The 144,179-nt window shown below is 38.4% G+C and overlaps 4 protein-coding genes and 3 non-coding genes across 12 annotated transcripts; 2 read left to right on the top strand and 5 right to left on the bottom strand.

Moving 5' to 3' along the window:
- Window positions 1-42,267: 42,267 nt before the first annotated feature.
- Window positions 42,268-99,639, top strand: eya4 (EYA transcriptional coactivator and phosphatase 4). 4 transcript variants are annotated; one of them, XM_046869546.1, is made up of 20 exons: window positions 42,268-42,762; window positions 51,910-51,983; window positions 68,240-68,286; window positions 71,361-71,479; window positions 77,849-77,917; window positions 78,213-78,290; window positions 79,627-79,693; window positions 79,892-80,034; window positions 83,028-83,174; window positions 83,420-83,499; window positions 84,728-84,905; window positions 85,231-85,367; window positions 85,489-85,572; window positions 90,122-90,211; window positions 90,798-90,856; window positions 91,124-91,284; window positions 92,302-92,416; window positions 93,156-93,277; window positions 94,596-94,696; window positions 98,937-99,639. In XM_046869546.1, exons 2-20 carry the CDS (start codon window positions 51,951-51,953, stop codon window positions 99,015-99,017), a joined length of 1,911 nt encoding a protein of 636 aa, XP_046725502.1. In that variant the 5' UTR covers window positions 42,268-42,762; window positions 51,910-51,950; the 3' UTR covers window positions 99,018-99,639. The 4 variants fall into 4 exon arrangements, with proteins under 4 accessions (XP_046725502.1, XP_046725503.1, XP_046725504.1 ...); XM_046869547.1 differs by lacking the exon at window positions 94,596-94,696 and adding an exon at window positions 94,434-94,534; XM_046869548.1 differs by lacking the exon at window positions 77,849-77,917.
- A 1,947-nt stretch (window positions 99,640-101,586) lies between these two features.
- On the bottom strand, window positions 101,587-105,148 carry rps12 (ribosomal protein S12). Its single transcript, XM_046869551.1, has 6 exons — window positions 105,047-105,148; window positions 104,875-104,921; window positions 103,539-103,655; window positions 103,246-103,348; window positions 102,064-102,165; window positions 101,587-101,677 (listed from the first exon to the last, which is right to left on the bottom strand). Exons 2-6 carry the CDS (start codon window positions 104,886-104,888, stop codon window positions 101,615-101,617), a joined length of 399 nt encoding a protein of 132 aa, XP_046725507.1. The 5' UTR covers window positions 104,889-104,921; window positions 105,047-105,148; the 3' UTR covers window positions 101,587-101,614.
- Window positions 103,122-103,203, bottom strand: LOC124399363. The gene has a single exon (XR_006928220.1). It is a non-coding gene; the product is annotated as a small nucleolar RNA SNORD100 (small nucleolar RNA).
- On the bottom strand, window positions 103,410-103,495 carry LOC124399364. Its single transcript, XR_006928221.1, has one exon. It is a non-coding gene; the product is annotated as a small nucleolar RNA SNORD100 (small nucleolar RNA).
- On the bottom strand, window positions 103,735-103,814 carry LOC124399368. The gene has a single exon (XR_006928224.1). It is a non-coding gene; the product is annotated as a small nucleolar RNA SNORD101 (small nucleolar RNA).
- An 11,014-nt stretch (window positions 105,149-116,162) lies between the features above and the next one.
- sh3bgrl2 (SH3 domain binding glutamate-rich protein like 2) lies at window positions 116,163-128,352 on the bottom strand. 3 transcript variants are annotated; one of them, XM_046869948.1, is made up of 5 exons: window positions 125,482-125,580; window positions 124,161-124,182; window positions 120,460-120,645; window positions 117,134-117,214; window positions 116,163-116,603 (listed from the first exon to the last, which is right to left on the bottom strand). In XM_046869948.1, exons 2-5 carry the CDS (start codon window positions 124,173-124,175, stop codon window positions 116,580-116,582), a joined length of 306 nt encoding a protein of 101 aa, XP_046725904.1. In that variant the 5' UTR covers window positions 124,176-124,182; window positions 125,482-125,580; the 3' UTR covers window positions 116,163-116,579. The 3 variants fall into 3 exon arrangements, with proteins under 3 accessions (XP_046725904.1, XP_046725902.1, XP_046725903.1); XM_046869946.1 differs by lacking the exons at window positions 124,161-124,182; window positions 125,482-125,580 and adding an exon at window positions 128,245-128,352; XM_046869947.1 differs by lacking the exon at window positions 124,161-124,182 and having other exon boundaries at window positions 125,482-125,629.
- On the top strand, window positions 127,710-143,957 carry lca5 (lebercilin LCA5). The gene is made up of 8 exons (XM_046869945.1): window positions 127,710-128,019; window positions 130,691-131,032; window positions 131,804-132,345; window positions 133,219-133,356; window positions 133,458-133,551; window positions 134,054-134,193; window positions 136,961-137,198; window positions 140,785-143,957. Exons 1-8 carry the CDS (start codon window positions 127,914-127,916, stop codon window positions 141,486-141,488), a joined length of 2,304 nt encoding a protein of 767 aa, XP_046725901.1. The 5' UTR covers window positions 127,710-127,913; the 3' UTR covers window positions 141,489-143,957.
- The last annotated feature ends 222 nt before the right edge of the window (window positions 143,958-144,179 follow it).

The raw sequence follows: 144,179 nt of genomic DNA, 5'->3' as shown, positions 1-144,179 counted from the left end.
TTTAAGAAACTTCTCTTCACAGAAAGGTTTATGTAGCGTTTATGTAGCCTTCTAAGTTCATCTTCCAATAGAAACAGTAATGTATTTATTTACATAAATAAATCAACAATCTCTGACCTACAAGACTCCAGATTTGAGTAGTGCTAAATGCTATTGTATAAGGCTCCGTAATGCGTGATTTTCCTTCTGAGATCTAGTGTTTTCTAAGCAACAACACTGTACTGAAGTCCACAAAAAGTCTTCATAAACAAACCAATAAAAGAAGATATGTATATCTTAAAACGTACATTCATTTCAAGCCAATTTTCAGCCCTATTCTGTAATAGCGAGTGCTTTATATTAATAATACGACTGCATACATTTCCCACAACACTGGGCTCTAAAAAAACATTTTCCAAGACGATCCCTGTTTAGCTCGCTATCTCTCTTTATCATTTTTTTCCCACCCTCCCTTTCATGCTTACACATACACACACTAACTGTTGCTTTAAGAGCGTCTCCCTGACTTCCTGGACGCAGCTCATCCTATACATCATAGCTGTGCTGAGACGCTCCATCACAGAGGGACCACCGTCTGAGAACACTGGGATTCGCCTGTAGAGCTAAAGGGAAAAAGGAGGGAGAAGAAGGAGGAGGAGGAGGAGGAGGTATTGCTCATTAGGAAAATGTAGGGGCCCAGGATTCCCATGCACTGAGGGAAGATGTCTTAATTGTTTTGCTGGACGGTTGCCCAAACATCTTGAGAAAGAACATTGCCATTTGCTGTAGCTGCAGACACACACACACACACACACACACACACACACACACACACACACACACACACACACACACACAGAGCACTGGAGAAGTGCGTATATGTGTGTGGGTTAAAGTTTATGATGGCCGCTTCGGGCTGGTATAAAACAGGACAGACATTAAATCCCTGCGTCTGGTCTCTGTTGGAGGTCTCAGTCTGCCACTGCTCGTCCTAACAGCCTTTGCTTTTGAAATGATTTCCAATGCTCTCTGTTATACATAAAAATGTCTTGGTGCCAACATCCAGTACTCACTAATACTATATGGAGTAAAGCTAGCATACAGATGACACACAGCAACTCGGCTGTATTTAACCACTAACGATTAAACCAAAGCAGACAAATATCAACATGATGGACTACATCACCTTTTTGTAATACAAGCAACCTGATAGAACGTTCTAAATTGTTTAAGTAGCAGTGGTGGACAGTAGCAAGGTAACTGGAGAGACTTTTACTTTAACTTCACTACATTTTGCCAATTTAGTAACTAGTCAGGCATAGTTTTAAACTTGTTTTGATTGCGTTACTTATGATAAGATTGGAGAAATATGATCATATAACCCCAATTTTATCATCCCTACACTGGCTACCGGTTACGTTTCGAATCGACTACAAACTACTGCTACTTACTTACAAAGCACTAAATGGTTTATCTCCATGTATCTCTCCAGTCTTCTAACACGCTACAATCCATCACGCTCCCTGAGATCTCAAAACTCCGCACTTCTAGTAGTTCCTAGAAAAGTAACATCCACTAAAGGCGGTAGAACATTCTCACATTTAGCTCCTAAACTCTGGAATAGTCTTCCTGACAGTGTTCGGGGCTCAGACACACTCTCCCAGTTTAAGTGTAGATTAAAAACATATCTTTTTAGCGAGTTCTACACATAACACACATCACATCATAACCTTGTGCTCCAGAACATCTGATCACATGCACATTATCAACTTGTGCTGTTAATATCATGAACAGCAGCTACGCTAATTCCTCTGCACTGCTTCTCTTTCTCTCCCCATCCTGAGGCTTCCTGAGGTTTCTCCAGCCCCAGTCACATCCCACCTCATGAAGATTATGGACTTTTTTTAAGCAGTAGATGTCGACCCGGCAAAAATCCCGAACCATCTAGAGACGTACCAGCGCCACTTTATGTTGAGTTCGGACACTGGACCTCTTTTAGTGTTTGAAGGCTCTGGCATGGAGAAGCTGGTGCTGGCTGGTGATCATCTATGATGATCGCAAATGTTGAGCTATTTTATGAGTTGCTCAGTAGCTCCTGGTTCCATAACCTCAACTGACTTTATAAGACTGTAGAAAGGACATCGCTCATAATCTCATATTAGTTTTCACTCTCCAGTGTTCTGTATTGTTTAAAGACTCCAATCACACTCTTGATGTCACCCAAATGAGGATGAGGTTCCCCTTTTGAGTCTGGTTCCTCTCAAGGTTTCTTCCTCATAACATCTAAGGGAGTTTTTCCTCGCCACAGTCACCATGGCTGCTCATCAGGGATAAATACACATCGTTCTCCTTAACTGTTATATACTGTAAAGCTGCTTTGAGAGATCTGTGATTCTCTTTGGAAACATTTATATATTTTTCTGGCATGGTTTGTGCTCTGAGATGGAAGTGAAATAAACTCAGAGAAAGATCTACCCACTGATCACCTTTATTTTATCAGATTCTCTCATTAAACATTTTTACCCCCAATATGGGTGGTCTCTTCCAGGATAACCCCGCCCCCTCTACAGGGCACAAGATAAACTGATAAGGAAAAAAGTGACCTTTAAATGTGTCCTTTACACGTATAGGAGATTTTGGAGTGACATGTTTGACAGCATTCTTCACCTCTATCATCAAAATACGAACCAAAAAGAACAGCTTATGGAAGAACATATAGTACTTTTTTGCTTGTATATGGTTCCAGAGCAACGATGAGTCTGAATAAACCTGAATAAAAGGTTTCCTTGATAGGGAAGCATTTTCATCTTTACAGGGACCCTTTTGTGAAAGCACTCAGCATCAAAGATCTCTACAAGGAGATTTCTGAAAGATGAATAGGAAAGCAAAAAAAGATGCAAAACCCTGTATGAAATCTGGATCATCGGAAAAAGAAAAACCTGTTTGTGGCTTTCTGAACAGAATAAAATACACCTTATGCACAAACATTTGTAAACACCTGGCCATAAGAAGTGCTTTTTAAATCTTGCATTTCCTTGCATTTAGTTCGAATTTGCTGTTAGAACAACCTCCGCTCTTCTGTGAGGTTCCACTAGATTTTGGAGTGTGTTTGTGGGGATTTGTGCTCATTCAGCCACAAGTGTTTTAGTAATGTCAGGTGCTGATGAAGGTGAGGTGAGGAGGACATTGTCATGTTGGAAAATTTCAAATCACAGCATCCAATGACATATACATTTGTGGTAACAGTTTGGAGAAGAAGCATGTATGGCTGGAAATTTCAGGTATCTCATTACTTTTGTCCATATACCATATGCACATATTACATTTACACTTTAAGCTAATATATCAGTTTTATTCTGAATGTGTTCATGTAGTAAGTCCCTAAAAAAGGCTGTAACAACATCGTGCCACTTTTGATTTCTCCAAATATCTCATCTGTCCTGACTGATACAGAGGGGGGCATCAGAGAATAGATGCACATCTCTCATCTTGACTATGACCAATACATTGATGGTTGTGCAATTCACACAGTAAGCACTAGGAGGCAGTGTGGTCCCAGTCATTACTCTTCTTTTCAACGCTGTATTCATTTTAACTTTAAACTTCAATTAAACTTCACTTTAAACTGTTATGAGTAAAAATGCAAAAAACAAAACAAAAACACATTGTTGAATACGTGTGATCTGCGATACTGCTATTTATTTGTATATAATTACAAATTATATAGAATTGTATTTATTATACACAATATTGTAAAATAAATTGCATTTATACTGTATAAAATATTGGTGAAAACCCAAGAATGAAAAATAATTACATGATGAAATACAAACTCCACAGGTTAATGCATGTATGTTGGCATGTTACAAAAATATAACAAATAGGAAATAAATAATAATAATAATAATAATAATAATAATAATACATTTAATTTATTTTATTTAAAGCAAATGATCCAGAAATTTTCTTTCCTATCAGAAATATTTTCTAATTTACTTATACTGTAATATGATTCTTTACTTAATTACAAAAAAGAATAATATTTATGATTTTTATTCAAATTGAATTATTGCAGTTTTAATGTAAAACAAAAGTATATATATATACAAATGTTGAAATGCTAAAAATATTATTCAATAATAGAATATTTTACACAATTGAAATAATTAATTAAATAACCGTTTTCAGCTGGTTACAGTAATAATGGCACCAAACACATTTTTTTAACATTATATAATAATCTCATGCTTTAATATAATAGGAGGCTAAAACGTTCAAAACTCAAATGCAGAACATTTTCATAAAGTATAGAGCAAAAAAAGAAAGTGTCTGTTCCATAACCATTAAATTAATTAGATACATGTTTAAAATGATAACCTTCATCTCAGGTTAGTTTGAAGATCATAACCTTCAAGAAGCCAAAATTAATAAAAAAAAATAAATAAATCACTTAAACACTTGAATCACCGTCCACAATACTCATCTCTAGAATATCAAATGAATAATCCGTCTTCATATTTTACACAGGATTTGCAATGTTTTTTCATGCATGCAGCTATATTTTGTCTTTCTGATGAAATTGAGAAATACAAGAACACACAGTATTTACATTCAAAGCTAAATTATCAGAAGAGAAATGTACTTTAAATGTGCATCGACATAGTGTAAGCTTTATTTCCTCTTTATACGGTTTTCTTAGTTCCAGTATTTGATTTCATTTCTTTCATTTCTCATTCATACCAAAATGGTAATAAATGCTGAACTGTGATTGGTCAGGCATCATCTTTTTTTATGCTGGATATTAAAATACGTGTGTAATAGCTGATACCAGCAGCATTTTTTTCTGTCTAGTCTCAGAGCTTTGCTTTGCAACATTCAGGAAAAATAACTTTTTTAATTGTTCACAATCTTTTTTTTTCTTGTATGCAGCCATCTATATTTTATTATATAATTTTGTGAATGTCCATATACATACATATATGATTGTATAAAATGCCTTAGGATGTGGTTGCATTACATTTTCCCTTCATTTCAGCTAGAAAACTCCAACCTGTTCCATCATGCCAATGCCCCTGTGCACAAAGCCGGCTCCATGAAGATATGCTTTAAATTGGTTAGAAGATCTGGAAGATCTTGAGTGGCCTGCTATAGAGCTCTGATCTCTACCTTATGGAACACCTGTGGGATGAATCGAAAACCCTGACTGCCCATCAGACCTTCTCCGGTCACCTGCACCAGTACCTGACTTCACTAACTTCACTCTTGTGACTGAAACTCACACAAATCTCCATAAACACACTCCAAAATCTAGTGGAACATCTTCCCAGAGGAATGGAGGTTTTTATAACAGCAAATAGGGACTAATGTGAAATGGTGTGTGTGTGTGTGTGTGTGTGTGTGTGTGTGTGTGTGTGTGTGTGTGTGTGTGTGTGTGTGTATCTGTAGGAGTGTGTGCAGTGCCATCTGAAGTGAGAGGGTAATTGCTTTTACAAGAGCAGCACCGCCGTCTCGCCTTCTTTCAGCCTGAACACACAGTTGTAAATTTCAAACAGGGGCCAGTAGGTCTTCTCTTTCTCTCTCACACACACACACACAGTCACTCAATGTCTCCATCACACACATATACTGATGGACACACACCATATCAGTGCCTGTCTAACACACACACACTCCCTAATTATATAAGTGTGCATGGCTGGATTACAGCTAATTCTTATAAACCTTGTCAGATGTGAAGGGCCTTGAGATGTTTTAGCAGATCACACAAGGCAAATATTAACTGCCTGTGTGTGTGTGTGTGTGTGTGTGTGTGTGTGTGTGTTTAAAAGCAAGAGTTTATGAGGTGTGAAATGTTTGCCCAGGTGGGGGTAATTATTGATTGCTGGGTGCGGTAGGAAAGGGGACCTCCCTCTAAAGTCTTTAAGAAGAAGTAGTGTTTTATATACAATTATACTCCCTCCTCGACGTCTCGCTCTTCCACTTTCTTTCTGTCATTCCCATTTCTTCTTCTCATTTACTCTTCTAGGGGAAAGAGGTGCTGTCTAAATATGGATTTAGGATACTTTCAGCATATAACCAGGTCTATGTAGAGCCCCAGTTTCCTTTACATGGATATTTGTCAAAAAATACAAATAAATTGGTTATCATTCTACAGTGTTGTTTTTTTATTATTTGGCTTTCTAATATTATACTGTACTTTGTTAAACCTTTAATGGAATTATGTATACAATAAAACACAGGGTGTGCTGTTATAGGAAATGAAAAGGCCAAGTGACGAGGGTGATTTTTTGCTATAATAGAACGTAATGGTGTTTTCTTTTTTTTTATCAGAATTTTTGGCTGAACAATAAAGAATAAAGAACAGTTAATTACATTAAAAATCTGCAATAAAACAGTCAAATATAGTGTTAATAAGAGTCTGATTTAATGCACTTCCTGTTCGGTTTGGATTCTGTTCGATCGAAGGGGAATTCATCTGCAGCTCTGACAGCACTTCCAGCTGCAGATGAATTCCCCTTCGATGAAAATGAACCAACAGCTTCTGACCAATTGAATTTATTGGCAGTATTTTTTTTAACCCAGAACTAATATATTAAATGTGATCTAAAAAAAAGGGCTTTCTTATCTATCTATCTATCTATCTATCTATCTATCTATCTATCTATCTATCTATCTATCTATCTATCTATCTATCTATCTATCTATCTAATCATTTATTGTTATTAATAATAATATGAATATTATTAGCAGTAGTAATAGTAATGACGATATTCAAAATATCCTATTCATGTAGCTATTGTGTAAATATTTAGAATAATATAATATATAATTACATGCCTGTTTAAATCGATAAAATGTCATTTGTATATCACTTTTAATCATCGGCATTACCGCGGAAAAAAAAAATCCGAATATTTATTGTAGAATTATACATTTATACTGTTTATGGTCATAATCTTAGATTGTGAGATGTTTATTTTATTGTAAGACTAAAGAAGAAAAGTTCAATTTGAATTTCCAAGCAATATCCTTGGTATATATGTTTTTTGATATTAAATATTCTAAACCACAATGGTTAATATGCTGAATATGACATATTTATGTGTATTGTAATTCTTATAGTGAGTGGTGCAAGATGTGGTTGGATATATAGTAAGAATTATAATGTTTTTGTAAGTGAAATATTTGTGTTGAATGAATGTGAGAGTTAATATTTAAATAAATATAGTGCTAATGGTAACCCTGACAGGCAGCAGTATCGCTATCAGTATTGAGATAATAGAAGAGAGAGAGAAAAAAAAAGGACTGTTGAGTACATTTGATCAGATTTGGGACACCTGTCACTTTGTGTCCTGCATCAGGCAACATTGGACAGTTTTTTCTCCCTAAAGATGCAAGACGTTTCTCTTGTTTCCAGTCTTCCCCATCCTGGTCCTCCACGAACGCAGTGGGAGTGTGTGTATGTGTGAGTATGTGTGTGGGCATACAGTGCATGTGCCTTAGCAATGTGTGTGTATGTGTATGAGGGGGATTTCAGCAGTAATTGAGAACAGCTGAGGCTTCCATCTTCGGTGTTCTGAGATTGGACTGTTTGGACTGAGCGAGCGAGAGAGAAATGTCTGATTTTTAGTTTTTTTTTTTTTTTTTGTAACCAAAAGTGAGCAGTGCTCTTATTTAAAACAGATGGTGAAGGTCAAACTAAGCAAACAAAGAGAGAGCGAGAGGAAAGACCGAGTGAGAAATGCTGGGAAAGAAGACAAAGAAGTGACATATTGCGCAAGAGATACAAATGAAAAGGGAAATCGAGTGACTCCTGAATGATGGGCAATCAGTATTTAAATAATGATAATAATAATATTGTATTTTTTTCTGCATTTCACTTAAATTGAAGAAAAGCTTGCTTTTTTCTCAACCTGCTAGTAGTAATTTTAGAGAAAGTAAAGCTGTTGCTTTAGTACCTGGATCAGCAGATCGAGGACTGTTTTCAAAACTTTTCCAAACCAAAACCAACTCTGGCTCATGGTTTTCAGTTTAATTTCCCCTTAAAGAGAAACTGGAAAAAAACATAGCGACGACAGTAAATGTCAGTATTGTTGAATAATATTCTGAGGTTCAAAAATACATTAAAAAAACTTTATATAATTTTCTTCTCTGATTGGTCATTTAGATGATGAATGACAGGATCTATAAATCCCATCGAAAAGTGATGAAAGAACTAAAAAGCCCATATGATCGAAAATAGGGGTGCTGTACAAACCGTGCTCGCACATTTCATCCAAGCTGTGACATCAAATTTCGTTTTTGACGGTACAGTAGTATCAAAACCATCTGTGTGACAAATTAAAGGAAAACCCACCACAAACCACGACCACTTTGAATCACATTGGCATCATTTTTAAAAGACTCTGGAAAGCAATGAACACATTCGTCTTTGTGATATTTCCTAGATTTTAATGGTGTAGGTCGAAAGCTCAGTCTAAAATGGCACCCCAAAACTTCCCATAGGGCTTCAGTTAGGGTGAGAAGATTGAATGTAAAAGTCATAGGATTTGACTTGATTCATTGCAACTTATCCAATAGCGAAATACACTTCCTATTTTGGGGGGCAAAAGGGTTTGTGTTGCTATGTTTTTCACCTTATTGACTTCCAACTCCTGATTCATGGTGGTTATTAAACAGGAAAGATGCTGAGTCTCTGCCACTAAAATGGTGGAATAAACTTTTCCTAGATGTCTGAAAAGCTCCCATCAATCTTCAAACGACGGGTGAAGACTTACCTTTTTTGGAAACACTTCAACTAGCACTTCTTTATCCTGCTTGTTTTATGTTTATGTTTTAAAAAAAACAAAGATATATTTCCTCCTATATTTCCTAAAAGCTTTAGGCCAATGGTATCATGTAGGCCATGTATACACTAATACGTTTTAATTTGATATTTTTGTCTGCGTTTTGGCCTCCCGTCCACACTGAGGCGATGTTTTTTGGAAGCTTTTCGAAAACTTTCTCCAAAGTGAAAACAGCCGTAGTGTCAACTGTTAAAATGGAGGCTTTTGAAAACATTGACACATTTCCAGGAATTTCCGAGGCATTTTAAAGAGGCGGGAAGTAAATAAAAGGCAGGCGGAAATAACGCGGGTTGAAGCGTCGTACGTTTTGCACATGCGCAGTACAGCTTTTGTGAAACGATTGAAAATCAAATTGTGGACGCGAAGCATTTTTAGACGTAAACTCCATAATCCAATTGATCTGGATTAGTGTAGACGTAGCCTAAGTCTGCAACACAATAAAGCAGTGTTGATTTATTACCTGATAGAAACTCAATGCACTTTGGTACATCACACTGGATAAGGTTGTCTGCTGAATGCCTTAAACGTGAAGCTTGGTGTGGCCAGGATTTGAACTCATAACCTCTTTCTGATGTCATACCTCAGCTTTACCCAGGATTATTCCTTTTCTAGTGTTCCTGCTCAGCACATTTTTATTCTTATCCCAATTACTCCTCTAATGGCTCATGCGTAAGGGTGAGAGTTTCCCAAAAAGAAACTCACCTCTTTAACACATGCTTACAATGTAATGTTTTGTTGGTGCTGGGGATTTTCACTATTCCTCTCAGGGGTTATAGGTTGCAATCCCCCTGTGCTGATGCCATAAGAGGAAATTGCATGTGCAGGAATTAAATTTTGGGGAGAGAAAAAAAACATTTCAACAATCCCACAGAAGAGACTTGGCTCAGCTCGTTAGCCACCTATGAGATGATGAGTACAATGGCATTGGCAGTGAAATTAGCATGAAAGTTTCTGTTTGAAACAGTTTCAAGTTCGCATCTGTTTTTGCAGAGTGTACAGGAAACGGAGGTGAAAGAGCTAAAAAAAAATGAAAGGACTGAAAGGACTAAAGTGCCGCTGCATCACCTTGTTCAGGGTCGAAATGGAGCAATAGTGAAGCAATAGCAAAAAGTTTATTGGACTTTTGGTGAAGACTCATTTCAGAATAAACCTTGAAACTCAAAAAAAGTTGTTCAAGATGGATTGTTCCTTGGAGGAATTAAACACTGACCAGATACAGGGATTTTTGAAAACATTGTGTACTTCAATAAGCTATACACAATGCAACGTCTCTATAGCCATGATATATTTTGTTCTATTTTGGACAGCCGAGCTCAATACCCCGCAGTAGTCTTTCAACAAGACCTCGAACCCATCTTCCAACTTTTCTTCTCCATTTGTCCATCTGTGAGGCCACGACGCCCTTCCGGGAGCGGTCAGGATCACTTTACACGCGACACCGGATCTAGAGTCTCCCTCCTGCAATGAATATTTAATCAGACCCCGCGCTCGCACTGGACAAATGATTTTTTATTTCTGACAGTCGGCTGAGAGCTCAAGTTACACGCGGCAGCAGCAGCAGCAGACGGCTGCCGTGGGCCGGGAACAGGGCGTCCTCCTCCTTCTACTCCTCCTTATTATTCTCCTCCTCAGATCCTCAACTCCCAGGTAACACACTGGATCTATACCTTGAGTTCCATCAACTGTCCGGCCCTATTCATGTCCTCAAGTCTCACTACAAAAAGACTCATAGTAAAGACTCATAGTTGCTCATAGTAACACAAAATAAAAACAGTGTATGTCCTTATTACAGCTTTGTAAAAAAGCTTCAAATGGACATTTTTATGTCTGGCATTTAGAGGACTTAAAGGACTCAGCAGTACAACTGGCTCACATATTTAATAAGAATAAGGAGAGATCGACTAGAGCTCTAGAGAGCCTCCAGTATTTATTCATAGATGGAAAATTCAGTAACTTGGCAGAATTTATTTTTAAATTCTAGATCATTCTAAATCTAATTAACTAAAAAGCTAAAAATGGAAACCAAAAAAAACATAGAGTTTCAGGCGTATTGGGGCCCAGACCCACATTAGGGCAGGTTTATTCTAACCCTTTATTTGGATGCCCAACTTTAGAGCAACAGTTTGTCATAGGGTGGTCATAACAACGAGCAGATTTGGAAGTCAGGTGTGAACATATTTCTAGTTACTTTTATTGCTTGTTGGCTAATCAGTATATAAATGCTGTCATGGTTTTACTACTGGTATTTAAGACATTGCTGGTCATTTAAGTGGATGAATGTGGAATGAAATGTACTTCTTGAGTTACATGAGATATATTTCAGATGATGCAAATGTAAAAGACTGACTATACTATACTATACTATACTATACTATACTATACTATACTATACTATACTATACTATACCACAGTAATGCAGGGTGCATAGTGCTGCTTTATTTTAATTACACTATTTTATTATCCTCTTGGTCAAACGGTCAAACATTTCTGTTTGACCATTTTTAATGAAAATATAAATAAATCAGTACAAAAGAGGCAAAATCAAAACCTTTAACGCTACGCACATTTATTCACGATGTCCTTTCTTTATTTAGATATAAGAATCAATTCCACCGAAAAATTATTTTTAGTCACTAAACATTTGTTATGCTGATGCGCCAAGTCTCAAATCGAGCACCAAAGGCCGCCATGATGCACACATCCAGCAATCAAAACCGTCCGTGTGGAAACATAACAAAAGTTCTATTTGGTGTCCTGATGATTTACGTAATTTAAAACACCATAATTAATTGAAAACATCTACAAGAATATTTTGTCTTCATGCTCATTGATGTTGAGTTTGGTTTCGCTCAAAATAAAGTATTAAACACTTGAAAAGTTTAAATTTAAGGTACATTTACAACAGATACAAATGTGCAATTAAGTAGTGATTAGACAGAAGATTATTATGATGTATATCAGAGCTGGGTGACTTTTGATTTGGCCCCCATGCTATATATGAGAAGAGTGGAAAAACCCCACTGATACAGATCTATGTTAGTAATTAAATATTTAATATAATATATTTTAGTTTTATTTTTAAACTGCAAAAGTAGACGGTTTTTGTATGAGGCAGATGCTAAGGAAAACCTTTTAATTTTGACATCAAGACTACAAGCCAGTCATATTTTTATAATTATGAGTGATTTCCATTTGAAAGGTTCTAAAGATGGTGACCTGGGTGTCTCAGTATCTCAGAAATAGTGTACAGAATATTGGTTGAAATTGTTCTAAATATTACAGTTCAAAACATAAAGTATATGTCAAGTGAATTCAGGGAAGAAAGATCTTTCTGAAATTCCACAACAGTCGCATGTCTTATGTGTGAATATCCGACAAAAACGTTTGAGGATAAAGTGTTAATAATGGCTACATAAAAATATATTTACTAGAGATGTCACAGTTCCAATACACAGGATCAGTACCAAAAAGTAAACTGGTCCTGTAACAAGAAGGAGAAGATTGAAATCTTCTAATCTGAAAAAAATGTTTACACAGAGAGTTCAAGAGAAGGACAGTTGATGTAAGGTTTTAATTTATTTGCTGTTGGCGGAGATATTTTAATAGTTTTGTTTGATCATGTTTCAACCCAGGCATAATCTTTACAGAGTCTGGTCTCTGGTCAATCAACATGCAACTCATGTACTAGTGGGGAAGAGGTAGCTCAGTGGTTAAGATGTTGCTGATTTGAAAGTAATGCATTCAAATCCCAGCACGATGAAGCTGCTACTGCTGGGCCCTTAAACAAGGCCCTTAACCCTCAACTGCTCTGCCAAAATGCCGCAAATGTAAATGCAAATGTAAACTGCTCAATTTTATAAATGAGATCATTTTAAGTTTCACTGAATAAGAGCAAAATACTGCAAAATCACCTAAAAATAAGTATTGAAATGTATGAAACAATATATTCAAATTGTATACAAATGTTATCTAATGTGTACAATTATTTAACGGCTTTAAAATTTGTCATGGCTACGAAGAAAGTTTGCTATTGCTAACGCTGGTGCTATTACTGTAAGTACATGCACAACGGTGAAAAGATGATGATCCAGCAATGAAGAACATAATGAACGGAAAAACTACAAAATCTATGAAGAAATTGAGCATTCTTCTTCTTCTTCTTCTTCTTCTTCTTCTTTTGGCTTCTCCCATTAGAGTTCACCACAGTGGGTCATCCGTCTTCATCCCCCCCTGTCCTCTACATCTGCCTCTTTCAACCCAACTACCTGCATGTCTTCCCTCACCACATCCATAAACCTCCTCCTTGGTTTTCCTCTCCTCCTCCTTCCTGGTGGCTCCATGCTCAGCATTCTCCTACTGATATACCCCATGTCCCTCCTCTGCACATGTCCAAACCATCTCACCTCCCTCACTTTGTCTCCAAAATGTCCCACATGTGCTGTCCCTCTAATAAACTCATTTCTAATCCTGTTCATCGTCGTCACTCCCAACCAAAATCTCAACATCTTCATCTCTGCTACCTCCAGCTCCACCTCCTGTCTTTTACTCAATGCCACTGTCTCTAAACCATACAACATCACAGGTCTCACCACAGTGATATAAAACTTTCCCTTTCACTCTTGCAGATACTCTTCTATCACAAATCACTCCTGCTATCACTCTTCTCCACCCACTCCACCCTGCCTGCACTCTTTTCTTTACTTCTCTAACACACTCTCCATTACTTGAGCATTAAAATGTATAAATTCAATATTTCAATATTTTTATTTGTCATAAACATTAGTTTTATACAAAATACAACTTGCACTGTAATGTAAAATGTATTAAAAATAGATTAAAAATGTTCAACTAGTGAACAAGTTATTGTGAAGGCCGACAGGAGACATATTGAAAAAATGTATAAGGGGAATGTAAATGGTGCAGTTGGAGCAGGAGGAAACAGGAAGCTGCAGAAGAGCAGGAAGTAACATAGAGACCATGTGATATGTTGCATATGCAGGATTTTCACATCCAACTATCACCATCAACCAGAAACTACTATACTTGAATCCAACATAACATTTTCCAGAACCCAGATGTCCTTGTGGATGTCCTCAGGTGTGTCGGACTCAGACCCTTCAAGCCCACAGGCATCCTATAGCTTGATTTAATCCCCTGCTTTACACTGCTTATCACTTAAACCCATAAAGTGGTATGCTGAGAGAAGGGGTGGAAACCGAGCCGATTTCATTAATTTGGGATTACGGAATGGTTTCGTTCTAATTTATATATCACTAAAACAGAATCACTTAAACAAACCACTCTCTTATTCAGCTCGACTTTACATTACACGAGAATCCAACCTTATTATGTTTCCAGTGTAGGAGTGGACTTACAGATGAGTTCTTAGATACGAAAAAACTTTTGAACATTCCATGACATTTCTTTACAATTCTGGATACCACAAAGCATGACAACTTTAATGCCTTCAAAAGTCTGATAGATTTATTATTGTAAGGTAAAACATTTTGTACTAAGGTACATATCTCTTTCTCAAGCATCTGAAGACCAGAAGCCATGAAATATATCAAAACAACTTGGAGACATAACTAAGAAACCAGGAACCAGGCAAGAATGAAAATTTGGACTAATGAAAGAACCAGGTAGCCTTTTCAAAATAGAAAAAATATTCTTGTATGTATTTTTATCATCTTTTTTCCAACACTGTTTAGCTCAGGCAGAAATACAAACTACAAAATACACATAAAATGTTGCCTTTTGGGTAGAGGCCTATTACAGAACCCTTCACTTTTAGAAACGTTTCAACTGTATTCATCCAGCAGTATGGTGCAGAGGCTCAGAAGGTAACATCGCCACTGCACAGTTCAAGTCTGCTATCCCTTGGATCATAGCTATAAGATTTTGTAACCCAATTCTAAAAACGTTGGGGCGCTGTGCAAAATGTAAAAAAAAAAAAAAAAGGAATGCAAATCTTATAAATCCACATTCTATTTACAATAAAACAAAGAAACATATTAAATGTTTAAACTGAGAACATATACCATTTTAAGGTAAAAAAAAATGGCATTTTGAATTTGATGACTGCAATACGTCTTAAAAAATTGCTTGGGACAGGGCCATGTGTAGCATCACGTCTTCTATTTGTATGTATCTGCGAACTAAGAAGTCCTGAATGATGTCCAAAATGTGTCTGATTCTAGCTGCTCAACAGTTCTAGGTGTTCTTTGTTGTATTTTTCGTTTTTATGATTCGCCAAATGTGTTCAAATGGTGAAAAGCTCTAGACTGCAGGCAGGCCACTTCAGCACCCAGACACTTTCACTATGAAGTCATGCTATTGTAATAGATGCAGCATGCATATTGTCTTGCTTGTATATGCAAGGCCTTCCCTGAAAAAGAAGTTTTCTGGATGGGAGCATTTGTTGCTCTAAAAGCTATATATATTCAGCATCCGTTCAGCATTGATGGGGTCTTTCCATATGTGCAAGTTGCCCATTCCACAGTCACCAATGCACTACCAAACCATCAGAGAATTTTTCAATTTAATTGTTTTGAACTGGGCGCTGATAACAAGGCAGATGGTGCCTCTCCTCTTTAGACTGGAGGATGTGGTGTCCATGGTTTTCAAAAAGAAATTAGAAATTAAATTCATCACAGAAAAGATTTCCACTTTGCATTAAAGCATAAAGCTCAACTTTCCATTACATGGTAATCTAACATTATGATGTTTTTAGTGTGGGAGTGGTCTAAATGATGAGTTAATAAATACAATAAAACTTGAAATTTTTTAATTAATTTGTATTTGTATAGAGCTTTTAACAATAGACATTGTCTCAAAGCAGCTTTACAGAGATAATTTCTATACGTTAGTGCTTCTCCCTGTTGGTCTAGTGGTTAGGATTCGGCGCTCTCACCGCCGTGGCCCAATAGTTGTCTGATGGTTGTCTGTTAACGCTGACTGGGTTCGATTCCCGGTCAGGGAACCGAACCCAGCCATTAGGGTTGCACAAGCCAGTGCACTCTAAGTGCCGGTCCCAAGCCCGAATAAATGGGGAGGGTTGCGTTAGGAAGGGTATCCAGCGTAAAACATGCGCCAAATCAAATATGTGGATCATGAATACAGATCCGCTGTGGCAACCCCTAATGGGAGAAGCTGAAAGAAAGTTTAGTGCTTCTAAGATTATCACTAATGAGTGAGCCAGTGGCAACAATGCCAAGAATAAATACTCCCTGAGATGGTATGAGGAAGAAACCTTGAGAGAAACCAGACTCATAAGGAAACCCTATGTAGCACCTAATGTCCAAAATCTTGTTCCATCTGATAGCTGCTTACAGTTTCTGAAATGTGCATTACTTTGTACCATTTAGCACACAATATAGAACTAACTAGTTGTTACACCCATCAGAACTAGAGTATGAAATTCTGCAACTGCAGAGCCCCTTGGCCCAAAACTGCATGGACCCCTCAAAATTGCTGGTTGGTGCTAGAGTGCTCACACTTCAAACTGCTTTATAGAAATGTGATTTTGGAAAAATAAAAATTGATGGAATGGATTCAAGATCTCTCTTTCTTCCAAATGGCACCAGAATATCAACACATCGGATCCGAATCTTAATCTCGTTACCCTGATTAACTGTGAGGTGATGTCATCCATACCGCAGGTTTTCCACCTTGGCAACTGGCCACAGGAGGCTAATAAGGTCATCACTCAGGCGGATCTCTGATTCCCGATCAATATGGGTTGGGAACGTTGCTTTATTATGGCCTCTCTCTCATGCCCTCAACATCGTATTGGATAGCTATATGACACTTAATACACATGTTTAAAGGGATTGATGGAGATATGATGAATAATCATTAAAAAAGAGCAGGTGTATGAAGATTTAATGAAGATAGTAGGAATTGGTTATTTATTTTCTTGCCATGAGGAAATGTATCTTATAGCTGTACATTTCTGTAGCATTAGTTCTATGGTCAGCATATTTACAAGAATTAGTAATACTCAATTATTATTATAATATTTTCTTATTGTTTTAACTCTCCATCAAAAAAACTCAAAATTTTAGACTATTAGATGATTTTAGTTTCTTGTCAATAATTCCAGCACTACTTGCTTTATATACTTTAGTAAGTCAATCTACTTAATACTGTTATTATGACACCACAGTTATAGAAACCATTACTATTATAGAGAATCACAGACAGGAATCTTATACAGTGAGAATGAAAGCCATCACTAAAGCAAGACACCAAATGAACACAAATGAACACATCTCTTCTCATTGTAGCCACAGCCGCATCTTCCACATACATCATCTCCAGCAGGAGCAGCATTATCAACCTCATAACATGACCCCTGGGTATTTTTTGTGCATATTTTCAGTGCATTTTCTTCTCCCTGTCAGTCATTGTGTAATGAAAAAACTGATAATAAATCCACATAAATATATTTAAGCTTGTGCAGTTTGCTACTAGTGCTGACTAGCGTGCTCTATAACCATCCAATCAAAGGACATGAAAGTGCTGACATGTTTAGATGCCTTCTAGGCTTTGGAGTAAGCAAGTCACAATCTGATTGGTTAAAGCAGCAGCTTTAAGCAACATGGACTTAAAGAAGTAGGACACCTGAAATCTGATTGGATAGAAACTCAAACAGAAACTTACCAGAGAGAAACATTATAAAATAATTTAATACATGGAAATAATTTAATACATATTAATGGACAAAAATATGTTAAGCTATAAGTTGATTCTGATAGACTTCTGACCCTAATGGCTTGCTACAGCTGTGGACCTGGAGCTACTAGGAGAAAGCTTTATACCTTTGCTGATTAGTAAAATGTACGCTTTACACAATAGCTGGCTTTCTGCACCAGTATTTATTTACCAGTAATGAATCAATATGCAGTTTCCAAAGCTTATTTTAAATATAATAATGTCACAAGTACAACTTAGAACACATGAAATATGCACAAAGAATGAAAAATTGCACTTTGTCCATTTACAGTGTTGCACATTGACAGATTTGGTGTGAACATACATTCATTCGGGTTGTTGAGTCTCTGCAATGGTTTGAGCTTGGGTAATTGTCTGTGTGGATTATTGCATGTTCCCTCAACCACCCATGGGTTCCTTCTCAACTCCTATAAACATGCTGATAGGTGGATTGGCTCCTCCCTGGGAGTGCATCAATTGCCCTACCCATGCAATGCTATAGACTGTTGTGTGATCTGGGGTGTATCATACCAAGAATTTCTTGGATTGAATCTGAATTGAATTGGAATATCTGAAGCTAGATTGTTTGAATTGGTCTTTTTTGCAAATGAAACTATTAAAAACACACACACATTCACAAGCACTTTGTTCGTGTTGGTCGAATTTTCTCATAACTTGAGGTTTGGGTCTCTTGAACTCATCCATGAAAACGTGTTCTTCTCATTCAGGAGCATTCCCGGAACTCTTGACTACCACTACATTTTGAGATTCTTCTGAAAGCATCCTTATCAAGAGCATCATGTTATCCAATCGAGTCCATCTCTTACAAATGTGTTGTTGAAAATCATATTCTCATGGTCTGCCGGTTTGTAGCCCAGGGCAATGGCACACCTCTGCCTGTCCTTATCCAAGCCTTCGTTTCACTCGTTCTTTCTCTCGTTCTTTCTTTCCTCTGCTATGGGGTGTGTGTGTCTTTCTTCTTGGGCTGGGCTGCGCTGAAAGGACTTCTTTAATCAGATCATTTACTGAGGGAAACTCGAGATGCACTGACTCCCACGTTCACCAGGTACACAGCGGGATTACGGGTATGAACCCCCTGGGGGTGTAGAGACACACACACACACACACACACACACACACACACGCATACATCCGTACCAATCTAAAACCACAATAAGGGGTTGGGAAGGAAATGAAAATGGAGATGAAAATAGATTCAGAAAGTGTTGATTGCAGGGACATAAAAAGGTTTTTTGTTTTGTGGTGTTGATTGTCACCTGTCACTATAAATCATCAGAGATCAAGGGTGGAAAAATGCGAAACAGTCGGAGAATCATCCAATACAATAAGAGACGGTGAAATAGCTGAATTGATTTTGTAAATGAAAATGTAAGATATAAATGTTTTTTTATTCATTTATTCTGTCTGTCTGTCTGTCTGTCTGTCTGTCTGTCTGTCTGTCTGTCTGTCTGTCTGTCAACAGGGTCCCAAACACTGCAGGACAGTATACTTAACATTATCTATCTATCTATCTATCTATCTATCTATCTATCTATCTATCTATCTATCTATCTATCTATCTATCTATCTATCTATCTATCTATCTATCAATCTATCTATCTATCCGTCTACCTGTCTGTCTGTCTGTCTGTCTGTCTGTCTGTCTGCTGTCTGTCTGTCTGTCTGTCTGTGTGGTATTTGACAGAGGCTGAACTGTCTGAGGTTAATTTCTGATTCTTGACGACAGCAGAAATATTGGATGTTGTGGATTTGCATTATACATAATTTTGACAGGGAATTTACAAGCTGAATTGATTTAAAGTTTTTTGTTTCAAGATGACAGCAATATTCGGGTCGAAGCTAAACGTTTAAAATAAAAATATTCCAAATAAATATAACACAAAATCCATGCAGTGTTTCTCAGGTTTATTCGTATTTATATTTTTATTCCAGATGTTTATCTATCAGTTAATACATACTATTGTTTTTATTGTAATATGCTTAATGATAATAGTAGGTTGTGGGTAGATATAAACATATTGTCCCAGACCCCAGTTCCAGGACCAGGTGTATAGAAATCTTTCAAAAAATATATAAATTATTATGCAGGAGGGAAAAGTAAATATTCTGACTTGACAGTTTTTCTCAGTTGCTTTGGAGTGTTTCTCAGATCAGAAGTGAAATTTTTAGAACCACTTGTTCATAGCAAAATCTTGTTGTTTTTGATCAAACTGCAAATACATTAAATATTGTGTACGTCTGCGGATTCCTACATTATCAGTTGTTTTTGTTCATGTTGATCAAAATATATTATACTGGTTTCACTTGAATAGTCCATTGGTCCAAAGCAGCTGAGAAGAACATCATACAACCTTATACAATAATAAAAAGTACACACCCTGCACCACATACAGTACATATTTAAATAATAGTGATAGGCGTGTATTATAACTATTCTTTTAAATATGTACTGTATGTGGTGCATCAGCATGTGAGAAAAAAACAAGCGTAACCATAAAAACAGATTCGTTTTCACGAACAGAGGAACAAACGTCACTTGGTCTCTTTTTAATGCCATCCTGTCTTACATACACCTGGTCTACCTGTCACAGTGTTTCTGCTTCGCAGCTGTTGAATCGGTCGAGGCCGAGACGTCTAGCATCACAGATGGAGCATTCTGTAAAAGAGTGTGTGAGAGAGTAAGTGAGAGAGACAGAGAGAAAGAAAGGAAGAGAGGGAGAGAGAGATCCAGAGAGAATATGAATGCTATGGACATGTAGGTGCGGTTAATGGAAGAGTACACCATCCCATTAAATATGACATCTGTGTGATACATCCATGTTCTTCTCAGATCTCTTCAAATCCTGCATTTTGGAATGATGCCAAATGTGACCTACTGTTCACTCTGTGTGTGTGTGTGTGTGTGTGTGTGTGTGTGTGTGTGTGTGTGTGTGTGTGTGTGTGTGTGTGTGTTTGCGTCCATTGGGAGGATCAGGAGGCGAGAGGGGATCGGTTTACCCCAAAAATGTGGCGGCCATACAAAAGCATCCCATCCGGCAGGACCTGTGAGACTGGAGGGAGGGAGGGGTTACCACCGCGATGGCAGAATCCAGGAAACTGGAGATGACATGAAAGGGCGCATTAACAGAGAGAGGCAGAGAGGGAGAGGGAGAAAAAGAGAGAGAGAATAGATTTGGGAAGTAAAGTAAGAGAGGAAAGGGGAAGAGAGTTTTTTCACTACCCTTTTTTTTACACAATGTAGCTTCATGATTAAATCAGTTTTAGTCATTCAGGTTTAGTAAACATATATGTGTGTGTGTGTGTGTGTGTGTGTGTGTGTGTGTGTGTGCCCAATTAAAGGTAATTAAGGGTAATGCGAGTCTGATGAATTCATACACCTCCGAACAAACGAGGGCATCGTGATTGTATTTTACTCTGATAGTGATTTTGAACAACTCTTTAATGTGACTCAGAAGAACGAGTCGTCTCAAAAAGTGATTCGTTCATTTTCTACTGGACGCACATCAGCAAAGCATCACAAAATCTAAACAGAATTGAGTAGTTTACCTCTGAACTCTTCTAGTCCGAGCCATTCGTTCTTTTATCACGTGACTCCAATAGAAGCTATTACAGAGGACACAGAATTGTCTCAAAAGTCCTCCGGTCTGAGTTGTTCTTGTCAGTTGACTCCCAATGAAGGTGATTACAGGATTAAATCAACGAAATGAACGAAATGACTCAAAAATAGATTCATTTTGATGAATGAAATTCAAAGAACCAAGCCACTAAAATAACCCGATTTTCCCTTTACTGATAGATAGATAGATAGATAGATGATAGATAGATAGATAGATAGATAGATAGATAGATAGATAGATAGATAGATAGATAGATAGATAGATAGATAGATAGATAGATAGATAGATAGATAGATAGATAGATTTTGGGGATGTTTTGGGGAAATGGCTGTAGTTTTCAAATGTTTATGTAGAAAATGTGAAAATTTTCTACATAAACAATCCACATAAAGTGGAGAAATATCTGCCGGCAACAAAATGAGAAATAAGAGAAAATGTGGAGGAAATACAGGGTTTGGGACGATGCACACAGCTCATATTGTAAAGACAATTTCAAAAGTATCGGGACACCAGACTTTTCCAGCCATATGTGCTTCTTCTCCAAATTTGGAGGCACAAAATTCCATAGGATGTCTTTAGATGTAGTAGCATGAAATTTTCTCTTCATCTCTTCATCACCTTCATCCAAACATGTTCCAGCAGTACAATTCCCCTGTGCAAAAAGTCAGCTCCATGAACATATTGTTTGTTTTCAATGGGTTGGAGTGAATCTTGATGGCCTGCTCTAGTGCTCAACCCCAACCCTAATGAACACCCTTGGGATCAATTGGAACGCTTCAAAATCTAGTGGAACATCTTCCCAGTAGACTGGAGGATATTATAACTGCACATGGAGACTGAATGTGGAGGGGATGTTCAAAAAACACGTGTCCACAAACTTGTGTCCATACAGTATTTACAACCACTTGGGTATGCCATGCCAAAAAGAAATATTATCATGCTTAGTACATTGTATCCACACTGTCTTACACAGATAGATGCATAATACATTTTACTAACACCAATAATTCCCCATTGCCAAACGTTCAACTGCTTGCAGGATGTGAATAATTACTGAGCAAATTAAACTTGCTTGAAAATATCCAGAGCCTCATGTGAAGAAAGTGAGTTGTTGGACACACAATTGGCAGACCAGGCAGACAGGGTTAGCGTTCACATTTTATTCAGTGTGTATCTATTATAGCGTTGATTTTTAATTCAGATGTATTATTATTATCTGATTTTTTACCCAATCTTCACCAAAGATCCTATTGAGCTTTACAGAGACAAAATAGGTTTTCATTTGTCCGTTGATTGAGCCACAAAATGTCGGATCCCATATTGGTTTTGGGATGTGAACAAGTGGAAAAAACTCTCCCTATGGAGAAAGATAAAAACACTGCATGGATTTTTTTAAATATTTATATGAAATATACTTATAAATGTATTCAATGTATTGTATATAACACATTTATATTAAACATATAGCTTTAATCATATTTCTGCTGTTGTCAAGAATCAGAAATTAACCTCAATCAGTTCAGCTTGTAAAGTCCCTCTGTCAAATACCACACAGACAGACAGACAGACAGACAGACAGATAGACAGACAGACAGACAGACAGACAGACAGACAGACAGACAGATAGACAGACAGACAGACAGACAGGCAGACAGACAGACAGACAGACAGACAGATAGATAGACAGATAGACAGACACACAGACAGACAGACAGACAGACAGACAGACAGATAGATAGATAGATAGATAGATAGATAGATAGATAGATAGATAGATAGATAGATAGATAGACAGACACAGACAGACAGACAGACAGACAGACAGACGATAGATAGATAGATAGATAGATAGATAGATAGATAGATAGATAGATAGATAGATAGATAGATAGATAGATAGATAGATAGATAAATGTTAGCATTTTATTTACACATATTTTACTATATTTCTTTTATATCAAATGCAAATTAAAATCAATAAATGTAACAATTTGCTATTTATCCCTTTTTTGGAGATTTTTGAAAGAATAGCTGAAGCTTTCAAATGTTAACATAGAAAATGTGAAAAAATTTTCTATAAATACTATACATTTTTTATAAATTCACCCACCCAGGTAAAATATGCACACTCGTAATACGTGCAAAACACCTTCCCAAGAACCCCCACCCTCCCATTGACTACTTATTGTGAAATATAGAGTTTCATTAGGATGAAGCCAGTGGTGATTGTGGCAGTGGAGGAACTGACTTGATGTACAACTACATGAAGCTCCTGATCAGCTCGCCCCAGGTGTGGGAAAGTCTTTATGCCCTCCCTTTGTGTGAGCAGAGAGTGGCAAATCTATGGCCAGAAATTTGAGCAGCAACAATTTAACAATTGCCTTGTTTCTCATAATGAGCTCAACAGGTATTATAGACAGGTTGTAATGCAATCTTAGGATTAGATGTAAATAATCTTGTTATATGTTGTTTGTTATATATTCCACCACCATGGTGTCCTGTATCAGTGCGGGGCTTTGGTTTCCTGATGTTTGCTCACAGTAAGTATACTGTCCTGCAGTGTTTGGGACCCTGTTGACAGACAGACAGACAGACAGACAGACAGACAGACAGACAGACAGACAGACAGACAGACAGACAGCAGACATATGATACATAGACAGCTTTATCAAAACAACACAATAAATGCATTAACATTTAGCTTTGGGATTTATCTTTCCTGATGGGTCAAGGTAATATTTCTTTTAAGGTACTGGTATAAGTAATAGATAGATAGATAGATAGATAGATAGATAGATAGATAGATAGATAGATAGATAGATAGATAGATAGATAGATAGATAGATGATAGATAGATAGATAGATAGATAGATAGATAGATAGATAGATAGATAGATAGATAGATAGATAGATAGATAGATAGATAGATAGATAGATAGATAGATAGATAGATAGATAGATAGATAGATAGATAGATAGATAGATAGATAGATAGATTTTTCAATCTGAATGATTTTTTAATGATTTTGAATTTGATGACTGCAACATGTCTCAAAAAAAATTGGGACAGGACCATACACAGTTTAACACTGTGCATTACCATGAGATTTGCAGTTGTTGAGGTTTTGGGAGAGGAATGTTGTCCCATATGTGTCTGATACAGGATTCTATCTGCTCAACAGTTCTGGGTGTCCTTTGTTGTATTTTTTATTTTATGGCGTGCCAAATGTTTTCAAATAATGAAAAGTCTAGACTGAGACTGCAGGCCAGTGCACTCCCATGCATCAGAGATTACGGCTTTTTGAAATGAGCACTGATAACAAGCCAGATGATCCCACTCCTCTTGATTCTAGAGGCTGTGGTGTCCATGGTTTCAAAAATTCATCTGACCACAGAATAGTTTTAAATGAGCTTTGGCACAGACAAGATGGTGGGTTTTTGGATCATGTTCAGGCAAACCTTCTTTTTTGCATGATAGAGATTTAACCAGCATTTGTGGATGATTTGTTTCTCCAACTGTTTAATATGAATAACAATTACTTTTTCCAGACTGCTGTTGCCCTGCCCCAACTTTTTTGAGACATGTTGCAGCCATCAAAATCAACATGACCTTATGTTTCTCTAAGTTTAAACATTTGATGTTTCCTTCGTTCTTTTTTTGATAAAATATTGTTTATAAAAGAAAGTATATAAGATTTGCAAATCATTGCATTTTGTTTTATTTTCATTTTACACAGTGGCCCAACTTTTTTGCAAGACAGACAGACAGACAGACAGATATAAACAGACAGACAGACAGACAGACAGACAGACAGACAGACAGACAGACGGACGGACGGACAGATAGATAGATAGATAGATAGATAGATAGATAGATAGATAGATAGATAGATAGATAGATAGATAGATAGAGAGAGAGAGTTCCTTTAAAGTTTTATTTATTATAAGTATAATTATTAAATATAATATTAAAAATTATATATTTAATATTACACATTATAACACATTAGTTGGTGCGGTTCAGCTGACTTTTTATAAAGCTCTAACTCTGAAATTCACACATACACACACACACACACACACACACACACACACACACACACACACACACACACACACACACACACACACACATCCACCCTGTAATGGCATTCTAAATATATGTCTGTGATGAAACATTCAACTGTCTCCGTCTGTCATTTAATACAATACAGCGCTCTCCGTCTCCTCGCCCTCTCTCTCTCTCTCTTTCTCTCTCTCTCTCTTACACGCACACACACACACACACACACACACACACACACACACACACACACACACACACACACACACACACACAAGAAACCTAAGCTCCTATTATCTAATGAAAAAAACAACAGCACCCCCATGTTAGCATTAGCCATGACCCTCTGAACCTCTAAGGATATGGATTGATCCCTGTCTGTTAGCTTCTACTCGCACACACATGACACAAACACCCACCGCACACACTCACATGGATATACACCCTTCGTTAAAGCAGTAAGGGTATTAGGTGAAATTCAAGACTGACCAACCGTATCCTCTTTGGGGTTAAGAAAGCCCACTCTCACCTTCATTAGCCCACTTGACCACTGGAGTGGCCCTTGAACTCAAAATTGTAGCCCCCCTCCCCCATGACCAGTTAACATCTCGCAACTATATGCCACGATCAACCAAAACTAATTTTTGTTTATTTTATTTGACACTGATTAGCTAATATACATAGAAAGACGCAGCCTTTCTATTAAACTCTCATCTCAAGGCTTCTTTAGTTTCATGATATAGAAGATCCGGTTTATTTAACACATCAAAATCAAGCCCCAAAGTGTTCCTGTCCTCTTCTTCTCTTCATAACTGCCTGATTCATCATAATGCCCTTCTTCTAGATGGAGTTCTCTTCAATTAAAGATACTTTGTGCAGCTGGGGATGGTACCACATCAACAGCCTAAAGATCCATGAAGTTACCGAGCAACTCAAACACTTTGAGAATGGATTTGGACTGTAATTATATCAACATTCTGCTGAAATGGCTCATGACTGCAGTTTGCATGAACAGTTTTGCATTTGAACGCCAATCACAGAACACCTCAACAATGATGGAACTGTAATGAATGGACATTGGGTGATGCGGATGAGGTTCTCGAGTTCCTCTCAAGGTTTCTTCCTCATACCATCTCAGGGATTTTTTCCTTGTCAAAGTCACCACTTGAACGCTCATTCGAGCCAAACTTACAATTAGAAGGAACCAATTATATGCACTAAACTTTACATTATTTTTGCAACCTAACAACTGCTTTATCTTTGTATAGCTGCTTTGAGACAATGTCCATTGTTAAAAGCGCTATAAAAATAACAATTAATTTAATTTCCTTCTGATTTTTTCCCATGTACTTTAAAGCACATTGAAAATTTTTTTCGCATATCCCAGCGATGGGAAGCTGGGGTCAGACACACACCCCTGGAGCACAGAGGGTTAAGGTCCTTGCTCAAGGGGTTCAAGAGTGGCAGCTTGGCAATACCAAGGCTTAAATCCCCAACCTTTCAATTAGTAACCCAAAGCCTTAACCACTGAGCTACCACCTCCTGCATAGAAGCCTTATGAATGTTTCTGGGGTATATCATGGGGTACGCATTGATGTCTGAAATCTCTCATTTATAAAATTACTAATTTCCCACAGCAAATATGGACTTTATCTCTAGTCTGAGTGAATCACTGATCTAATCAAATGCGATCATCCATGATGCTGCAACGATGCTGCCTCTAGAAGACGCTCTTATGCCGAATACACCGAAAAATTAAGTATTGATCTCGAGAAAACAAGAAAGGAAAAAATATTATAATGCATGGTCTCTTAGGACCTCCGTACATGACAGAGCGTTTCTGTATGACTTTATTTGAATGTAACCATTTATTTTCCCATCACTCAATCTTTTCATTTGATTTTTTTTTTTTTTATTCCACAATGTTTAAACTTCCACCATTGTTTACTGCACAGACATTTTTTTTTCTTTGCAGAGGTCTGATGTTTGAGAAACTCGCAGTCAGTGAACTGTGAGAGTTATTTATGTCTCCGTCCACCAGGGCGACACTACTGCTTTAGACTGTAATGAATAAAGAGCTCAGTAATGAGCATGCGGTGAAGCAAAGAAAACACAACTATAATTCGACTGGTTGTCCACACTTACAGTATTATGCTGTATTTCTATGAATGTATACAATTTAAAATCGAGCTTGAATGGAAAACCGAAAATTCGATGGTATGCCAAAAAAAACACCCTCCCATAACCAAGTCATCCGTTGAACAGAAGTGTGTATGAGTGTGTGTAAATGGTCTGCTGCTTATGAGGACACCCGCCTCCTGTTTAACTCAGCGTGTCAAATGTGGCGCCCAGTGACGGGAGTCGATTCAGTGGCACGTTTCTGCCCGAGTGTTTGGAGTGATACTCGAATGTTTGATTCTTCGAGTGATAAGTAATTAGAGCACGTCCCTCCCTCTAGAGCGCAGTCTGAATATACCAACGTGACTGTAAATCATGGGGTTGCACAAACGCACACACACACTCACACATTCAGGAAATGAGCCATGGCCTGTAGTTAGTATGGACATTGAACTTGAACACATAAACACCAGGGTTGGTTGGTGGACAGTGACTAGTTAAACAGTGAAATGATCCGAATGAATCACAGTTTAATTAAGATTATTGCTTCATGGGCGCCATCAAAGGCAGAAATAATTCATGAGGAGACAGGAACAATTCGGGGATATATTATAGGGTTGGTATTTTCACAATGTAAATAGAGTTGTTGAAGGAATGATTGGTTGAAAAAAAGAAGAAAAGAAATAGTCGAAAATGACACTACAGCTTCACTAGAAATGTCTGATAAATGTGCAGAATGTTCCATGTACTCAAACTAGTTGTTTTCCAGCTAGTAATCATGGCTTGGCTCAAACACATTTTTACCAATGTTATCATGTAGTATTGTCTTATATAATAACCAGGTTTCCCAGAAATATCAAAAATATAGGATAGAATATGGATTGGATTGTTTTTGCCCCATCCACATCCACTGCTCAATCTCACAGTGTACACCAACCTTTTCAGCAAAAGTGTACAGCACAGAAAGTGTGTAATTATACGTAACAGTAGTTGAATAGCACTACATTCCACAACAGCAGATATGTTTTTGGCATCAAAAACATCGCAATCAGATTTTTTTTTGGTCCAAGTGCCTTTTCCTTCTCGTCATATCGTGTCAAACTGTCTCTCTCCATATGACCCTCAACCGAGCGATTCATTTCACATACTTTCATATTTGAGGCCTCGTCGCCGTAGCCAGACATAAGTAATGAGCGTGCGTAAAATACGGTTTAGAGTAATTTGCTCTGGTCTGTTTTGTGTCACAGGCAGTGTTGGATGAGTGAGACAGGGAGGAATTGGGGCCCCTCAAACCCACATCATTAACACTGTAGATTTAACTCACCTAGAATCCGAACGAAAACATTCTGTGTAGATTCACAAGGGAAGTTTATAATTCAAGCTATAACCACTAATTAGGGAAATTATTAAGGCATGGTCAAGGAATTGTGTTTCGAAAAAAAAAAAAGCGAAGACCGAAGCGCTTTCCCTCTCGCTCTGTGCCGTTCTTGTTCTTTTTTTTTCGGTTAATGCGGCCCTGGTGTTTATTTCCCCTTGTGCGCTCATTACCAATAAAAACATAGCACACATTTTTACAGCGAAAGTTTGGACAGAGCCACTGATCAGCCCATGAGTGTGTGTGTATATGTGTGTGTGTGTGTGTGTGTATGTATGTGGGTGTGTAAGAGCTTCACAACTGTGCAGGAGATTTCCGTCATTGCCAGGCTCTGGAAGCCAAGGCCACAGTCGCTGAGTATTCTGGGATTCCTCAACATACTTTTGTTCCGGCGTCATTCAGCGTTTCGGGAGTGCGATGATTTGATTTCATTTATGGATAACAATAGCGTTTATTTACACAGGGATGCTGATTATTTGGTCGGCAATTCGCTTTATTGGCTGCATCGAAATTCTTGACAAAAGGGTCATCAGGCACTCGAACCAAAAATGTGACTTGATTTAGTGCCGTGGACTGAAAATAAACTGTGTTAAATAATAAATTATGTTAAAAGTTGAAAGTTGCCATGGTTCCTCTGATGTATGAGCTCATAATCTATCTATCTATCTATCTATCTATCTATCTATCTATCTATCTATCTATCTATCTATCTATCTATCTATCTATCTATCTATCTGTCTGTCTGTCTGTCTGTCTGTCTGTCTGTCTGTCTGTCTGTCTGTCTATCTATCTATCTATCTATCTATCTATCTATCATATTACAAAAGAAATAATTAAAAAACATGACTCTATAATCTCTATTACAATGGCAGTTGTTTTTTTTCAAAGTTCTACTTCCAGGAAACTTCTAGAACAATAAGAAGATATTCCAATTTGTATCAATCCAATAGAGTTCAACGCCTAATACAGACATTCAGTGACTATTCAGAGACATGAACCTGGTCCTTATTTCTCAAATGTTTTTCCAAATTCCATTTTCCCCTTTTTTTTCCCACTGTTTATATATGGGCCAAATCAAAGGTTACTACAGGTCATTATCTAGGCCACATGTCAGCAAAGGTCAAATAAACATTTGGTCCAGGTTGAGAAGTCAAATTTCACACTATAATCACTGACTCAACAAATTCTCCATTTTCGAGGTTCTAAGTTTTTCCAACAAATATATTGCAAATATATGAAGCAGCTCCCGATGTGATGCGATTCACCCCATTACGATGCAGTGCAAGGCGATACAATAAACTCACTGTTAGGATGCGGCACGATGCAATTTCTATTCGATTTGACGCATTTTATGCTATGCAATTTAATACGGTGCAGATAGTTCACTTTTATTTTCAGACAGACACCAATAGATGGATGGACGCTTTTTTGTTTTTCTTCTGACTTGAAACACATGGTCCTTTCACAAACAGGCTTTTGTAGTGCAAAAATTATTCAACAAAACCAGACATTCTTTTCCTGTTCTGTCTCCAGGAAGTTACAGCTCTACCTCTGCCATGTTAATCTGTATTCTATGTGATTGTCAGGACAGGCCTCGGCCTCTGTAGTGTTGTGATGCGGCGTATTCGGCGTATTCAGCAGCGGTGCTGAGAGAACGCGCTCGAAAAAACAAATAAAAAAAAGGTCGGCCACTTTCTAAATAATACAATTGTAAGAATTAGCATCTACTAATATGTAGCCCTGCCCATTATACTGCAAGTTTGGGTGCTGGATTAAAATTTTCAGGTGCTCAAAGTTTTGACAGACAAAAACGTTTACTCTTATATACTGTGTTACTTATACTCTTGTAGATGATGAGTATGGCAGGTGGACTTTCTTTCCCTCATTCATACACACACACACACTCACACACGACCCACTCTGCCTCAGTGGGATCAGGGCGTCTAAATGGATCTATCGCCTCCGTCTCTGTGGGACAGGAAGACACTGGAGCCAGACGAGTGAACTGAGGAAGCAATACCATTAGAGTTCCACCTGCTTATCTGCTGCTATAAGATATGTATCTTTCTCTTTCTTTCTAGTTCACACAGCCTATAGAAATACTATAAAGCATCCTAGATTGGAGAGCAGATGGTAGTCCAGTGCTGGAGGTCAAAATTTATGGACTCACAACTCTTAGAACATTCAATTTATATGCTTAATGAAAGATGAAAGGTGTGTGTGTGTGTGTGTGTGTGTGTGTGTGTGTGTGAGAGAGAGAGAGAGAGAGAGAGAGAGAGAGAGAGAGAGAGAGTATGTATGTATGTCTTTTAGAAGACTGTCAAGCCCCTAATTCAGTTAGAACTGACCTGGCCTATAGTTACTTTGATGGAAAGTCCATGTGTTTCAGTGTGTGTGTGTGTGTGTGTGTGTGTGTGTGTGTGTGTGTGTGTGTGTGTGTGTGTGTGTATATGTGTGTGTATGGGGTGGGGGTGGGGGGGTTCTTTAGGTCCAGTTGACATGCTGAGTTAATGGAAGTAATCCTACACCCTAATGAAATAACAATGGTGGTGGACAGGACACACAGACACACTCACCCATGCTCTCTCTCTCTCTCACACACACACACACACACACACACACACAGCCTCTCCGCTGTTCTGTCTTCTTTGTCATATGACTAGTCTGCCGCTACATCCAGTCTTCAAACCTTTATATTAATGTTAGATTGAGTGCAGTAAAAGTATCAACCATTTGAACTTTGACCTCTGAAAGAACATTACGAACCGATTCTTACATGCTGTACAACGTGTGCCAATGCGAGTCACGTTTTTATCCTTTCAATAATCAGAAAATATAAACGATCTGACCTTTGGCTGAACCTCATGAAGGAAATTGCAGGTTTTATTGAAGAACACAAAAAATACCTGAAAGAGGAAAAAGGTTTTTTGTGGGCTGGGTTTTTTCTGAAAGGTTAGGTGCTGGCATAGAAATCATTATCAACAGGAACACACAAGTCAATGGAAACACCCCACGAAGATAGAATTACAAGCGTGTGTGTGTGTGTGTGTGTGTGTGTGTGTTCACATGACCATACAGTGACAGACATGTTAATGGTTTGTGTCTGATACTTCCATGAGCAGCTCACAGCTTCTACCCTTATCTTTTTTCTCCTCTATATAATCGCTCATGTTGTCAGAACGACTTAAACTGTTTCATGTCTTTTGGAGTTAGAATTATATTCGATGGCAAATAATTCACCTTCACATATATAAGTTTCCGTTTTCTACTTTCAGTTTAAGATAAAATGTTTTATAAAGCAGCACGATGAAGTTAATGAAGGGACAACTTCTTAGGTTTATTTTTCTTCTGCAGAAATATGACTGAAACTGTAATATTTACAGGGTTATTTAAAAAGAATGAACCGATTTCTTTACGCAATATAACCACTTAACGTTTTCGGAAGAACGATGCAACTACATCGCCCCTGTGGCAGCCATTTAAGACGATGCTTGAAAACTGAAGCAAAGTGCTATTGATATTGGTTTATAATAAACCTGTATATATATATATGTATATATGTGTGTGTGTGTGTGTGTGTGTGTGTGTGTGTGTGTGTGTGTGTGTGTGTGTGTATATTCACACCCCTTAAATTTTATGTTGTAGCCAATAAACACAATTGTGTTTCGATGCGCTTTATGTGGCGAGGAGACTGACTAGTCCTGAGCTCTGTGTTTTCTGTTATGTAGCTTTATGTTGTTTTATGTAGCACCAGGGTTCTGGAGGAACGTTGTCTCATTTCACTGTGTAGTGCATCAGATATATATGGTTAAAATTACAATAAAAGCTGCTTGACTTGATAATTATTTGCATTGTATAGAAGCCCTCCCAGCTGACAATGCAGATCAGAGCTAAAACCAAGCCATGATTTCAAAACTGCCTGCAGAGCTCAGAGACAGGATTGTTGCAAGGCACAGATCAGAGGAGGCTACAAAAAAAATGACTTCTGCACTGAAGATTTCTCTTTTACTCCAACTCATGTAAAGCAGATCTTCATGGAGCTGGCTTTGTGCACAGGGGCATCGTCATGCTGGAACAGGTTTCGCTCTCTTAGTTAAAGTGAAGGGGAAATGTTATGCTTCTGCATCCAAAGACGTCTAGTACAATTGTGTGCTTCCAAATTTGGGGAAGAACTACATATGGCTGGAAAAGGAAGAAATGACTTTGCATAGCAGCACAAATCTAAATGGTTTTGAGTTTAATTGAATATTAATTCAATAAAATAATCTCGATTCATTTAATTTTAGCATCAACAATATAACTTTCTGTCTAACATAAAAAATTAAAAGTAAATAATATTTTGGTGCATTATTATGACAGTGTATGCTCACATTAATGTTTTAACACCCTCGATAACAATCTTGAAATTAAAAAGTACAGTAATCCCCCGCTTTACCGCGGTTCGAATCTGGCGCCCCCGGTTTATCGCGGAATTACATTTGCCACATAACTAATCAGTTTGGCTGATTTTCCCGGTTTTAAAAAACGTATTGTTTTTTTTAATGGGGTTTTATGTTGAAATAATGAAATTTATTAAAAATATATATAAATATTATTTATAAATTTAAGTAACATGTAAATACAGTACAGTACCGTATACATAAAATAGCATTTTTGGGTGGCGTCCGTTTTTTTTTATCGCATTTTTTTCGTTTATAAACGGGGGAATTACTGCATTTCAAATGCAGTTTCAACTGCAATGAACGCATCCCGGCTTTTTTCATAACTAAATCGGTTGTATTTCTCTTTAGTGGCACCTTCAATCATAAAACAGGCAAACATACAATTAAACACTAAACTCTAGCCGACTGTAGAAGACTGTAAAAAGGACATTACTCATGATCGCACTCTCTGGTGCTCATGATATTTCTTACTCTCTGTTGTTTTTAATGTTTCAATGATTAATAATCACACTTTCATGTCACCCAGATGAGGTTCCCTTTTGAGTCTGGTTTCTTCCTCATGCCATCTAAGGGAGGTTTTCCTTGCCACAGTCGGCCCAGGCTGCTCATCAGGGATAAATACACATCAATTCAAATATAAGTGAATTATTTTTGTACATTTTTTACATTTTGTAAAGCTGTTTTGAGACAATGTCCATTGTCCAATGTCCAAAAAGCGCCATGAAATTTTTTTTATTGAATCGTATTGAAACACTGGAAACGCTACACGAGCTCCTCCACAAAGCTACTCAGCTGTAGATGCTTACAGAAGTTCCACACACCATACGAACGTATATACACATGTAAAACACACCCCCGTGCTTTCCCTCGCTGCCGACCCTCTGTTTGAGATATCTCTGTGAGTGTAAGCCTCTCTTGCCTCTCAGTGGGATATTAGCAGGATTTATGAGCTGTTAAATATTTCCTTTGTTCCAGTGGCAGCCGGCTGCTGGAGCGATCAGAGCTCCCACTGCGCAGACGAGTTCATTAACCCCATCAGAGAAACGCTCTCCTGGGCCACTGACCAATCCTCGTTGTGCCAAACACACAAACTGCTAGGTGACCACATAGGATGTGTGTGTGTGTGTGTGTGTGTGTGTGTGTGTGTGTGTGTGTGTGTTTGATTTATGGAAGAGTGCATCTTTATAGAACCATCCTCCCTGGATAAATGGAGCTCTAGTGGATTCTGGAGGTGCTTAGGTGGAATAAAGTGCACAGCTTCGTACACTCTGAATATGTGTGTCTGTCTTTGTGTGTGTGTGTGTGTGTGTGTGTGTGTGTGTGTGTGTGTGTGTGTGTATATGGCTACTTGAGCTCTCTTCCCTTCTTCTACTTAACACTTTTGCCATAAGGTGAACATAAGGCTGTTTATGGAGAGCCTTTAAATCTTTCAAAAGAATGACAAAACTGAAGGCCATCGGTTGCCAAATATCTCAATAATACGTTAAGATTTAAAGCAACAAATCTATGCAAAAGGATCAAACCTGCACATGCTCTTCCAAAGTTCTTTCGAAAAGGTTCTCTGGATTCTCCTCCTGTTCCAAAGGTGCTCTGTTTGTATCCCTTTTTGGTGAAATGTATTAAATTAATAAAATTAAACCTTCCTGTTCAAAGACCTAATTTTACATTGTACCAGATATTTTTTGTGCTTGTGTTGGTTTTTTAAGTCGTAATATTTAATTCGATTCGAAATGTTAGTTGGAGAGAAAAATGACTACAATATAAATGATAGCATTCCCATGTCTTTATTGTTCAGTTAAAACGTTTATTTTTTTATCATTTTTACCACAACATTTTTGATTTTGGTTGGTCAAAAAAAGGTGTTGAATTTTTTTAACACTATTACTCTCAATTTATTTCTAAAGCACAATTCAATTTGAAGTTGCTCATAGTGATGTGCAGTATAAAATATTGCAGCATTCAACAAGGAAAACACAGTATAGGAGATTATGTTTATCTCAACAATTCATTCCACGTAATCAATATTTTGCTTATATTTAAAATCTGAAAGTGGCTGACCATTTCTAAGGCATGGCGGAAGTTTTTTTGGTGATACTACAAAAAAAGCCGGATCCCAATCTTATTTATACTAATGCCTTAGAAATGGTCAACAATTTCTCAACTAAAGAATTGTGCATTGACAGAAGGTCTGATCTGTAGGTTCAGTAGGTGCCATTCCTTTTATAGTCTTTCTCAGTTGCTTTGGAGCATTTTTTAAATTAGAAATTAAATTCTCCACATTATTTAGTCAATTGTGCGTGTCATAAGAATATTTCTTGTTGCTTTAATCAAATTGTGAAAGCTTTTTGCATTCATTTAATCGATTGTGTACAAGTGCCTGCTGTTTTCTACATTATGTTAATGTATGTTCATTTTTTTTTAACCCCCAAAACATCTCAGCATCAGTTCATTGTATAAGTCATTGAATCCAAAATGATTAAACCAGTTGTCATCTGTCATCTAACATTTATATTAAAACATTTCAATTCGGAAATGTGTTGAATTGATGAATTGTGCAGATGAATCTTGAACGTCACTAATAAAGGCGAACGGCATCAGATCAACCGATGATCAACAAGTTCTCTAAAACAGGTCAAAGGTGAATCTTGTGAACCTTCAGTTGGAGAGTGAATACAGACAGAGCAAAACACAGAATTATACAGTCTGAAAATTGTACAATAAAAGTATATTACAGTAAAAGTGTGAATCCTGTCTGGTCTCTTACAGTCAATATAAATCAAATATACAGTCAAAAAAATGAATTTGTGCTGCTGAAATTCATAAATGCCAAACAGAAGGAAGTCAAATTTTGTGCATTTTCACTCACTGTGATCCAAACCATAGTTTATATCAAGAAATCCTGAAACTGCATCATACTGACAACACGACTAAACATTTTGATGATCTTGTTTGTGAACAATCACAAAAGGACTTTTCATTCTGATGGTAATGAAATGTTTATTGACACAAATACTTACTTTTGAGAGATGAACTAAGGATTTTGAGAAAAGTACAGGCTTTTGCAAGAAATCCAATGTTTTGTGCTGTTTGTACAAATTGTTTTGAGAAATGTACTTACTGGTTTGCAAATATTAAGGATTATTTGAGAAATGCTCCAAAACAACTGAGAAAAACTGTAAAACAAATGAGAGAATCTTAAAATCAATTCAACGGTGAGCTGGAAGCTCACTTCCTTCTTAAATGTTATAATTTCTATAAGAGCAGCCCACACAGCTACTTGATCTGCATGTACTTTCATTGCTGATTCAAATTCAAATTTAAATTTTAAATTTTAAATTTTAAATTTAAATTCAAATTCAAATTTTATTTGTCACATCCACATTTATACAGAGTTCGACAGATAGTGAAATGCTTTTTTGACTGTCCGACTAAACATTGAAAGAAATACGATATGAGAAAAAAATTAATAAAATAAAGTAAAAGAGTATATTAAAGTATTATCTGACTATAGAGTATGAATAAAAAATATATATATATATATATATATATATATATATATATATATATATATATATATATATATATATATATATATATACATATATATATATATATATATATATATATATATATATATTATGACCAGTATGATTGTGATTGTCATTAAAGTGCCATGTGCTTGTATAAAAATGCCGAAGTTTACTGTAAGGTGGATTCTCATGGAGTCAGGACATTGTAAAATTCAGAGGTAAACCGGTAGCTTCTGACAAGAGAAATTCATTAGTCAAAGTGATTTACAATTCTGTATCATACATGAGAAAAAAATTATGTGATTTTCTGTGATTTCTATGTAGCCTTGTGGTATTTCCAAGTGACTCAATATGTCAGGTATTTTATTTTCAATATCAGGAAATATTCTTAAATTTCTAAGACATTTATGGCATTTGGAAGACGCCATTATCCAGAAAGACGACCCAGTTGTATGAATTCATACAACTGGGCAGTTCAGGGTTAATTAGACTTTGTATTCAAAAGTTGTAGGTTCAAATCCCAGTCACCCCAAACAACCACTCCTGGGCCCCTGAGCACGGGACCCCATAGTTGCTCAGTAGTATGACTGTGATAAATGTAAGGTGCTCTGGATGGTCAAATGCCATTAATGAAAATGTAAGGGCCTTGCTCAAGGGCCCAGCCTTCTTCTGATCTTCTGTTAACCACTGAATTATGACGTCCCCAATTTTTGAAGCTGTTCAAGTATAAAAAGTATAAAATATTCAGTAACTACACTATAATTACTACTAATAACTATATTACGCTATAATTACAAGATAATAAATGTAGGAAGTTCTGGAACCACTGATGGATCTGTTGAGTTTGTACAAACGAAACATCCTGCATTATATATTATATTTAGAAAAATAAGTGGAGCATAATTAGAGCTTGATAAATGATTATGTACGTGTTGAAATCTGGCCAGACGTCACCGCCTGCAATATTTCCCTGCCGTCTTCTAAATCTGGAGTGTGTAACAGCGCCGGTCTGTCCAATCCTGTTTCGGACTTTATTGCGCAAAGTTGTAAATGTGCAGGCTAGTGCACTATCGGTGGCGTCGGGGCACGGGGGCAGGGCAGGCTGGGAGCGTGCCAGATGCAGGCCCCACTTACGCCATCACTAAGAGTATTTTTAATTTGTTTGACAGACACTTCTGGTGGCATCTCATGCTTCTACAGCGTCAGCACAGCGCCTGCGTCTATAAATAAGACAAGAACACCCCTCCCTCCCCCACCCCACCAACACCCTCCCAACACCACCTCCACCACCAACGCCACTACCAGCACCACCAATACCCTGCCCCACCCCAGAGACCACTTGCTCATAGGCGCACCTTTTCACCCTCTGAGCAACAGCTGTCAAAAATAAATACTCAGCCCCACATCCCGTAATTGCACCGGATTTTTTTCCCCCACTATCCCGATGAAACGATAGGAAGAGTTATGTGAGGCCTGAGTTTATATTTGATTATAGAAGCGAGGGATAATTTTTTTTTTTAATCTATATGAGAAAGGGATGGTGCCAAGTTTTCACAGAGTGCACTGTGGAGTAGCTGGGGCTCAACTCTACCTCCTGCTATTGCAATACATATAACAGCATGGAGTTTTCATATCTTTAAAGAACAGCGCGTCAATCATCACACATTGTGGTCCGAACAAAGAGAGGTATAAGTTTCTTTCTCTCATTCCCTTTTTACATGCTCTCTCTCTCTTTCCTCCTCCTCCTCCTCCTCCTCCTCCTCCGCACTTACTCTCTCTTTCTTTCTAATGATTACTGGTATATATTTCATGCCAAAGCATGTTAGATGAATATGAACACGTGTTGTTTCTTTCTCTCTCTCTCTCTCTCTCTCTCTCTCTCTCTCTCTCTCGTCCTCTCTGTCTCTCTTTCTTTCTCTTGTCTCACTCACTCTTTTTCCCGCTCTCTATTTTTCTCTCTCTCTTCCTGTCTCTCTCAATCTCTGTCACCCTCTCGCCTTCTCTCTCTTTGTCTCTCTATCTCTCTATTTTTCTCTCTCTCTCTCTCTCTCTCCTCTCCTTCAGACTCTCTCTTTCCTTTTCAATGTTTTACTCTCTCTTGCTCTGTGCTTCTTTTTTCTTTTTCTGCCTCCACCCCCTTTCTCTCTGTGTCTTATATTTCTTTCTCCTCTTTCTCCCCTCTGTATTTCATTTTTTCTCACCTCCTTTTTCATTCTGTCTCTCTCTGTCCCTCTCTCTCTTTCCATCTCTTTCTCTTTTACTCTCTTTCCCCCCCTTTCTCTGTCTATCCTTCTCTCGTTCTCTGTCTATCTGTCTCTCTCTTTCAGGCATTTCTATTTACTTGCTCTAAATGAGAGTCTGAAGATACAGAGAAAGACAGAGGACAGAGCATGAGTGTGTGTGTGTGTGTGTGTGTGTGTGTGTGTGTGTGTGTGTGTGTGTGTGTGTGTGTATGTGTGTGTGTGTTCTGGGCACTCCTCCATATTATGGCCTATGAGTAATTTATGCTGATCAGACATAAGGTGATGTCAGTGTCTTACACAAATCATTCCTTGGCAGTCCGTCACGTCCGACTTCATATTCTAAGCTCATCGGAACTCATTACGTGCTCCGGCGCTACATCGAGCATCAGGTCAATCTGTCCATCGCAGTTCGATTTCGCTGGCGTTCACTAGCGAAGCCTTGCAGCTATGTGGAAACTAGCAACAGAACAATATCTATATCGGGGGTTTATCCGATGTGTATGTCCACTTCCTGTTTGGAGGCCGTGATAAGACCCATGTCTAGTGTTATGCTAATAATACTAGCCAAAATATACAAGCGTGTGTGAGCTAGAAGCCAGGATTAGCATGTTCGGTAACTTCATCCTGGTTTCTGCTGCAAATACTCAAACATCACTCGACACTCGAGATATAAAGTAAAATCGTGACAAGTTCGATTTGTCGAAACTCAAATCACTTACAGGGCATGGACACATATTTGTTGCCTTGCTATAATTGACTTCCCAGACAAGAAAAGTGTGTTACTTCCTTGAATAGTCTTCTCACTAATTGCATGCTTATTCATGCTTTTCTCATCAACTCAAACTCATCGTTGTCTCATATCTCTTTGGGATGAAACTTGGTGTAATATTATGTTTTTAGCGTGTTAGCATACTCGCTAATATAAATACATTTTTATCATTATCATATTCTTTTTATTTCGAATTGCAGGCTGTTTAAACTTTGCCTTTAGATTGCTGACAGGTTTGTAAGTTCAGGTTTATGTGTTTTTTTTTTGCATCGGTTCTCCAAAAAGGATAGCTATGTTTTGCTATGTTTTTTTGTCACTGTGTACAAGAACGTTGTTTTGTCACTGTGTACTGTGGAGTATGTGGTTGAAATACCAATAAAGCCACTTGACATGGTTTGACTTGACTCCTATGTATTATGTAGAACATCAAGGGGTGAATTCATCAGTCAAAATTAAAAACTTTAACACTCCTTTGGGAAAAAAAACCCTCCCTGCCCCCATTTATTTATTTATTTACAAAATACACAAAATTATTACATTAAGTATCATAAAAATGTGACATCACAAAACGTATGCTTATATTGGAATATAAAAAATAAAAAAATTCTGTAAGATATATGTAAAATATATTTCTAACAAATATTAACATATTGAAATTTTAAATCATATTTTTATTTATTGATTTTGCATACATTTGCATACATTTTTCATCTGATGTTCCCAGGACAGTCTTACCAACTCTTTGCTTACACATTGCATTGACCTATTTATTTTATAATATCACGTTGTCCTTATTACTTTCTTTGACGATATGACACCATTCTTCTTGAGACCACGTTTCAGTGTACATTTTAAGCACAAATCTGCATATGCAAATGTGGCAAGGTGCTGCATGAATATTTATCCTGTCTCCCATTATACTTGAATATTAATCACCATCATCGTCATCAACATCATATTCTGGAAAAAAATTCTCCACATTTTATCTCATGTTTTCATGACAGCCTTTCCAACTCCTTCTATAGTGTCAGTGTAAAATGGAAAAACAATTAATTCTATTTGACTATTTTTTGAATACGTGACACAATTGTCTAAGAGTCCACATTGCAGGGTAGGTTTTAAACACACATCTTCACATACAGATGTCATGCAAGAAAGACTGCTGCATGTAGCTTTATCCTGTCTCCTATTTGAATAGAATATTATGCATATTAATCATCATCATTATTTTCTGGCATGCTTCTGCACGGTTATTCTTATACAAAAGTCATAAATTTTTCAGCTGATGTTTCCATGAGTCCTGCCAACTCCTTCTATAGTGTTAGTTGTAAAACAGGACCAACTTTGTGACCACCTGACACCATTCTTCATGAGACCATGTTGCAGTGTACATTTTAAACACAAATCTGCATGACATATGTAAAGGATATTGCATGCATATTCATCCTGTCACTTAATAAACTAGAATATTATGCATATTAATCATCATCATTATATTCTCTCATGCTAATCCATGCATATTCTTTTACAAAGTCTTTTACATTTTTCATCTGAGGTTTCCACGATGTGTTCCCAACTCCCACTATTGTGTCAATGTGAAGGTAAAAACAGAAATTGCATGACATATGGAACTATTATTGCGTGCAGCTTCATCCTGTCTCCTATTTGAATAGAATATTATGCATATTAATCATCATCATTATTTATCATTTTTCAGCGGATGTTTCCATGAGTCCTGCCAACTCCTTCTGTAGTGTTAGTGTAAAACAGGACCACCTTTTTGACCACCTGACACTATTCTTCATGAGACCATGTTGCATTGTACATTTTAAACACAAAACTGTAAGACATATGTAAAGGATATTACATGCATATTCATCCTGTCACTTACTAGACTAGGATATTATGCATATTAATCATCATCATCATCATCATCATCATATTCTGGCATGCTAATCCATGCATATTCTTCTACAAAGTCTTTTACATTTTTCATCTGAGGTTTCCATGATGTCTTACCAACTCCCACTATTGTGTCAATGTGAAGGTAAAAACAGAAATTGCATGACATATGTAACTATTATTGCGTGCAACTTCATCCTGTCACCTACTACACTAGAATATGCATATTTTTATTAATGATAATAATGATGATCATATTCCAACATGCTTCTGCACACTTTTTCTCACGCCAGTGTGCATCAGGACACGCTCGTTCTCACACCCGCACTTCGCACACGAGCTTCCTGGTGTGTCAGAGAGCTGATGGATTAATCCGAGTTAATCTCGTGGTTGCTAAGGGCCCAAACTCATCTCGGTTTTGGTTTGCGGGGTAAATAAGGCTCAGTGGATCACTCGGACCATACTATTAATACGCGCGTTTTGCTGGCATCCCCCGGCCCTTTCTAGCCCCCACCTCACGCACACACACACACACACACACACACACACACACACACACTCCATCCAGTCTCCGGTCTGGTTTTGGCGAAGAGCCAGCATTTCCTCGCGCGCATGCGCGTCGCAGAGTCGGCTCAGGCTGCGTTGGACCGAGCGACAGTTCTTCAGATTGAATAATGAAGTAAAGCCGAGTCGGAGCGCGCGCGTGCGCCCCAGCCAACTTATAGAGACGCAATAAGCAAATAAAAAAAAAAAAAAAGGAAAAAAAATTGATTTGCGACAAATACGCATACGTGGACGCGCGCGTGCGTTTGTGCGCCTGTTTGCGCGTGTATGTGAGAGAGTGGGTTTCCGTATTTGTTTAAAGGTTTTCTTTCTATCTTGTTCTTTTTTGTTTTGTTTTGTTTTATTATTTTTTTTTTTTTTTTTTTGCGGCCGGGACATTTCCGCTCCGGTTTGCGGGTGAGTTTGCGGTGAAGTTTGTTGAAGCTGAAGTTGTGCAGGAGGACCCGCGCGCTCCGCGCACACACACGCGTGAATCGGCTTGTTTTTTGTGTGTGGGAACGAGCATGTGAACAGTGTGGACGGAGACGCGCACCGCTTGGACCTTTTTGGAGATCTCTGACCGCACAAGTCCACAAGAGTAAGTGCATCAAGAGTGTGTGTGTGTGTGTGTGTGTGGGGGGGGGTTTTGGTTTGTTTGCGTTTGTGCTTTATTTTTTATTCTAAATGTTAAAGTTAGAAATTAAGAAAGAAAGAAAGAAAGAAAGAAAGAAAGAAAGAAAGAAAGAAAGAAATAATCATTGGCATGAACTTGGCACACTTTATTGAAGTGACCCACAGAAATAGGAAACACTAAAAAGACTCAGGAGATTATAGTTTGGGCAGTTTAAGAGAAACTTCCGCTTTTTGCTGACAAAAAGTCACTTTTTTTTGTTCTAAACTCAAACCGCATCACCTTTTTTACTCCCGGTTTGTGTTTTCTTCTCCAAAATGTGCCACCAGGCCTTTATTCACTTCTCCACATCTTCATTCTAGGCTTGTTCAGGTTCAGGTGCTTTTCCAGTGATCACTCATATAAAACCTCAAATATCTCTTCCTGTAATATGGATAGATCTTCCTTTCTTTTTCTTTTTTTTTAATATATAATATTTTTTTGTATATTTTACTTTTTTATCTAATAGGTTCAGGTCACACATTTTCCCCTTTACTTCACCCTGATCAGTTTGCGCGCGGGTTTGGATGAAATTCACACCGCAATCAAAATATAATTTTTATTAACAAATTAAAGCAGAACAATTAATCAATTTCAAATTTAATGATTTAATTGCGTTTGGGAGATTTTATAGAAGATCAAAATGTATCATGTATGAAATCATGTAAGATACAATTGATATATTGTTTTATTATAACAATAATAATAATAATAATAATTATTATTATTATTATTATTATTATTTTATTATTATTATTATTATTATTATTATTGGTGTTGTTGTTGTTGTTATTATTAGTATTATTATTATTATCATCTATCCATCATATAGAGGCGCGCGCTCGCCCCCGTTTCCCCCCTCCCCCAAACACACACACACACACACACACACACACACACACACGTGCCATGTGTGTTTTTGTATTTGATACGAAGCGAACGGCGGAGACATATCATCCCGACACCGAAGCCGTCGTGGTGCCCCGGCGCGCTGTTGGCTGTGGGCCGCGTTTCTCGCGCTCTCTCTCTCTCTCGCGCGCGCGCGCGCGTGCGCTCTATCGGTGGCGACTCTGCCTTTAATGACCTGATAACGGAGATAAGGGTCCGTGGATTAGATTACACGCACGCACGCATACACACACGCGCACGCACGCACGGAGGACGTGGTGGAGGTGGATGCCACACTTATTGCCACACTTCTTGACCACGCAATTAATCCAGAGGTCAAAGCAGAAAGCAGAACTCACAATTACAACTGTGCTCTGAGATGATAGGGCCTGAGAAGGGCTTTGGTGTTAAAGCATTGACCATACAGGTCTGGAGCCCTCGGTCTAATGATGACACACTCCAGTCTAGTGAATATGGGCATGCGGGCATCATCTCAAAAACTCTAATGGCATGGACGCTTTGTTCCATGACTTTTTTTGCAACTATAAAAAAAGACATTAGAAGACAAATTTGGGGCATACCGTATACCAGATGCCATTGCTTCTTATTTATTGTTAGATTGATTAAAAAAAATAATATTAATACTGCAGAATAAATGGCAAAGCATTATATATACCGTATCACTTCTATAGTAACCGCTAATTCCCCAGAACTCGGATAGAAATCACTCCACAAAATCGAATAAATATATGCGCAATTAGTTCAAAAGAAACAATGGAAGGAGTCTCCAGTGTCAATGCTTTATAATAGGTGTCATGAGAAAGATATTTACATCTTCATGTACATGCTTTAGCCAAATGTATGTTTATTATTAGTGAAACTAAACTCAACATAGAGCATGAAAACTAGACATAGATGTTTTTCAAAGAACGTGTTCATGTGTATTATACACATGGAAAAAAAGAACATCGAAATACCAGGTTGCCAATTACTTCTCTTTCTTTGCACTGAGCAATTTACTTACACAAGCCTGTTTACATTTTCAGATGGCAGGGCAGCTCATAAAACAACTCTTGTAAATGTTTTAAAGTATGGTGTTTTAAATTATTCAAATCATCAGGACACCAATTTCTGCTGTGTTTCCACACGGACACCTGCATCAAAGCTGTGCTTGATTTAAGACTTGGTGCATCAGTAAAACAAATAAAAATAGAAAAAAGATTTTTCAAGGGAATTATATATATATATATATATATATCGTTTATTTGTATACATTTTTTTTTTAAAATTGTCAAACAGAAATGTGCAATGCATTAATCACACGTTAATAAAATTAGTCGCAATTAAAATTCATTTGCGTTAACACATTGATTTCGATGCCCTCCTCTCTCTCTCTCTCTCTCTCTCTCTCTCTCTCTCTCTCTCTCTCTCTCTCTTTCTCTGTGTATGTATGTATATATATATATATATATATATATATATATATATATATATATATATATATATATATATATATAAACATATGAAGTATTATATTCCAGTAAATTGAACAAGTGTGAGCAAGATACCATACACACTTCTTCAGTCCTATTAAATTGTTAGTATTAAACTGATTTGAAAATATGATGTATCTGATATTCATTTTCTGAGGTAAAAGAAGAATATAACACTTTATAGATAGATAGATAGATAGATAGATAGATAGATAGATAGATAGATAGATAGATAGATAGATAGATAGATAGATAGATATTCTAAAGAGTTTAATTCAACTAAAGTAAACAAGTGTGACCAAGTTACCATAATCACTTCAGCAGTCCATATGGCCTAGCCTACTAAATATTTTAGCATGCAGGGATATTTGGTTGTGTGGAAAACCTTTCAGAAGATGCTACTTTAAACATTCTCCCTAACAACTTCATCATGGGACCAACATAAAACGTTCAAAGATTCCTTCACGGATTCAGGTTCCTTTGTGTTTTCTGGTAGCTGCATTTTTGAGCATGTTTAATGGTGGCGAGTTTCATTCTGTCAGCGATGCCACCGCATTTAGTCCGGGGAATGAAATTAGCACATGCTAGCATCATCTATATTTAAAAGTTATAGCTAACAGCAGGCTAACACTTTTAGTGTCTGTCTCTCTCACACTGTGTGTGTCTCAAACATTGTGTGTGGAAGAAAACTGTGGAAATACAAAGTCTTTGGCGGTTAGAAATTACTTATGCTACTACTCTCTCTCTCTCTCTCTCTCTCTCTCTCTCTCTCTCTCTCTCTCTCTCTCTCTCTCTCTCTCTCTCTCTCTCTCTCTCTCTCTCTCTCTCTCTCTCTCTCCTTTTCTCTTTCTCATTCCCTCTTTCTTTAATCATAGGCCTACCAGGCACCATTTTACGAATGACACTGTTCAAGGTATAGCTATTATACTAATTCTCATTCTCTTCCTGAATGAACACAGAAAACAAATCCACATCAACATGCATTAATCAGGAAATTTCCATTTTATGAATTAAACATTGATGAATCTATAACACAGGCCCCTATTTTGTCATTTGGTCTGAAACACTGCTGTTAGTTCATATACGAGCGTTAGCGCGTGTGCTGCTGTCTTTCTGTTCACCGCTGAGGGAAAGTGCATTGTGGTTAGTGATTTAAAGGGAGGAAAAAGCGAAGCCTTTGGCGTATTTGGCCGCTCGTCCTTCTGCGGTGTTGAAGCGTGCGGAAAATGGCACACGACTCTGAACGCGTTGGCAAAAGTGCTCCGCCATCCGTTTTTAAACATGCAGGCGCAATTTAGAATTGTGTTCCTAATGTAAATATAAACCGATCGCCAATGTATTTATGATGTTTATTTCAAAGTGAGTGGATTTGGACAGTCGTCCTCTGAATTCCTTTAAAGGCGGCTTGGCTGGATTAAATGCTGAATTAAAAGCTTTGTTAAGAGACAGTGTGTGTTTGTGTGTGTGTGTGTGTGTGTGTGTGTGTGTGTGTGGGGCAGGACAACGGCCTCTGAGGGCACGGATAACAGAAAAAATCAATGCTGCTCGGCTCCCTCCCCACTAAGCATTAAAGGCTAGAGTTTCAGCACACGGCGACACTGTGCAAATGAAAAATTAAAATGATGTGCCCTTCACCCTGACACACACACACACACACACACACACACACACACACACACACACACACACACACACACACACACATTTACACTGCAGCCCCAATCTTACCCACACATACACTCCACTAGGAGCACTTATCAAAAAGATTAAATGATAGACATTAAAGTCATTAAAAGCCATTAGAGAGAGAGAGAGAGAGAGAGAGAGAGAGAGAGAGAGAAAGATGAGTGAACAGCTCAGCAGAATTCCGAGTGGTCAAATCAATAAAACTGCAAAGCTTTTTTTTTTTTTTTTAAGGAAAATATGTTTTTTCTTCATGAGCCATTTCTTATCAAGTATATAGATTTATAAAGGAAGTTGACCTGGTCTTTATGTATTTTGTTTATTTGCTTTATCCAAAGCGACTCATGGTTGAGACAATATAGATTTGAACTAGCGTAAACCTGAGCTCATCAAGGTCATTAATCTTCTTAAAGGACTCTACGGTAGCTCTTCGTGGTTTGACCTTAAAACCATATATAATATATATATATTTATATTTATAAACTATATAGGTCCTACAATCTCCTCCCTCTAGCACATCTCTCCTGTTCTCCATCATCTACACTGGCTTCCTGTTAGATATCGAACAGAGTACAAGATTCTGCTTTTTACTTTTAAACCCAATCTTAGACCCCCATATCTCTTCATACCTACATCCCAAAGCGTACTCTCAGATCTTCTTGCTCTTCATCTTTGGAATTTTCTTCCACAATCTGAATGAGAAAGTGACTGTCTAACCACTTTTAAATCATGCCTTAAAAACTCATTTGTTCATGATCAAGTTGCACAGTTTTTAACAGCTGTTTGTTGTTTGTCTTGATTTTATGATTATCACTCATGTATGGCATCCTTGAGCGCTTTGAAAGGCGCCTTTAAATATGCACATACATACTGTGGCATAATATAATATTCGAATCTTGCTTAAAATAAATTTTTGAATAAATTACATTTATTTTCTATGCTATCTTTAACAGCTCCTCCACAGAGGCATCTAATCTTAGTGTAATAATAAATGGATAAAAATGTATAAATTAATCAATAAATAAATTGATACAAAAGATAAATAGCACAGTGGAATTTTTATTATTTCATAGTTTCAAAAAATAGCAGAAATCAGAATTCTTTCCCACGCCTTAATCAGTATTAATATATGTATGTACATATAGATAGATAGATAGATAGATAGATAGATAGATAGATAGATAGATAGATAGATAGATAGATAGATAGATAGATTAATTTTCTGTAACATCTCCTCTTTCTAATCTAAATGCAATAATCCTTGAATAAAAATAAACAAATGAATAAATAAATGGATTAGCCTGTCGCTGTTATGGAGAATCTTTCTGCACGGAGATGTTTATTTAACATTTATGAAAGGCGTCTCAGGTGTCAAAATGCTGTAACTGTCAGTACATTTTCCCACCGTAGAAGAGTCTTCCAAAGACAGAGGTGTGTTTACGCTTTTGTGGTTTCTTATTAACATGACAAGCTGCATTTTTGTGTGTCATATTAACTTCAAAAGACTTTGCGGTGGGAAAAGACGCGCAACGCTCCACAGCATGAAAGCATGTGCTCCGATATCAGCAAATGAAAGAGTGTAATAAAAGGCAAATTTGTTGTGGTTTTGGAGGGATATTACACAATTCAGGACAACAACATTTTTATACTGGAATTTTAATAAGCAAATAAATTAATATTGAAGAAATTACATTTTGGAAAATGATATGGTCAAAACTTTTGCTTTTTCTTCTCTCTGACTGAATAGAAAGACAGAGTACTGGTGGCTTAGTGGTTGAAAGTTTGGACTTCTGCTTGAAAGGTTGCAAGTTCAAATTCCAGCAGGTGCTCCAGAAATCCTGACCAAGGCCTTCAACCCTAAAATTAATAAGATAATTGTAACTTATCACTATGAATAAGAACCTTTGCCAAATGCCATAAATGTAAATGGAGAATCCTGCTGGATATTGAGCTCACCATGATTTCTACATACTCTTTGGTACTTCCAGTGAAATTAGCTTTGTTTCTATCTTAATCTGACAAGCTTTAATCTTTTAATTCTAAAACTGTATTCATTAAAAAACGATTTATTGTCTGAAGACATTGCTAACTCGAACGTGGTAACGGTTTCGGTCTAAAACTGGAATGTAAATTAATATTGTGAATGCAGACATGCAGAGTGATGCAATAGAAAAGCATCCCAGCGGTGTTGAACTAAATATAAGCGCTCTATTCGAATGCCACTCTGTTGTATCATTAAACATTAGGATTCGACAGGCATGACAGAAAGAGACCCAGGAGCAATTGAGTAACCAGTTACGTACTCTTTTCTGAAGCTTTTATAGTATCCATGCACTATTAAACACATAACGTTCCCATCACCGTGTTGAGAGGAGACTGTGGAAGATTTACATTCACAGTATTTGGCAGACGCCCTTATCCAGAGCGACCTACAACTTGAGGGTTAAGGGCCTTGCTCTAGGGCCCAGCAGTGGCAGCATGGTGGTTCTGGGATTCAAACTTTTGACCTTCTGATTCATAGTCCAAAGCCTTAACCACTGCGCTTTGACCTTCCTTATATGCGTAGTGAGAGAACATTCGAATACCCATACAGACAATAACCCCAGCTCAGGATCATACCCTCAAGCCCTGAGACACCGAGTCTTACAGCTGACACAGTGTATAAGTAGATGAAGGATTACAGGAATGAAGGATTTACTTTCTTAACATTATGTGGTTTATGTTGCTATTTATTATTAACTGCCCCAGCTGCCCTCATATAAGTCCCTATTTATAAGTGAGTTTAACGGTTTTTTTTGGTTTTTCTCGGTACAGTGAAACACATTGTGATGTTTGTCTGTGATAATGACAAATCTTATGGTCAGGTGTCCGCAAACTTTTATCTTTATAGTGCACATACATAAATAGATACATACAGACTTGCATAGCTTAGATACTAGTGTGTTTATTCTTATATATTTGTTGGCTTATTTATACTATATATATATATATATATATACACACTTTAAACACATATGAATGATTTATGATCAAACTCTTGATGTCACCCAAATGAGGATGGGTTCCCCTTTTGAGTCTGGTTCCTCTCAAGGTTTCTTCCTCATAACATCTAAGGGAGTTTTTCCTTGCCACAGTCACCACAGCCTGCTCATCAGGGATAAACACACACCATTCACCTTAACTGTTGATTTCTGTAAAGCTGCTTTGAGACAATGTCTGTTGTGAAAAGCGCTATAGAAATAAACTTGACTTCACTTGACTTGATATGATTTGCTGTACACTATTGTACACACTGCTCTTACTCACTACACTGTTCAACTGTTCTCTACATTATAATACACACTGTACTCCATGCTGCTTTAGCACAATATACACACGGTAATCATAAAGCATACTATAAAGCATTGTATATTATAATACACACTATTATATAAACTGCTTTTATAAAATGTACATACTGGAATTTTATGGTTTTAAGTATTAAGACATGAATCATCTGGTCCTTAGCAGGTCTTTAAAAAGGAAGTGGATACAACCTTAGATGAGCAACAACACATTAAATTACACATTGTCTCTATTTGTTTTTGTTTTGTTTTTTTATGAAAAACAAGCCAAAATAGAGATCATTTGTGTGAAAAACTAAATACAATAAATCTTAACTGCTTCCATAGAAATTAAGTTGCTATATCGCAGCCAGTGCTGTAAATCAAATGCCATTGATTTATTGATCAGCAAATGTACCAACCTCTATAAAAGCCAATGTAGTTTGCTGGTCTGGAGCATTTAGTTGGATGTTATAACAATGCAAAGGAGAAAAGACATCAGCAATGATCTTTGAGAAGCAATGGTTGCTGCCTATCAATCTGGATAGGGGTTATAAGGCCATTTCCCGACCATTAAAGCTCCTCATTCTAAAATGATTAAGATTATTCCCAAGTGCACAACTTTCCAAGCACATTTACCCCAAAACTTTACAGGCCTCAGTTAGCATTTAAAATGTTAAAGTTTATGACAGTATAATTAGAAGAAGACTAAACGAGAATGGTTGGTTTGGACGAGTTGCCAGGAGAAAGAGTCACCTCTCTTAAAGGAACATGGCAACACATTTTTTGCAAAGTTGCATCTGAACAAATCTAAGACTTCTGGATTAATGTCCTTTGGACAAATGAGACCAAAGTGGAGATGTTTGGCTATAATGCACAGCACCAGGTTTTTAGTGAAAACCAAGCAGGATATAAGCAGAAACTCCTCATACCAACTGTGAATCATGGTGGAGGAGATGTGATGATTTGGGCTTGATGTGCAGGCAGACCTGGGAAACCTGCAGTCTGTGAGCTGATCATGAACTTCTCGAGTCAGAATTTTGAGGTTTTCTGTTTAACAGCTGAAACTTGGCCAAAGTTGGGTCATGCAACAGAACAATGATCCCCATTAAAATCTACAACAGAATGAACAAAATCATGGTGTTGCAATGGTCCGGTCCGACCAGATAAATCCAAACCTCAACCCTTAAGACCTTAAACCGAACTGAAATGTTATGGCAGGACTTTAAAAGATTCATGCTTAAACAAATGCCCATAAAACCTAATTGAATTTAAGCAACGTTGTAGAGCCAGAATTCCTCCCTGATGTTCTGAGAGTCTGAAGTCGTACATGATGACTTCAAGCTATTGGTGCTAAAGGTGTTTGAAAACAAGGTGTATTCAGTTTTTCACTCATGGATTCTCCATTTCGGCTTGATTCTTGTAAAAAATACATAATGCCACACCATGTCTTCTGTGGCTTTATTTACCTACAGTAATTATAAGACCTGAACAGGATGAGATTATTTGTATTATGCCCTGATACATAAAACCAGCGAGGGTGTACTTTCTTTTTCACATGACTGTATGCTTATTTAAAACAATAGACACATTCTAAAGTTGATTATAGTATAATACACACTCTGTACAAATGCTAATTGGGGAGTGTGTGTGTGTGTGTGTGTGTGTGTGTGTGTGTGTGTTGGCAGGTCGTTGAAGCAAAGCTTAACGGGGTGGAAGTAATCAACTGATGGAGAATACACAGGAGCTGAGCGAGCAGGCGGTAGGAGAACCAAACACACACACACACACACACACACACACACACACACACACACACACACACACACACACATACATGGATAAAGAGAGTGGGCGGTTGGTTTGCACTGTGGTTGGAGTTATGAACTGTGTTTTCATTAATCTTTTGATATAATTGCTGTCGTATGGAAGCCGCCTCTGTTTTCCTTAAAGAGCTTTTCAGGAGAAGTGGAACATAGCAGCTTTCCGCTATTGTGGTCTGATTGTCAGGATCCCTCAAGGCGCTCAGATTTGATTTTTACTGCAGCATGTGGCACAAAGTGTACAGTCAGCATTCAGTGTGTTTTAGCTGATGTTTTCCACCTGTTTGATTTCTTTCCTTTGGAGTTTAAAGATCAACTCACACATGATTTGCGTCGGTGCTTCGGTTGGTTTTGTCTTATTTAAAGAAGGAAGAGGAATCAATGCACTCTATTCTATTCTATTCTATTCTATTCTGATGAGATCAGATTCATTTCAAACCATAAAACAGATTTCATTTAAAATGTTAAAACCACTGTTATGATTATAAATATACAGTATGATGGTTTGGGGAAAAAACATTCCCAGGTCTCTGTTTACTTCAATTTAACTCTGCCAGGACGTCGCATGTCCAAACCCATGAATGGTTTTTTTTGTATCCCACAATCCTTTGCAGAAGATTATGGTAAGAAAGGCACACATAGAATGCACTGCTGTGTTTGCAGGTGATAGGGAGGAGGGATCCATTTAGGACACAGATTATGTTTAGTATATGTAGGATGTGGTAGTTTAGTGGTTATGGAATTAGATTTAAGGTCATAAAGTCACATCCCAACCACACCAAGCTGCTAATCCTGGGCCCTTGAGCAAGGCCCCTAACCTTAGCTCAGTTGAATTAATGAGATACATGTAAGTTGCTCTGGGTAGGAGCATTTGCCAAATGCCATAAATGTAAATGTAACACTGATGGATTAAAAATTTGTTAAATTGCATTATAGGCAGATATTGCTGAACTGGAACTGAATCTATTTGGGACATTTGAAATAGAATGGAACTAAATTTATATGAATTTATCAACACAGAACTGAATTTAACTGAACTGAACTGAATTGATCTTAATTAATATCAACTGAACTGAACTGAACTGAACTGAACTGAACTGAACTGAACTGAACTGAATTGAATTAAACCGAACTGAACTGCGCTGAATTAAATTGAGCTGAATTGAATTTTACTCTGTTGATATCAACTAAACTGAACTGGACTAAACTGTATTGAATGAAACTGAGAATGTATATAGAGAGAGATTGTGTGTGTGTGTGTGTGTGTGTGTGTGTGTGTGTGTGTGTGTGTGTGTGTGTGTGTGTGTGCATCTATGAAGCGTATGAAGGCCACCCAGGGTTGGACTGGGCACTATTAGGGATTTTAATACTGAGCAGATGAGGACTGAGTGGCTGAGCACAGTAGCCATATGGCCAGCAGAACTTTAAACAGTATTCCAACCCCCAACACACACACACACACACACACACACACACACACACACACACACACATATTCTCTCTCTCTCTCTCTCTCTCTCTCTCTCTCTCTCTCTCTCTCTCTCTCTCTCTCTCTCTCTCTCTCTCACACACACACACACACACAAACACAAAGACAGCGAACTCTTACACCCCATCTCTCTCTCTCTCTCTCTCTCTCTCTCTCTCTCTCTCTCTCTCTTTCTCTTAGTGAACTATATGCAGTTGTATTAATTATACAACCTTTAGCATTGAGTGGTGTTGTGTGTGTGTGTGTGTGTGTGTGTGTGTGTGTGTGTGTGTGTGTGTGTGTGTCTGTGTGTCTGTGTGTGTCTGTGTGTGTCTGTGTTTGTGTGTGAAGCAGATCTGCAGCATGGTGTAACAGGTGGAAATGTTGCTGGCTGTTTGAATTATGTACATGTTTCTCTATTAATAGTTTTGATGGTGTGCACTCGGGCTCTCTGACATGTGTGTGTGTGTGTGTGTGTGTGTGTGTGTGTGTGTGTGTGTGTGTGTGTGTGTGTGTGTGTTTGGTCAGTTGATTGTGGCGTAACTCGGGTCTCTCCTGCACATCCAAATCTACAACACAGTTTTTAAGATGAGCAGGTGAGATTTATTGGGATCAGGATTATAACAAGCGGTGTGCAGATTTAGACACGTGACGAGAGAAACACACTGAGCTTGAGGAGTAACGTGTAGACAGTGTTGGCTAGTCATAAGCTGGAGGATACGGTGACCAGAAGGTTGTGAGTTTATGACTCATGAGTGGTTCTTTTTGGAGCTATAAAAACCTGACTATTGTTGCAACATGTATATAAAAAAAAATCGTGCTTCATTCTTGAAAGCAAGGCATCATTTTTGCATCATTTTTGTATTTGCTCTTTTATTATTTTTTTGCTTCTGAACTGTCACCATGCATGCGTGAGCAGGTTCAAATAAATAACAATAATTCAAGAATTTATTGATTTAATTTAATTGCTTTCCGATAACATTACATCTTCGACTCTAAAGCATTTCTCGGTATATATTCAGGTCCCAAGACCAGCTTCATTTATCATCGCCATTATAGCAGCAGTGGTGGTAGCTAGTGGTTAAGACACTGGACTTTAGAGCCACAGGTCCTGAGTTCAAATCCCAGCCTGATCAGCCGTTATTGCGTTAACTGTTTAATTGTATATATGAGATAAATGTAAGTTGCTCTAGATAAGGGCATGTGTAAATGTCTACTGTATAGTGACTCTCACTAGTGTCTCCTTTTTCCTCTCACTCTTAGTTGGAAATCAGGAAAAGGCCTTTTGTTTGTCACATGTGTATTACAGCACGGTGAAATTCTTTCTTCGCATATCCCAGCGATGTTAGGAAGCTGGGGTCAGAGCACAGGGTCATCCATGATACAGTCATGCAAGAGTGGCAGCTTGGCAATACTGGGGTTCAATACATTGGAGTCCACAGGTGGACTCCACTCAAGTTGTAGAAAGGATGATCAGTGGAAACAGGATGCACCTGAGCGCAATTATGAGTGTCATAACAAAGGTAACCAACAAACAAACAAACTTCGTTCACGTTGTCATTATGGGGTATTGTGTGTCGACTTTTGAGTAAAATAACGAATTTAATCCATTTTGGAAAATAGCTGTAACATAAAATGTGGGAAAAGTAAAGCGCTGTACGACAAATTTGTACGTTTCGCACGACAGGCAAACGTAGCAGCGTATGCTCCGCCCACTCACGAACCGGAGCTTGTCCAGGATCATCATCATTCTTTAAGAATCATGCGTAGGCTAAGTCATGTCTAGACTTAAGAAATGTTTAAGCTACGATGGGGTAATCGGAACACATCTAAATCGTAAGTCAGGGACTACCTTTTATATGTATATGAAAACCTATTTTGTTTATGCACACACACACACACACACACACACACACACACACACACACACACACGTGTATATTTCTTATTGTTTTAATTTTTTCCCAGAAAGAAAGGCCAATATACAGACAGGCAGAGAAACCAAGGGCAAGCGCGAGAAGGAGGGAGAGAAGGAGGTAGAGTGGCATGTGGAGTGACCCAGGGGATGTGTGCAGGACTGAGAGGAGAAAAGAAAGAAAAGAGAGGGAAAAAACAAAACACTTTTAGCTCCAGTCTTTTCCTATGCTGAAGTCTGAGCCTCGGGACTGAGGGGAAAGAGAATGAGGGAGGACTCAGGTTACACACACCTCTCTCTCTCACACACACACACACACACACACACACACACACACACACACACACACAAACTCAGCAACACATCATTCACACTATTTCTTAGAAGGAAGAAAAAACTGAGAGACGGACAGATAAGAGACCGAAACACTGAGTACATCTGTACCGTGTGTATGAAGTTTGTCGGAGATCTTTGTGAATGGAATATTTTATACAACACATTATGTCATTTCTTATCTCCTCTCCTAGTTGCAGAAATATCCGTTTTAATACACTGTGATATTTATATGTCACCATGTAATTGACAGGTACGGTGCAAAAAAACTTCCCGTAAACACTATGAACATCATTTGTAACACACATTGAACTTGTGCAATGATAGAATTCTTGGGTTCGTTCAAAATCTCGAGTTCGTTACCTGTGCAGCAGCGATGAATCAACAAACTCTGAGTGAATTCACAGTTTCTATCATGCACTATTCTATGTATGCTCCAACACAATGTACAATATAATACACAATGATTTAACACATTATACGCAGTATTAAGCAGTGTTGGACTATGATGTTTGTGGATGGTATTGTGATTTGTGGTGAGAGTAGTGAGCAGGTTGAGAAGAGCCTGGAGAGGTGGAGGTACACGCTGGAGAGAAGGGGAATGAAAGTCAGTAGGAGTAAGACAGAGTACATGTGAATGAGAGGAAGGGCAGTGGAGTGGTGCGGTTGCAGGGAGAAGAGGTGGAGAAGGTGGAGGAGTTCAGGTACCTGGGGTCAACAGTGCAAAGTAATGGAGAGTGTGTTAGAGAAGTGAAGAAAAGAGTGCAGGCAGGGTGGAGTGATAGCAGGAGTGATTTGTAATTAAGGAGTAAAAAGGAAAGTTTATAGGACTGTGGTGAGACCTGAGATGTTGTATGGTTTAGAGACAGTGGCATTGAGTAAAAGACAGGAGGTGGAGCTGGAGGTAGCAGAGCTGAAGATGTTGAGGTTTTCGTTGGGAGTGACGACGATGGACAGGATTAGAAATGAGTTTATTAGGGGGACAGTGCATGTAGGATGTTTTGGAGACAAGGTGAGGGAGGTGAGATTGAGATGGTTTGGACATGTGCAGAGGAGGGACATGGGGTATATCAGTAGGAGAATGCTGAGGATGGAGCCACCAGGAAGGAGAAAAAGGAAGACCAAGGAGGAGGTTTATGGATGTGGTGAGGGAAGACATGCAGGTAGTTGGTTTGAAAGAGGCAGATGTAGAGGACGGGGGTATGGAGACCCCTAACCGGAGCAGCCAAAAGAAGAAGAATATTAAGCAATATTAGCAGTGTATTATCATAGTATGTTTTCTAATCTGGTTTTACCTTATGAAATTGTTCTACATATTCAGTTGTTTTCATTTTTTGGCACCTTGGAAGTTTTCATTAATTTACTGTCAATTAAGTCAGCAAACAAATGCTTCATAAAGATAGTGAGGAGATGATATGAAATCGAGGCTCAGTTTCCTCTGGTGGAGAAAGGATAGCAAACTTTGAGAACTGAGATCTGGTTTGTAATCATTTGACATTATAATGTATTTACATGATGCTCATAACAGCAGCTCCAACCCACTAATGATCAGCTCCAGATCCAAAAATTCCCTCAGAACATTAAGGATGTTTTCACGTCTAGTTTCTTTGCTGCTCAAATCCGCACCAGAGCTCTGTGTTTTTTTTCCTCTTCTTTTTTTGGTTGGTTTTCCATTGCACTGTTTCAAGCACTGCAAATTGTTTGCAAGCTCGAGTTTTTGCAAGAATTGAGCAGAATGGGCTCTATTAAGAACTTCATATTGCTTCTTATGGGTTTTCTTTTGCAGGTCATATACTTGATATACATATACAGTACAGACCAAAAGTTTGGACACACCTTCTCATTCAAAGAGTTTTCTTTATTTTCATGACTATGAAAATTGTAGATTCACACTGAAGGCATCAAAACTATGAATTAACACACGTGGAATTATATATGGAATTATATACATAACAAAAAAGTGTGAAACAACTGAAAAATGTCATATTCTAGGTTCTTCAAAGTAGCCACCTTTTGCTTTGATTACTGCTTTGCACACTCTTGGCATTCTCTTGATGAGCTTCAAGAGGTAGTCACCTGAAATGGTCTTCCAACAGTCTTGAAGGAGTTCCCGAGAGATGCTTGGCACTTGTTGGCCCTTTGCCTTCACTCTGCGGTCCAGCTCACCCCTAAACCATCTCGATTGTGTTCAGGTCCGGTGACTGTGGAGGCCAGGTCATCTGGCGCAGCACCCCATCACTCTCCTTCTTGGTCAAATAGCCCTTGATGCCTTCAGTGTGAATCTACAATTTTCATAGTCATGAAAATAAAGAAAACTCTTTGAATGAGAAGGTGTGTCCAAACTTTTGGTCTGTACTGTATATATATATATATATATATATATATATATATATATATATATATATATATATATATATATATATATATAAAATAATAATAACTTCAGGCAAATGTATCAATGCTTTATATCCAGTATTGATGTACAGAAAATGTACAATATATTTATATTTTTATCAAAACTAAATAATTGTATTGTTTCATTTAAAATGAATGAAAATAAAGGATATATACAATAATAATTGTTATGATCTGAAATTTTCTAAATTTGGAGTCAAAGTTTTTAACAAAATCAGAATACTTCATTGACTTTATTAAAGCTGTAAGGCTGCGGTTGCTCCAAGTACAATAAAATAAAATCAAACATAATAATTGTAAGATAAAATATACATATTATCTTATATATAAAGTATGGATTTTGTAATAGTTGGAGAGGTTTGTTGGTGATTTACATCTAATGCATTGCTAGAAATAGCTTTCCGTTTATAAGTGTGAACATGGAAACATCAGAGTCTAAATGTAAGCTACAAAAATCTAGAAAGAAACGTTCAGCAATACTGAACCGAAAGGTGACATTATCTTCTTAATTCAGCCGTAAACATCAGCCATAATCAGTTTGCTTTGATAACAAGGATATTTTTCATAGAGAGAATTTTATAAATGTCTTTTGTAGCAAAAATTATCAAACAAAAAGAAAATGTAATTATAAATGATTGTATAGCGCTTTTAACAATGTCAACTGTCCCAATACATTTTCTGTAAAACATTTAAGCAACATTAATGAATCCCTATACTTTTAGCCCTAATGATTGAGTCAGTGGTAATAGTTCCAAGGAAAAAACTCCAGGAGATGAGATAAGGAAGAAACCTTGAGAGGAACCAGACTCAAAACAGAACCCATTCTTCTCAGGGTGACACAGAATGTCCATTCATTATAGTTTCTTTGCTGCTAAAACCCATACCAGAGAGTTATTAAAATTTTTCTATTGGTCCTGAATTGAGTCGCACTGTTCTCAGTTGAGAACTTCATATTGCTTCTTAAAGGTTTTCCTCCTCAGGTCATGCACTTGGGTCTGTTAGTATTAGTAATACATCAGAATACTAAAGATATTACTATACTATAGTTACTGTAATATACAACATTACAGAAAGAATATATCACAAATATAAATTTTAGCATCAGAAATTAGTCTGTATATAAGTTTATCTCTAATAAACAAGCCAGTGGTGAAAGTGACAAAGAAAAAAACTCCTTGACATGGGATAAGGAAGGAACCTTGAGAGGACCCAGTCTCAAAACAGAACCTATTTCTTTTCAGGGTGACTCAGAATGTCCATTCATTATAGTTCTATCATTGTATCAAATGATGGACACTTGAATGCAAAACAGTTCATGGCAAACCTTCTCTCAGGGTAAGAGGTAGGTATACATCAAGACTCTTTTCTGTGACTTCCCCCTAGATGTCCAAGTCTCATATTAGAATCTTCATATGACGGGTAAAGACCTCTTCCTGAAACACTTAAACTAGCACCAGTTTTCCCAGTTTGTTTAATATCTTTACATTGCAAAAAAAAAAGGTTAATATAATTCCTCCCAAAAACATTTCGGCTGATGGGATTTTAAGTCTGCAAACTGGTGAACCAGTGTTGATTTAGACATTGATAAAAATTATCTAAGCATTTTTGATCAAGATTTATCAATTTCGTGTGTCATATAGTCAAAAGTCAGGTGCACCTACTGTACCTATTTATAATTAAATACACTGTGCATGCACAAGTGTGTGTGTTCGCGTGTGCGTGTGCATACACGTGTGCGTGTCTAATTTTTGGGTGACGTCCTGAAGGACACTTCGGGTCCAGACCGAGCACATTATTTAACAAGCATGTCGGCATCTGGGAAGCAATTCATCATTTAATCAAATGCGCGCTGAAACCCGGCCCCTCGTTAATGAGATTAATTTCAATAATTAACGAGTCGCTGACACGAGCACGAGGCCTTATGAATAATTCGGCCGCGTTTTATTGTCACCTCCAATCAGAGGGGAAAGGGCCACTTTAATGCTAGAGTGCATTTTTATATAAAGTTTCAGTTTATATTCGACCACACGGACACACACACACACAAGGAGAAAGAGACATCAAACACACATGAACGGACACACAAATGCATCCACACACACTCTCTAAAATGCTGTGTAGGTGTGTCTGGTGTAGTCCGGTGTCCTGTTACTTTCTATACAGCCCCCCCCTGGACTGTGCCATTCCAAGCACCCAGATCAGGTTGGCATGGTAACGGAACAGTCTAAGACAAGCATATAGGGAGGTTAGGAGTTGATCGGATGATCTGATAAATACTGGAAGTGAAATGAAGACACTTATGAGATATTTCAAGGCGGAAACAGATATTTTCGATCTTTTCAGATTATAGGATTAAAGTTATTACATATGTGTGTGTGTGTGTGTGTGTGTGTGTGTGTGTGTGTGTGTGTGTGTGTGTGTGTGTGTGTGTGTGTGTTTATGTGTACCATGGTGTTTAATTCTCTCTCACCCTCAGGTACTTGAACCTTTATTTTCGACAATCACTTTATACACCTGGAGAAGGTTCAGGCGTTGATGCACATTCTCTTGTGTGTGGGTGTGTCTTTTTTTCCTCTTTCTACTTCTCAGAGACTCTCTGACCTGCAGAAAGGAGCATTTCTGGGAGGAGATGTGGCATAGTCTTACACCTCCCTAGGGCTTTTTGCAATGTGTGTGAGTGTGTGTGTGTGTGTGTGTGTGTGTGTGTGTGTGTGTGTGTGTGTGTGTGTGTGCGTGAGATCACAGGTTGGGAAGGGTGGATTCAACAATGCTTTACATGAAAGCATAAAAAGATAGGGTATGAAGTTACAGTGGTAAAAAAGCATAATACTCCGAATGAGAACAAGTGCTTGCGTGCGTGTGTGTGTGTGTGTGTGTGTGTGTGTGTGTGTGTGTGTGTGTGTGTGTGTGTGTGTGTGTGTGTGTGTATTTAGAGGTCAGACAATAAGGCTGGAGTTTCTGTATGTCACACGTAAACGTGTGAGGAAGCATACCGATTTCACAAGAAAAAAAAACAGGAAAAGGTTTTTTCGGAAGCCATGTTTGGTGAGGTACTGGACGTTCAAGCTCAGAATAGAGGAAATGAATAATGATGGCTGGGCACTTTGTGTGTGTGGTTTTTTTTAGGAATTCAGGAACCCTTGATCTTTTCACCAGTTTTAGTTCCTGGACTGTTGGCTCAGTTGCAGCCCTTTTTAATTCCTGCTCCACAGGTGGTACTTTGCTGAGGAACTGCTGATGTGGACAGAACCGCTTCTAGCTATAAGTGGTGTAAGAGGTCGCTCAGGGCCTCCGAGCCACCAGGGGCCCCTGTAAGAATGAAAGCACACAGTCACACAGCTCCAAGGTCTCCGGGTTTGGTCCTGGTTTTGGGTTACTGTGAGTTTATAATACAGTTTGTTCCCCTGTGTATGTATGGGTTTCCTCTGGGTTCCCTAGTTTCATCCTATTTCAAATAGACTTGCCAGTAAAAGGATTGTCATTAATAATCATTATGTTGCCAATACAAAATTTTGCCTGAGTGTGAATGAGTGTGTGATTGTGTGTTTGCATGGTGCCTTTGTAATAAACTGGTATTCCAGTCAGGCTAAACGCAGGGTGTGAAGTGGTAAAGTACCCTGGATGGGACATCGGTCCATCCAAAGGCACACAATCATTTACACCTAGGGGCAATCTATAGGGTGGATGTTCATCTTGGATACATTCGTTAGGTAACAAAATTTGAAATTCGTTTTTGTATTACTGTAATATATTAATTAGGGCTGTGAAAATTAACGCGTTAACACAAATACATTTTAACAGCACTAATTCTATTAACGCACAAATAATGCAGCGTGCATTTCTGTTGGACAAGATATAAATAATTTAAAGAAGGCTAAATGAAAACCTTCAGCATAACACGTTTATTTAACATCCTTTTTTACTCAGATATAACAAAAAAATCTAATTTTATCAGTAAACATTTGTTTTACTGAGGCGCCAAGTCTCAAATTAGCATCAAAATCCGCCATGATGCAACATAATTTACCCTCTGGGGTCGAGAAACGCGCAGACGCGTTTTGTGGCGTTTTTTTCCTCATAACGCTGAAACTAACTTAATTTACTCCGTCTTCTTTGGTTGTACATATAAGAGCAATACATCATTTGAATCTGTAAAGGGTCTACTATTATTTGTACACACTCATAATAACAACAAAACGTTGTGCTTTTGTAAAGTAAAGAAAACATACAGGGGGCGCTCTCTGCCATCTCCGCCATCTCTGTCATCTCCGGTATCATCTCATTAACCGCCAGCAAATTAACACAGCAAAGGTTCCGTTTGGTGTCCTGATGATTTAATTTAAAACACAATAATTACTTTAAAACCTTCACAAGAATATTTTGTCTTCATGCTCTATGTTGATTAGAGTATTAAAAACTTGAAAAGTATTACATTTAGAACAGATGTGTGATTTGAAAATGTGCAATTAAGTTGCGATTAATCACGCTTAAATATTTGAATCGATTAACAGCCCTATTATTAATATATTGTGAGGTCCAGTTACCAGCGTGACACTAAAGCAGGTGGTAGTAATGGCTACTTTTTACATAAGTACATGTTAGAGCCCAAACTTCTTTACTTCAACCTGAGTGAAAAAGTATAATCAGTACTTCAACTTTTACCCAAGTATTTTAAAGCATATCTACTTCTACTTAAGTGAAGGATGTGTACTTTTGCCAAATCTGGTTATCACCTGTAATTTGTTGAAAGAATGATAGCACCAAGAAGAATCAAATACTACAGGGAATAAAAATGCAAATCAAAGCACATTTTTTTAAATCAAAAAGTGCTTCATTCAGTTCATAATGTTATTTGTACAGAAGATTTACCTGTGGGTTTCCCTGGCAAATTTATATAACCTTAGTATAACATTCTTTTATTTAATAATTTTTTTAATTCTTTAATTAATTAAAGTCGGTTTTTTTTTTACTAAGGAGGGCTTACTGGAGCAGAAATGTGAAAATACAGATGGTCCCAGAGCTACGATGGTTCAACTAACGATTTTTGGATATTTTTACAATCTTACGATGACGATTGCAATATTTTAATAAAATTGTAAAAATATTTAAAGGCATGGCAGGCAAACATAGCAGCATATGCTCCACCCTCCACTCACGAACCAGCGCTCGTCCACACGCTCTCTGCTACATACATACACACTGTGTACTTTATACAGTACAGTACTGTAGATGGCTCTGTTTTGCTGAATTACATACTGTAATTTGTGAAATTATTAGCTAATTACAGTATATGAGGTGGTATCAAAAAGTTTACTTTGAGACTTAGAGACTAATGGTGCTAGCTGGTGCTATCGTGACCAGGTGCGTTACCACGTCTGCAATTTGCAGACAATCGTGGACAGTTAGAACAAAGAGCAAACCTGAAATTCTTTCTGTGCAAATCTGCCACAAAGATGTTTAACATGACATACGTTTGACATACTGCCCAGCTGCGATGAATCGTTCGTGATGTTTCGAGCTGCACTAATGATGACAAGCGATCAGGAAGACCTTCGAAATCAACTATTAAAAATGTCCAAACTGTTCATGGCTGCCCGTGATCACCGTTTTGACACCGTTGCGAAGAACTGGCATAAATCGCAGATTGTGTATAACTCTTAATAAGAACTATATTTTGTATACAGGCATGTATACAGACACCCCTCAAGAAAGATTTGTGTATTATTGATTATTCATCTGCTGTCTTCTTTGTTCTTTTTGTACTAGAATACATCCTCAGACATTTACAGTAGAATGATAGTATTCCTAGTCTGTAACCTCATGAACCAGTACCAGTATCAGGATGGATGTATCAAGACTACTGAATGTCTTCAGTATGTCATTATGTCTTTGTCTGAATGAGTAAAGGCGTTTAATGTCATTGTAAAAGTAATACCGTAATTTGACGGTAAATACTTTATTTTTATTATTATTGACCCGCTGCTTTTCTGTTGTTTGTGTATCACCGTATTCATCTGGGGTCTAATTGCTTGTATAGAGGAGCAAATCATAGGTTTTACATTTTTAAGACTCAATAAAGCCCAGTGAGTCATGCTTTGGGCTTCATAAATAAATAGGACAACAATTAGTGGTTCTTCTGGATAATTCTTTTTGCCTAAACAAGGTCCCTTTTTTCCCAGAAACTATTTGAGATGCGTATAATCGCTTACTTCCCATTGCCGATGACAGAACAGTCACCTATTCATTCCTGAAGCCAATGCGCGTGCACACACACACACACACACACACACACACACACACACACACACACACACACAGACACACTGTGCATGTCCAGCTCTCGTCTGCACCTGCATTCACAAACACCTCAAACCCAAAGTATCAGGCTTTTGATGGCTTGGGTTAAAGATACACACACACACACACATACACACACACACACATACACACCCAAACATATACACACACACATTCCTGCTAGAATATTTGGACCACACTAAAGTAAAATAAGAGCTGCAGTGAGAGAATGTGTGTGTGTGTGTGTGTGTGTGTGTGTGTGTGTGTGTGTGTGCACATGCGTGTGTGAGACATTGCACAGCGACCACTCAATATTCCAAACATGCTGAACCCCTCCCAAAACCACACGCTACATCTGACACACATGCGTATTCATGTACATGTGTGTGTTTTCAGTTAAGGTCCCATATGACTGCAGGCTCTGTAGTATGCAAGGGGGTAAGTGGTCTAAATCAAATACGAGAAGTTTATAGACATTCGAAATTTCTCCATGCTTTGATCCATCGCTTTTGTCTTGGCAAGCATGGATCATCGTGGGGGAAAACCCGGCATTTCCATAAAATACAGTCGAAATTAAAACAAAAGAAACAAAACAAGTAGCAAAGTGTTACGAGAGAATGGGATGTAATGAGGGGCTCATGGGGTTACGTCAACAGTTTCTAAAATGAATCCGCAAACAGAAAGGAAGAAAAAAGCAGAGGTAAGAAAGTCAAAGGTAGGTTTGGTAAGTGTCTTTTGGCTCGCCAATATCATCCCGAAGCAAAAGCACAGCGTTTTTCATGACGAGATCCAAAGGAACATGACGGATATTATCTGGAAATTAATACAAAACACGAGCACCAAAGAGTTTCAGTTTGACAGTTTTTAATTGAGCTCAAAACCGACATCGACATCAAAATAAATTAAAGGAATTTAAGTCCATCTCATCGAAATCTGTGTTGTTTTAAAGGAGTTTAAAAAAGATAAAAAGTGTTGGTGTTTTTTATTTTTTTTTTTACTAATTATTTGTAATGAATTACGAGAATGACATCGCTGTCCTTTTCCTTTCTCCTTTTTCAGAGCTTTATCCAGACTACATCGGCATCCCTGTTCCGTTCTGCTTCATATATGGGATGTTCAAAGCAAGTTTTCTAGTCAGGTGTAACCCCCACCCTTCTGGGATGCAGTCAGTGTTCACATTCATCCCAAAGGTGTTCAGCAGGGTTGAGGTCAAAGCTCTATAGCAGGCCATTCAAAATGTAAAGCATTTGGCAGACACCTTTATGCAAAGCGATTTTTATCTCATTCATACAGCTGAGCAGTTGACAGTTTGCTCAAGGACCATCCAGTGATAGGTTAGTGGTGGAGGGATTTGAACTCACAACCTTATGATCAGAAGTCTAACATCTCAAACTAAGAGCTAACCAAAGCATCATTAAGATCTTCCACTCCAAGCTATGTATAGCATATCATCATGGTGCTGGCTTTGTGCACAAGGGTGTTGTCATGCTGAAACAGGCTTAGGGTCTCCTAGTTCCAATGAAGGATTTTGTATTTTTTTTTTAAACAAAGGAGCGTTATCCAGCTGTGCTGGGAGCATGCTGATTTCAGTCTGTGGGATGGAGAACGAATTTCAAAGCATAATACATTGATTTTCATTCTCTATGTATTAATATCTAATAAAATTTAACCTATTGAACCTTTAAGCCCCTAAACATAGCTACTTTGTTAAGTCGTATTAAATGCAGGAAATGTTCAAACATGCTTGAGCTATCAATCGGGTTGCTGTGGGAATCAGGGAAACCACTTTAACAGAAAATATCAACCTTTTGCACAGCTGTAAAGCAGAATACAAAAAAAGATACAGGGACAGCATCATTAAGAAAATAATGGAAGTAACATGCACACAAAGTCATGGTTAAAAGGTGCTGACAAATAATAGGCAAGTCCTCCGAGGAGAACGGGAGATTCTGATGTTCTACTCCTTCAGAAACATCACTGGGATTGTTTCACATTATATCCCTTTACTTCTTATTTAAAGAAAAGAAGTGAAGGAACATATACTTTCAGATTGGTATATACAGACTTGGACTTTAGAATTACTTTAAAATTAAAGGTATTTTAAAATTAAAGGTACAGAAGTGTTGCAACTCAATGCTATTTTATTTCAAATATAGGAATCTGTTCATGATGATTAGGGGAATTTCAGTGAGGAGTTTATTAGAGCAAAAAAACAAGTAGATGATCAAAATCTTAAATATTTAATATGATAGATTTCAAGGTTTTATATATATATACATATATATTTTTGTAGTCTGTCTCTAATACAGTATAATACCGTAATTGCACATTTCTTTTTCTTTGCTACTGTAACATAGAAATTTCCCCACTGTGGGACGAATAAAGGTATATTTCATCATATCTTATCTAATCTCATTGAGCATGTTAAATGCTTCAGTTCAGCTCATCTTTATTTATTTCCCGAAGGCAATTTGGTTGTAGCATACAAGCATATCAAATAAAACATTTTACAAATCAAAAACACAATACAAACACCCAGTTTCCCCCTAACAGGTATTTACCTTAATTTTTCAAATTTTGCAGCTCAAGGGATAAATGAAGGTCTAAAACAATTTGTTTTATCAATTGGAGTTTTAGGATGTGAGAATTATGTTATATAGTGTGGGAATCATCTAACAAAATTTACCCAAAGCCTGTCTATGAGATAACCGGGCCACAATCATCTACTTCCTCCCTTAAATCTTTAGCTCCCTGGTTAACAGTCTTCTCAAAACAATTTATATTTTTCACATTTACTGTAGAGAATAAAACCAATAGAGCAATGAAGAAGATTCGTTCAAAAGGTCAGATTTTCTGAAGAGAGTTTGTAGAAGATTTGATCTAAACTGGATAAACTTTTGAACATATTTGAGCGAGCGAACCATTTTTATGTGCTTTTTTTTTAAAACATCCCAATCCACATTAAATCCCCTTTTGCTCTTATAATAACTTCCACTCTTCTGGGAAGTTGTTCCACTAGATTGTGGGGTGTGTTCGTGGAGATTAGTGTGAGATTTAGCTACAAGGATGTTAGTAAAGTCAGGTATTGATGTAGGTGAGGTGAGAAGGCATGTTCCATTTCATCCTAAATGTGTTTAATAGGGTTGAGTTTAGAGCTCTATAGCAAGAGATCTTTTAGTCCTCAAGTGGAGGGAAAATGACGTCTTATACAATTCTATAACTATAATTTTGGTAACAGTTTGGGTAGGAACCACATATGGCTGGAAAAATATACCTACTGTACCTTCTGTACATGAATCACTCTCACCCCTGTACTTATGGATCCATACCCCCACATATACCACATAGCTATTTATTATAAAAAGGACACTTATGCACGTCAGGTTGGATGCTAGCTGCATTTCATTGGCTCTGTAGACGTACTTTGCACAATGACTATAAAGTTGAATCTGATCTGATCAAAATTCAAACGTCCCAAAACTTTTGTCCATATAGTGTGTGTATGTAAATATGTATGTATGTATGTATGATGGATAAGTTTGTACAAATATTATACTATAAGTTAATACTATAAAGTACTATAATAAATACTATAATAAAATACTCTAATAAAATATTGTAAACAAAAATATAGGTTTAGATTGTTTACTCTGCGAATAAATAAAAGGGATATAAAATAATATGTTGGTTTTCAGTCCTGTTTTGTGTAAAGGGTATTAAATAATAGAAAAAGAGAGTAAATATGCTTTTTTTCTGTCGTTCTGCAGGTGAAGAAAACTCTCTCTGATCCTCCTCCTTCTGACCCGGACAACAGGTAATTAACACACACACACACACACACACACACACACACACACACACACACACACACACACACACACACACACACACAAAATGTCCATTTAGAGGTCATTTTTGCCTGCATGTGACATTTGACTGTAATAGTAAGGGTTTTATGAGTCTGAACAGAAGGAGATGCCCAGTGGGAACACACACACACACACACACACACACACACACACACACAGACACACACACACACACACACACACACACTCACAAAAAACACATGCATACACACTCACATATCTGCACAAATACAAAAAGACAGAGTAAGAGAGAGAAAGAGAGAGAGAGGGATGGTAAAGTCATTGCGCATGTGAGTGGGTGTACTGTAAGCGTTTGTTCAAAGACTATTCCGTACCTGGGTTTCAGACTGTGAGAGTGTGTGTGTGTGTGTGTGTGTGTGTGTGTGTGTGTGTGTGTGTGTGTGTGTGTACAGATGTTTCTGCCATAGACAGAAAAAAGCAGATATGTCTATCTGAATGATGTAGCCTGATTAAAGAAGCAGCCGTGAGAAAGAGTGAGCGAGAGAGAGAGAGAGAGAGAGAGAGAGAGAGAGAGAGAGAGAGAAAGATTAAGCGAGAGAGAAAGAGAAAGAAAGTTGTTTTATATCTTGGTATGATGGGATGAATAGCGTCAGGTCAGTTTTGCGAGAGAAGTGGTTGAGGGAACTTTTATTGTGTGTGTGTGTGTGTGTGTGTGTGTGTGTGTGTGTGTGTGTGTGTGTGTGTGTGTGAATTGAGTGTTCATGGAAAAGTAAAAAAAATCTTTAGCATTTGGGTGCATGTGCATGCTGTCAGATAAAAAAAATACTGGTCAAGGTTTCTTCGCATGAGGAATGTCGTGAAGAGATTAAATGAATACACCGCTATAGGGCCACGTTCAGATGAAATACTAATTTGCGTTAAAAATTTGTCGCTATATAACTGATTCAAGGAGATTTGTTATTTTGCTTACCCTTTTAGATGTTGCGCAATCTCGAGGCTAATTACGAGTCCTATTATAATTCTGCTTATTGCGTTTCCCACTGAGCTTCCACAGGGTTAATATGTCCCCTTAACGCTTAACAACCTGAAAAAGGAATTATAAAAACGATAAATATATTTTGGCCAATAAAGGGTTAATCATGCTGCCTTTTCTTATTCTAGATACTAGGGTTGTGCATCTCCGTAACTGAATCCAATGTGATTTGCATCTCAAAGCATAGCTGACAATACGATAGATTAAAGATACATATGAAGAAACATACGAATTACTGTAAAACGGTGCAGTGCAGCTCTACCTCTACCATGTTCATCTTAATTCTCTCTCAGAACACCAGTGTTGTGATACGTCACTTTCGAAATAATAAAGGTATAGCACATCTACTAATATCTTTAGCTTTTTATCTTTATACTATTTATCTTTAAATGAATTTATTGCTATTGATGCAAATGCAGTATAGTCAAAACGATGCATCGTGATACACATGCTATCTTTGCGAATTGGTGAATCTTACCATTCCGTATATTTTCTATGTAGAAGAAAGATCGGACAGGACCAGGTTGCCAGATTGGGCTAGGTAAAAAAAATCGATATTGGAATCCAAGGTTTTGTCTTAGAGCAAATAACCAGAATTTAGTCTAATTGATTCCAGACAGTGTGTCGATGATGTACACAATTTATATTGTGAGATATGTTATGCATTTAAATGTATGGCATTTAGAAAATCTTCTTACATATGTATTATTTACGCATTTTTATAAAACTGAGGATAAGGGCTTTGCCCAAGGACCCAGAAATGGCAGCTTGGTGGTGCTGGGATTTAAACTCTCAACCTTCTGAGCAGAAATACAATGTTTTAAATACTGGTAGTTTAAAAACTACCACTTCCGTATTTTTCCTTTTGCATCCCTATAATGCAAAGACTGGATATTATGGAATGGAAAATCCCTCTACGTTGAAAGAATTTGTGAAATACTTGTTTCTTCACACAAATAATGAGAAAATGAGAAAAGGTTTTTGATTTTTCTAATGGCAAACCTTTTTTTTTGTGATGGATACAGTGTGTAACCTGTGGAATAGGTCAAGTGTGAAAGCTTGAAAAATGTCACCATGCTTTATAATAACTCAAACAAATGGTCTATGAATAATAATAATAATAATAATAATAATAATAATAATAATAATAATAATAATAATAATAATACATTTGTACCTACATCATGCATTCTGATCAAACTCAGTAATAAAATGCCAATGTTCACAGCTTTATTATGTTTTTAAATCTCTATTGAGCAGTTCATTATTATAGTTAAATGAGTTAGAAACCATGATCTAAAGAACTATTGAGGAACCATTGTTTTTAATAATGGTACTTTTCCTCAAGTTTCTATAGAAATACACTGGATTCCTGTGACAGCATTCAAAGCCAGACTTAAACTGCATCCAAACAATGTTGATGAACGATTTTAATGAAATGATCTGAAAATAAAGTATTATAATGGTATTATCTTGTCACTGCCAAAAATGAGAATGAGAATGATTCGATCCATCTATCCATCCAGTTTTCTGCACCACTTATCCTTCACAGGGTTGTGGAGAAGCCTGGAGTCTATCACAGTGAACTCGGGGCACAAGGCAGGGGGACACCCTGGTGAAGGAATGACTCATACCAGGAAAATAACTGTTTTCAGACAAATCAGTGATCAGGCAAAATGACTCATCATTTAGTTCCAGAAAATAAACAATAAATAATTTCACAAGTATTCAGTGAACTAAACAAGAAAAAAGATCGGCTTGGGTTCCTCACACGTGAGACCTTGAACTGCTGCTGTAACTTCTGTAATAGAGACATATTCACTGAGCCAAACACATGGCACCTTCTAGCAAAATCACTTTCAGATTTTGTGATTCATTTCCTCGTCTTCTTTATCCTCGCCTCATCTTCGTGTTTCTCCTTATTCCTTCCTTTCTCTTCTCTTCTCCTGAACGAAACCCTCTCGCACCTGACTTGTATTCGGATTGTATTCGGGACGTCTAATGTAATCTGTTGTTTGTTGGCAGGACATTGGAGATGCAGGAATTAACCAGCTCTCAGCACACGGTCACCAGTGGCAGTGATTGTAGCTCCAAAATGGACAAGAGTCTCCTCGGGAACAGCGTCTCAACCAACGGAACAGGAGGTGAGACACTTGAGACAACATTGTGTCATGTAGAAATTGAATGGAACCAATTTTCTGTTGTTTGTCACATTCAAGGGAGAAGCGGTGTCATTTCAGGTGTTATTTCAGCATCAGCGTAGCACAATAAATGTCAGGCACGCTTTATGAGTTATCATATTGTCCATATCATATATATATATATATATATTATATCATATATCATATAAATCGCGAGAAGTTTGGAGTAACATTTAAAACCAGAGTTTGTACTAATAAATTACATACAAATGTTTAAAAAACTATATTATTATTGTATTATTCATTTAAAGTAGTAAACTAAAAATTTTTGACAAGTAATTCACAATTTTTGTTGAGTGTACAGTACAGTACATTTACAATTCCCCCTTCAAAAAGGAACCATCAAAAGGAGAGAGTCAAAGCTTGGGGGTCATAGAACGTAACCCCCGTGAGTATCGAAGTTGCACTGTATATATAATCTCCAGAGATGTTAAATTGTTCATTCTGATTGGTCTAGATTTCAGTGGAAAGACGTTTCTGTAACTTTTTTACCTCAGAAATCAAAGCTTTCCGACAGTGTAAACTGTAAACTGCTATAATGTAAGTGATAACAAGAAGAGACTTGTTTTGTTGCCCTTCCACAACATTCAGTGTAACTAGAAATGGATACAAAAATTTCACTATATAATAAAGAAAATACATTTATTTTCAAACTTACGATGACAACAGCGATACAGACAAAATTGTAAAAATATTTTGAATTTTTTAACCCTTCACTCGTCCACACACCCGCTGCCACACACCTATACTATTGTATATAATTTATACTACAATGGATCACATATATACTGTTCTTCAACAGCTGCACTGGCTTCCTTACGCATTAAATTTAAAATCCAGCTTTTTGTTTATAAGGCATACATAACCTGGCTGCTTCTTATCTATCTGACCTTGTTTCAACTCCTTCTTGAACTCTTAGATCAATGTCCTCATCATCCTTAGGTCTTCCTTACATGCGTTTGGCATTGATGGGACCTCGAGCTTTTAGCTACGCTTCTCTTTACTTTTAAGGAATTTATGGGCAATTGTAAGGTTTTAAGTGAGTTTGAATAATTGTGATGTCTAGTAGTAAAGGCTACTTTTTTACTTAAGTACATGTCAGAGCCCAAACTTCTTTCATTTATCTTGAGTAAAAAAATAAAAGTCAGTACTTTAACTTTTACCTGAGTATTCTTTAAACATGAGTATCTCTACTTCTACTTAAGTGAAGGATGTGTGTACAGACGTGGTCCTGTAGCTCAGATTGCTGAAAGGGGTTCATGCTGTTAATGCTCAATGTGTCAGAACTGTTTTGGCAGCAAAAGAGGGACCAACACAATATTAGGCAGGTGGTCATAATGTTATGCCTGGTCAGGGTAAATTTGCCTAGGCATGGGGTTTTGCAAGATACTGGATGAAATGTTGCTCCATGCATTTCATTTTATCCCAAAGTTGCAACATACAAGGAATGTACAGGTCACCGGAGCAACGAAACCTTCCTGTCAAGTTCCTGGAATGGCCACATGCTGAAAATGATGAATCTGTACTTCAGATCATGCCATTCTGACATTCTTCAGGGGTTATGACTGGGACACAGAGTGCCTTCTACACACCATCTCAGCCTGTTCTGTTCAAATCAGACACAACGTCTCCATGGACTCGCTGCTGCCGGGGCCGATTTCTGATCCTCCCACCAGCACTGTTTATCATTTCACCATTTGCATTTGCTTCTTTTAGTTAATAAGAAAAAAAACAGTGCGAGTGAGCAATTGAATTGAATAGTTGCTACTCATGGACACAACAAGGGCAGCTTGGAAATGATGGGAACTGATGGAATGATTTGAACTCACAACCTTTTTGATCAGTAGCCCAGAAGGCTTAACTACTGAGCCATTGCTTGGGTCTTCTACATGTTCCTGATTCCACCAGGGACATACACTTGCTGACAGCTTCAATGTCACTATCTTCAGCTAACCGTCCAAGACAATTCCAAGTTGTGCATCCAAGGTTTGGATATGAATGTAATTTGCTTTCTATAAACCCATATGCTGGTTTTGTCAGCAGGATTTCTGACTAGCTTTGTTTTTAACACCTTGTTTGGAAAGCGCTTGAAATGTAGTGGTAGTACATAAAAAGCTAGTTTATGACATAGTGCAATTATTTGTTTGGGAGGTCATAGCTTAGAGGTTAAGGCATTGGACTTTGAATCTGAAGGTCAAATCCCAGCCATGCCAACAGTCACTTCAGGGACCCTGAGCAAGGCCCTGAACCCCATAGTTGCTCGATGGTATGAATTAGATAAATTGAATCGTTCTGGATTAAGGTTTCTGCCAAATCCCATAAATGTAAATGTCAATTTGTTGGAATGTACCATTTCTTTAAAATCAGGGGAATGCTAATAAATTGTCAAGTGTATAACGTACAGGGAGTCCTTGAGTTCATAGAGATGTTACAATAAAAACTTATAGTTTGTAGTTGTTATACTAAATTATGCAGTACACAGATTGACTGTGAGCTAGAAACCCAGGACTATAAAGTGTATACATAATTTTTTTTCCCCTTCTGTCAAACAGCCAAAAACAGCAGCTAATAAAGTTAGCGACAAAATCTTTTCTTATTTTTTTCATCATAAGACATGGAAATCGTGTAAATTTGAATGTTTCTGTAACAATGTTTTGGATGAATTAAGTATTTAAATCCATCTTTTTCATTCTCATCAGACTTTAAGAAACTTTTGAGCTTTAATTGCAATTGAGATGCCTCATGAGATGCATTATTTCCAGATCTACGCTGTAACTCTCGTAACGAGCCGGCGTTGGTTTGCGCTCTGCGACATTCGCTGTTAATAATTCCTCCTGCCTAAATGCGCCTAAAACTTTGACATACCTCTGGGACTCTCTACAGCCGAGTGAGTGCAGGTTTATCACAGCTGTAAAACATTCAAAACGTTCAAGACGGAGGGAGAAGTGAATGTTAAGTGTATTTCATTGTAATAGAGAAAAGCCGAAGTGCTTTCCCAAGCTAATCCCAATCCATTTAATCTTTTATGTGTGATTATACAGAAAGGAATTGTGACACATTCTTTAGTGCTTAGAAAACGAGAGGAAGGCAATTTACTCCAAACTTATTTATACTGACTTCAGTCATGAAATACTAATACACACTATAAGGACAAAAGTATTAGGACACATGAATTTTCCAGCCATATGTGGTTCTTTCCAAACTGTTCTCGCAAAGCTGAAGGCACACAATTGTATTGCATGTCTGTATTAGATGTGCTAGCATGAAACCTTTCATTTTTTTAAACTAAGAGACTCAAACCTGTTCCAGCATGGCACTAACCCTGTGCACAAAGCAAACTCCATGAAAAGATGCTTTGCATATAATAAATTGGAACTCTAACTGCTCCCCAGGCTTCCTCACCTCAACTACATCAGTACCTGACCTGTGCTAACACCCTTGTGTCTGTCAGAATCTAGTGGAACATCTTTCCAGAAGAGTGGAGGAATTATGAGAGCAAATTGGGACTAAATGTGGAATACAATGCTCAAAATGCACATATTGTACCATACTTTTAACCCAGGTGTCCACAAACTTTTGGCAGTATAGTGTATATACATTCTATACACAAAAGTTTGTGGGCACTTGACCATAAGATCCATTTTTGAACATCCCATTTTAGTCCCAATTTGCTCTTATAATGACCTCCACTCTCCTGGGAAGATGTTCAACAAGATTTTGGAGTGTGTTTGTGTAGATTTATGCGAGACTTATTCAGCCATGAGGGTGTAAGTAAAGTCAGGTACTGATGTAGGTGAGACGGTGAGGAGGCTTGGGGTGCAGTCAGCGTTTTAATTCATCCCAAAGATGTTCAATAGGTTTGGAGCTGTATAGCAGAAGATCTTCCATTCTAACACATGTAAAAATAGAGCTGGCTTTGTGCAAAAGTACACTGTCATGCTGGAATAGGTTTGGGTCTCCTAGTTCAAGTGAAGGGAAATTTTAATGCTACTACATCCATATATATTATTTACAACCGTGTGCCTTTAACTTTGTGCTAACAGCAAATATGGCTGAAAAAATTCAGACGTCTAAAAGCTTTTGTCCATATTGTGTATATACAATATAACTTATATTATAGACTTATATTGTATTATAGACCATCATACTGTACACAAAAGTCCTACACTAGATAATAATTGGGTTAAAAGCCTTTCTTTAAGGGTTCCTTTACCTCAGATGTTTCAAGTAGACTGGTCCTAAAACCATGGTCTGGGCTTGGAGCTTCTGTCAAATAGTTGCATATATGACTGAAAGTCTGAGTTCATGTCTGAAGTCCGGAGCGTGTTTCCTGCCGCAGTTCAAGTAAAGAGTGGCCCATGAAGACCAAATACACTGTTCTGGTCAGGAAAATATGCATTAGGAGTCAATTGGAATAAACCATGACACTCGTGTGTGTGTGTGTGTGTGTGTGTGTGTGTGTGTGTGTGTGTGTGTGTGTGTGTGCGTGTGCGTGTTTGTATAGCAAAATATTTGCCTGTTTATAGTTAGTGTGTTGTGTTTGATTGGGAATTTAGTGCCTTGAAAGCTATTTCCTGTATTTTTATTGCTGGGAGGAAAATGTGAAACAAATCGAGAAAGGGTGTAAATTAAACGCACATTTGTGTGTGTGTGTGTGTGTGTGTGTGTGTGTGTGTGTGTGTGTGTGTGTGTGTGTGTGTGGGCAGAAGTGATCTCATCTGGTTTTGACATGCTGGCCTAATGAAACAATAGATGAACACAGAGAGGCAAAGACAGCAGAAGTCTATAAATCATTCCGATTGGAGTGCTGCTAATGATTTTAACAGACACACACACACACACACACACACACACACACACACACACACACACACACTGCCAAAACAGCGACATATTCAACATTCTCCTCAGTTTACCTCATCATCACACAGTCCAATTTGAATACACACATACACACCCACACACGCATATGCGCATAGACACAGCAACTCAAAAACCCACAGGCAAGAATTACAGTGTCTTACTAAAAAGTGTGCACACACCAGCTTGCAAACTTTAGTATATACATACAGAATACACACATGTCAAAAAAGGATACAGGTTTGTTTCATACAGAGCAAATACAGGCAATATAATGCAAGGTGCATTTATTATATGGGCATCAGAAACAGTTTTTGGGAACAATGGTTATTAGTGATTGGTTGGTGGGAATAGTGGTGGACAGTGATTTGTTATTGAGAACATTGGTGGACATTGATTGGTTGATGGGAACAGTGGTGGTCAGTTATTGGTTTTTGGAAACAGTGGTGGTCAGTATACACTATTGACAACAATGTTGATCAATGATTGGTTTTGGTAACATCGGTTGATGAAAAAAAAGTGATTCAGTGATTAGATGTTGGCAACATTTGTGGTCAGTGATTGGTTGATTGAAATAGTGGTGATCAATGATTGGTTGATGGGGGAGTGGTAGCTTATTTAAGGTGCTGGGTTACTGATCGTAATGTCAAGGGTTCAAGCCCCGGTATTGCAATGCTGCCACTCTTGGGCCATTGAACAAAGTCCTTAACCCTCTGTGCTCCAGGGGCACCATATCATGGTCGACCCTGCGCTCTGACCCCAGGTACTGAGCAAGCTAGGATATGCGAAGAACAAATTTCACCGTGCTGTAATGTATATGTGACAAATAGGCTATTCTATTCTATAAGAACTGTGGTGATCAGTGAGTGGTTAAAGGGAACAGTGGTGGTTATTGATTGGTTGATGGGAACCGTGGTGATCAGTGAGTGGTTGATGGAAACAGTGGTGACAAAGGGCCAAACATTCTGAATGATGATTGTTATGATGATGAGCCCAAAACAATAGTAAGTTAGAACCTTTATGTTGGGTGTCCAATGTCATCTGTTAAGACTGATGTCCATCTTTAAAGTTGAATGAAGTGTATTTCTGCTTGGATGTAACAAAAACTTGCAGTCTTGTTAATCTATTGCAAACATTTCATGGTGCTTCTTGTTGGAACTTCAAGTGGTTTAAATTGTGAGCACACTGTAGCTAGGCGACTGGGAAATATGGTCTTCGTGCCCAAGCTAGCTAAGGGTTAAGTCTAGCAATGTATCTATCTAGCAAGTAGGAGGTTGTTTAGACAGTATGGACTAGATGCCATGTGGAATCTTCTAGAAAACATGTTAAACACACCCCATTTTTTATATCAAATACAACTGGACGATTATAAATTTGATTATTTCTAGTGAAACCTTTCTGCATAATGTAGACCATGATGTAACTGACTCCGCCCCATCCCCCTCCCCCCAGGCGAGAACATGACCGTTCTAAACACGGCTGATTGGCTGTTGGGCTGCAACACTCCGCCCACTGCCCCAAGTACGAAGGACTATGGTATATTGCATGTGTGTGTCGAGTGAACCTACTTTGAGACACTGTGTTTTAGCGTGTGCTGAAGTGTGTTACAAAGCAACAGTATATACATGCGGTATATACACTATACTGCAGGACAGTATAGACACTCTGTTGGCTGAATAAAGGTGTGAAGCTTCATGTGTGGTGTAGAAAGGCTTTTTGGTGTGGCTGCTTTTATGCTCTGCATCATACGAGATAAATCTTTTTGTATAATTTATGGCTGTTTTACGGTTGATTTTAATATCTTTGTTTCCCTCAGTAAAGACAGAGCCGCTGAACAGCAGTGAAGCAGTCAGCACAGCAGGAGATACAGGGCTGGACACCTACACAGGGTCAGGTAAGATATCACATACACACACACACACACACACACACACACACACACACACATACAAACACAAACTTGGAATGCCTTGTGTAACCTTGTTGAAAGCACTAAGGCCTCAATCCCTGTCCTTGGGTGAACGTCAGCACAGCATTGTCTCTTTATTTAGCTGTATTGCACACACAGACATACATATACACACAAACACACACAAGAAGTTCTTCAGCCATTCATCCCCCCTGCAGAGAGAGCTGAGGCCCATGCTCCAGCTGACAGAAGGGTCTGATGTCTCAATAGTGCAAGATAAAGAAAAGTGTATGAGTGTGTGTAAGAGAGAGAGATGTTTGCATGGTTTCGTTTTGGAGCGTATTGAATACATCTATTTTCCTGTCAGAAGAAACTGTTCCTCATGGGTTTGCTCAGTGAACAAACATACACAGAATTGAGCTACTGAAAAGTACTTTATTATTACTTTTAGGAATCATTTTTATTTAATGTTTCAGGTGTCTCAGGGAAAGAACTGTATCTTGTTAAGTCATTTCTCCCACCAAGGGAAGGAAAACAAGGGAGGGAGGAAGGAAGGAAGGAAGGAAGGAAGGAAGGAAGGAAGGAAGGAAGGAATGAAGGAAGGAATGAAGGATATAAGAGCAGAAAATAAAGGTGACAGAGGAATTAATGATAGGATAGGATAGGATAGGATAGGATAGGATAGGAAAGTAAAGTAAAGGAAAGGAAAGGAAAGGAAAGGAAAGGAAAGGAAAGGAAAGGAAAGGAAAGGAAAGGAAAGGAAAGGAAAGGAAATGTTTTTTTTGGGTCAAATCGAACCAGCAGAGAAAAGGAATGGAAGAAAGGAAATGCAGAGAGAAAAAGTGGAAGGTCAGTATTGATATCATTAATTTAATAGCGAGAAGTTCAAGTCTTCTCCTTTTATTAAATGAACAGTAAAGACCGTTACCTGTCAGTCAAAAGTGGTTGTGTGTATGAGCGTTTCTGTATGCGTACGTGCGCATATGTGTGTGTGTGTGTGGGTGTGTGTGGGTGGGTGTGTGTGTGTGTGTGTGTGTGTATGTGTGTGTGTATGTTACAGGGTTTGGCAGATGCTCTGTGAGAACGAGTTGTCCAGGATTCATGTTCTGCCCTGCAGATTTGCTATTCAGCAAATGTATCAAAGTAGAGCTGATAGATGACACATGTTGCTATTTCCTGCTGGATCTCGATCCAGATCGTGTGTGTGTGTGTGTGTGTGTGTGTGTGTGTGTGTGTGTGTGTGTGTGTGTGTGTGTGTATGTGTGTGAAATGTGATGTATTGGTCTAAACTGATGTGGTATAATTTTTTAATTACACGCAGTTATAACCAGCAGCGGATTCAGCCCTCGACCTACACATCAATACTCACCTCCCCTTTATCCATCCAAGTAAGAAACTATTCACACACACACACACACACACACACACACACACACACACACACACACACACACACATTCATTAGTTTCAGCTACTCTCATGTTCCCTAGCCTGAAGCGATGAAATATATCCCCTCGTTCTAACAAACACGACACAAACAGATCTATACAAATATGTTTAATAGTCCTGATCTGGTTGATTGACAGGCCTTATCCCCACATCCTATCCACGCCTGTGGCAACGTCCATGTCTCCCTACACTGGACAGTCCCAGTTCAGCAGCATGCAGCAGTCTACGGTGTACACGCCATACTCTCAAACAACACAACCTTACGGCCTCTCCACCTATGGTAAGCTTTCCGTCATCTTATCTTCTACCGGTGTCTTTGAAGTGTCTATGACTAACAAGTTCTTTAGCTGTAGGAAAGTGAGACACTGTACTAAAACGAAGCATGTTTATGTTAGTGCTTATTCGGTGTAATTGCCCCTGGCAACCCATAATTCTGTTCTCTCATTCAGAAACTTTGCTCACATACAAATAGGTCTAAACACTTTTTTTTCTGTGTGTATGATTAGGGTTTTTTTGGTTGGACATAGTTTTTTGAAGGACAGCAGTAATTAACCCACTTCCATGGAACTTGGAACTTAGGAACCATCACAGAAACTGAACTATGAACCTTCTGCATTAAAGTACACAATGTTAAAATAACCGTTTACCAGTTATGTGGTTTCTTTCTCAAACTTTTAGCACAAAGTTATAGGCACACAATTGTACAAAATGTATTTGGATGTAGTAGGATGAAATATTCTAAACCTGATCTAAACCTGTTCCAGCATGACAATATTCCTATGCATAAAGCCATCTTCATGAACATATGGTTTCCATGGGTTGGAATGCAAGATCTCCTGCTATAGAGCTCTAAATCCTGTTGAACACCTTTGGGGTGAATTGAAACGGAATCCCAGGCCTCCTCACCTCACCTACATCAGTACCTGTCTTTACTTACAGCCTTGTGACTGAATGAGCACAAATCTCCACAAATCTTGTGGAACATCTACCTAGAAGTCTGGAAGTTATTATAACAGCAAATGTTTACTAAATGTGGAATGGGATGTACAAATGAAAAACATATGAATCTTATGTTTAGATGTCCACAAACTTTTGTCCATTTAGTGTAATCTAATCTTTCTTGATTATATTGTAATTTAAATATATACAAGAGCTCCACCTCTTGGTTATGATCTTAAATCTCTACACTTTTCCACATGATCAGCAGATGTTCTTCACCGAGATTCACCAATTAGCGACACACAAATCCTATCAGAAACATTGCAATTATGAAGAGACTGCACGTTAAAGGCAATGACAAACTACATATTAAAAACTACACTATATTGCCAAAAGTATTCACCCATCCACATAAATAAATTCAGGTGTTCCAATCACTTACATGGTTAAAGGTGTATAAAATCAAGCACCTGGGCACACAGACCACTTCTACAAACGTGTGAAAGAATGGGTTGCTCTCGGGAGCTCAGTGAATTCCAGCGTGGTACCGTGTCAGGATGCCACCTTTGCCAGTCGTGAAATTTCCTCCCTACTAAATATTCCACAGTCAACTGTTAGTGGTATTATAACAAAGTGGAAGCAATTGGGAACGACAGCAACTCAGCCACGAAGTGTTAGACCACGTAAAATCACAGAGCGGGTCAGCGATGCTAAGACGCCTAGTGCACAGAGGTTGCCAACTTTCTGCAGAGTCAATATCTACAGAACTTCATGTGGCCTTCTACAGAGCTTCATGGAATGGGTTTCCATAGTCGAGCAGCTGCATCCAAACCTTACATCAACAAGTGCAATGCAAAGCATCGGATGCAGTGGTGTAAAACACGCCACTACTGGACTCTAGAGCAGTGAAGACATGTTCTCTGGAGGGACCAATCACGCTCCACTGTCTGGCAATCCGATGGACGAGTCTGGGTTTGGTGGATGCCAGGAGAACGGTACATGTCTGACTGCATTGTTCCAAATGTAAAGTTTGGTGGAGGGGGGATTATGATGTGGGGTTGTTTTTCAGGACTTGGGTTTAGCCCCTTAGGTCCAGTAAGAGGAACTCTTAATGCTTCAGCATAACAAGACATTTTCATGATTCCAACTTTGTGGGAACAGTTTGGGGATAGCCCATTCCTGTTCCAACGTGACTGTGCACCAGTGCACAAAGCAAGGTTCATAAAGACATGGATGAGTGATTTTGGTGTGGAAGAACTTGACTGGCCTGCACAGAGTCCTGACCTCAACCCGATAGAACACCTTTGGGATGAATTAGAGCGGAGACTGCGATCCAGGTCTTCCCGTCCAACATCAGTGTCTGACCTCACAAATGTGCTTCTGAAAGGCTGGTGGAAAGCCTTCAAGGAAGAGTTGAAGCTGTTATAGCTGCAAAGGGCCAACATCATATTAAAAATCCTGTGGATTAAGAATCGGATGTTACTCAAGTTAATTTGCATGTGAAGGCAAACTAGCACATATTTTTGGCAATATAATGTGAATAAAGATTTTAACAATGGACATTGTCTCAAAGCAGCTAGTGCCTATAAATTTGTTCGTTATAATTGAGCGATCCAGTGCGATCCAGTGTCGAATGTGGCAAGAAAAATCTCCCTGAGATGGGAAAGAAACCATGAGAGGAACCAGACTCAAAGGGAATCTCATCCTGGTGGCACCGAATGTCCATTTATGTAAAGGTTCAAAATTATTTTGAACTTATAGGAGTTCCATCATTGAAGAGGTGTTCTCATCAGTGATAGGCACATTGTAGCAGACTGGTAATATTAATTACAGTTTAAATCCATTATCAAAGTTCTTGAGTTGCTCAGTAATGCTCAGTAAACATGGATCATTAGTCTGTTCAAGTGGAACCATTCTCAGGGTAGGGCGTTGGGATAAATCGGGCAGATCCAAAAAGAGGAAAGGGACAGGAACACTGATCCGTGGTACCTCAGGAGTGTGTTTAATAAGGACAGACTGTGCAATTGAAGTGGTGGTACAGTTGTAAATGCATTTCTGTTTAGTAGGTCAAAATAAACCCCTTAAACACACACCATGACCTCAGAACCTGAACACACAAACATCTAAAGAGGACTTGACTCAAGCTGCCAGAATTGAGTGCTTGCTTCATGTGTTACACTTCTAATTGTAAACAGTTGGTCAGCTGGTCAACATGCCTCCTTCAAAACACCGTTATTTAATCAAATAAAATATTGTTCCTTTTGGTTTTCTTTCAAATTATAACCTTCAGACAGTGAAACGCTAACACATGTCGTCCCTTATGCATATTTGCAGCAGATTTAGGGGTGATGTTACCTGGGATAAAAATGGAAGGGGGGCTGTCCCAGACTCAGTCCACTCTCCAATCAGGGCTTAGCTACAGCCCAGGATTCACCACCCCCCAGCCGGGACAGACAGCCTACTCACCCTATCAGATGCCAGGTAATTACAGGCTACGGCTAAGCAGCACAATAGCTTCAGTACATCCTGCAGATAGATGCCAGAGTAATGAAAACTCGATTACCGAGATATGCCAACATGGCCAGCTTGGGCCAATGGATTCTCACAGTGTCCTCTCTCTCTCTCTCTCTCTCTCTCTCTCTCTCTCTCTCTCTCTCTCTCTCTCTCTCTATCTCTCTTTTACTATCTTTCGCTCTATCTCTCTCAAACTGTTTTACATTGACCAGCTTCAGGGTTTACATCCTCCCCTGGCCTTTACACCTCCAACAACTCCGTGTCCAATCCAGCCAACTTCAGCACACAACAGGTACTGTTTCACACACACACTTTCAGAATGATGACATCACTTACTGAAACTGGTCTGACTGCATACACGATACACTCACACAATCGTTCATCATTAGACATTCAGCCAGAGAAAAAGAAGAAAGAAAAAAAGCCAACCTGGAATGCTTTTGTTCCCCTTCACTGAATCTGGCCACATAAACAAAGGAGTTGTGGCTGTGCTGAAATGAGAGGAGAGAGAATCCTGAGGAGGAACGGATGGGAAAAACGAGTCTTCCTGAGAGCATTTTTACTGCGGCGCTCATGCACTCGGAGACGTTAGTGACAGGTTTAGAGGCATCTGCTGTAAAAGACCAAACAGTGTGTGTGCACGTGTGGGTAAAGCACACCAAGGGGTTATAAAACTTTCCCATCAAACGATCTCTGTGTTCCAGCCAGGGCACTTCGTTCTTTCATTTGCTTTCCATTTTCTCTCTCTTTCTCTCTCGTATTATTTTATCCAGTGGGAAAGACGCCCTTCGGTGGCAGCTCGTCAAAAACAGAACTAAGAGTTTGACCTGGAAAATGCTCACAAGATAACATTTTATAAATGATATAAAGTTATAACGTAGCGTTGTGGAACTCTCGATCAGGATCGGTCCGGTTTGGTTGTGCACTTGTATGGTAGGACGCTCATATAACGCCATCCCAATGATGACCAAAAATGTACAAATAAATAAATACATACATATTGAACAATGAAAATTTCTCTAAAGATATAAACTGTTCCTTCTGTCATATGACTTTGTGTTTTATGGTCACGCAGACTCTTTTAATCCCTTATTATTATTATTATTTATAATGTATAATACTAAAATAATAGAGATAATAGCAGATACATCATAAGCGGATTCTGTCTAAGCGTGAACTTTGGGGTATTTGATTCCAGCAGGTTATTCAGAAGAAGGAAAACCATAGTCGTATTTTATTATCAGGGTCTTTTACTGACAGGAGGAAATTTGTTCTTTTCTGTGACCATACAGTATTTTGTATATTATATATTAAATTAGTCAATTATATCTTCCTTAAATTGAAGTCAGGTTCTGGATATAGTGATAGTGTTACAAGACCACACTGGATTCAAAAAGCAACAGAGCGTACACACAAGGCTTTGAAGGCTTCAATGAAAAACACAAGTCGCTATTAGACTTCCTGAGCTGTAAATGCTGGTTTATTTCGTTGTTTTATTTTTTTTGTTACTTTCCCCGTAGGAGTACCCCTCATATACGGCGTTCGGGCAGAATCAGTATGCTCAGTATTACTCTGCGTCCTCCTACGGCTCGTATATGACAAACAACAGCACAATGGACGCCACAGGCTCCACCTCTAGCTATCAACTGCAAGACCCCGCCCCTGTGATCACAGGACAGGCTCCTGAGATGCATCCAGGTGAGTGTTGGCCAATCAGGTCTGTGCCAAGAACTTGGGGAAATGTAACAATCCTTGTGTTCTATTATGCGTTAAATATGTCCTTTTCCATTGACATGGTGCTGATGCTGGACCAGAGAAACATTGGAAAGTGTGAAGAATTTACCAGTACAGTGTTTTGGTGCTTGGACTGATTCACTTTTGCCTGAGAATGCCAGAAAAGTGTGGTTATGTTTTTGAGATCAGGGACCTGCACCTTGTTGATGAAAAAGGACTATTTTGGATCATAAAGTGTTTTACATTAACACTTCATGGCTCAATCCGCAATGTTTTTCCCTGCATGTAGGCGATTTCGAGGCAGGGCAGAGTCCTTCCACGCCCATCAAGGAACTGGACGACCGGACGTGCCGTGGGGGCGGGACTAAAGCCAGGGGGCGTGGGAGGAAGAACAACCCCTCCCCTCCTCCTGATAGTGATCTGGAGGTAAAGCACAAAAATTGGCACAGAATGAATGTGAAAATAACAAAATGTTCACATTGCATTGGATGTTCGCATTATTTGTGTCATTTGGAGAAATTTAAAAGTGCGTTTTTGTGTTTTACAGAGGGTGTTTGTTTGGGATCTGGATGAGACCATTATTGTCTTCCATTCGCTTCTCACTGGATCTTATGCACAGAAATATGGGAAGGTATGCTGTTATCTTCTTTCTCTTTTTGGTTTATTCTTTGAATTCAAATCTTCCTTTCTGTCTATCTGACTTCATTCCACCCAACAAAACGCAAGCACAAAAGCAAAAAGACTGTAACATTATGAATGGTGAAGTGAATAACACGGATTATCTCTTCATCATGGCACTTGTTAGTTGGTGGATATATTTTTTAGGCAGCAAGTGCACATTTTCTCCTCAAAGTTGATGTTTTAGAAGCAGGAAAAAAGGGCGAGCGTAAGGATTTGAGTGAGTCTGACAAGAGTTTTGACGAATTTTGATGTCTAGACGTCTGGGTCAGAGCGTCTTCAAAACTGCAGCTCTTGTGGGATGTTCCTGGTCTGCAGTGGTCAGTATCTATCAAAAATGCTCCAAGGAAGGAACAGTGGTGATCCGGCGACAGGGTTATCCGATCCAACAGACGAGCTCCTGTAGCTCAAATTGCTGAATTGCTGTTAATGCTCAGTGGGCAGCAAAAAGGGGACCAACTAAATATTAGGCAGGTGGTCATAATGTTATGCCGAGTCGGTGTATTTAGTTTATATATACGAATAATGTGGAAAGAAATGTCAATAATGTAGAAGAGATATGTAAATTGTATTTTTCTGTTTGGATTCATTGAGTTTAAAATATTATTTGGTAAATATTGATACGTATATTCAGAGATTAGAGTTCATGGATCTAACAGAATCCTTTGACCGTGTTATAACTGGGGCTTCATTTCAAAATTTTACTTTAAGACAGTTTCAAGAAATGAATGACCAAAGGGTTAAACACAACACGTGTTACAGAAGTGGAAGTAACGAAGCACTGGACAAAGCCATCATCATCATTATTTAGAAGGAACACAACATGAGAAAAATTCATGAGGACATTAAAGATCTGAACGATGAAGATTATGGCGTAGCAGTGACAATTTACATAAAGTACAAGTACAGTTCCTGTTCAGATATTTCAAACCCTTCTTCCTGCTTGTAATTTAAATGTTTTTTGCTTCAAATGCAAGTTGAATGTAAGAATTGAGTCCCAAAAAAAATGGTCGGGTAAAACTATTGTTTAAATGGTATTCATGGTCAGGTACTGTACAACCTTGCTGAGAGATGGTACTTATTATCCTTATTTTGCTCCATGCTAAAATTCATAATATTATTAATTATTATTGATTTATGATATTTTTGCCATTTTGGAAAAGGGCTGATTTTGACATATATCTTGGAGTGGGATCTGAGGCAGTGTGTAACTTGTAGTTTTTAAAGTGTGGATGGTTTTGAAGATAAAAATGTATTTATTGTAAACACATCAAACTGTGGGAAATGCGTTAAGTAATCTTAGAATAAAATAAGAGACGAATTCTATTTATCCGCCTACCCAGATTCTGAATACCCCTAACTTTTATTTTAACTTTCCATTGGGACTCTACTGCCTCTAGTGTCTTATTATTGTTTCTTTTTTGTATAATCATGTTTATGATATATGTATATCTGTGCTGTGTGACCATAAAATACATTTCACACAAATCCAGAAATAACCTCGAAGCTTACATGGTTTATTAGTAAACTCCTGATGTAAGGTGTTGTTTTTTTCTTTTTTCAATGATTGGGCCAAATAAGAGATTTTCCAGTTCCCTCAAAGCAACTCCAGCAACTCTGAATATCTGGAAAAGACATGCTTTGACTTCGTTTTGATAGTGAGTCCGGGTAGATGTGTGAAGCAGTCGCTCTGTTTTCACACCTTCGCTCGTTACTTGTCGTTGGTTCTGCGAGAGCTGTGGAGACAGCTGCATCTATTCCCAGCTGACGGGCTATTTCTGACGCCGTAGTGACGAGCAGGACCCTCCGATCTTAGGCACTTCATCAGCGACAGTGCCAAAACCTGTTTCACACACACACACACACACACACACACACACACACACACAGGTTGGGACACATGGATTCACTTGCACCCATGTGTAATGTGTACAAAAAAAAAAATTCGGTCACTTTTAATATTAAAAGGACAGACATGCAGACGGACAGACAGAATTATAAACAGATAAACTGACACTGAAACAGTAGGGAAAATGCAAAAGGGTGCATTTCGAGAACACAAAACAGAAGTTTAGTAGTTTGGCTTAATAGATTCTAATATTTTTTTCCAATTCTATAATTAAAATCTAAAACAAAAACCAAAAATCTACTAAAAAACTAAAAATAACCCTTAAAATGAATATATTTCATTTCCATAATTTAAAAAGTAAAACTGAAAAATGCTAAAAAAAAAAAAAAAAAAAAAGAAAGAAAACCTTAAAACTGTACCTCGCACAAATAAATATGGGAAGCAGTAGGAAAGAGTTTGTTGCTAAAATGTGGACAACGCTAAAAGTAAAAATAAAACTGAAAATGCTCAAATCAAACAAACAAAAAATAAATAGAAAATAATTTGTGTCATGCAAATAATGTAAACTGGATCCTCTTTAAGCAGCAGTAGTAAAGATTTCATTAGTAAATGTGGACATCACTAAAAGTAAAACTAAACCTAAAACTGCCACTCAAACGCAATAAAACTAAAAGTAAAAAATCAGGAAGCAGTAGGAAAGAGTTTGTTAGTAAATTTCAACAATAAAATTAGAATTTTTTGACTCTACAAAGCTTTTAAGATGCAGCCTGATGAAAAAGTTTGTTAAATATAATATCAGTTTAAATCGTATATCACTAAGAGCTCGATCACCATCCCAGGATATATTAGGAATGCACACGTGTGTGTGTGTGTGTGTGTGTGTGTGTGTGTGTGTGTGTGTGTGTGTGTGTGTGTGTGTGTGTGTGTGTGTGTGTGAAAGACGATGAAAGGCAAAGACACACTATTTTCTATTCTGGCTCCCCACACAGCCAACTCACATGTGATGATTTTTACAGCTGAGAGACCCCCTCCTCCCCCCTCCCTCCCTCCTTCCTCCTCATTTTCCTTCTCTTTAACCCTGTCCCTTCTTTAGTCGCCTGCATTCTCCTCGTTTAAGTGTGTGTGTGTGTGTGTGTGTGTGTGTGTGTGTGTGTGCAGAGATGTGACAGGAGGGTTGATGAGTTAGAGCGTGTGTACTGTACGAGTTTATCATCGACAGTGTAAAACTGAGGACCGAGGAGAAATCGGAGTATGTGGATTTGTGGGGGTGTTGAAAAAAACTTGAGACCAAGATTCGAAAAAACATGTTACGATGGTGATGGGAAATGATTGAGATTGATCAAATGATCTGTTTTCCACAATAAACGAGTAAAAGCGTCTCTAAGTCTCTCTGCTTCAGTTACATAGACACCAAAACGAACAGGTCATCAGGTGGCAGCTTGGGTAAGGTTGTGGTGTAATGATCACAGATCGAGGACCTGAAAGATCCTAAAAGGTTCCAAGTACAAAATTAAGTCTGCTTTCTCAACATAAAGTCACCAAGTCCGAGTTTCGCTCACGTGTAAAATAAACCGTTTTTTTACTTGCGTAAAATGATTATTTTGCAGAGGGTTAATTTTTATCCTTCGTTTTAGTGAATACAAATGCACCTGTTTCAAATCTGCTTGTGCTGAAAACATTGTTTTGTCGACCAGTGATTATGATGATGATGAGGATGATGGTGATTATGATATGGATGATGATGATGATGATGCAGTTCCGAATGATGATGATGATGATGATTAGAATGGTAATTAGGATAATGATTGATGATGATGATGATGATGATGATGATGATGAGGTAGATGGTGATGTTTATGATGATTGAGGAGGAGGAAGAGGAGGAAAATTGTAATGATGATGAGAATGATGATGATGACGAGGAAGATGGTGAAGATGATGATGATGATGATGATGATGAGGTAGATGGTGATGATTATGATAATTGAGGAGCAGGAAGAGGAGGAAGATGGTAATGATGATGAGAATGATGATAATGACGAGGAAGATGGTGAAGATGATGGTGATGATGAAAATGATGATGAGAATGATGATGATGACATGGAAGATGGTGAAGATGATAATGGTGGTGATGATGATGAAGATGGTGATGATGATGAGAATGATGATGACGACATGGAAGATGGTGAAGATGATAATGGTGGTGATGATGATGAAGATGGTGATGATGATGATGAGAATGATGATGACATGGAAGATGGTGAAAATGATAATGATTAGAATGGTAATAAGGATAATGCTTGATGATAATGTGATGATGAGGAAGATGGTGATGATAATGATTATAATGATGATGATGATTGATGAGGTGGAGGAGGAAGATGATGATGATTGATGATGAGGAGGAGGAGGAGGAGGATGGTGATGATAATGAGAATGCTGTGGTTAAGTGAATAAGATAATAATGAGGATGATGGTGATGATGATGATGAAGATGCTGATGATAAAGAAAATGATGAGGAGGATGAAGAGAAGCACAGTCTTGAAAATGATGAACAAGAAGAAGAAAGTGATAAATGGGATTATGATGAAGAAAATGATGATGATGATGATGATGATGATTATGGTGATTTTGTTATTTTTTTCTCTGCAGGATGCACCAATGGCGGTGACGCTGGGCTTGAGAATGGAAGAGATGATCTTTAATCTTGCCGACACACATCTCTTTTTTAATGATTTAGAGGTACTCTCTTATGTTCTCTCTTTCTTTTCTTCCTCTTATCTTCATTAATAAATCTATAGGCCAGGGATGAAATACGCCTTTTCTTTACGCACGTCTTGTACCTTATATAATCTTTCAGTACTGTGCTGTTTTTACGTGAGAAGAAATGACACATTGAGGAGGAAAATTACAGAATAAAACCCTATTAAACACTTTTGGGATGAATGTGAACACTAACTGCTCCCCAGGCCTCCTTACACTTCCTCACCTCACATCAGTATGTAATTACTAACACCCTTTGTGTCTAACCCAAATCTACACATGAACACTCCAAAATCTAGTGGAACATCTTCCCAGAAGAGTGGAGGTTAAAAAACCAGCAAGTTCGGACTGAATTTGAAATGGGATTTTTATTACAAACAATTATGCATGTTGTGTATGTGTGAGTTCAAGCTTTTGGCGCCCCCTGGTGGGTTCTATTAAAACTTCACCTGGGGCTTGCACCTGTCTTTGACATGATTGTGTGTGATGTCACTTCTTCACTCACTTCCCTTCACCTATGTTAAACGTGTGTGTTTGTGTGTGTGTGTTTGTTTGTCCTCTACAGGAATGTGATCAGGTGCACATTGATGACGTGTCATCTGATGACAATGGACAGGACCTCAGGTGCATCTCAACTCTGTTCGTCTCATATATATATATATATATATATATATATATATATATATATATATATATATATATATATATATATATATATATATATATATATATATATATATATATATATATATATATATATATATATATATATATATATATATATATATATATATAAAAATTTTAATATAATCCACCATGTTTCTGGACTGTAATACATGAATGTTTGGAGTACGTTTAAAACATGACTGTTATTGTTATTTTCATCGGCAGTACTTACAGTTTTGCCACTGATGGCTTCCATGCAGCTGCGACTAGTGCAAGCCTCTGCTTAGCCACAGGCGTCAGGGGCGGCGTAGACTGGATGAGGAAGCTGGCCTTCCGCTACAGACGAGTGAAGGAGTTGTACTGCACGTATAAAAACAACGTGGGAGGTAAGTTTCAACCCTCTGAGAACGAATGGGTTTGGATACGCAGCCTGGTCAGTCATCATGTCAAGGTGGTGTGTGAAGATCTTCGGTTTTAGGAGCTCAGATCTAGAAAACGTCTTCAGAATCTTGACCCACGTTTGAAAATATATAAACTACAAAATGAACTAGAAAGAGAAATGCATGCGTTCATAATGTGATATAAAAGTCATATTTTCAGAGGTTTTCTGACTGCACTTGAAGAGATTTTTGAAGTTTTTTGAGAAATCTGATTAAATTAATTCCTTTATTTTGTCCTCGATTACCAAAAATAAAGCTTTCACAAATGTAATATTTGCTCTATAGCGATACTAGTAACAGTCACCGTTTCCTGAATCATATTATGGTTGACAAAATAATAAATTTTTCAATAAGACTATTCAGTATTATGCAATTGTAGTTTTAAAACATGGTTCCATGTTACATGGGATTTCCAATGTATGGACAAAAGTTCATGAATACCTGACTTTATGCTTTTTGAACATCTCATTCCACATTAATCCACATTTGCTAATATAATAACCTTCACTCATCTGGGAAGACATTTCTCTAGATTTTGGAGTGTGTAGATTTGTGAGATTTTTCCAGCCACAAGTGTGTTAGTAAAGTCAGGTACTGATGTAGGTGAGAAGGTGAGGAGACCTGGGGTGCAGTCAGCGTTCACATTCATCCCAAAGGTGTTCAATGGGGTTGAAGCTTTAGAGCAGAAGCAGATCTTCCACTCCAAAGCAGATCTTCATGGAGCTGGCTTTGTGCACAGGGGAATTGCCATACTGGAACAGGCTTCAATTAAAGGAAACATTTTATTCTTCATGTGCCCCCCGATGTGTGCTAACCTTTTGGGGAAGAACCACATATGGCTAGAAAAGTCCAGTGTCCCAATACTTTTGTGCATATATTTTGTCCCTAATGGAGAATACAAAAATGTTTTGAAGTGTTTGAGATGTTGGTGAAGGATGTGCTTTTTATGGCCCATTTTCTCAGGACTTTTGGGTCCGGCTAAAAGAGACGCATGGCTTCAGCTCAGAGCAGAAGTCGAGGCTTTGACGGATTCATGGCTCACCACCGCACTCAAGTCCTTGTCAATCATCAGCTCCAGGTCTGTCCCATAATACATCATCTATATGGTTCACTATTCAGCATGCTCCTATTTTCCACCTAGTTTTCCACTTCTATAAAATTGTATACAATAATGCAGCTAAAGCTTAAGTTACATCCAGAAATAAAAATTATGATGTTCTTATATGTACTTATATGGACTTCTGGAAGCAGGGAGTGATGCTGATTTGGAAATCACCATCCAGGATAACAATATAACAATTAATCTATGTAAGAAATAGCAGTATGATACAGCAGGTCCTACAGTACAACACCTCAGTAGTTATTGTTATAGTTTTCTTCTTTTGGCTGCTCCTGTTAGGGGTCACCAAAACAAACCACTTGCATGTCTTCGCTCACCACATCCATAAACCTCCTCCTTTACCTTCCTCTGTTCCTCCTGATTGGCAGCTCCATCCTCAGCATCCTTCCACTGATATGCCCTGTGTTCCTCCTTTGAACCTTTTCTCTAAAACGTCCCTCAAAATAAACATATTTCTAATCCCGTCCATCCTCATCACTCCTGCCAAAAATCTCCACACCTTCTGCTCCGCCTCCTGTCTTTTGGTCAATACAGTAGTTTTTGTAATAGTAGTTGCAATAATTGTAATAGAACCTGCACTAGAAAGAATAACAGTGTGTAATACAGTGTGTAAAGGTCTCTCTCTCTCTCTCTCTCTCTCTCTCTCTCTCTCTCTCTCTCTCTCTTATATCTCTCTCTCTCTCTTTTTTTGCATTAGGAGTAACTGCGTTAACGTCTTGGTGACAACAACACAGTTAATACCAGCTCTGGCTAAGGTGCTGCTCTACAGCCTGGGCTCGGCTTTTCCTATCGAGAACATCTACAGCGCAACTAAAATAGGTAAGTCAACAAAAAATACTGGTCGCCATCCCTGAATCCGTGTCCCACACTTTCCAAAACCATAATTCGGGTCTCAAACGGTACACCAGTCTATGATAACGAGGTCAGGGGTCCAAAATGCCTGGTCTCCACTGATGTTTAGATCGACACTGGTCAACCATGTGTTTGCGAATTCTATATGGGGAATTTGTAGCTCAGTATTGGACTTCTGATTAAAAGGTTGTTAGTTCAAATCACAGCACCACCAAGCTGCCGCTGCCGGGCCCTTGAGCAAGGCCCCTAGCCCTTAAGTGCTCAGTTGTAAAAATTAGATGTATATAGGCATAAATGTAAACGCATCTACAGGTAGTCTCAGGTCAAGATGAGTTCCAATGACCCCATCGAGACGTGGCCTTCTCTACTCGGGGGTCTTATAGAATGGTTATCATTATGGGGTTGTGTACTGTCATTTAATATAATGTAACTAATTACACTACATCATTTAGTAAAACAGATCAATTTACACGACCATAATATATCAAAATGACAGTAAGTATATGTTTGTGGCAGCGGGCGTTTGGACGAGCGACAGTGTCTGGCGACGCAGATAAAAAAGACAGAGACAAGAGATAAAAATGGGCAAAAACTGAAAAAATAGATGCTCTAATACCGAGACAAGTCACCTCTCTTGACCGAGTAATGCATCTCACAAGGCAGGAGATACGAACATCCCTGCAGCATCCCGACATATCATAAAAAAATTTAAATGTAAATATTGTTCAGAAAATTTTTATCGTTACTGTCATCATAAGATTGAAAAGATCGTAAGTCAAACCATTGTAACTCGGGGATCATCTGTACACACACACACACACACACATAGAGTCTGAGCCAAAGTCTGTTCCACACACACACACACACACACACACACACACAAACCCCCTTCTCCTCACTTGCTACTCTTTCTATGTGGATTGAAATATCAGGACACCTTTTAAAGGTGTGTGTTTGTATGAATCCATCATATTTTATTGTTTATAGAAGAAAAAAATCTTTCCTCTGTCTGGGATCATGCTTTATCTTTCTGTTCAATGTTTGCTGAGCAGTGAAGCTGCTGTGTATCTGTCGGTGGAATGTTTTGTACATGACCTGTAAGGCATTGCCGTATTTCCCACAGGTAAAGAGAGCTGTTTTGAGCGTATAGTGTCCAGGTTTGGCACTAACGTTACATATGTAGTGATTGGCGATGGGCGCGATGAGGAGCACGCGGCCAGCCAGGTAACTTTTCACGACTTTCGACCCTTACCCCTCTGACATCTAACCCTGTTTATTATTGCAGGAAAAGAGAGTTGCTTTGAGCGAATAATACAAAGGTTTGGCAGGAAGGTAGTGTATGTTGTTATTGGGGACGGTGTGGAAGAGGAGCAGGCTGCTACCAAGGTAACAACCCACCACCGTGCGACCCGGAAGCAGTGTGTGAACCCCTTTTAACCCCTCCACCCCACCCCCTCGCACCGCCACCATCACCCAAAGTGAACTTTCTCCCTGTGTGTGCTCTAGCAATGCTTTACATTAGCTCACACTGACAGCTGCTTGAACTGTGTTGTTTCTGTGTTTTTCAGTTTATAAGCTGGTGATGGTGTTTAGTGCGTCGATTTGCCAGTTTCGCATCTTCTCGTGCGTTGTTGCAACCTGGCAAATCATGCAGCGAGCTTTCTCAAGTTGCAAAACAGAGCTGTTCAACCGAGGGTCATAATGCGTTCAATAATAATGTTTTGTTTTTAGCCCATATTCCTGCTAAGCAGCATTTCTGGCCTGGTTAAACGCCTCTGTTTTAGAAAACAGTGTATTTCACATTGTGTGTGAATGTTTGTGTGTGCACAATGTCTATTTTTCTCTTTATTGTATGAGAATTTACAGCATTTTTACAGCAGCTAACAAGCATTTTTCAGCACTAAGGTCAAGATTTCGAAACAATTTATACGAATTAGTACAAAATTAAGCACAATTTATTCCAGATTACAGCAATCTGTCATAAATGCATTTTAAGTCAGATTCCAAATCAAACACTTTCTACATTTACATTTACGGCATTTTATCCAGATCGACTTACATTTGCCTCCTTCATACAACTGAGCAGCAGAGGGGTTAAGGGCCTTACTCAGGGGCCCAGGAGTGGGAGCTTGGTGAGGCTGGGATGTGAACTTGTGACTTTCTGAATCAAGGACCAATGCCTTAACCACTAAGCTAAAGGACTAAACCACTATGCTATCACTCCGTCTATCACTTAAATGCACTCACACTCATACTACTATAAGTCACAAATACATTAGACGTTAAATACACTACATGGACAGAAGTACTGGAACATCTGGAAGATCAGTTCAAGGTTTCACCTCTGTCAACCAAGACCTATCCTATCCAAAGAATGGAAAAAGATAGTTTGGTCTGATGAAACTCGATTTCAGATTGGTCACCCAGATGATATGTCATGAATCAATGGACTCAACCTACATTGAGTCAACAGTTCAAGCTGGTGGAGGTGATATAATGGTGTGGGGAAGATTTCCCTGGCACACTTTGGCGCCATTAATACCATGCTACAGATTATTTAAGTTCTGTTGTTGACCCTGTGAATCCCCTTATAGCCACAATTTACCATCTTCTAATGGGAGCCTGATAAGGCACTATGTCACAAAGGTTGTTTTTAACTGCTTTCATGAACAATATGTTCTGTGTTCTTCAGCATGCTTCGTTTAATTAAATAAATGAAATCAAAACCAACTCGAGAAAATTGCAATACATTTTTACCTCAGGATTCAGTAAAATACTGACATGCTAGAAGGGATGTTCAGTATTTTTGATACATGTATTTCAAATTCTTCTTTTTTCGACTGCTCCCATTAGGGGTCACCACAGCGGATCATCCGTCTCCATAACCCCCTGTCCTCTACATCTGTCTCTTTCAAACCAACTACCTGCATGTCTTCTCTCACCACATTCATAAACCTACTTCATGGCCTTCTTCTTTTCCTCCCCATATGTTAGATTTATTGGGTGACTCTGAGCTGTTGCTATTGAACATTGCTTAGTTAATCAACTGAGTCGGTGTACTCAAATAGACCAACTGGTGGAGGGTTTACAAAGAAATGACATGCTTCCTTGTAAAAGTGTTTTTATTTTTTTTATACAAAAATACAGTAGTTTAATTTGATGCATTTGGTGTTTTATTTCAAAATACATCAAAATGTATTTTGAAAAAAACACCAAATACATTAACTTGTATATCAAAATAAACTACAGAATACAGAAGCCTACACCATGCATCAAATTAAACTACTGTATTTGACTAGCCTACACCATGCATCAAATTAAACTACTGTATTTGACTAACTGTATTTGACTAGCCTACACCATGCATCAAATTAAACTACCGATAGATTTGACTAATTTTCATGTCTGATCTGTGAACAGTATTGTAAAAAAAAAAGTGAACTCAGTACTGAAAAATGCTTGTTGGCAAGATTTTCTTAATTCTGTGAAAAATGTTTACATTATGACATCCATAAAGGGTTTGTACGAGGTTTTGTTTTTGCTAATCAACTTTGCTAATCTGCACATTATAGACATTTTTAGCAATATCCTTAGCACTTTTCCACTTCATATGTAATCTTTCTATAAACCCTTTATTGATATTTCATTGTGGGTAACTTGGTGTCATTGTTTTCAGCTTCTCCTGTGTGTAATTGTGTGATATCTGCCTGTCGGGTTTCTGGTTGCAGTAGTGGCCTTTCCAAAAGAAATGTTTCCAACAGTGTATATAGTAGAGTCTATAGAAGTAATAAAGGGTCGCAAAACATCGTGCCTCATTTGTCAAAAAAAGGGTTCCAAAATGAGATCTAAAGAGTGCATATATAATATTACAAAATACATATTTTTTACAGATTATTTGTAAAAAAAAAAAAAAAAAAAGCATTGTCTGTTGCATATTAAAGTTGGATAATAGATTTTGACTTGAAAGACTTGAAAGAGCAAATAATAAATTAAATGACTGTCCATTCTATTAATGCAAAAGTAATGGCACCCTATACATAAAAGAGGTGGAGTCAGTAGTAAACATGTCGAAAACCTTTGTAAATCCAACAGGACTTTTTGGTTTTCTTTTTCTCTTTACAAAAATTTTTCCACCAGTTTCACTCAGGGATTCACAAATGAGGCTTGTTGTTGTTAATGCCAAATGAAGGGAAATGATACACTCCGAGTTGCCGGATTATTAGGTGCACCTACCATATGACTACAACTCATCTTTTTTCATGCACGATTTAGGTCGATCCTCGCAGAGCTCTTCATTAATGTTGGTTTTCGACCGCAAGAAGCTGATGGTTGTTTGTAGGTACATGGTAGATGTTCCTAAAACTTTGGCAACTTAGTTTATATATTAAGGTGATGAGTTAAAGGAAATGACTTAGGCGTTTATTAACTACTTCTTATGTGTATCAAGTCCACCTGGAGTCCCTGAAGTAGGAAATAAATTCAAAGTCCTTCTGATTGTACCGGTTGATCATGCAAAAGCTAGGCCATGAGATCCTTGAACATCTAAGGGAGGTTCTGAAGTGATGTAATACTAATTACAGTTTTTCCCAGTTGCTTTGGAGCTTTTCTTGAATCATTATTAATATTTGCAAGCCAGAAAGTGCATTTCTCAAAACAATTTGTTCAAGTAGAACATATTGGATTGCTTGCAAAAGCCTGTACTTTTCTTAAAATCCTCTGTTTATCTCTCAAATGTAAGTATTTGTGTCAAAGAACATCTCATTACCATCACAAACAAGATCCTCAAAATGTTGTCATGTTGTCAATATGACGGCGCAGGGTTTTAGTGTTTCCCGGTGTAAACTACGGTTTGGATTATAATGATATATTGAAAACACACAATGGGATGTTGATTTCAAGAGACCAGACCGGATTTACACTTTACTGTACTGTACTGTATTAGTGTTCGTTCGTTTTCTGGTCGCTCGTCTATTTTTAGAAATTGTAATACCGTATTTTGCTCTGTCGCCAAGTAAAGGTTCATGAGATTCACCTTTGGCCTGTTTTAGAGAACCAGTCGATCATTGGTTGATCTAATGCCGTTCACTCGCCTTTATTAGTGACATTTAAGATTCATCTGCACAATTCATCAATTAGATGATGACAACTGGTTTAACCATTTAGCATTCAATGCAATAAACTGATGCCGAGTTGTTTTGGGGCCTAAAACTATTGAATATATTTTGATCAACACGACATAAACTAGTAATAATGTAGGAAACAGCAGACACTTGTACACAGTCAATTAAATGAATGTACAAAAGCATTCAATTTGATCACGAGAACGTGCACAAGTGACGACATGATGTGGAGTTTAAACAAGTTTCATTTCTGATCTAAACGACGCTCCGAAGCCACTGAGAAAAACAATCATCTCCGTCAGAAAGGGAAATGTTGAACAGTATTCATCACTCCAGTCTAGTACGAAGACTCGTTGTGGATTTGCGCTTTACGAAGGCTCTATATATAGTGTTTTTCCTTTAATTCATAACCTGTCTGTGGGTGGTTTTGTGGTGTGATGGGATTCTGTTGCTTTCTCGTACACACAAGTTCCCAAATAAACCGATATCTCTTTCTCTCCTCGCAGCACAACATGCCGTTCTGGCGAATATCCAGTCACTCGGACCTGCTGGCCCTCCACCAAGCACTGGAATTCGAGTACCTGTAACACTCGACAGCTGTATCATAAGCCTTTTTTTTTTGTACAACTATTTAAGAAACATTACACTGCAGTCCCCTTTTACGTTGGTTTGTGTTCTCTGTCTTTTTAATTATGATTTCTCTGGCTTCTGAGATAACTCTGCACTGTCTTAATAAGACTCAGTCAGTCTTGGGGAAGAAAACATGGGGATTTTAAACGCTCAAAATACGGGCTCATCAAGCGCTCACAAAATGTCTTACACTATATACACACGCTGCATCTCGATGCAATCTGAGACAAACAGAACTCCTTCTATCTACTGCTCTGTGCTCAGAGGAGTTTCGACCCCATAGTGCAGTCGTCCTCCGCTATACACCAATAGATTTGTACAATCTTGCCTAGATTCATTAATAACTCGTGTAAATTATTTTACAGGAACTCAATTGAACATTAAAGACTGTTTGCATAATTATCTTTTTTTTTTTTTTTTCATTTGGTCTTTTTGTAAGTTTTTGGCAAAGAAGTATGTGTATAATTTGTCGTGCCTTATGAACTGTTTTGTGTGGGGTTTATTTTTTTTGTTGTTGTTGTTGTTCATTTTAAAAATGTATGTAGACAAAGACTGAAAATGAAAGATTGAACACTCCAAGTTTGTTTTCTGTTTGTTTTTGCAACATTGATGTGAAAAAATAACTAACATCTTAATTATGAAGCTGCGAGTGCAGAAAAGAAACTACTTAAAAGAAAGAAAGAAAGAGATAAAATGTGGACCTACATCTTGCTACACATAACCAACTATTAGACGCATTATGTAATGGCAAAGTTTCACAAACTTTCATGCAGCTTGATAATTTGGTCATTGCCAGCTAGCGGACACTGAAACTTAACGTAAAATACCTTAGTGTTAAAATCAGCATTGCAAAATGTCCTTTATACCTAATTACACTTTAAATATGCTTTATTACATCGATTCCACCATATCCAGAAACTTTACATATTTATACAACTAAGCTGTTGAGGGTTAAGGGCCTTGCTCAAGGGCCCAGGTGTGGCTTAAGACCTTCAGATCCACCATACAAAACTATGCATTTACTTCCTTCAATTCCCTTCCACACAGACCACGGTTTTCTTTATCACAAGTTTATTTCTATAGCGCTTTTCACAACAGATATTGTCTCAAAGCAGCTTTACAGTATATAACAGTTAAGGTGAACGATGTGTGTTTATCCCTGATGAGCAGCCATGGTGACTGTGAGAAGGAAAAACTCCCTTAGATGTCAAGAAACCTTGAGAGGAACCAGACTCAAAAGGGGAACCCATCCTCATATGGGTGACATCAAGAGTGTGATTATAGTCTTTAAACAATACAGAACACTGGAGAGTGAGAACTAACATGAGCACTGGAGTGTAAGATTATAAGTGATGTTCTTTCTACAGTCATATACAGTCTTTATGGTTATAAAACTAGGAGCTACTGAGCAACTCATAAAATAGCTCAACATTTGCGATCATCACAGATCCAACACCAGATTCTCCATGCCAGAGCCTTTAAACACTCAAAGAGGTCCAATGTCCAAACTCCACATGAAGAGGGATCCAATTGGCACTGGTACATCTCTAGATGGTTCGGGATTTTTTTGTGGGGTCGACAGCTACTTCTTTAAAAGGTCCACAATCTTCATAAGGTGGGACATGACTGGGGCAACCTCAGGATACCTTGGGATGGGTAGTGTTTATCCACTTAGTTGCGTTACTGAACTTAGGTGGAACCGAGGAGAATTTGCTTTACGTTATCTTAAAGTTCTGACTGGAGATGTTGATCAGAAACACTTAACATAACATTTCCATTGGTTTCATACAAGTTTGAGTAGCTCACATTAGTACTACATGGTAATTCTTAACTGTACTTGAGTAGGTTTTTGGTGTATGTTTACCAAAGTATTTTTATTTGGGGATATTTTAACTTCACTACATTTCAAAATCAAATCTCTTACCTTTTACTCGAATACGTTTCTTGCAGCATCAGTCGTTCTAATTTTATTTACGAGTGGATAAAAACTCAGGGTAGTTTTGATTGGTGGCATCAATCACCAAAATATAGTTCAGCTTCAGTTACAAAACTTCTAATTCACCACATGATTTTTTTGAAGCAGTTAAAAAGACGTTTTTGGGCTTGTGATCAATTTAATAAATATCAATTAGTGTTTGACTCATTATCATCCTATTAATAGCTCTGTGTGTTAAGAGGAACAGAGTATTTTCAAGTAAACTGAGCTGATTAAGTAAATAGTCTTGTGGTAAAAACAATAGGAAAATTATAGCCATAATAAATCATAGTACTTTGGATGCTTTAGTACATTTGAAGGTAAACAGTTTTGTACCTTCACTCAACTACAAGTTTAAAAATGAGACTTTTCCTGGAGTCATATTTTATCGAGTGGATCTCTGACTGCTGCTCAACAGATCGTTCATCTTACACAATAAGAAAAACCTTTTTAATCTAGATTGTGAAAGCAGCGTCTACGACTCCTATTTCAGATTGTGATCAAAGCTGATCTACACAAAGTTTCGTTGAATGAAGACACGTTGCAAGAAATATCTTCAAAAGGCTTTTATTCGGTTCTTCATTTCTTTGATTTGAAGTACTCCTCGATGACATCCTTGGCTTGAGACTCTTTGCCGTAATCCTGCAGAAGAAAACGGCAGTGTACGTTAGAGATGATAAAAAGTTATGAGGTTAAAAAAGGGTTGACTCAATTACACGAGGTTATTAAAACCCCACAGTGAAGGAGTGAGGCAATAGATTACTACACATCGTTATTCGTTTGTTGCCCTTTCTGGGGACCTCAGAGACCACGTTTGGATCTCGAGGCTCGTGATTCAGGCTCGTGCTCTCGCCAGTAAACAAACAAAAAACAGGCACAAGGCATAGAAAGCCAGTGTCTGGACTCGTTCTGGCTGAAACCTGCTCGAAAACCGAGCCGCAAATCACGTCTCGCATCTCAAGCTGCTTCCAAAGGAAACTGATTTAAACTTGTAAGAAAACTAAAAAGGTGGAAATGAAGTCGCTCACCTTCACTACAACGCAGCTGCAGCCCACCACCTTGCGGGGTTTGCCCTCTCTGTCGATCTTACATAGACCAACCCACTCACCCAGCTTCTTGTTGTCATCTACCTGTAAGAAGAAAACAAGGACTGTGTGAGCATTTCAGAGAGGAACTTTCCACAAGTTTCAAATAAACCAGATTTTTAGAAGAACCTCAACATTTGGTTCAGTCAGAAGGTGGGTACATATGAAAAATGTGCACCATAGCATGGAAGCCAAATTTTAAAAAAAAGTCCTGCCACAGATTCTGAAGTGCATCACATTCCAAATAAAGGCAACTGATCAGATTCAATGAATTTTATCATATGGAAATGTCTGATTCTTAATTAATCCATTAGCACCATCAAGTACATGGTGTGAGCAGATGAGAGATTTGCACACGACATTTATGGCATTTGGTAGATGCCCCTTTCCAGAACTATTTACAATTCACATTTAGAAAACCGGGCAGTAAAAAACCTCCCAAAAAGGTCCAGATGGTGGTGCTGGGATTTGAACTCAACTCTGATCGGAAACGTCTTATTCCAAGAAATTCCTAAAACTAGTGTACATTTTCTTTTACCTACTTTTTACATAGCAAAAAGGAATAAAGGAATACCGGACTGAGGAATACCGACTACTGCCACCTGGTGGTATGGGAAAGTTATGTTCTCTCACACTAATCATCTGCCTAATTTGCAGCACAATTAGTTGACGCAGATTAAATTATATATAAAAAAAAACACGTCCCAATTAATCAGCCAGCTAATCGAATGTTCAATCTCTAATATACTGTATTTTTAATACAATATGGTGTAAATTGCACGTTTGCTAAATTATGTATTGTTATAAGTTCAATTACAGTACTCCAAACTGATCATACGTTGAGACTGTAGTCTAGGCCTTGTCTAGACTTACGTTTAAGTAACGATGGAGTCATCAGAACTTATCTCCAGCACAAGTGGAGGACTACCGGTGCATATTTAATATACGTATAAAAACGGGAATTTTTTTTGTAGCCCAGCTGAAGATTTTATTCATGTCAGTGTGTCTCAGAAACAATTGGGTAACAAAGGCAATTTCCTCACTGGATTCAGTAGAGGGAGCCATATTGTCATCACAGACACACAACCCTGAGTTGTTTAGAAGAGCTGAGCTAAACACGCATACCTTCATCAGGTTGATCTGGTGCTCGGCACACAGAGCCTCCACCAGCTTGACGTACATGGGCTCGTCGCAGTTGGCGGCAAGGACACACAGATGAGCCTGGCGCCTAGAAATAAAAAGATAATGAGGCAAAATTCTCAACTCCAGTCCTCTGATGAACACTCAGCAACACCTCAGAAAGAATTTGGGTAACAAGTTGGCGGTTTTCCTCAAAGGCTTCAGTAGAGGGAGCCAAATCATCATCACAGATGCAGCATGAGTAGATTTCAGAGCGATAAAAACCCGAGTTTTCTTACTTATCCAGAGCCTTGGCGGCCTCCCGGATTCCACGAGCGAGTCCGTCGTGGATGAGTGCGGTCTTCAGCACCTCGGGCAGGGCGGTGTTCACATCCATCACACCTCCGGCAGCAATGCTGTGTAGAAAAAACAAAAATACAAATTCAATAAACGCAAGAGGAAAAACAAAAAGCTTTTCATAGGCAACGTCCAGCAGCATGCTCAGACCCGAAGTCTCACTCATGAAGAGAGTGAAGGGGTATCCGACTAAAGACCATAAGAGTCATCATAGCAGCTGAGGACTGAACCTTCACCATCAAGACAAAGAGCATCTCTTCATATACAATGCTTTTCTCTACACTATGTGAACTGACTTGAGAAAATGCACATGGAGTCTCAAAACAACTAAAATCCACAGTATTCTTCCAAATGATGGTGGCTTCCTTCAAAAAGGTTCACCATAAGGATGCAAAATGTAATTTGCAATTATAAAACACTAATAAGCACATTACAACTTTCACTTAAAACACTAAGCTCAAAAATTAAAATGAATAAAAACACATGTTCACATACATGGAGATGCCACAAACCAGGCGGATTTGTAAAGATTTACGTTTATAGAATTGGTTGATTTGTCTCGAGAATGAAAAGAAGAGTTTATGCGATACAAACTCCCAGGTCAGAGTTCAAATTATGCAAATTAGATTAGATTAGATTCAACTTTATTGTCATTACACATGTACAAGTACAATGCAACAAAATGCAGTTTGGGTCTAACCAGAGTGCAATAACAGCAAGTGCAGGATATATAGATTTAACATGAATTTACAGTTAAATCAGAAGCTTCCATGTAAAATTTACATATCTGGGGAAACATGAATATTAATGAGGCCTGGATCATTAAATATGCATAATTTGTATGAATAAAGTGTAAAGAAAATTAAATATAAAAAAAGAATAGGGTTAGGATACACGTCAGGGTATGAGTATATAAACGTGTGTACACACACACACACACACACACGTGTTTGCACAAATGTATACAAATACATATGTATAGTTGTGTGTAAGTGTATGCAAGCCAACACGTGCATTTGTTGTTCATGTACACACATTTTAGATAATAGAGAGGAGCAATAGTTGAATGAGGGGATGAATGAAGGATCGGTTGCTATAGAGATCATAGCAATTCACAACTAATCCCAGTCACGTGACAGTTGTGTAGTAAATTACAAAATACGCATTTCGGCGTGTAAACGCACGTGTTAAATCCTATACAAACTGCACAATTTGTTCCTTTTCTAACCCTTTATTTGTGTACTGATGTAAACACGGTTGTGTAGCAGTCACGCTTACCCTTCCTCGGCCATTGTAGATTAGCGATGGACGCTGGACACAAAACTCTGAAATGAACACAAATAAACCAGTTCATGTTCATATTCTACTTCTGAGTTACACTTTGAAACCGTTTTATTTACGGATGGATTTTATATTAAACGGATTTTAACTGGAGGCCGGAAAAACTCACCCGATCGTCCCTCTGACAGCGGGGGAAAGAGGACGTCATCACCGCGCGACAATGTTTTAATAGCGAAAGGACCCGCGAGGTGTCCCGCAAAGTGCCTGACCGAAATGTTCTCAGGATCGTCATTAATTATACGTATTTTTTAATATTTTTTAAATTATATGCTATATATCTTTTAAGTTTTATTTTTTTATTTTACTAAATATATATAAATATATAATGTTTATATATTCAGAGATTAAATGTATATCTTCTCCACCACTAGTCGGCGCTCCACGGTGTGTTTATTGTATTTCTGAGCTGAAAAATAATACTATGATAACTTTTTTTCCCCCATAATAATCATTTGTTCACTTGTGATGACTTGTGTCCCTTCAAGACCATTTTCTGGTTCTGAGCTTTTGTTTTGAACAATGATTATTGTTACAAACTTTTCCGAACATTCGGATGCCCACTAAGAAAATCTGATTATTTTAGTGACTTGGTTTGTTGAATCTCTCATCAAAATTAAATTTTTTATTTTTTTGACTCAGTAAGTTCATTTAACTAGAAATCGAATAAAATGTTTGATTTTTAATAAGTCGGACCCCCAACATGTCTAGACGTCTACATACACCAACACTGTCTATCGTTCCAATAATGAAAATATGGTAATGCAGCTAAATGATATTAAACACAATGAGAAGCTTCACCTCTCATATCTTCTGGTCCGTGTCAGTAGTTCTATTATCACTTGCATTGTGTAGCATCTATGAAGTTCAAAAGACTCGATCAGAGGACTCATGAGATGAACTGCTTAGTTTCCTGTACACAACCTACAGAGACTCTTTGATATGACTCGTTCTTCTGAGACACATTAAAGACTTGTTCAAAATGAATTGATCGTTCAAGAACAGCCCACTGCTACAAGCCGGCGATAGCTAGGAAAATAAACCCTCAAGGCAACATGAGGAAGAAACCCTTAAGAGGAACCAAATTTAAGAGAACTCATTCTCATTGGTGTGGCACCAAGCATTGTGTTATCCTGTACATCATTCTACTGTTATAACTCCTTAAAGTCAATCATCTAGAGGCGTATATCAGTGGCCTTTGTGTGCATTTCACACCCAGGTCTTTAGTGGTGTCCTACCAGAGTCAATCCACCTCTTAATAACATCATTATGATGCCACGGCTATAAAAAACATCAATAATTTAGAGAAACGCAGTAGAACAGAGCGGCAAATCACAGACAGGAATCTCATGCGGTGAGACTGAACACATTACTAAAGCAAGAAACACAATGAACACAATTCAGCAAGGCTCCTTTCACTGTAGCCACAGCTGCACCGCCACGCATGAGGTTCATCACCTCTAGCATCGATATTGACCTCATAAAACGACCCCTGGGTTTCCCTCAATTTTTTTTCTGGGCGTTACAGTTTTCCTGGGGATTTAAAAATCGAGTGTTTTGTGCAAATTCTACAGGAAAGAAAAAGTTGTTTAAAATGACTGTTCAAGAAGACCTTTCCTTATGAAGTCCAGCTTTTCTTGTGAAATCCACCCTGTAAATGTACTCATAAGTGTATCTGCGAACATGTCAATTTTTTCTCCTCTGTCAGACATTATGGAATAAAATCTTAGTTATTAAATCCAAACATAAATATTTGAGCTTTGTAGCTTGCTAGTGCACTCTCCAAACATCCAATCAAAGGACATGAAAATGGCAACCTATTGCTGGCCCTGACTTTGGCCCTGGTTTCTCTGCTTCTAGTTTACCTCCCTGCTCAAAACATCTGAAACCCTTATAGACATTCTGAATGGTTATAATGTGAACTGTACTATACCGCTTATAGATGAAACTGTAACACCCCTGTGGGTCTCTAGTGATAATCTGTTGCCTGGTAGTGATGGAATGTTATGTCTAGTGAATATTAAACTGCATTTTGTTCATTTGCACAATGCTAGACTTCACACTTCTGGTAGATGCTAAACTGCATTTCGTTGCTGTGAACCTGTACTACGACTATAAATGACTATCAAGTTCTATCTACTGCTCACTTGTTTGTTTCCTCTCCAGTACCTTTACCAGTATTACAGGTTTTACCAGCAATATGTCAAGCTTCAAACCTGTTCATCTTGATAGGTTACTGCCTCAGCACACCACTAGTGTGTAGGTTTTAACACGTTCTTTCACTGCAGCACAGTGGGGTTTATAACTGGAAATAAAATAGCATTCTAAGACATGGGGGTACACAGGGGTAGCTAGGTGGTGCTGGGTTTTAAACTCAAGACCTCCTGAAAAGAAATCCAACGCCAAAAACAGTTAATGCATTAATGTGTCAAAGGTATTTTAAAGTTGCTACTTGCTTTTCCATACCGTAAGGATACCTGTTTAAAGTATTCGAGCAAAAAGACCAAATTATTTTAATGGTTTGTATAAAAGTGTTGCTGAATTCTTGATTCTGATTGGTCAATAAGACGTTGTTGATTCATTTTGTAACAATTATCAGTCAATTAACAGCCGCTTGAACATTAGTTTAGGTAGTGATTCAGTGCACATGGTTTATAGAAGATAAATATATATTAATTATATATGTATTATTATTTTATTATATTATTTATACACCTTATATATGTTTTCATGAATATATATTTATAATTCGTATATCCCTTCAATGTTAGCAAGTTGGTTTTAGAGCGCAGGATCAGCCATGATTATTATCATAAAACCATATATAATAGAAGAATTTCCCCAATTTTTCACTGTAACAGTCAGCAGGTTTTCACACTGTAGGACACTTTAATTTTCTGCATTTAATTTTCTTTTTATCATTGATTATTTTCCTATTATAGTATGTCTTGTTATATTTTATAACCTGCATATTGCTGTATATATATATATATATATATATATGACCTTTCCTGTGGTTCTTTTCCAAACTGTTACCACAAAGCTGCAGGAACTAAATTGTACAGGACGTCTTTAGATGCGATATAATACAATTTTGCATTCACTTGAACTTGGAAACTCAAACCTGTTCCAGCATGGCGATGCATCTGTGCACAAAGTGAGCTTCATGAACATATGGTTTAAATGCTTTGGAGAGGAAGATCTTGCTGCTACAGAACTCTGATCTCATCCCTACTGAACACCTTTGGGATGAATGTGAACGCTGACTGCACCCCAGGTCTCCTCACCTACATCAGTACCTGCCTTTCATAACACCCTTGTGTCTGATGAACACAAATATCTATAAGCACACTCCAAAATCTGGTGTAACATCTTTCCCAGAAGAGTGGAGGGAATTATAAGAGTAAATTGGGACTAAATGTGGAAGCAATGCTCAAAAATCACATTATGACCACACACATTTTATTACCCATATCACCTCCATGCAACACTACTTTCAATCAAGCTGAGACATACACTATGAGAACTGTGTGTGTGTGTGTGTGTGTGTGTGTGTGTGTGTATGAGGTGTGGCTGAGGTAGTAATCATGCCAGAACCTGCCTACCTGGTCCTTGAGTAATTTAGCAAGCACACCACAAACAAACACACACACACACACACACACACACACACACACACACACACACACACACACACACACACACCTACACTTACATTTCAGTCTGTCGCTGCTGTCAGATCATCTTTTCTACGCTACACCATGTCTATTACAGTGTATTACAGCAGTGCAAGTGGCTCCAGAGAGGTAAAATACCAGCATATTTTCTATTACTTTCATTTATAATAAATGTTTTATTTTTTAAAACAAGTTGCTTAGAAATTCATAATTCCTTCAAATCTCATTACTTCTTTCTATAACCGTTTACAGGAAATCCTTATAATAAACAATCTTTAACTAACTGTGTCCAACATTCATTCTGTTATAAAATAACTGAAATTCTTTTCTTTCTCTGGTTTCCTACTGTACATTACACACAATGCTGTTTGACTACCTGCTAATAGTAGTGCAATGGGATTTATGGCTCTCTCATTGGTACTTTCAAGTTAATACCAACCTCAAAATCAGCACAGCTTCATCGTCTAGTTGCATTTCATTCTGTTTGCACCACTACCTAATCATTGGAGTATGAGATTGTAAAATTAAATGGTGAGGGAAAGAGTTCGAATGTAGTTTCACATTAAGAGTAGATTAGGTCCTTGGCGTTATACAGGCATCCTGACATCCTGTGTGAAAAAAAACTGTATAATCACGGCTATACCACGGCGCCACATAATGCCTGAGTCGCTTTAATTGTTCTGGATAAACTGAAAAGCAGTTTATGATGTAGTTCTTTTACCCAAACTCTTTAACCTCTTTAATATTGTCATTGCAGTTTGATATATTTAGTATTGTAATTATCATTTCCTACTTTTTCAACCTAGGGTAAAAATTTCAGAGACATCAACAGTAAGTAAAAAAAGATGTCCTGTTCACATAGTATCTTTGGACTATAAGTCCATATGAAAGCATTCGAAACATTGTAAATAATTGAATAAGAATAACAAAGTAGTCTTAAATAGAAGGATTGAAAGCAAAAAATAAGTATAGAATAAATGGATAAGCAGTTAAAATCGTATTCGCAAAATTTTCATTCCAATTAAGCAGGAGCCATTGTACGCCTCGTTTCCACCTAATTAATTAATCTTGGCTTTCTGGAAATGAGGTGTGACTTCTGCTTGGTCAGAATAAAAAACTTCACTGGTGCTTTTCTAGATGAGATAAACAGCTAAAAGTGTATGAACCACTTTGTATTTACTGTTTGAAATCGAATCCTATTTACAGGTAAAGCAACAGCAGGCTGAAATCTTGCAGTTTCTTGATTCAAAGAGCATCAAGTACTTCGCCAAGGACATCACTCAGAGCACAGATTTGAGGGATGAGATGAGGCAGAAGGTGGGAAACCCCAAAGCCATGCCTCCTCAGGTCTTTAATGGAAGTAAATACTGCGGGGTGAGTTACTTTAAGGACATATTCCTGTGAGCAGAGTTCAATTCAATGAATTTGTTTTTAGCTTGAAATCCTTTCTGAAGTATCTATTTAAGCCTGAAAGATGGAAAAAAAAACATTGTAGTGGGTTTGACAATATTAAGCGAAATGTCTGATCAACAAATTGGATGTGTATTTATAACTGAAAGAGTAATATGTGTAATATATGACAAGATAACCGAACATACACATGCAACATTTTTCACTTAATGGCCTGCTCACCTTTTAAACCCTACAGGGTCCAGGTTTGAGCTGAAACAAAGAATAGGTGACAAATCCCTACAAAAGCTAGTGGAAAGACTTTGCTGAAAAATAAAGGATTTTACAACAGAAAGAGTGAAATCTGGAATCGGATGATTAACAAGGACATGTAGGTGTGATAGTTAGGTGTCCACAAATAATTAGCAAGATATCGTGTTACAGTATAAACACAGAGTGATTATATTCAGGGTGGAGTTTTACAGTAAAAGAAGATTAAGGCCTATGAATAGTAAATTCATAGAATGTTCTAGATTATCTTTTACATAGCTTTACAGTGCATCCGGAAATTATTCACAGCGCTTCACTTTTTCCACATTTTGTAATGTTACAGCCGTATTCCTCAAAATTCAGCATTTTATATATTACCTTGTTTCTCAAAATTCTACAAACATAACCCCGTAATGACAGCTTGAAAAAAGTCTTTGTTCGAAATCTTTGCAAATGTATAAAAAAAAATTTTTAAACTATAACTTTAATATAACTTATAATGTAACTTTGTGGTGACACTCAAAATTGAGTGACACACTGATCATCCTTGAGATGTTTCTACAACTTGATTGGAGTCCACCTGTGGTCAAGTGAGTTGATTGGACATGATTTGGAAAGGCACACACACCTGTCTATATGAGGTCCCACAGTTAACAGTGTGTGTCAGAGCACCACCCAAGCCATGAAGTCCAAGGAATTGTCTGTAGAATTGTCTGTAGTTTGGAACCACCAGGACTCTTTCTAAAGCTGAGCCACCCGGCCAAACTGAGCGATCGTGGTAGAAGAGCTGTAGTCAGGGAGGTAAACAAGAACCCGATGGTCACTTTGAAAGAGTTTGAGTGCTTCTCTATGGAAAGAGGAGAACCCTTTAGAAGAACAACCATCTCTGCAGCACTTCACCAATTAGGCCTGTATGATAAAGTGGCCAGACGGAAGCCACTTCTCTGTAAAAGGCCCGTCTTTACAGAGTTTGCCAAAAGGCACCTTAGGGACTCTCAGACCATGAAAATCAAAGATTGGCCTGAATGCTAAGAGTCACGTCTGGAGGAAACCAGGCACTGTTCATTGCCTGGACTATACCATCCTTACAGTGAAGCATGGTGGTGGTATATATATATATATATATATTTGTTGGGCACAAATACATCAAAATGGATTTTAAAAAACAAAACAAAGTGTATTAAAGTAAACTACTGTATTTTTTTATTTTAAATACAAACAAACATACTCACTTTTACAAAGGAGCATGGAATTTCTTCGTAAACCTTCCATCAGTTGGTCTATTTGATCTGTTCCTTCACCAGTAATAAATATTACTGTCATTTCCCAGATGAAGGTTAGTTTTAAAGTAACAGTTTAATGTTGAACAGTTTGTGAATGAATCCTACTTATATACTAATTTAGTTACTTGGTGTTTGGTAATGAATGGTTTCTTTACATCAGCAACACTGAGTCAATGGCAAACAAGTCATTAATAAGAAGACGACTGATGGCACATTTATGGCAACTAGTTTCTAACTAATTGATCATTTGATTGTTAATCATAAATATAATAATATATTGTGTATCAGCCGTCATTCATTTAATGGGATACAAAATCATAAATTAAAAATAAATAAAAAAAAACTAGGAGCTACTGAGCAACTCATAAAATAGCTCAATATTTGCGATCATTACAGATCCAACACCAGATTCGACATGCCAGAGACTTTAAACACTCAAAGAGGTCCAGTGTCTAAACGCCACATAATCATCTCTGTCATGATCATGATCCCACTAAACAGCTACTCCAATTAGGGTACAATATTCACCAATCAAACATTTATTTATCAATTGTTGGACATCTATGAAAGCTGGCAGTCTGCATGTTTCAACACCTTCTTCCATATGGATCAATTTTCTGTTCTGATCTCAACATGTCTGGGCAAAATCCTGAGCAGGCACCAATAAAAAACATTTTTTTAGTACAACGTATTTTACAGTATTTTAAAACACACAAAAAACGAATCTATTTTGAAATATTTTGTTACAAAATATGAAGCAGTTTTCATCAGCCCTCTATAAACATAAAAATTTTGGCACCCCTACCATGATGCATTGTAGATTCATCTTGCTGCCATAATAGCTGCTCTTGATCCCCTGTTCTAAGCATCGCCCCACCTTTTTGCCCCTGCTGTTAATTTAATATTACACAATATATAAGTATGCATTAATGAATGCAGGATTTACACAGTAGCCATTTTCCGTATCTGTAGTTAAATGAAGGGAAGACCTGGGGCTTTATCTGCATCATAAAATATAACAGGTTATAACATGAGGTTCTAGTATTTGTTCATCATGTAAAAAGGGCACTTTTTTCCTGTCTTATGAGGACATTTATTCTCGATTCTGTAGATGTGCATCTATATACCAGTTTAGCCCAAATGGGCTTTAAAATTAGTTTTTGATGCCTAGATGTTGCTTTTACATTGCTTTGGGTGTGTTCTTGGCTGTTAACTGATCAGTTTACGAAAAGACAGGGGTGTGTGTAAGTGTGTAAGTGTGTAAGTGTGTAAGTGTGTAAGTGTGTGTGTTTCACAAATGTTTGCCTGCTGTTACCTAATATGCCTTTAAGCAAATAGGACATACTAAAAACGCCCTTTAAAAACACAATAACATCTAGAGTGATGGAAATTTACATCAGTGCATACACACACACACACGCACACACACACACACACACACACACACACACACACCTAAATTTAGTACTAAATTTGGTCACTATATACGACTATTTTGACATACATTATGAAAATCTGAGCTGTTTCTGATTCTGACACAATCATCTTGGGATGAAATCATCATGCTTTATTTCTCCTCTCTGTGGTCACAGGACTACCAAGCGTTCTTCGAAGCAGTGGAAGACGGCAAGCCTGAGAAGTTCTTCAAACTATGAGTCAAAACGAGGACTGGTTTTGAGTCTTAAGATCATCTCTGTGCAATAGACGGCTTTGATAAAAAAAAACTAAAAAAAAAACGATATACTGCCACATGAACAAATGTATACCTATAATCAATTCATATATTAAAAATATTCATTTTGAATAAATTCATTATTCATTATTTAATGAAATAATTTATATAATCACATACTTACACATATAATTAACATTTAAGGACATTATACAATTACACCTGACATGGGAAAGTTTATAAAATGATGTTTCATTAGGACAAATTGCATCATAATTCCAGACTTTACACAGATTCAGCATTTCTTTCTGTTTATTAGGTACATTTATGTAGTGCTTAAGGTACTGGTAGAAATTTGGGTCAGTGGTTTTATTTTTTCTATTCTTTGCCACAGTGATAATATATAGCCAGGGTTGCCTTTTGGTTTCTCCTTTTTTTCTTTTAGGACTCCAGAATGTATCAAATGGGATGATGTAATGATTGGGTGAAAAAAGTAAACAAAGAGAAGTATAAATATGCTTATTGGGCGAAAATGTATGTACCGTTCCAGACAGCAATGCAATAAAACATAAGGTGAATGTAAACAAGAATAAATGAATACTAAAGAAATAAAAATATATACATACAGATCAAAGTGTACATATGACAAATATTCAATACTACAAATGATTTAAAAAAATTGGAAATGCATTGGAATTGAGATTTAATTTTCATTGCAGTATTCAGTGTATTTTACTTACATTTTAAGTTACACACTTTTTTTTTTAAAGGGAATTTTAAAGGGAAAGTTATCACTGTAGACCAATTTTTATTACATTAAAATTAACTGTATTATATATCAGAAAAAAAGAATTTTAATCTAGAATACTGTATAGATATTATGTATTTATACTTATACTAATAACTTTTTATATTGAGTTTGTAATCTTGCGTACCAGTGTGGATTTATTCATTGCTAGAGACTCAAATCACTTTTGTACGTCGCTCTGGTCAAGGGCGTCTGCTAAATGCCGCAAATGTAAATGTAAATGTAAGTAGTTTTATTTTTATCTGCAACCCAGATTGTGTTTAATTTCCATCCTCACAAGCATCTGATTCAATACATCCTGTCATTTTCACATGTACTGTGATATTTTTGATAACTTTCTGTTGACAGAACCCTTTAGAGACCAAACTGGCATGTTGGAGCCATTTCTATTCATAACCTTGAAGTCCCTGTGTGTGTGTGTGTGTGTGTGTGTGTGTGTGTGTGTGTGTGTGTGTGTGTGTGTGTGTGTGAGGTGTATTAATCCCCAACACCAGGATTAGGAAACACTGGGGTAGGTCAGCACTGAAATCCTGGATAAAGTGTGTACTGACACCTGCTGGTGAATTCTTCTAGGCTTCATGGGTTTAGAAAGTTCTCACGGCCTCTGGAGCAACTTCCTGCATCGAGAACCACATTCACACGGACCTTGAGGATGGCATAGATTCAACCAGATAGTAGATATTACTGAAACGTTCCTTCTCTCTGAGGATCCAATGGGAAGCTATTGTTAGATTTGTGAAACCAAAGATTCTGTGATTTAATTTATATGCAGTAGAACAACTGGGCACTGCAATATATACATTTTCATAAATTACTGCTTCCTGTTTATTAGTCCGATACGTGTAATATGATCTGTATCTATGTCTGCTTTTACAGTTTTCCCCCTGGGTGAACTTTATGACGGATATGTAGCTCACAAAGTATTGATAGCATCTGTACTGTTAGAGCTGATTATATAATGATGCCTGCAGCAGTTGCTCAAATGGTGTTTATTTCTAAAGCTATTCTTCACAAATTGCCAGCATAAAACACCCCTCTGGCAAAGTGATGGGACAGTGTCGATAATTCCTCATTAACACACCGTGGCAATGACGTATTACATTTTTCTATGAAAGAATATCGTTCTAATGTTTTCTAACTTAACTAGGTGCTTGGAAGGTGGCTGCTGTACATTGATTACAAAAAAAGAAGAAAGAATACGATGTTTATTAAATGCTTTATTTGGTCTCCGTTGTTTGCCTTTTGTAACAGTTAGAGGTGAAATTTTCCATCTTAATAAAGTGTTTATGTTTTGGGATGTACAGCTCAGGTGTACTGTAGGAAGTGGAAATACAGAGCAGTGAGATTTTGTGCTTCCTGTATTGGATCATGAGACCATGTGCTCTCAAATGGCGCTCTAGACGTGGACAGTAAAGGTAATTCATTACTGTACTTAAGTAGCTTTATTGCGTATCTCTACTTTACGGAAATATTTCCAATTTGGGGAGACTTTAACTTCACTTCATTGCAAATATTTTATTTTTTACTACATTGAGCAAAATCAGTCGTTACCTTTTTATTTATGAGCGGATAAAAACTGGTCAAACACGCAGCAATCCACCAATCAGGGCAGAGGGTGTGCACTGGTATTATTGGTGCTTGGTGTATCTATTTATCACCTACATACTGTACAACGTCAATTCAACACCAAGTACTAAATTTTCAAAGTATAAAATGATGGAAGAAACTCCAGACTCTGATTTGCATAAATTATTTTTAAGTAGTTGAAAATAATAATAATATTAATAGAAATCAAAGTGTTTGACTCATTAATATCATTCAATTAATAGATCAGTGTGCTGAGAGCAACATTCGAGTCTTTTCACATAAACCGAGTTGATTAAAGAGTCTTGTGATAAAAATTATAACAGGAACATTATAGCCGTAATAAATCATTTGGATACTTAAGTACATTTGAAGGCACTTTTGTACTTTTACTCAAGTGAAAGTTTAAAGGGAGACTTTTAGTTTTACTGGAGTGATATTTTACTGAGTGCATCTCTACTTTAACTCAAGCACATGGTTTTTGTAATTCATCCACCACTGTGGACATTAGAGATTAGAGAGACAGCAGGACACGAGGAGCCAAATGGTTTTTTTTTAGTCTAATTTCTGGAGTTAATAAAGTCAAATTTTTGCACCAAAATCACCCTCAGATGTACAGAACCCATAAAACATACAAAACAATACAATCTGACACACGGTATAGGCATGTGGTTACAAACGTCATACAGTGATTGTCATCGATTTGTTTTTAAAAACTCACAGTGATACATACACGCATTACGAAGACTGCGTCAGTGCGATTGCTATATAAGACATATCATGCAAAAACATTGGACTAATCGGGATCACCGTCTCATTGGTCTAAATGTGTGTATCCGTGTATGCTGAAGTCTTTGACGGTGAGGACGTTCGCGTATTTGGCAGATGCATAGCTGGCAGTGACGGCTTCATCCTCTCATGATGGAGAGAACGATCGCAAAACTCCACAGAAGCTCGGCAGCTCACGGAGTCTCAGACGCAGCATCCTGCGGAAATCAGAGTTAGATTTGACGTTAAGACGATAATCCATCTTAGGTAATTGATTTCAAACTGAGGATTTGCACTAAGGATCTACAGTGAAATACATCTCCTGTATAACATCCTGGAACTACAGTGTTGCTATTCTTAGTTAAATAGCATCAGCAGAACACTATGGGGATCTCTCCAGGGATGGACAATCTGATTGGTCTCAAACATGGAGCCAGGTTATGAGCGAACGTTCGGGGAAATTGAATTTCGTCTCATAATCGCGTGTTCTCATGAAACCAGGTGACATTTAGCAGCAAATATCCTTGAGCTTGTGATCCATCTCCTTGGAGCAGAGAGGATATTGGGGTGCTGTGGTAAATCCGTTTTTTTCCAGATTGTTGTTTAATATAAAATTCTTCTGAATGAGCGGCTCAGGTGAAAGAACACTCCAGGATGTAGAGGGGTGAAAGAGAGAGATCATATAAAATAAGAATTTTGTGTGTGTGTGTGTGTGTGTGTGTGTGTGTGTGTAAATGTCTTTCTGTACCTTCCCTGAGGCTTGAGAGCTAAGGCCAAGAAAGGAAAACACTGTGTTGGCTTCTTTAGACAGGAAGAAGTCTTCATAATCCTGGAAGAAGAAAGTGTGACGTTACAGAAAGTAATTTTTTGATTAATTTAATACGTTAAAAAAGGTATTTCTTTAACCACTTTGGGTTACCTTAGCACCTTAGCTTTGAATTTAAAGTGGGAGGAGTTCATTTATAAACAGAGGTCTGAATTTTCAGGAAATGAAACGAATCCAAATTTCAGAGCAAATGTGAAGATCTGACTTTTCAAAGATTTTTTTAAAGAATTTTAAAGCATTGTATTAAACCAAAAAAAAATTCTAAATACATTTTTTATTCTCTGGGAGTCTTAATGGCTTAGTGGTTATGGTTCAAGTCACAGTTTTGCCAAGTTGCCAATCTTTGGCCCTTGAGCAAGACCCCTAACCCTCTGTGCTCAAGGGGGTGCTCTATCATGGCTGACCCGAGCTTCCTAACATTGCTGGGATATGTGAAGATTGAATTTCACTGTGCTTTAATGTACATGTGACAACATTAAAAGCACCTCAATATCAACCATCTCAACCTTCGGATCCAAAGTCCAATACTTCAACCACTAAGATACCACCTTAAACCATGAACCATGAACCATGTCCTGAAGAGGTAGTGTCTGAAGGTTCTTTTATTCAAAGACTGGTGGGAATTGTTATATAAAACCCAGCCATCAGGGTTAGTCAGTGCACTCTTAGTGCCGGTCCCAAGCCCGGATAAATGGGGAGGGTTGTGTTATGAAGGGCATCCAGCGTAAAACATGTGCCACATCAAACATGCGCCTCACAAAATCAGAAATGCATACCGGATCAGTCGAGGCCCTGGTTACCAACGACCACCACAGGTATCGTTAGCCAACAGGGTACGGGTGGAAATTGGACTACTGTTGGCTGAAGGAGGAGAAGGAGAGGAGGAAGACGTCTACAGAGACGGCAGGGAATAGAGAAGTGCAGGAGAGTGGAGGTTAGAGTTGGTACTTTAAATGTTGGTACTATGACGGGTAAAGGGAAAGAGATAGCTGATATGATGGAGAGGAGAAAGGTAGATATGTTGTGTGGTCAGAAGACCAAGTGGAAAGGGAGTAAGACCAGGAACATTGGAGGTGGGTTTAAACTAGGGATGATCCTGAAGGAAGAGTACAGTAAGAGGTGAAGAGAGTTTCTGATAGGGTGATGAACGTGAAGCTGAAGTTGAAGGGATGATGATAAATGTCATCAGTGATATGCTCCACAAGTGGGTTGTGAGATGGAGGAGAAGGAAAGATTCTGGAGTGAGTTAGATGAAGGGGTAGATGGTGTACCTAGGAATGAAAGATTTGTGATTGGGGCAGACTTTAATGGCCATGCAGCTGAGTGTGTTGAGAAGATGGAGGGAGTATTTTGAGCAGCTGATGAATGAGGAAAATGAGAGAGAGAAAAGGTTGGATGATGTGGAGATGTGAAGCAGGAAATGGCTAGGATTAGTAAGGAGGAAGTGAGAGCAGTGATTAAGAGGATGAAGAGTAGAAAGTCGGTTGGACCATATGACATACCAGGAGAAGCATGGAGATGTTTGGGAGAGATGGCAGTGGAGTTTTTATCCAGATTGTTCAACAAGATTTTGGAAGCTGAGAGGATGCCTGCTGTTTTCGTTGGACGATGGACAGGATTAGAAATGAGTTTATTAGAGACAGCGCATGTAGGACGTTTTGAAAACAAGGTGAAGGGGGCAAGATTGAGATGGTTTGGACATGGAGACATGCGGACATGGGGTATATCAGTAGGACAATGCTATGGATGGAGCCACCAGGAAGGAGAAAAAGAGGAAGACTAAGGAGGAGGTTTATGGATGTGGTATAGAGACAGATGATCCACTGTAACAACCCCTAATAGGAGAAGCCGAAGAAGAAGAAGAAGAAGAAGGTGGGAATTGATATATTTCACATATAAATGCACTGAACATGAGCGCTGAACTACACAATTAAATCTTAGGGAAATCTGAGACCACAGATTCACAGAAAAATGCACTTCCCAGACCGAAAAACAACTTCTACTGCACCTCTATTCTGATCATATAACCTAGCTTCCTGTACATTTACGTAAAATACCCAAGACAATATGTCTCTTTGCTCGATGCCCAGCGTCAGCACGCTTTGTGTATGGTTGGGCACGTTCAGAAAAATAAAATGGAAACGTCACAAAGCTGTGCTCTACTGATAAAATCACATGTTGGAAAACTCGCACCACAGTTAGAGGAAGGAAATAGCAGTTCTGATCATGTGAGTGGTACTCAGGGAGCATGATAAATACCACGTACGCCTGTTATTGGCTCTACAAGAGAGCAGGAATAACTCCCTGAAAGCCCAGGACTGGAATTCACTGCTTTAATATAGGTGTATCATAAATCCAACATGTCATGTGATAGGTTGTAAATAATTACAGAATCCAGTTTGGCTTATTGAACTGTGTGTTTTTCCACCATGTGTGTTTTTCCATCTTGTTTATATGACCGTTATATTCACACAAAAGAAAAACTCGACTCCCTCTCCACGATGTCGTTCTTTACATGTTTCTAGTTCTGTATTATTTTTTTGCTTAGCTATAAGTGCATAACGTCCTTTTACGTATTAATTTATTACTTTACTTAAGTTAATTAAATGAAATTAGCTCCGCCCACAGCTGAGACAGAGCTCGATCTTTTATTAAAATCTCGATCTCTATTAAAAGACAACGCACAAGGTACAGAATGTGCAAAAAAAATTTATTTCGTTTTCTATTGCAGACAGGTACAGAAGTCCAATGCATTATAATATTTTTTTCTTTATTGTTTTCTCATGATCTCGACATGACGAGTTCTTTCTCGTGATCAAGACTTCATTAACACGGCTTTTTCAGTTTAAATGAGTCCCTGAACAAAGTGAAAGGAAACGTGAGCATCCACGATGCTGCGATGAAGCCGTCTCTAGAACGTGCTCTTATGCTTTACACAGAAAAAGAATTAAGCACAGATCTAGACAAAACAATGTTTGTTATGTCTAGATCGCAAGAAAACAACTTTTGTTATGGCGGGAAAATTATGCCGTGATCACCAGAAAACTAGAACGAAAAATATTATAATGCATGGCTTCCGTAGAACCTTCTGTGAGAGGGGCTCAAAATAATATTCGATAATCCCAAGCAGGGCAATCCCTGCAAAATTACAAATACAATGCTACAGGTCTGGACAAGACATGACAAGACAACACAACACAAACAACAACAGCTCAGTGAATTACAGGGAATTATCATGAATTACTCACCCCGCAGTAGACCGTTCCATTAAAGATCTGAGGGGGGGGCGGGTTACCCTTCTCGGGTCGCTTCTCTTCCGGAATGTTCTTGTACATCCACAGTCTTTGGTCCTCCAGCATCGTAATGTCCACCTCCTCAAAACTGATCCGGTTCGCTTCCAGGAAGCCGACAATCTCCTGCTGGTGCTTTTTGACCTGAGGAATAATGTGAAACACACTGATATCATACAAAAGCTAACAGAAGAATCGTTAGGAATAATTGCCGGGGTTATGCGACAGTACTGTGTCTCCCAATACGTCTCCCACTGCACCCGCTGATTTTCATATCATACTTATGTGTCACTGTATAAGCTTCAGCCTTGTTCTTACCTTTATGGTTTTTGCCATGGATTTTTTAGATGTCGATTTTCAGTAAAATATATATATAAAATTATTAGAAAAAATTCTTAGTGCTACACTTTTGTTATTTTAGAAAGTAGCAAATCATTTCTGAACAATATTTTATGTTTATGTAGATTGATTTCTCTTTGCTGAATATGACGTATCGCAACACTACAGAGGCCGAGGCGTGTCCTGAGAGTCACATAGAATACAGATTGACATGGCAGAGGTAGAGCTGCATCTTACTGAAGACAGAACAGGAACAGTTTTTGCACTACAAAGGCCTGTTTTTGAAAGGTTAGAAGTTAAAAGGCATTAAGTAAATGTATGATTTGCCGTCTATCAGTATCATATTGAATATGCAATTCAATGTTACAGCATCATAGAATCATATTTTTTCCATTGCATCGTATTTGTTTGGATCGCATGGTGTAAAATGAAATCGAAATCGGATCGCACTGGAGTGGATTCGTATCGCATCGCTTTGGTAGCTGCTTCATATGTATCTTTAACGTATCGTATAGTTTACTATGCATCAACATGCAAATCCTATCGGCCTCAGTTATGGGGATGCACATCCCTTATTTCTACACCAAGGACTTATAATATCTCATATCAAATCAGTAGAGGAGAGTAATGACATTGTTATCTTAATTTCTTTAACCCTACAAAGAACCAACATAATTAACATTGGTAACTAATCAGATTATTCTGAGATTTCTATGATACTAAGTTTCTGTAAAAAATCAATATCTCTATATCTCAATAGGCTCTGGCATGGAGAAGCTGGTGTTGGATCTGTGATGATCGCAAATGTTGAGCTATTTTATGAGTTGCTCAGTAGCTCCTAATTCCATAATCTCAAATGACTGTATAAGACTGTAGAAAGGACATCACTCATAATCTTACACTCTCATATTAGTTCTCACTCTCCAGTGTTCTGTATTGTTTAAAGACTATAATCACACTCTTGATATCACCCAAATGAGGATCAGGTTCCCCTTTTGAGTCTGGTTCCTCTCAAGGTTTCTTCCTCATAACATCTAAGGGAGTTTTTCCTTCTCACAGTCGCCACGGCTGCTCATCAGGGATAAACACACACCATTTACCTTCACTCTTACATTCTGTAAAGCTGCTTTGAGACAATGTGCGTTGTGAAAAGCGCTACAGAAATAAACTTGACATGACTTGATTTAAGCGCCATCACTGCACACCTTAACAATGATGGAATGATAATGAATGGACATTTGGTAATGAGGATGTTTCCTGCCATCTCAGGAAGTTTTGAGACAACATCCATTATTAAAAGCGATCTACAAATAACAATGAATAGAAATGAAATGAATATTTTGCCCATTTGTTTGTACAGTAAGCCTGGATATGGTAAAGATACTGTTCAATTCAGTTCTTGCTAATTAACAAGCATGAAATTAAAAAAAGGCATTCATTTGGCTGAGGTTTAATATAAAACCACTCAATTCTGTGTGTTTGTTAACTATCCACACCCCCATGCCCAATGATCTCAGAGACATTTTTGTGGTTGCTATTAAAGAGAAACAGGAAGAGGGTATTGATCCTGACCAGGGGCTAAACTGGGTGTAAATGGACAGGATGCAGCTGCACACACTAATAGAAGACTCCATGTATGAAGTGTAATTTGCATTATCATGGACAAGCATGTGGACTGAACACGTGATACAGACACCTGACCATAAGATTGCTTCTTTTGGAACATCGAATTTCACATTTACTCGCCATGTGCTGTTATTATAACCTCCACTCTTCTGGGAAGATGTTCCTCTAGATTTTGTGGAGATTTATTTACCAACAAGTGTTACGAAAGGCAGGTACTGATGTAAGTGAGGTGAGGAGGCTTTGGGTTCAGTCAGCATTCACATTCATCATGTTTAATACGGTTCAATAGGGATCTTCCACTCCAACCCATGTAAAGCATATCTTCATGGAGCTGGATTTGTGTTCAATGCTGGGTTTGGGTCTCCTAGTTCAAGTGAATTGTGTTAATTGTGTGCCTCAGACTTTGTGGTAACAGTTTGGGGAAGAACCACATATGGTTGGGAGAAGTAAGGTGTCCCAATACTTTTGTCATCACAAAGTACTTTTTTCAAAGTCATTTTTAAAGCTAACAGTGCTGCAGATGTTACCACTTGTGGAGATTTGGGTGAAGTTCATTCATTATTAAGAGTGTTAGTAAAGTCAGCTACTGATGAAGGTGAGGGACATTTTTACTCAACCAGGAACTTGAAATTAATGCAGCATTGTTCCTCCACACAAAGCTTTTATTCACAGCATCTCTATTCCATGGAAATAATTACTCTCTGTCGTTCTCCTATACACACACACACACACACACACACACACACACACACACACATATACACGAAGGGGAGAGGCTCTCGCACCAGGGGTGTGTCTTTGGGAGCGGGGATGTTTGACAAGATTCCAGTGTACAGTATGTGTATAGACAACAGGGAGTAGCATGTTATGTGTGTGTGTGTGTGTGTGTGTGTGTGTGTGTGTGTGTAGGACAGATAAAGCCTTTATTTTCCTGCTTCTGTGCTGACGGTGCAGACTGTGTTACTGGACGTTATTCACACACACACAAAAAGCACAGCGCAACTGTTCAAAATGACTTGGGAGAGAACGAAAGAGAAAGAAAAAGAAAGAGAGAGAATGAAAGAGAAATAGAGTGCAATAACAAAATAATACTCCGAGAAGTGAGAAGGGAATGACTGATGGAAAGTAGAGGTTATTCAGGGTTTCGAAGGCTAATCCGTTTTGTTGAGTGTGTGCGCGCGTGTGTGTGTGTGTGTGTGTGTGTGTGTGTGTGTGTTGACCTTGTCAACTGACTTTGCATAAGCAGAAAAGTGCCATCAGGGACAGAGATAAGTCACAAATATCTAATAGCTTTCCCTTATACTTACTGTTTTACCATGTGTATCTCTCTCTCTCTCTCTCTCTCTCTCTCTCTCTCTCTCTCTCTCTCTTGCTCTCATCTTGTCTCTGATTTTCTCTGTATATCTGTCTCGCTCCATATCCATACAGCTGCCTCATCTCAGCCTTCTTATCAACACACCCTGCCACAGTAACACACCCAGCACATGTGGCAAGGACCACACACACACACACACACACACACACACACACACACACACACACACACACACAAGCAAATCCCACAGACACCTGTCTGACTTCTAGATGGCTGCTCTATAGTAATTAAATTTCTGTCTGTGTGTGTGTGTGTGTGTGTGTGTGTGTGTGTGTGTGTGTGTGTGTGGGTGGAAGGTAATTGCATTGTCTTTACTCACCAGTTCGTCCATCATCCAGTCACTTTGTTTGCGTTTGCAAAAGAACGAAAAGGACCCAGAGAGAGAGAGAGTGGTCTAAAAATAGCGTCCAGGCTAAACAAGTCTGAGTTTTGGAGAAATATTGAGAAGAAGGAAACGAGTGCATTCGTCATTTGTACCGTTACCTAATGAACCCGCAATCTGATTAAGAGCGACCTGTCCTGGAATATACAAACCAGAACGTTGAGAAATCGAATGTCACGTTTTCGTAAGTGAGACTTAGAACGATCTGTGATCTTCTAGAAATGGAATGTGAAAGGAACGGATTACGAGTCAAATGGCCATTTTTATTTATTCTTGTATTTCCCCCTTTTTTACTCTTCGAATCTTGCAAACTCCCTCAGCAAATGTGCAGTTTCACCCCTGTGTGTGTGTGTGTGTGTGTGTGTGTGTGTGTGTGTGTGTGTGTGTGTGTGTGCGTATCACCTGGTTAGTTTGGAACGCAAACATGCCCTTTAACCACCTGCACATATTTTTTTACTCTTCGTGATTCACCCCATCAGACCAGACGGCTCCTAAACACCCCCCTCTCAACAGACATTACATCCCAAGTGCCCCCATTTTTTCCCCCGGCTCATATAATGCATTGTAGAAGATCAGACGACTCCTGATCACGAGCAAAGGTCCCACCACAACAAAAGGTATTCGACACAGTTGTTAGGAGGGTTCAGGAAACAAAACGCACACCTGTGCACACTTTACATGACTGCGGCTTCTTCACCAAACAATTTTTTATTATTTTTTTTTACAAGTAATTGATTTGTCGCTGTCGTGGAATCAATAATAGAACATGGATTGGACTTGGAATATGTGTATTTCTGTCATCTGGAGAACCTGTAAAGAAATCTCTTGCTTCCAAGGTTGATCCTAGGTTGAATACACAAAGCGTAGAAGATAAAAATGTGTGTTTTCGTGTTTCGTGTTTTGTGAAAAGTCTAAAAGGAATGATTTAACTACTAAAGAAAATCCATTACTGGAGTGCTTATCGTGATATCTCCATGAAAAGGCGTCTCATGATGGAGTTTATGAGACTCTCAACATGATATCAGACCATCCCTTGTCTTCTCCATATCATACAATATGATAATAATAAAGCTGATATTATATTACATTACACAGTTACAGCCTACTACTGTACCCTGTATTACACTGCTATGGTAGTGGTAGTAAATATGATACTACAGATGGGGTGTTAATAACACTATACACACACTACACACACACACACACAAACACATACACACACAATACACACAGGTACTGTAATAAATGCTGTACTCACCGCCAGGGAGCCGGACGAGGAGGCGACAAACACCCTAATCACCATCCTAATACCTCGCTCCGTGCGCTCACATGTACTCCGGCTCGTGCTCTGTGTGTGTGTGTGTGTGTGTGTGTGTGTGCGCGCGCGCTCTGGGCTTTTTGCAAGGCACGCTGCGCTCAGACGAAGCGCACGCGCGCCCCCGGTGTTTTGAATGGCAAACCGCGGTACCGGCGCTCCTGATCATCCTCCCTTTCTTACCATCCTTATCATCTTCATCATCCTTACCATCCTAACTGTCATCACCTCCTCACTTCCTAACCATTCCCACCTCCTCATCATTCACCATCATCACCATCCTCACTATCTTCAACTTCTAACCATCCTCACCTCTTCACCTCCTAACCATCCTCACCTCCTCACTTCCTAACCATCCTCACCTCCTCACTTCCTAACCATCCTCAACTTCTCACCATCCTCACCATCTTCACTTACCACTCTCAACCTCTTCACCATTCTTAACTCCTCACTGTCCTCAAAATCCTCACCATCCTCGCCTTCTCATCATCTTCATCATTCTTACGATCCTCACCATCCTCACTATCTTCACCTCCTCACTTCCTAATTATACTCACCTCCTCATCATCCTCACCACCTTCACTTTTTCTCACCACTCTCAACCCCTTCACCATTCTCAACTCAACATCCTCAACATCCTCATCTCCACACCATCCTCACCTCCTCAACATCCTCATCTCCACACCATCCTCACCTCCTTCCCATCCTCACAATCATCCTCACCATCCTCTGTGCCAAGTGTTTGGATGGATGTTGGGAAATGTGTTTTGGAGCAGTCTGAAGAATGTAATTACTCTCACCCTCAGACCCGTCCACAAGACATGGGCTTTTTATTTATTTATTTGTTTATTTATTTTAAATGATTGTCAAATTAATTTCCAAAGACGGACTTTGACCTATTGTTGTTGTTTGGTATTTATGCTACTCATAAACACTGACACAAAAGGACTTACTGCTGCTATTACTGTTATTATTCATAAATCCCTTGTCTCCAAAATGTCCTACATGCGCTGTCCCTCTAATAAACTCGTTTCCAATCCTGTCCATCGTCATCATTCCCAACGAAAACCTCAACATGTTCATCTCAACATATGTTTCTATCCGGAAAGCGTCATTTTCAAGGAACGCCTTGGATATTTGAACAAGACAATACTAACTGCATACTGCATCTATTACAATAGCATGAAGAAGTAGAAGACCTGCCTGCAGTCTAGGCCTTTCCCTATTTGGTGCGTCATGAAACGAAAAACACAACAAAGAACACCCAGAACTGTTGAACAGATAGAATCATGTATCAGACACATATGGGAAAACATTCCTCTCCCAAAACTTCAGCAAATCTCCTCAGTTCCCCAGATGTATACGGACAGAAGACGTGACGCTACACAGTGGTCCTGAGACTTCAAAACTCAAAAGCTCAGTTTAAACATTTGATATGTTTTGTTTACTTGTTTTATTGTAAATAGAATATGGAGTTATGAGATGTCCAAATTGTGCATTGTGTTGTTTTTTTTATACATTTTACACACAGTTCCAACATTTTTTTTACAAATTTTGGTTGCATTTTTATATATACAGTACAGACCAAAAGTTTGGACACACCTTCTCATTCAAAGAGTTTTCTTTATTTTCATGACTATGAAAATTGTAGAGTCACACTGAAGGCATCAAGGGCTATTTGACCAAGAAGGAGAGTGATGGGGTGCTGCGCCAGATGACCTGGCCTCCACAGTCACCGGACCTGAACCCAATCGAGATGGTTTAGGGGTGAGCTGGACCGCAGAGTGAAGGCAAAAGGGCCAACAAGTGCCAAGCATCTCTCGGGGAACTCCTTCAAGACTGTTGGAAGACCATTTCAGGTGACTACCTCTTGAAGCTCATCAAGAGAATGCCAAGAGTGTGCAAAGCAGTAATCAAAGCAAAAGGTGGCTACTTTGAAGAACCTACAATATGACATTTTTCAGTTGTTTCACACTTTTTTGTTATGTATATAATTCCATATATAATTCCACATGTGTTAATTCATAGTTTTGATGCCTTCAGTGTGAATCTACAATTTTCATAGTCATGAAAATAAAGAAAACTCTTTGAATGAGAAGGTGTGTCCAAACTTTTGGTCTGTACTGTATATACATTATTTATATTTTATATATATATTCAGTGCAGCCGGTCTCCATTTTGAACGGAAGCCGTCGTTGCCATGGCGAGGCGTCGTCATGACACCGTTCCAGCAGACGGCAAACGCGTGGGATCCTGATAAACACCTCGGTCCTTCTCGGTTTAGCGATAAAACCCTGCTGCCACATTGATGATCCTCAGTCGGTGTTAATGAAAAGCTTTGGGGTTTAGTCGGAGGGCAGATCCCGGGGTTTGTTATGTGCTCCGGTTTAGCAAAGAAAAGAAGAAACCGAGTTAGCAGACTGATTCCCTCCGTGGATCATCCACGTACCGTGTTGGCGGAAATACACAGTGAAGAAACCGGTAAGAATTAATATAATATAATATATAAACATCTCTACTGTGTATCTGTTTCCTTACATGATTGTTTCAGTGTTGTAACAACACAAGATGCTAAGCTAGCTGCTGATAAAGAGCTAGCAAGATTAGCTTGCTTCACTGTTAGGTGTTAGCTTGTACTCAAATGTGTATTGGGGTCTTTTTTTTTAATATATATCACTTTTGTTTGTTGACACTTGGGGCTTGTACCTGTGAATCCTCCTGCAAACCTGATGAACTTGATGAAGGTCCTGCAGTCAGACAGGACACTTCAGTCAGACAGGACACTTCAGTCTTCATCTTCTCAAACAGCCATCAGGGTTCATCTGTCACAAACAGAAGCTCTTGTCCGTATCACAGAAGGAAGAAGAAAAAGAGGCAAATCATGGAGTCTGTGATTTACATACTGCTTTCTTACAACCCTTCATCCCCATTTCTTTCAAGGAGGTTTAGTGGAGAAGAATCACTTGACTCTGGCATTACAAATGCTGAGTAACCTAGTCAAGTCGAATTTATTTCTATAGCGCTTTTCACAACAGATATTGTCTCAAAGCAGCTTTACAGAAATCAACAATTAAGGAGAACGATGTGTGTTTATCCCTGATGAGCAGCCATGGTGACTCTGAAAAGGAAAAACTCCCTTAGATGTTATGAGGAAGAAACCTTGAGAGGAACCAGACTCAAAAGGGGAACCCATCCTCATTTGGGTGACATCAAGAGTGTGATTATAGTCTTTAAACAACACAGAACACTGGAGAGTGAGAACTAACATGAGCACTGGATTGTGTGATTATAAGTAATGTTTTTTCTACAGTCTTATACAGTCTTTATGGTTATAAAACTAGGAGCTACTGAGCAACTCATAAAATAGCTCAACATTTGCGATCATCATAGATCCAACACCAGCTTCTCCATGCCAGAGCCTTTAAACACTCAAGGAGGTCCAATGTCCAAACTCCACATGAAGAAGGATCCAAATGGCACTGATACATCTCTAGATGGTACGGGATGTTTGCGAGTTCGGCATCTACTTCTTTAAAGGTCCACAATCTTCATAAACTTACAATGATCTCATTTCTACACCTGAGCAGGTGAGGGTGAAGGGCATCTCCGAATGCTATAAATGTAACTCTGGAGTCATTTATAGACGTAGATCAGCTTCATCACTGAAGTGTAGCCCAGTGTTGAAGTTTTGAATGTTCCGTACCAGAACGTCCATATTTCAGGTTCTGAAAGTGCAGGAGTGACTCCTATAAGATCTCGTCTCCCTGCTGCATAATTCTCTCTGTGTTTGTGCATGAGTCAGGAATTGGCCTGCAGAAATCTCCAGAAACTTCTCACCGAGCATTGTGTAATCCAGATGTTCCATGTCTCTGGAGATCCGCAGTGTTTGAAGTTTCATCGCATTTACTCTGACGCAATCCTAAACATTTCCACCATCACGTACAGAAGTGTGGGTGTGTGTGGGTGTATGTGGGTGGGTGTGGGTGGGTGTGTGTGGGTGTGTGGGTGGGTGGGTGTGTGTGTGGGTGTGTGTGGGTGTGTGTGTGTGTGTGTGTGTGTGTGTGTGTGTGTGTGTGTGTGTGTGAGGCCTGTAATGTGTTGCGATCGCCAAGGAATTAATGGATTTAGGGTCACGTGTAACAGAGTAAGGCAATAATTGTTGCTAGTGTTGACGTTGTAATGTAGATTGCTGGGGTGTGTGTGTGTGTGTGTGTGTGTGTGTGTGTGTGTGTGTGTGTGTGTGTGTGTGTGTGTGAGAAATATATTCTTTGGACACAGTTCAAACTTTGGACACAGTTTTGACATGTAGTGGACATATACAGGATGAACTCTATTCTGTAGCAGGAAAGACTTTGAGCTGCTGCTATAGAAAATCAATGCACACCTTTCAACCAATCAGAATCCAGAATCCAGCAGGTGTATGAGGAGAAATATATCACATGTCAAAAGTTTGGAAATTTCAAGCCTTTTATGGTTTTTGAGAGACTTGTGCTTGTTCCTATTGTTTCTATACAGCAAACTATGTCGTTTAATGGTAATACGATTGACTTTGACCAAACAAATATAAAAAAGTCCAGATGTTCCACTTAATCATAAAAAAAAATCCCTCCTTAGCATGAAGAGCAGCTTGACACGACCTTGGGATTGGGACGGTTTGCTTCTCCAGAAAGTCAGCTGAAATACGTTGTTGTGTATCTTGTAAAACTTGGTGTTGAGTTGTGATCCAAGTTCATCCCAGAGCAGTTCAATAGGATTTAGGTGCAGTCACTGGGCAGGTCTTTCCATGATAGATATCATTCCTACCACAGAACTCGGATGTACGCTACGCATCATCGTCTTGTTGTAGGGTGAATTCGCTTCCAACCAGACGGAATTGCGTGGTGTTGAAGTTTGGAATGGTTGCCATGTTGGGTATTTTTAAACGGAATAAGGCTCCAGCCTTCCCTGCTCAATCCATTAAGCTTCCACCTTCATGTTTGACTGTAGAGTTTGAGGCAGTCTGATCACATCTTCAGACTCCAAAAAACTTTCTTCTTTTTTTCCCTGATTTTACAGAGTTTGTTGGATTTAAAATTTCAACACCTTCATTAATATACAGATTTATTTACTTTCTTACTAGTTGTTAGAAATGATCACTGTGTTTTCACTGTAGCTTGGACTCTGATGGACCCGTACGACTTTGAAGATAACCGTATGACGGAATCGGAGCATGCCGTCCAAGTGTCCCGCCAGAGCGACCACAGAGACTCTGCGCTTGCAGGAAAACGCAACGGGAACAAGACCTCGACTGGGAATCGGACCAGGACACGAGAACGGACCCGGGATCCGGATAAGGATCGCATCTCTGATGGAGAGCAGAGCACCGCTTCATTCTACTCAGATGATTACGAGAACACTTCGCCGTCTGAGAAGTCCTTCTCACCGTCTCGTTCTCCTTCAACACACAGAGGAGCGAGGACACACAGAGTCTCGAGCAGCCTGAGACACACGACCGGTACACACACACACACGAGATATCAGATATACAGTGTATATGTACACAATGTGACACCTTTACCTTATAGTTTATAAGATTATTCATGTTAGTATTTAAGTTTAGGGTTTGTTTGTTTTTTACTTTTAGTATATTTTTCCTCATTATCTTAGGCCACGCCTCCATAAAACGAATATCATTAATTGTCCCGGAAAGGGACATCATTTTGCCAACAAATATTTTGAGTAAAATATCTTGAATTCTCCTTGCAGCTCCAGTACAAAGCTGAAAAAGCAAACACCAGACTCGTCTAAATGATTTGTGACATTTGAAGTCAGCGGGAAATTTAATTTTATCATCCAACTATACCTCAAAAAGCCCAAAGACAGAGAGGACTTGAAAACAGAAAGTACAGTTGCTAACATCCATCAAAAGGTTTAGGAGGAGATGAGAAGATAAAACTTTTTCAGCCTTCCAGATACTTACAAAATACAACGAAATTTTTACGTTGTATTCGGGTCAGCATGCACTGCCATTAATGGCCAATAGATGGCAGAAATGCTGCAATGTAAAATAATAATAATAATAATAATAATAATAATGTTGATTTGTTTGTTTTTTGGTCTGTTCTAGATATTGTTTGCTGTGTATTATATTTATTTTTCTCTTTACAATTTTTGTCAATTAATAGTACTATGTGATTTATTTACCAAATACATGATTATTTCTTATAAAAGTTATTTCTAACTTTTGTGATTTGAATTGTGTTATATCTTGCGTCTTTCCGTACAGGAGTGCGTAAGGGTGCGCCTCGGCACCCGGGTCCCCAGGCCCCTCCCCCTCAGCAGCGCTCCAGCGGCATGCGCTCCCAGAGTCTCGGTAAAGACGCCCCTCCCAAAAACCTGGACCTGGTCACCAAACGTCTGCTGTCCGCCCGCCTGCTGAAGATCAGCGAGCTGAAGAACGGCCTGGCCGAGCTGCAGCTGCACACCGACGAGCTGCAGCGCGAAAACCGCCTGCTGAAGCAGCTGCAGCTGCGCCACGAGAAGGCGCTGCACCGCTACAACGACACCGAGAGCGAGATCTCGCAGCTGATCTCGCGCCACAACAACGAGACGCACGTCCTGCGCGAGAGGCTGCGGCGCACGCAGGAGAAGGAGCGAGCAGCAGAGCGGCGCTGCACCGAGGCCGAGGCGCAGCTCCAGCGCTGCCGAGACCAGCTGCACAAACTGCAGAAGCTCGCAGACGACCAGCGCCTCGGAGAGAGAGATGAGCTCGCACGCAAACTCACATTCCTGCAGGTCAAAGTGCAGGACAGCGAGCGCAGGGTGAAGGTGAATAAACGTTTACACTCACGTTCACGTGTGCACTGGGAATATATTCTATATACAGTATGTTTTTTGAACAATCTTTGATGTGTTTAAGGGCCTTCCTCAAGGGCCCATTTGGCAGTCAGTGGTGCAGGGATTTGAACTTCCGATCCAGAGTCCATCACCTTACCCACAGAGCTACCACCTCCCAAATTAGAGGGGCATGATACAGCGCCCCCTGGAGCACAAAGGGCCCAGGCTTAGTGATTCCGAGGGCTTGAACCTCCGAACTCCTGATCAATAACCCAGAGCTTTAATCAATACCCAAGTGGCGTGATGAAGCCGAGAAGTCTGTTTTGAACCAACGGCCACTAGATGGCGTTAAGGAGACAAAACTTCCAATGCAAGGTTTCCAATACAAACAGCGAAACGATATGAGTTATGTTTTTTCCTGCTCGTGCAGACGCACAGTTTGTTGTGTCAGATGCACCTGCCTAATAACCGGCCTAATTTGCAGATTCATTAAAAAAAATGCCCCAGATCGTCCCGATCAATCGGTCAACCTCTAGTCTAGACACCAAGAATAAATACTGGATCTAAGTAGGAAACCAAAGACTGAACATTTAATGAATTTTTGTTCATCCTCATTTCAGAAAAAAAAAGGTTCTCATTTCAACCATGAAAGTGCATATAATCAGCCTGTAGGTGGGGCAGCATAGATACTGTGCAGCAGCTACAGAGTCAGACTTTGCCAGTTATAATAGAAACATGATCTTACCTAGCGGTATATACTGTATAATGGATCCATGGGCAGGGAGTGGACCAGGGACCTTGATTTCGCCATGTCGGGTTTAGTTGTTCGTTCCTTTAATTAGTCTTGTTTAATTCCTCTGTCAGGAACTGGAGAGGAACATGGAGTTGAGTACAGGGAGCTTCCAGAGGCAGCTGGCCAACGAGAGGAAGAAAACCCACGACGCCCTACAGGAAACCCAGATGCTACGGGGCGAACTGGACAAGCTAAGTGCTAAACTGAAGGTACCAGAAAACAGCACACGAACACACACACACATGAACATTGATTGTTATAATGCATATTGATATTTGGTTGACTTTCTAATTGTTTGTGATGTCTTCAGGAGAGAGAAAGGGAGCTGGACACTAGGAATATTTATGCTAATCGAATAAGAGGGGTTCTGAAGAAGGATTTAGAAGATTCCACCAGGATTAAAGGTAAAGGCTTAATTTACTTAAAAACGAATGAAAGAAAATGACCAGTTTGTATAAAAGGCACACTGTTTGGTTACACTCTACGGGCAAAAGTATCGGGACACCTGGCTTTTCCATCCAAATGTGGTTCTTCTTCAAGCTGTTTCCACAAATTTTGAAGGCACACATTTGTATTGGATGTCTTTGGAGCATAGCATGTTTCCTTTACAAAAACAGCTGCATGAAGATATGCTTTGCATGAGTCGAAGTGGAAGATCTCCTGCTATAGAGCTCTAAACCCTACTGGGTTGAATGTGAACGCTGACTGCACCTCCAGGCCTCCTCACCTTCTCACCTACATCAGTACCTGACTTTACTAACACCCTTGTGGCTGAATAAATTTCTGCACACTCCTAAATTCTCCTAGAAGAGTATAAACTATTATAACAGCAAATGTGGAAATGGATGTTCAAAAAGAATATATGAATCTTGTGTCCATATGAGAGGGCTTCTTTTGTTTCTTCAGGTGCCAGTAGAAGCAATAGTAAAGCAGTACAGACTGAAGACAGAAAGCTCTCCCCGGACTTCCCATCTCCTCCTCTTGCTATCAGCAATGATAGTGAGTTTCCCTACGATGGTCAGACAGAGGACCACCTGTCTCTGAAGGTAAATCTCTCTTACTCTGGTTTATTAATTCATAGGTGTATTAATACCTTAGGAATTTGTGCAACCTTGGAAGGAAGTGCAGTCATCGTTTTTTTTACCATTGCACGTGGCATAAAAACGTGCAAGGGCTACCGAAAAACATCACAGATCTGCTTCTATAATTCTATCAACCCTAATGAACATCTTGGAACTGAATGTGAATGCTTTTGTCTACCTGGGAAAGGAAACAACTGTTTATAGCTGCTATAGCATAAGTGAAAACAGGACCTCACTTGCTTTTGCAGATAATATTAAACTGAAGGGAAAATAAAGGATGCAGAAATTGAATTTATAGAAATTAAATTAAAATAAAATAAAATTTTTCTTCATAATGGTTCGCTGCGTCGTTCAATTCATTTTTGTTCAATGGTGTGTGACGCCTCGTTAGGATTTTACCACATAATTACCGTATTTTTCGGACTATAAGCCGCTACTTTTTTCCCACGTTTTCAACCCCGCGGCTTAAACAACGAAGCGGCTAATTTATGAATTTTTCCTGGGTTTTTCCCGGTTTCACAAACTTCAAGCCAAAAAACTGAACCCCATCACATTAGACTAATGAAATCTCCGAACGGAAACGAAAAAACGCACCTCACGTGTGTTCTGAGCTGCACGGCATCGGGAGAAAAAACTTTTTTTTTAAAAGCACGACGGTTCCAAAAGATAAACTTCCGAGAGAAATAGTTGTGAAAGGAAGGAGGAAGACAGTGAACAATTACTTTCTTGGTCAGCTACTGTTTAGATACAAGCCGTTGTAGCGTGTTGAGTCTGGGTGAAGGGAGAGCTCGCTAACTCCAGTTACAACAGAAATCATATAAGCACAGACAGGTTTCCAAAACTTGTGCTTTTTTATTTTTCTTGGCAACAGTGTTACGGGTTAGTCAAAGAAACTTAGAAATGAGCATCAGAAAATAATAAGGACATATTCCTCGGCCTTGCACACATGCAGTAATACCGGAAAAAATGCGGCGGAGGCTACTCCCAAAATACCGCTCTGCTCTTAAAGGAAGCGCAACATATTTCACCCGTTACACCGTGTAACAGACACTGTCTTTCGTTAAAGCCTGTGTAAAGTTCATTAGTTTCAGTGTAGACACCTGCGGCTTATAAACAGGTGTGGCTTATTTATGTTTCAAATAAAAATTCAGTGGGTGCGGCTTATATATGGGTGTGCTTTATAGTCCGGAAATTACGGTATGTAATTTTTACATGGTACTTGGCAATCAAGTGTAAGAGATATGAAAATTAATCTTTTTTTTTTTCTCAAAGATGACCTTTTTCAAATACTCAATGTCGAATTACTAATCCAGCTGCTTGTTCCGAGTCAGAATCACAGGGGAAAAAGAAAAAATCATCATTTGCTACTTCCCATACTGATTTTATCCAACAGTCTGAACGGGTCAATTTGTTCATCCTACTGCATGAAACAGAGCACAGAGTTAAAGATAGCTCAGGATTAGGGATAATCCCAGGATGAGAACGGTCACGTTAATTCCCAGCACTGCTTTCTAAAAAAATGAATTAATAAAATAAGATTTATACCAAAGCGCTGTTGAATTCTGGATTCTGATTGGTCCAAAATTGCTTAATTAATTCACAGCAAATATGGCAGTATTTCCGTCTGTCGTTTTACATTACAGACATTCTGTAAGCAACAGCTCATTGGCAGTGGCACGTACAGATTAATCAATTTCTGAAATGAAATGTTGCTGTTTATCCGATGGAAAAACATTCTGTTGGTAGGTAGAAGTGTTCTGGAGGAGGACATTGACAGTATCTTTAATGGACAGAGTAACCAGAAAGACTGCATTTTATACGATACGATAAAACATGCTCCATGTTGTTTTATTCCAAAACAATGCTTTATTCAGGGTTTCTAAAGGGGATGGTGTTGAAGGGTTGAATGATGGAATTTCAGCTCTCAAAGAATTAAAACAGAAAACCAAACCCAGATATTACAGTAGATGTATACGCTAAATGACCATAAGTTTGTGGACACCTGATTATCACTTCTACACAGTGGTGGATAGAAATGAAGTTTCCATTTGGGGAGACTTTGACTTTAACTTCACTACATTTCAAACTCAAATATCGTTCCTATTTATGGATGCGGATAAAAACTGGTCAAACATGCAGCTACCCACCAATCAGGGTCGAGCGCGCTCTGTTTTGAACTTGTTTTGATCGCCGCTTGGTGTATCTACTTATCACCAACTTAAAGTTTAGCGTCAGTTCAACATGAAGCAGAATATTATTTATTATAAATTATGGATGTACATCAACTCCTAACAGACTCCCAACTCGAAAACCAGTTGCGCAGCTCCTGATGTACGCAGGATGATGAACTTTCTCACACTGACTAGAGCAGGTCGGTGCTCCCTGTGACTAGGCGTGCATCCTTGTACTGCCTTCTGTTCCCGTGTTACAAACCGGTCTCCAACCTTTTTGAGACTTTCTTTCTTCTTCCACTAGATTTTGCAATGTGGTTGTAAGGATATCAGCCACAAGAGCATTAGGAGAATCAGGTACTGCTGTTGTATGAGGTGTTCAATGGGCTTGAGGTGAGGGTTTCACGTAGAAAGATCTTCCACTCCAAACTATTCTTCATGAAGGTTACTGTGTGCGCAGTGGCATTCTCATCCTAAAAACCATAGTTCCAGTGAAGGGAAATTATTCTACACATAAAATTCACCTTTTTTTTATTTTTCACCTTCATGTATTCCATCAGGAGCGTCAAAGCAGCGAGCAGAAACAGACACAAGCAGAAGAGCAAAGGATTCGGGAGATGGTGAGAGAGCAGAAGGAAGAACGAGCACAGGGGATGGAGAGGGAGGAACAGGAGCGAGAGAAGGACAGACTCCGGAAAAGAGAGCGAGAAAGTGAAAAAGAGAAAGAAAAGGTGCCAAAGCAAAGATTCAGTCTCGAGTTTGACCTGAATGAAGGGAAAGCGATGAGACAAAGCAACGGTGAGTCATTGTGAAGATTATTTAATATTTGATTATTTTTTCCAGAGGTTCATTTAGTAAAGTTTTTTTTATTGAGGTACATCGGGCTAAAAATTCGCTCTGGATTCCCAAAAAAGTAATGAAATGCAGATTTTCTTTTTATCTGTTGAGTTTCATGTTGATGTTTTATTATTTAAACTTATTTCAATGCTAATAATTATATTTTATTATACCCTAATTCCAAAAAAAGTTGGTTGCAAATCTTATAAATTCAATTCTATTTACAATAAAACATAAAAAACTTTTAATATGTACCATTTTAAGGAACAAATAAGATCATTTTGAATTTGATGCTGCAACACGTCTTAAAGATTAAAGATGGGACGGCAAAAAAAAAAAGTCTGGAAAAAAGGTAAGTGTTATTAAAATTAAACAGTTGGGGAAACATTTTGCAACTAATCAGGTTCATTGGCAACCGGTCAGTAAGATGATTGGGTATAATTAGTGTAACTTAGAGAAGAAGAAGAAGAAATGCAAAGTCTCTCAGAAGACAAGATGGGCGGAATAATGTTACTTAACATCAAATTGCAAAATAGATGATTATCTTATATTTAACACTTTATATCATCATCAAAAGTTTAAAAGAATCTAAAGAAATCTCTGTACACAAGGGACAAGGGTAAAAAAATCAGTATCTAATGCCCCTCAGGCGACGCTACATTTAAAACAGTCATGATGCTCTAATGGAAACCACTGAATGAGCTCATTAACACCTCCAGAAATCATTGTCTGTAAACACGTCATTCACAAATACAGTGTAAATCTCTATCATACAAAGAAGAAGCTGATCCAGAAACACAACATCCTCTCTGGGCCAAAGCTCATTTAAAATACACTTAGGCAAAGATGAAAACTTTTCTATGGTGGGGTTTTTGTGGAAAACATGAACACCATGTCCTCTGGACTAAAGGGGATAGGGACCATCTCGCTTGTTATCTTTGCTCAGTTCAAAAAGCCGCCTCTCAGATGGTACGGGCGCTTCAACAGACTCCATCAATGCTAGTATTGATAATATTGATAATAGTATATACAGATGGAAGACTGGATGCTGCACAGTGGTAAACATGGTAAACAGCTTTTTTGAGAGGTGTTGCAGCCATCAAATTCAAAATGGGCATTTCCCCCCCCCTAAAAATAGTACAGTGGAACCCGGTTATGTCGATGTCCTAGGGGGTCGCCAAAAAGCATCGAGGTAACCGATGATTGAGATAAACAAAAATCAAAATGGCGGCAATATAATAACGTGCTTAAAATTTCTTTATGTACTTGATGTGCGTTAATAAATGAGAATGTGCATGCACGTGTTTTTGAAGGGTTTTTTTACACAACAGCGTTGCCGCGATTTGTTTGATGAAGACATGCTATAAAAAATACATACAGTACATGTTTATCTGTCAGGAATCCACCTGCCACGCCCCCTTCGGCCCCCTTCAGCGTGTCAGGTGCTTTCTCGGCCGCTTTCTCTGAAGCTCCCGGCTTCAATCACGCACATATGGTGCTCATTTATCATCATCACCAGCTCCTATTTAAACTTCCACACTCTCACTGTCCGGTATTGTTGGTATATGTTGGTTCACGGCGGTCGTTGTTATCGCTCATGCGTATCCCGGTACGTGTCTTCCCACCGGCACTCTCTCAACGGCTGCGCTTTTCTTCCCAAAGCGCACCGCGCCCCTACTAACACTACGAACACTAGCACTAACTAACAGCAGAGATTCACCAGTATACAACACAACACCTGTAGCAGCTGTAAGACTTGATTTTTCCGCCACTTCCGCAAGTTCTTCTGCGGCTGCACCGAGATAACCGACGTTAAATGGCAAATTTTTCCCTCCTTGTGCTCGAGATATCAGGGTTCAGCGACATAAAAAAAGTCGACATAACCGATAAAAATGCTTAGAAAAAGCGAGAATTTGGCGGTTCCACTTCAAAGACGTCGACTTAATAGGGTTGTCGAGGTAACCGAGGGCGAGATAAGCGGGTTCCACTGTATATATTCTCAGTTTTAAATGTTTTTGTTTTTTGTTTTTTTTTATTGTGAATAAAACACGGGTTTATGAGATTTTTTGTATAAAATATACATTTATTTGCTTTTATTTACATTTGACACAGTGTCCCAACTTTTTTGGAATAAGGGTTGTATACAGTATAACATAAATCATAATCGAGCATTTTTATTTTTAATTTTTTTAATTAATGCCAGTGATATAAAAAGACTAGAACAGGGACAAAGTTAAAGAGAAAATATTTAATAAAGCCCCCCTTTTTGTTTTTTTTTGTTTTTTTTTTTCTTTTCATTATGCGAATGGTCCGCTGTGGCGACCCCTGATGGGAGAAGCCGAAAGAAAGTTTGTTTTATAAATTCTAATTTTATCACTTGCTGCTATAAAGCAACAGTGAATTGTTGTAATTGAAATGTTAATAGTCAACTATAATTAAAATCTGTAGAAATTTGTCTCAAGGGTTATATTTATATTGAGTTTGTAATCTGGCGTACCAGTGTAGATTTATTCATTACTAGAGACTCAAAGCGCTTTTGTACGTCGCTCTGGATAAGGGCGTCTGCTGAATGCCGCAAATGTAAATGTAAATGTAGAAATAAAAGTAGGACAAAATGTTCTCTAGCATGTAGAAATGTATTATATGGACAAAAGTACACCTGGCTTTTTTCCCAGCCATATGCTGCTCTTCCTCAAACAATACAATTTTTCCTTCGCTTAACCTAAGAGACTCAAACCTGTTCCAGCATCACAACTTTGGCCTCCTCACATCACCTACATCACTGCCTGAATTTACTAACACCCTTGTGGCTGAATGAGCACAAATCTCTCCACAAAATCTAGTGGAACATCTACCCAGAAGAGTGGAGGTAATGGGAATAAATGTGGAACGGGATGTTTAGACCAATCTTATGGTCAGGTGTCCATGTACTTTTGTCCATATAGTGTATTAAAGTTGTGTGATATAATTAGGGGTGCACGAAATATCGGAATTGTTGTTTTAACGGCGTGCAATTTAATATTATCGAATATATCGCAAAACACCTACAGATTGAACGCATTCTTTACGTGATGAAGTCTAGTAGATTAGACTCGCGCATGTGTTTTTTTTTTTTTTTTTTTTGTTTGTTTGTTTGTTTTTACTTTGTTATATTATATTTATATTATCTTATATTTCATTTGCTTGGTAGCTTGGTTTATTGTAACTAAATGTCTTATTATTTAAATTGACTGATAAAATGTAAGAATTTGTCACACTCTTATAGAAAAAAATGGCTTTATAAATGTAAAAAAAAAAAAGCCCATAAAAGGTAAACATCTATTTAAACGTATTGGAAAAGATTCATCTCTGTCACTGCTATGAATATAAGAATATCAAACATTTTATGAGTCAGCTGTCCACAGCAATAAAACACTATCGTTACAATAAAATCCAAAACAATATCGAGATACGATTTTCGGTCAATATCGCACACCCCCTTGACTCAATGTCCCGCCTGTTTACGCATGTGTGCATGTCAAATACCTTATTTCTCACTTGTGTACAGGATGGGACCGAGATGAAGAAGACAGTAGGAGGCGAAACGAGGAAGAAAAAGGTCGATATAAAGAGCCGCTCTTGACTGAGCAGGAGATCCAGGACAATCGGGAGCGTGCGGAGGTTGAGCGCCGACGCAAAGACCAACTTCTGTCCAAAATGCGTGAGATCGACTCGCAAGCTCAGGCACAGGACTCCGGCTTCTTCCACGACCAAAGGGAACGCACTCGCACTCCTCCTCGCACTCAGAACGCCTCCATCTTCAGCTTCACAGAGCCTCACGAGTATCTCAGCACGCTGAAACCTGAGAAAAGGGGCGGAGCTCTGAGATCACAGAAAACCAACCAGGATCTCGATCTCACCTTTGGTAGCTACGCTCCGTCGTTCGGTAAACCCGCCCCTCGCGCAGGACGCAGGACCCCGAGCCTGACCGCGGACCCGTCGTCCGGAGACGAGCACGGAGGAAACGACGTCAGCGGGCTCGCCAAGGCGAAGAAGTCCAACCTCATGCAGCAGCTGTTCGGGTCTGCGCCACGTGACTCGCACAGCAAAATGGAGATCCTGAGTACTAGCACTAAATCTTCCTCGGGTGGGTGCAGAGACCCAGAGACCCCCAACACGCCGAAAAGGACCGCGCTGCACGTCTCCGAGAGCGGCCCGGCCGTTCGAGCCATCACAACACTCGATGATGACATCGAGGAACTCGTGCTATGAAGAAGAATCGAATCGAGGCTGAAACATAACCGAACGCGGAAGCTTCCATGCCTCTTGTTTTTTAATCAAAGGCGATTGAAATCCAAACTCAGGTTACACCAAGCTGCAGAATCAGATTCCCGCATTCAGTCAAAACAGTCTAGAAACAAACCGCACCGATATTTGTTCTTATACCCGGTAAAATTCCACAGCATTCACTTTCATCTCAAACACAAATGAAATCAGCAGCACATATAAGCACATTTACGGCACGAATCCTGGCCTTCATGTGCCTTTTTCTATTTTGATAAACAAGTTTTAGATCAGTACATATTTTTACACTTTACTGACTTTATATATTTAGTGTACGATTAGAAACAGCTGTGTATATTTTATTACATTTAAAAAAAATACCTATTTTGTTTTAGAATGAAAGGGAAGATTTATTATTTTAAAAAATGGATCACGTTTATTAACAGATTCTATGTTGCAGATCGCCTCTGATTGGCTGATGCGTCAATACAGTAGAATACATTCTAAATTTTCCTTTTTTTTTTTTTTTTTATAATAGGCACTGTAGCTCACGATACCAAAATGCATCCAAAAACCATTGCATCCATATGGCTGGAAAAGTCCGGTATCCCAATACTTTTGTCCGTTTAGTGGATAACAGTTTTCTCCATTAGCTTCCAATCGATAGTGTTTGCACTACATTATAAAGCACCGAAGTACAAATTCCTATTTTTGAAAGTCTTATTTTTATTGCAGACTTTGACTTTGACTCCTTTTTATAGTCGCTTTCCTGCTTAAGCCGCACCTTGAATCCGAACTCAATCCAGAACCGAGTTACTAAAATACAAATCAGACAATAAATGATATTAATTTTACTTAAATTAAACTCTAGCCATAATATTATACAGATTTAAGAGACTATGCTCATGATATAAACTGACATGGTGGGTGGAATTTCTCAATTTATTATTAATGTGGGTTCCTGGCTACAAAACATTTCGAGAAGTTCTTCTCTAGACTGCTCTAGTGCTTTCTTTTCTATTATTCTGTCTTTCTTGCACATAAGCACTTTTGGGAAAGCACATGTCTAAAAGAAGAGATAATGTCATGTATTTATTAACTAGCAAAAGCCTACACGTTAAAACTACACTGCACTAACATCAACCTTTTATCAAAAGGTCAGCGCGATACAGTCTGTCAAAAGTTTGGAAACACCTACTCTTTCATTGTTTCCTGACACACGTGCATGTTCCTTTTGGTCAAATCTAGTAAAATCGGTCAGTGAATGACTGGAGGAAAGATCGATGGAGTCCAAATTGGACTTTTATGTCTCTAAAAGAAGAACAAGAAAGATGCTGCCTCAAACATGCAGGTGGAAGTTTGGGGTTGTTTTGGAGCAGAGAATTTTGGAGACTAATTACGGGTGAAAGGAACCAACATGGCAACCATTCCATACTTTAACATCATGCAATTCCGTCTGGACTGCGGCTCATTGGAGCTGAAATTCACCATACAACAAGACTTTTAGAAATGAAGTTTACGTCCGAGCTCTGGAATTACTTGGAGAGCAAACAGTCGGAGTTATTATTATGGAAAGACCTGCCCAGTCACCGCACCTAAATCCTATTGAAATGCTCTGGGATTCTATATCGCCAAAAAATCTCCAGAAATCTCCAACTAGTGAAGAAGACCTTTAAGAAACGGCATGTCAAGAAGTGTTTGGAGAAACTAACTGTCTGGATGCCGAAAGCGTGTAAAGCTGTTCTACATGCTAAGGGAGGATATTTTTAAAGAAAATGAACTGGAACATATGGACATTTATATTTGGTCAAAGTAAATCTTTATAGTGTTAAATCACTTCTCTTGAGTTAAACATGCTCCTGAGATGCCATGACCAATGTTCCTGTCCTTTGATGGGGTTCTTTTTACATGAACAACCTAAAGATCCATGAAGTTACTGAACAACTCAAGAATTATGTGAATAAACTGTAATTAATATCAACTGCATGTCTACTGCAATGGTTTAGGACCACAGGCTGCATGAACAGTTCACCTCACTGAACACCTCAACAATGATGGAACTGGAATGAATGGACATTCGGTGATGAGGTTCCCTTTTGAGTCTGGTTCCTCTTAAGGTTCCTTCCTCATGCTATCTCAGGGAGTTTTTACCTTTGCCACAGTCATGCTCGTTAGGGATAAACCTATGAAGGACAAACTTACAGGCACTAAATGTATACATCCATATTTCATAACTTTTGTCCATTGTTAAAAACGCAATACAAATTAATCTGAGTATAGAACCGATGCGTGTCTCACAAAATCCATAAAGACAAGGTGTTTCCAAACCTCTGACAGGCGCTCTATTCTCGTTTTCTGAAAATATGGATGCATTTGGACACCACTATTTATTTAGATACATGTTCTTCTCTTGTAGTATGATGTTCACTTAGTCAATAAACAAAATTCGAAACTTTATGGTGTATTTCTTTTTTTTTTGGTGAAAGACAAGGACACTATGTCCTGTAACTAATGTATTTTGTATAAAATACATGCTTTAGCATTTATTAACATATCTCATATATACAGTGAGGAAAATAAGTATTTGAACACGCTGCTATTTTGCAAGTTCTCCCACTTAGAAATCATGGAGGGGTCTGAAATTGTCATCGTAGGTGCATGTCCACTGTGAGAGACATA

The sequence above is a fragment of the Silurus meridionalis genome, chromosome 16, assembly GCF_014805685.1.
Source record: "Silurus meridionalis isolate SWU-2019-XX chromosome 16, ASM1480568v1, whole genome shotgun sequence".
Classification (NCBI taxonomy): domain Eukaryota; kingdom Metazoa; phylum Chordata; class Actinopteri; order Siluriformes; family Siluridae; genus Silurus; species Silurus meridionalis.
The sequence above is the reverse complement of the archived record's forward strand: the minus strand, read 5'-3'. Positions and strand labels throughout refer to the sequence as shown.

Bases quoted from the DNA above. Each gene is read 5' to 3' on its own strand.
- eya4 (XM_046869546.1), top strand. From the start codon at position 51,951: ATGGAGAATACACAGGAGCTGAGCGAGCAGGCG. The intron at 83,175-83,419 runs GTAATTACAGGC...TACATTGACCAG, and splicing joins CTCACCCTATCAGATGCCAG to CTTCAGGGTTTACATCCTCC. The intron at 93,278-94,595 runs GTAAGTCAACAA...TTATTATTGCAG, and splicing joins CTACAGCGCAACTAAAATAG to GAAAAGAGAGTTGCTTTGAG.
- rps12 (XM_046869551.1), bottom strand. The intron at 103,349-103,538 runs GTAAGAAAACTC...TTTTATTTCTAG, and splicing joins GCCGCCAAGGCTCTGGATAA to GCGCCAGGCTCATCTGTGTG. The intron at 102,166-103,245 runs GTATGCGTGTTT...TTCTTCTTACAG, and splicing joins ACCAGATCAACCTGATGAAG to GTAGATGACAACAAGAAGCT.
- lca5 (XM_046869945.1), top strand. From the start codon at position 127,914: ATGTGCTCCGGTTTAGCAAAGAAAAGAAGAAACCGAGTTAGCAGACTG. The intron at 131,033-131,803 runs GTACACACACAC...CTTTCCGTACAG, and splicing joins CAGCCTGAGACACACGACCG to GAGTGCGTAAGGGTGCGCCT. The intron at 134,194-136,960 runs GTAAATCTCTCT...GTATTCCATCAG, and splicing joins AGGACCACCTGTCTCTGAAG to GAGCGTCAAAGCAGCGAGCA.
- sh3bgrl2 (XM_046869946.1), bottom strand. From the start codon at position 128,334: ATGAAGACTGAAGTGTCCTGTCTGACTGAAGTGTCCTGTCTGACTGCA. The intron at 120,646-128,244 runs GTACAAGCCCCA...ATTATTCCTCAG, and splicing joins GTTTGCAGGAGGATTCACAG to GTCAAAAAGCACCAGCAGGA. The intron at 116,604-117,133 runs GTACAGAAAGAC...TGATTTCCGCAG, and splicing joins GCTCTCAAGCCTCAGGGAAG to GATGCTGCGTCTGAGACTCC.